Below are 144,179 nucleotides of genomic sequence, written 5' to 3'. Positions count from 1 at the left end.
ACCTTAGCCACTAGGAAACACTTATATTGAAGTGATAAAATAAAAAATGATGGCATAAAAGGGGTTTACGCCCACACAATGGAGTTTACGGCCATTATGTTTACGGCCCAAGGGAGTTTTCGGCGATAGAGTGTACGATCATGGAGTTTATGGTCGTACACTCATTGAAGAGTTTGCAAACGAGGTGTTTTATGGCCCTAACAAGCATTCCCTAAGTGTTCACGATCCTAAGTTTGGACTTAAATGGGTTTTGAGGCCAAAACATCCACCAACACAAGAGTTTACGGCCATACCGGTTTATGGCCGTAAACTCTTAGTGTTCATGCGTAGTATGATGTTACAAGGTTAGGAATCATGTGCTTCTCAAGCTTAACTGAAAGATAGAAGAGATAATCACGTTTTTTAAGCTTGGAAGGGGGTTCACGGTCCAAGAACTAGTATGTGTTCTTGGTGAAAGTGTTGAATACTTGAAGATCTAGCCAAAAAGAATGATTCCATGGATGAAATCAAAGGGTGATACAAGATTAAGAAGGATAACAACTAAAAAATTGGAAGTAACGCTTACATTTTTGAAGATCAATATGGAAGTTCTTGACGATACTTGAGAGGAAATCGAGTTCTTGAGATGGGAGTGTGAGAAAAAGGTAAAAAAATGAAGGCATGTCATATTTGAGGGGATGAGTTCATGGCCAAGGAGGTGTTTACGGCCGTAAACTCTAGTTTATGGTCGTAAACTCCTTATGATGGAGTTTCCGGCTTGTATGTTGCACACTGAACTCTATATGATACTTCCTAACACTCATTCCTTGAAGCTACTAGGTTTAGAACACTCAAACAGACCCTTAACAAGGATAAAAGATAGCAAAAACAAGTCTGACATTGATTGAACTGAATGGTTGTACAAGATAGAAATTTCAGGTTGTCACAAAACTTGTTGACTGATTCTTATACTCCTGAGTAGAGGGCGGTTGTTACTCCAGAACAGTTCTCGGAGATGTTTCATATAAGGTATGTTCCCTTGGTGTACAGTGAGATATTGGCTCAGGAGTTCCTGGATTTCAGACATATGATGGTGAAGGTGATCGAGAACACCAAGATGTTTATGAAGAGGGCTATATCTTTTCATAAGTTTGTTGCTTCAGAGCAGGCCCAGATGACACGATACTTAATCTTTGCTTAAGGTTGATATTCAGTGTTTTTTGTCTACCCAGAATTATAGTTCCATCATCAAGCTTTAGAATGTCACAAGGAGCAGATAGATTAAGGTAAAGACCAAGAAGAGGGAGCTGAGGCAGGATCCCATTCGATCACAGCCTGCAACCAAACAGTTCAAGCCTGCTGATGCACGATCTGGAGGACATAGAGGTCTCACTTGTGGCAAGTGCGGGAAGGCACATGAGGGTTTTTGTCGATCAGCTACTGAAAGTCAAAAATGTTGTAAGGAGGGACACTATGAGATGGATTGTCACCAGCAGACCCAGGTACAGAGCACTAGGATTTGTTACTATTGTGATTAGGTGGGAAATGTGAAGTCCCAGTATTCCTTGCTTGCTGCCAGGCTGGTGCAAGATCCAGATCTGGCTACTTTGAGGATCAAGGATGGCCACCATAGTATGGCATAGCCCCTGAGGGCTCGTGGTCATTCTTTCCAGCTCACAACATAGGAGGTCATGGCAGCACCAAACGTCATTACTAATATGTTTTCATTTATTATTTTTTCAAAATATTTTATGGTATGTTTATATTTATGATTATGGTAGGTACCTTCTTAGTGAATTCCTTGCTTATTCTTATGCTTTTTGACTCGGGTGTGAGTCGAAACTTCGTGTCTCAGTCCTTCAGTGGGAGTTTTAATATGTCTCTTGGAGAGTTAGAGTGCATGTTATGGGTTTCCGTCGCCAACGAGCATAGGGTTTCTACATCGAGTGTTTTTGGGGTTAAATTTTGGAGATTTTTGGGATTTCTTACCCGATTGGGGATATATGTGTGACAGTAGGGATCGACTGGTTGAGCAGGTTTGGTACAATAATTGATTGTAAGGGAAAGCGGGTGGTAATTCGAACCCTAAGTGGGGGAGAACAAATTATTATGGAGAAAGTACCATGGTTGGATCAGCCATTTCTTCTGCTATCAGAGCTTAACAATATTTACATCCTTCGTGTATGGGTTACCTCGCATATGTGGTTAACACTCAGGTAAGAAAGGAGGATTCGGTTTCGAATGTGCGCATAGTCAGGGAGTTCGCAGATGTGTTTCCGGAGGAATAACCTGGTGTGCCTCCTGAGAGACAGGTTGAGCTCAGGATTGATTTGGTTCCCGATACGGCTTCGATTACTAAGGCGCCATACATATTAGCACCATCAGAGATGTAGGAGTTATCCTTTTAGCTTCAGGAGTTGTTGGGCAAGCAATTTATCAAACTAAGTAGTTCACCTTGGGGAGCACCGATTTTGTTTGTGAAGAAGAAGAATGGGTCTCACTGCATGTATATTAATTATCGGGAGTTGAACAAGTTAACAGTGAAGAACTGTTACCCACTTCCTCGAATTGATGACCTCTTCGATTAGTTTCAGGGTGCATCTTGGTTCTCCAAGACTGATTTGTGGTTAGGGTATCATCAGATGAGGGACGGAGAGGAGGACATGGAGAAGACAACATTCCAGACTCATTATGGTCATTATGAGTTCATGGTGATGCCGTTTAATCTCACCAATGCGCCTACGGTCTTTATGGATTTGATGAATTGATTGTCCAAGCCTACGCTCAATCGATCAGTTATTGTCTTCATTGATGAGATCCTAGTCTATTCCAAGACCAATGAGCATCATACGGAGCACCTTTGAGAGCTTCTGGGAGTTTTGAGGCGGGAACGGTTGTATGTCAAGTTCTCGAAGTGTGATTTTTGGTTACAGGAGATCCAGTTCTTGGGCCACCTCATTAACCAGAATGGGATTTTGCACATCACAACCAAGATTAAGGTTGCTATGCAGTGGGAGGTCCAAAAGTCTCCCTCAGAGATCAGGATTTTTTTTAGGTTTAGCAGGGTATTATCGAAGACTTATTCGGGATTTATCCAAGGTTGATGTACCCCTCACTCGTTTGACATGGAAGGGAGTGGGATTTCGTTAGGGGCCTAAGCAGCAGGTTGTGTTAGAGATGTTGATACGGAAGTAATGTGAGGCCCCAGTGTTGACCCTTTTAGAAAGGTGAAGGATTTTGTTGTTTATTGTGATGCTTTAATCACCGATTTGGGGGCAATATTCATGTAGTGAGGGAGAGTTAGCATATGTTTCTAGGCACTTGAAGTCACATGAGGTTTAGTATTGAACGTATGATTAGAAGTTGGGGGTGGTGGTGTTTGCCCTCAAGATTTGGCAACATTATCTATATGGGGTTCAGTGTACCATCTACATGGATCACAAGAGTTTGAGATATCTCATGTATTAGCTTAATCTGAACAAGAGGCAGTGCCGGTGGTTTGACATGGTCAAGGAATGTGACTGCAAGATTCTGTATACCTAGGGAAAGCGAATGTGGTCGCTGATGCCTTGAGTTGCAAGTCGGATAAGTCTTATGTTGGGAGCTTATCTATAAGAATTTTGATTGATTCATCATTTCTGGATTTGATTTGGGAGGGTCATGCTGAGGGAGTCAAGAAGGAGAATTGGGAGCAGGAGCAAATCAGGGGTGATATTGATAAGTTTTCTACCGATAGACTTGGATTATTGACCCGATGTAGTCAGATTTATGTACCATATTTTGGTAGGATCAGACAGATTGTGCTGGATAAGGCACATAAGTCCAAATTTTCGATACACTTGAGGGACACCATGACGTATCAGGATTAGAGACTTAGTTATTGGTGGTCGTGCATGAAGAGGGAGATACCCTGATATGTTGAAAGTTGCTTGACCTGTCAGATGGTCAAGGTCGAGCACCATAGGCTACATGGAAAGCTTCAGTATTAGGAGGTTCCTATGGCGAAATAAGAATAGATCACCATGGATTACATCGCCAAGTTACTTCGGACGGCTAAGGGATTTGATACGATATGGGTTATAGTGGACTGTCTAACCAAGAGTGCCCAATTTCTATCTATTCAGGAGAGCTTCTTGGCCGAAAAATTGGTATATGTTTATGTGTGCGAGGTTGTTACTCGACATGGTTTTATAGTTTCCATTGTATCTGATATATATGTTCAGTTCACTTCTCAATTTTGGTAGAGGTTCCACGAGGAACAGGGTATGAGGTTTCACTTTAGCATTGCTTATCATCCGTAGACCGACGGCCAGAGCGAGAGGACCATCCAGATGCTCGAGGATATGTTTTGAGCTTGTGTGGTAGATTTTGGTGGGAGTTTGGATTCCTACGTTCCTCTAGCTGAGTTTTCTTACAACAACAACTATCATTCATGTATCGGTGCGCCGCCTTTTGAGCTTCTTTATGGTACGAAGTGTCGTACCCCAGGATATCAGGGAGAGGTCGTCCACAAGATCATGGGAAATAATGAGGTAGTTATTCAGACAACAAAGGTTATCTAACAGATCAGAGAGAGGTTGCAAACAACTTAGAGTCGGCAAAAGAGTTATGTTCTCAGATGTTGATATGAGTTAGAGTTCTAGGTCAGTAATATGGTTTTGCTAAAGGTATCACCCTGGAAGGGTGTAATACGATTCAAGAAGAGGGGAAAGTTGGGGCCTTGATATATTAGGTCATTTCGAGTGATTGCCAGGGTAGCCTATCGACTTGGCCTGTCTGAGGAGATCAATCAGATTCACAACATCTTTCACGTTTCTCAGCTATGAAAGTGTATAATTGATGAATCAAGAATGGTTCTTTTAGATTATATTTAGGTTGATGATTTCCTGAACTATGTTGAAAGGCCGGTGGTAATTTTGGATAGGTAGAAGACCTTGTGCAACAAGGTGGTTCCATTGGTCAAAGTTCAACGGCAGCATAGAAAGGCTTCTAAATGGACTTGGGAACCCGAGGCAGAGATACAAAAACACTACCCTGAGTTATTCGCAACATCAGACTTTAAGGACAAAGTCTGATTCAAATTTGGAAGAATTGCAAGACCTTGATCCAGGTATTTCCTGTTTATACCCTCGGAATGAAATTAAATTGCAAATTTGGTCTCATTACTAATTAAGTGAGATTGCGTGTTTTTGTCAAGTATAGTGGGCGTACTCAGCGTACGTAGGGCATACATGGATGGGGTTTAAACCCTAATTTTTAGGGTTTGATCGCTATTTAAACATCATTATCTCTTCAAGACCTCTTCCCTCATTAGCCACCATCTCCCAAATCATCATTTGCTAATGCTAATGCATTGTGTGAGCATTTTGAGCTTTAAAGTGTGCTTTTTGTGATCCTAAAGGAAGAAGAAAAAAATGGAATCAACTTGGAAGCTTAAGGCATCATGGATCCAGAAGTATCTTGCCCTCAAGCATCATTTAGAGGTATAAAGCTTGGAGCTTGATGTGTTATTTGCTTAGATCTTGTTAGTTTAGAATGTGTACCCAGTTTTAGTCCCATAGTTTGGTCCAATGGGGTATAAGCTACTCCATGTCCTTGATATGTAGTTTCCTATAGCTTTAAGCTCATAGATTCATAAACATGAGAGCTTGGACACTCTCATTGAGCCATGCAAGATTTTTGGGACTTTGGATGACTTCTGGACCACGGGTTTGGGTTTTTACCCTCTTTTACGCATGAAAATGGATAAAGTTAAAAACTTTATCCACTAAGACATCCATTTTTACATGGATATGAAGTTTGATGCTTTGGCTTATTGAAATAAGAGCTTAATAGTGAAATAGAGATTCAGCTCTGGTCTGTTGGGCATACCTAGAGGTATGTTGCGCGTACCAGGGATCGAACCTGTTTATGGAAGGGCACCATTTACGCTTGGCGTAGAGGGGAGTATGTAGGGCGTACTCAGCCCAGATGGAATACTTAACTTTTTAACATTGAATTTGACCAGGATTTTGACCAAGTTTGACTTAGGTGTATTTTGGGTATTTTGAGCAGTAGTTTGAGACTAGATCATTGTTTGTTGTATAGGTGACTTGTAGACTCAACATTTGGAACTGTGATATGTTTAGCTATCTTTTCATATTGTAAGGTGAGTATTCCTCGTTGTACTTATGGGTCGAAGGCAGAAATGTCGAACCACTAGATTATGTATTCTTGTATATTGGATTGATGTCATGTTGGTTGTATGATAGATTGGTAGATCTGTATGATTACCTATGTTCAATGAGTATGCATTAGATTGGTAGACCTATATGATTATCGTAGAGTTTCTGGTTATTGATTTTTATTGTATATGTCGACATGTTATGGTTTGTTAGGTTGAGACGGTCCTGCTTTGTGCTGAAGGGCAAGATACCCACGACGGTTCGAATAAACTGAAGGCCCGAGACGCAGTCCAGTCAGTCTGAAGGCCTACAGAGCATTTTAGATTGGTTGTAGGCCCCATGAGGCAGTCCAGTCAAGTTGAAGGCTCATATGTGTATGCTGTTATCTATATTGGTTGTGTTATGTACTTTGGGGGAACTCACTAAGCTTTAGCCTACAATTTAAGTTTTATGTTTTAGGTACTTCACATGATTGCGGGAAAGGAAAAGCGTGATCGTACACATCCTTTAGTGACATGTTTTAGAGATGACACATCCTTTTGTCATGCATTGATACTAGAACATTTGTACTTGATATTGGGTTCTTATGACTTGGATTTGATTGAAAAAATTAAAAATGAAAAATTTTATTGTAATTTTGGGATGTTACAAAGTGCAAGGACTAAACCTATAATTATCCAATAGTTGAAAAAGATAGGAATTCTAGAAATATCCTAAGGTTGCACGAAATTTAGAGGATACTTAGGGTTTCTAAATTATTCCATATAGATAATACGAGTAATTAGGAAAGTAGGTACTTCCGTATTTGAAATAATAGTATTTTATTTCAAATTAGGGTTTCTACGGTTTTTCCATCAACTATAAATACGGTCCTTTGGTATCATATTTTCGGACACTAATAATCCTAGAAGGATAGTCGAATTTATCATCCTCCTTCCTCCCTCCTCCCAAGTCTTTTATTGCTAGGTTTAAGTACAAACCATTTGAGGCACGAGATTTCTAGTGATTGCTTTCTAAAGCTTGTTGAAGAAGGAATTGTTTGGTTATTTACTACAATAATCAAAAGGCATGTAAACCCGAAAAACCTTTGTAATTTTTTTACTATATTAAGGCCTTACTAGGGTTCTTGATGTTAATTTTTTGTTGCTATCAATAGATAAAACTTAGATCCAATAGGTTGCATGTGAACTTAAGGGTTAAGTTTTTCCGCCACATATTTTTTTGTAACATATAAAATTTTTCACACTCACCATGGACAATCTACAAATATTCCATGACATTCTTAAATCAATACATACACCCAAAAGTATGACTGACTTTGGCAATTCGAATAAATTAATATTCAGGAAGTAACACACAAGATGAAACACAATAATAAACTAATTGTCTATGGTATCATACTCTTAAATATAAATAACTCACTATTACTTTCGATGATTCAGGGTAATCGACTTAACAACTAAACTTGTCAATATTCCTTATGCCAATGTTCTTAGCATGGATATCATATTTTCCTTTGGTCATAAATATTGTGAACGAATCATCGAAAGGATATTCACTTCATAAGTAGATCTCCATCCGTAGACTGATGTAACGCCCGAATTTGTCAACACAACTGATGTAACGCCCGAATTTGTCAAGTAAAAACTATTGCATTATACCTATTTACCCGTAGACTAGGCCCAAGTATGCTAGGTGTACACAACGTATCCACGACGTGCTCCCATGCATGCACAAAGTATGGAGGTCCCCTACGTATGCTGGGCATAATCATGTGTATACAGGGCATACTTGAGCCAGGTGAAAACCCTAATTTTTAGGGTTTACACCATATTTGAAGGGCATAATCGAGATTAAACATGTCATTGAAAAGTTCAATGAATCTCAAAAGATCTAGGAATTTCATTTAAAACCTAATTCGTTTAAAATTTATTTTTCGTGGTGGAATTGGTAAATCATCATTTACCTACGTTCAAATAATTTGCAATTGGATTACAACATCCCTCTTCCAAACTGTGAATTATTATGTTGGGTCCTAGCCTTGATATTTCATTTAGGTGTTATATTGAGGATTAAATCAACTAACTTGAATTTCTCCCATTTATAGATGTCTAGTTTTGACAACTATGGTCTTCCTCATCCTTTCTGAAAAGGATTTTCGTCTGAAGATGATCTTCGGCGTGTTGATCAAGGTGAAAAATCATTCCCTTCTTCGTGAATTGGTGGAACCAAAAATTATTCTTCACTTCCTCCACCTCTTCCAGTGATTCTCCTTGACCCATGTTTTCGTCAACTTGAAAAGATCATGGTCACTTAATCCCTATTAGCATGCAAGCATCGAGATGGAAGCCATGTGTGTGCACACGTTCTGAAGATGAAGATGCACCTTGACAGACTGGGAATGTTAGGTGTTGTTTTCTTGAGGAAGCTCGTTGTTCACTTGGTTCTTCAACCACTTGTTGAGTCGTATAGTCAATTCGTTAAGGACTACTATATGACAGACCACAGCGTGACCTTTATTGATCTGACATATTTGATAATTGTCACTAAATTAGCAATGATTTGGCGCATTGGTAAATAAAAATTGATTGGAAGATCTACTAGATGCGTTTTGATCATTCTAACACTCTTATGGTGTACATGCAACCCTAGATACTTTGGATCTATGTTTTCTTTAATATACATGCAAACTTTAATTTTCCAAAGCATCATCCTAACTAGCATACAATAGAGTATCTTTACTATAAAGTTCTAGTTAGATGACACACCTTTTTGTTGTAGTTGGAGAACTCGTTGTGTTTGGCCTTTAAGAACTTAGCACCAATAGTATGAATGCCTCAAATAGAATCACAACACACCTAGAACAAAAAGGATAACTTGTGAGAGAGTTTCGTACACTCCAAAATTGGATCACGGATTCTAATGATCACTAGTGTATGTAGTAGTCAATTTTGGATGCTAAGGACTTCTTATATAGTGTGGCACATTAGGGTTACACCATGTAAACATTAATAGCCATGACCTTCCATATTCCTTAGGATCCATGGGTTTAAACCTCCATGGATCATCCATGGTTTGTCACATGGGTTTAGCCCAACCTAAGGAATCATGGATCGTTGGCCCACACCATAAGATGAATGATTTACCAATCAACCCCTTATATTTAATTAGTCTCTTTTTTTTATCACAAATTAATTCCAAATTAATTCTTGATCAATACTAATTAAATAATATGATTTCATATTAATATATTAGAACTTATAATATATTAACAAATCATAAATAACCTCTTCTCAAAAGTCCATCCTATCAAATTGTCTTGGTGATATGCAACCTAACTGGACCATGCTGCTCTCGGGCCAAGTACATACCAACAATAGTTATGTGCTTAGACACTGAATCCGACAGTCTTCCACTTGGATAAGTCTAATAACTATTATTGTAAGCATGAATCCAACCCGACTAGTGTGACATCCCCAATTTCTCGGTCAGAAAAGACCGATTTGTTTATGCTTTGTTTTATAAATCAGAGTAATCGTTTAAAGAAAACGGTTGCTGAATTTGTTCCCAAAACAAGATATGATAAGAACTTATCAAAACATTTCTCAAAGAAAATGTATTTTCATTAAATAATAAAACCTCAGGATGACATGTTCCGATACAAACACATAAGCATAAACAGAACATACATTCATTTACTCTAGTGATTTACATCTCCTTTAATCTCTCAGTGCAAAGCAGCTTCGTATCGAAACATGTGATACAATCAAACTGAGTGGGTCAGGCTTGGGAGCCTGGTGAGCATATAGGGTTTTCAACCCACAATAATATAATTCTTATATTTAATCATCATACAATCAACCCAATTACCCATCCCCGTTATCTTCTTTATTTCTTAAGGTTTTACCCTAAGAATCACCTATCCTTTATTCATTCATTCCTAAAATTTTACTTTAAGGAATAGACACAAATTCCACTGTTATTTAAGGCGCATCTACCAACTTTATCATTTAAGCGCCTCTGCCAGGATTACAACATTCACTATTAGGCGCATCTGCCGACCTTATCCTATAAGCGCATCTGTCAGGATTATTCTATAAGCGCATCTGCTAGTATTACGACATTCTTTATTTGGCGCATCTGCCGACATTATGCTTAAGTGCATTTGCTAGCATTATGACAATCTCTATTTGGCGCATCTGCCGACATTATCCTATAAGCGCACCTTCTAAGATTACGACATTCACTACTTGGCACATCTACCGATATTATTCTTAAGCGCATCTGCTAATATCATTCTTAATCATCTTTCATACCTCATCATTTTATCACATACCAACTATCTCATCTACCCATGTTCTACCCAACATATTTGTAGATATAAAATACATATACAGTTTAACTCATTTAAAAACTATATAAAACATCCATTCCACACTCATCTCAAGTAAGCAAACAATGTATAAACACATAGCACGTATTTCATAGCAAATACTTAATATTTATGTGTTAGAAGAGAGTGACTACACACTCACCCATAACATATACTTAATACATTCAAACAATACTTGTATTAATATCGTGTTTATGAAAGAGACTATACACTCACACATATAAACAACTTTATATTATACACATAGCACGTATTTCGTAGCAAATACTTAATATGTATGTGTTAGAAGAAGGTAACTACACACTCACTTGACTAGAAGATGATCGGACAACACTACGGCTCTTCAATTAGATATTCTTCGGTGAAACCTGGATCACTTCACACACCGGGTTTCTCGCGGGCAGAGCTTCGGCTCAAAAAATCTTTTCTTCTCAGGATCTTCGGGCTTCGGGACTTGCTTTGGGTCTCGGTGTTGATACCAGGGCTTTGGGGGGTTAAAATTGCACGTAAAACGATGTAATATGGGAGAGAGAAGAGAGATTTGGCAACCACAAACGGCTGCCCCTTCAAATATATTTATAGGGCTGTTTTCTCATTTTCCACGTCGTGGGCTTGAACGTCATTGCATGCGTCATCACAAGTTGCATTTGGGGGACTCCCAGAGGTTTCAGAAGACTTTCCACGTCGTGGCAATGCTTGCCACATCGTGGCACTGCTTGCCACGTCGTGGTCTCTAACACAACTTTGGGGTTTGCGCCCCGAACTTCAGAAATTCATAACTTTCGCATACAAACTCCGTTTTCGATGTTCTTTATATCGACGCAAAGGTGAGATTATGATCTACAACTCTCGTTTAGACTCCATTGGCTAATTTTGAATTTATTTTTAATATATTATAAGTATATTACTTATATATTATCTTTAGTAGGCCGGGACAGGAAAACTCCGTTCGAAATTCATAACTCCTTCATCTGAACTCCGTTTTCGTCTGTCTTTTTATCGTTGGACTACTATCGATGACATCTTCGACTCTCGTTTAGATCACTAAGGATAGATATCTATCTACCTTAAGTTCACTATTTACATCGCGCTGGGTCATGCCAGTTCCGTCGCAAAACTTCGACGGGTCATAACTTCTTCGTTATAACTCGGATTTTGGCGTTCTTTATATGCACGGAAACCTTGTGACATATACTACAACTTGGTTAAGATTAAACCTTCTAAATAATCTTCCATCAAAAAGTCATTTTTGATGCTTATCGTCTCTAATTTGAATAGCCCGGATCTACGGGCGTTACAACTAGCAATTGTAGCTCTTAAAAGTCGTTGTTGAACTCTGACCTGGTCAATGACGTGTCCATTAGATAAGGGATCATATATTCCTCCACTTTAGATATCATATGGACATGAGACATGGATTATAATCATTCTCTCTATTCATCTATTGTTTCTCTATTTCTGATTTATGACGGCTGACTAATTGAACAAATCAAATCAGTCCAGGCTTGGTCAAACACTTAGGGGTGTCATCACTAAATCATTGAGGGGACCACAGATATCGCTTTAATCCTTACAAGGGTAAAAGGAGTGGATAAAATTCAACTCATATGCTTGCTCTATCTACTCATCAAGTCATACACAACGATATGTTTTATAATACCGAGTTACTAGTGCGTTTACATATCATCAATGTGCAACCGACTTGTAAACTGCAACTCATATTTCTCCGTTTGAAGAATATAAGATATTATCGTCACATGATCACTCGTGATAAAATCCAGGAAGTGATTCAAATGAGCGTGGGATGAATCCAATACTCGAATCTTATTGCAGGAGTACTCACAAACACTGCAGCCATGGCTAAAACACCTAAACAAACCACATACCCATTCATGAAAGTCTTTCCTTAATACCTACTTCCAAAGTATGATCGATTGTGGATGGTTTGAATAATCTAGTTATTCGGGAAGTCAAAAACATGCAAAGTGAAACACAAGAATAATACTAATCTTATATGGCCCAAAATATTTGAGTTCCATATTAATTAACTTATTATTCATTATATAATATTTTGAATAATCAACTTAATACTTGAATTAAAAAATAGTTATGACATGCTCTAATCATGCACATTATGTTTGTTTAAACAATAGTTATGTCATGCTCCAAGCATGCACATTATGTTTGTATATGGTCCTTACTTTGTGAAATAGATCAATTGAAAAAAAAGAACATTTCAATGATGCTCATTTCACAATTCCAAATCCTTATTGCAAGCGTAAGAATTCCAAATTCTTGTCACTGCTAGAAAGTGTTAGATTCTAAACTATCATGCATTGATTCTTTTGTAATGTATAGGTACAAAATATTCCTTTGGAGATCAATTCCATGGAAACGTAGTCTCAAATTCAAATTACATTCCTTTGAACATCCTTCTTGCATAAAAGTTTCTAACTTTATTATCTATTCTTCAACTCCCAGTATGGAAACATTCCATATTTTCCATATGACAAATCATTATTAATAGACTCCTGTCTATTCATAATAATTTCAATATGGTCCATATATTACTATACTTCCAACTGTCCTTAAGCGATCAATCCTTGGCGAATCTTAGATTGTCTTTAATAGTTGTTTAACCATTTTAGTCATATCCGATTCTATTCCTTTTTCCCTCTAACTATGCATTTGGAAAATTAGAATACGAGAATATTATAGCATATGCAATCGATCCTATACCCAAAGCATATGGGACACGATTAATAATGTCTAACATAAAGACATGATACTTGACAACCAAATTTTCACTTTTACATTCATAAAAACAAATGTCGTAAGATTAATTCTCAAAATCAATTAATAAGTTTTCAAAACAATTTATCAATCGAGGACCACCACTCTATCTCTATGCAGGTGTACAATCATGTTGTAGCCTTCCCGCGATCCTCGGAAGTACCTAAAACACATAACACATAACACGGTAAGCAGAAATGCTTAGTGAGTTCCCCAAAATACCACATACACATACTATCCACCTTAGGCTACAAGACCTTCCGGTCACTGTGTCTCAGTGGGATCTTCCGATCCCATGATCAGGGTAGATCTTGCGGTCCTACCATGCTAACCTTCTGATCCTAACCCTGTCGACCTTTCGGTCGAATCCTGTTTGACCTTCTGATCCAACCCATACAACATATTACATATTATATCAATCATATAACTCATACAAGCACATAAGACCTTCCAGTCACACATAGTTACCATTCCAGGTAAAGTATAGTGAGAAGACTCACGTCGTAACTAGAAGAAAACAGACAACCTCTCGGGATCTTGAACTAGCCTCATCCTAACATAATATACAAACATCTTAGGGTGTGTTCGACACAAAGCTTTTTGGAGCGTTTGAGATCTTCTAGCTTCTAGTGTTTGACAAAACGCTCCATTTAAAACAGAAAGCTTTGTTTGGCACTACAAGCTTTGAGCGTTTAGTTTAATCAAAACACTCCAAATCCAAATTTTACTTCATGTAGAATTTAACAAAACGCTACAAGCTACAAGCTACCCGCTACCTGCTACAAGCTATCCGCTACCAACTAGTTTTTGCCGAACACACCCTTAACCATTATCCATCCTTTTATCATTTTTACTCCTAAAGCCCTTTCGTTCTCTTTCTGTCTCTCGGAATTGGGTAAAAGACCATTTTATCCCTCCATGGTCTCATATATCCCTTTTTTTGACCCATCCCATAAACTAACCGAAGTCTGCTTAATTCAATCTGTCCAGGCCGACCTGACTCGCCGAGTGCACTCCTGTGACTCGCTGAGTCTAGTCGTATTTTTTTCGAGTTTCAACCTAGGGTCCACTCAGCCTGTCGAGTTGCCCCTCAACTTGACGAGTTCATATAGGGTCAAAGATATCGGGACAAACCCGCTACGACTCATCGAGTCACCCAACAGACTCGGCGAGTTCATCCCCATCGAATCCTCATTTAGCCATCCAAGGTCAGATCCGTAGCTCTAACTTATAGATCCAATCTCCTAACATCTAATAATCATGTAAAGTTTCAATCTTTATGTCCATGCATCGCACTTCTAGCTCTATTTTGTCAAAATAACCCTCATAATGGTGTTTTAGGCTCAATACTCTTATGTGACTGCATAAAGCATGAATTTTGGGACTCTCTGGGCCTTTCAAGGTCCAGATCTGTAGTCTAAGCCTCAAGGGGACCTCTTATACTCAATATCTTTAACTAAAAGAAGGTAAAGAAACCCTAATTTCATGAGATCTACTAATCATACGAAAATAGGTACCGAATTAGACCTTAAACAGCAGCCTAGAATGGGATAGAAGTAGATATGAGCTCCTCTAGTTGATTAAAACACATCGAGTCCAGTCATTAAAACACGTCACCAGGCGCGATCCTACTCGACGAGTTGAGGCACCAACTCATCGAGTCCCCCTCTAAAATTCCATTAATTTAAATAAATAAAATACCTGGAAAAATCCGGATGTTACAATATTACTATTTGCCATGTTTTCAAAATTCGAATTATGAAGAGGTGTGTCGTAATCATAATCAAACTTTGGGAACGCAATTATCATTTCCATATATAGAATTTCCTTATGTTGAACCATTCCAACATAACATTCATATATATTTGACAAAATTTGTGACAACCTGAAATTTATTCCGTCACTATAACCCGTTTCCGTTAATAAAACCCGTCTTTATCAAACTTTTCCATTAGCATTTCGATTATGTCATTTAAATTGAGAATTTTATTATGACTTCATGAGTGTCCAAACACATTAGAAACACGTGAAAACACCCTCGATATTCATTTGGAAAAAATTTAGTTTACGACTAAGTCGGGTTACGACAACTTAATCGGGTACGACCATAAACTCCGCTTAACGACGATATCAGGTAGATTTTCCTTCGGGCCACAAACTCAAGCCTTATATAAAGGATGAGTAACCATAATTTAAGCTTTTTCCCACCTCCTCATAACTTTCTCTCTCTAAAACTCGAGTTTTGATCCAAAAACGCCCCTTTAAGCCCCAAAATCGTAAGTGATATATCCTAGCTTGTTGTTTAACTTGTTAAGCATGCAAATCTGTGTTTAAAACCATCAAAAACTTGTGTTTACGGTTAGGGAACATCTCCCAAAACCGTAAACTCCAATAAAGGGGTTTTGAAGCCCCAAAACCCTTCCAAATCCCTTCTAGTGCTTAGATATGACTTAAGGACTTGAATGTACGAGCTTAGAATACCAAAACCTTGTCTTTTGGGTAGTAAACATGATTTTACAGCCCAAGAACATTCTTGGACCGTAAACACTCCTTCGTAGTCCATAAACACCATTTAAGGTGTTAAATTGCCCCTTAAACACCTCTAAAAGCTTGCATAAGTGCCTAGAACCTTGTATTCCTACATGTGATACACCAAAACATGCACAAATGAGCCACACTTGATTTTACGGTTTCAGAAGGTCTTCTAAAACCGTAAACACCTCCAAAGGGTGTTTAAGTGCCCTTAACACCTTGCATGGCTTACATTTGGGTCTAGAACATTGCATGCTTAACCTACAACCACCAAAACACATGAAGAATGGACCAAGCACCAGTTTACGGCAGTAAACTCCCCAAGTGTCCTTCAAGAACCGTAAACCCCTTTTCCAAGGTCATTTCAAGTCCCGATCACTTCCTAAGACATGGAATCAACCCTTGAACCTTCTCTTGTGCATTATAAGACCTTTAAACATCCAAGAACACACCACCCATGAGTTTACGGCCGTAAACTCATGGGGATATGGTCTATGGGCCGTAGTTTCCCCTAGGAGTTTATTCTTGAAGAGCAAACTCCATATCTAGGCCTTACACCTCCTTAGATGCAACCTGGATCACTCCTAACACTTGAGATAAAGTGTTTTCGTGCCTCGGAATGTATTATCTTACTTAATTATTAGTTCAAGGTCTAATTAGATACAATTATGTATCTCTTCATATTACATAGGAACCTTGCGCGTGTTCAAGCCCTAAACTCACACTTAGCATCCTACCCGACACATTTCTCGACTGGTGAGTTCATACCCCTACACCCTTTTTCCCGTGATTTTCAATGTTTTCAGGGGGGGGGGATACAAGAAAAAGTACAAGGAAATCTTGTACTCAAACTTATTATTCCATTTGAAATGTTTCATATTCCGTATGCTTTTAACACTGGAAACCGTATTAACCAACCGTTTAACTTGCAGAGTTAATTTTCAAACTATTTGTGAAACTCATTATAAAATGCTATATTTTATATTTCACAATTGATTTTCCATATTATTACTGTTAAAAGCATGAACCTTAGAACTTTAAAAATGTCCTTGATAACACTCCCCCTAGATACGAGAGTGACGGACCAATAGCATTAATCGTAGAACTTTAAATACGTCCTTGATAACACTCCTCCTAGATACGAGAGTGAAGGACCAATAACATTAATCATAGAACTTTAGACATGTCCTTGATAACAATCCCCCTAGATACGAGAGTGAAGGACCAATAAAACAAAATTTTCCGTATTATTAATCTTAAATTCATAAATCTTAAGATTGGAGACACGTCCTTTGTAACACTCCCCTTAGGTACGAGAGTGTAGACTACCCCTGTAACCAAAATCTCTTGGAGGGAGAACGTCACTTGAGTGTATAGATCTATACGAGATTGACTACCCCGCACCTGGCTGCTAGCTACAGTCGGATCGACTGTTCCACAGGTGACAAAAGTCATAAAATGATATTGGCCCCATTACGAGCCTTATCCAGTTTATTGTGTGGTTACGGAACTCGCAACTTAGATTATGAAAACTTTTACTACCAACTTATTAGTTTTATATACGTGTTAAAACTAATTTACTTTTCAAGGATAACCAGGCTTTCAGGATACTTCTCTTAACACTACACGTATGGTAGATACTTGTACACTGCATTCCGAATCAATAACCAACTACAAACTTTTAAGGAACATAAGGGTTTTTCGTGGATAACTTAACTGTTCTTAATCAGACCGTGTAACAAATGGATAACTAAACTTTTTCTTATAAGAAAATATAGGATTTTCTTGGATAACAACTTTTTTCAGAAAACCAAAGGAAACTTGTTCTTTTACAGAAACAAACCACTTATGAACTCACCAGCTTTATGCTGATATTTCTAAAACTGCTTGTATTCTCAGGTCAACGTTAGACAGGTATCCCGCATTATTTTGGAGAAGACGGAGTATTTTAGCAGTCTCGTCTTTACTTCTGTTCATTTTGGATGCATATATATAATCATGTATAACTCTGCTTACAAACAAATGTAAATACATCTATGTAATATAATGGTTGTGTTTACTATGCTTACTATGTACATTGGTTGTGATACTTTATATAACATCCTCCGCCCCAGAACGTTTCTGCCATCGGTTTCGGGGTGTGACAAAATTTGATTAAAAACTCAATCTAAGCTTTTAGATTTTTGAATGAAGTATGATTTCCTCTCCCTTAATTATAGCAAAACAACTTTTCAAAACCTGCATATTTGCAAATTTAAACTATTATTTTCTATAATTAACATTGCTAACTTGAAACACTTACCATAATACTTATGCTCCCACTAGCATAATAATTATTATCTTACTAGCATAATACTTATGCTCCCACTAGGTTTGACATGTACTCAGAAATCAGTTGTACTTCTAGAAATCAAAACGATTGACTTTCATTACCAAGGTTCGGATTTCTGATATGAGATGCTTCAATAAGACTTTATCTAGGCTTCTCAAACTCATAAACCTTTCCTTAGATAGCTCACACGTGTGTCTAATAATTTTGGAACTTATAGTAATAAGTCTCAGATGTTTGGACTTTTTTTCATTTCTCACAATTCAAATTATGAAAAGGGATGTCGTAATCATAATTGAATTGGAGAATGCAAATATCACAATTCTATCTCCTTGAAATCTATTTAGTGAAAGCGTTTCCTCACAATCATTTTCATGAATTGGAGACAAACCTTATGACACTTAGATTTTATGGTATATGTGTTCCTATCCATATGAATTTATCATAACCATAATCACAAGACAAGGTTAGTGACAAATCCAAGCTCATATGGACTGAACTTATTCAATCTTAATTTCTTCACACTTGGCAGCATAAGGGCCTACCATGTCTTCCAAGTTGTTACTGTTGGATTAGTGTCTAAGTCCATAACTATTTTGGTATGTACTTGACTCGATGGTGCATGGTCCTTTTGGGTTGCCTTCACCAAAGCAACTTGATTGGAGAAATGAATAAAGAGAGAAAGGATAATATGATTGATTAATATGTTATAGGAATAATATATTAAAGGAGAAATCATATTTGTTTAATTAATATTGGTCAATAATTAATTAAGAATTAGTTTTGTGATCAAATGTAATTAATTAAACTAGAGGGGCTGATTTGTAATTATGTGATAGTTACAAAATAAGGTAAGGATTATCTTATTTATATGGTGGACGAATTAAAGGTTGGAAAGCCTTAGAATTCGAGTATGATAAGGATTCAAGGATTATCTTATTGGTTGCTTAATGGATAATCAACTAGATAAGGATAATGACTGAAACCCTATCTCTACACCTATATAAACACCCCTTGGGTCATGAATTCGTGTATCCCTTCCCAAGAGGTCCTAGATATGAATTCTAACCTCTCACCTCTCTCTTTATACCTTCTCCATTTGCTTATGGTGTTTGTAAGCCATTAGAGGAGTGACACTTGTGACTCTAAGCATTCCAAAGTCAATCCAAGGTGGAGTTGTGATTGTTATTGCTATATAACAATCAAGGTATGTTCTTAAACCTAATTATATGTTAATGTCGATTTCCATATGTTAGAATTAGGGTTTATAGTCTTGGATTCAAAGCATGTACAATAGAGAAACCTAGATCCAAGCATTAGGGTTTGTATGAGCACATAGGATGTCTTATGACCAAAACCCATCAGTTACGCAAACAACTGAGAACTCACATACATAGTCAACTTAACTGGAATGAGCATAGATATAAGAATATGTCAACACGATAGGTTACAAACCTCAAGTTGCATGCTAATGATAAACAATAGGTTTATTCTTGATTAGTTCTTGAAATTAGCCAAGATCTTTAAGACTCCTACTGACCTTTTGACATATAATTTCTCCTGTCAAGAATCATTCCTTGACAAAACAAATATTCAAGAGTTAGTGTAGATTCTTATCAAGACAAACACTTCACTCAATTGGCCTTAGTTGGTCTTTGTTTTAACTAAAACATCACAACTTACCAATTTCAAATGTACAAGAGTAGAAAACTTTTTCTCTACATTTGATAAGTTTTATAAACCTTTCTTAAGATTATGTCACTTAAGGCAAAATCTTGGAGTATAACTCTAAGACTTGTTTTGGAACGAAGTATGACTCATCTTCTTGATTTAACCATTTCAATAATTCCTAAATCCTCTTCTTAGACATACAAAATTCACTAAGATGTTCTTAAATGATTAATTTGTGATATGGTTTTCCATGATCATTAAGATGATCATAAAACACGATACTAAATCAGACTGGAGAAACTTTTATTATTCTGCCTAATTTGATTATTCTCATTCGTTCTGCCATACATTGAAACTTTCTCAATGTTTTAGAATTATACTTAAACTTGTAAGCATAACCATATTTACTAAACTTTAGTAAGTCATGATGAATTGTCTTATTGATATTTATGGTGGGCCTTGACTAGTGCACAAGAATGTGTACTCGATCCCTTAGTCCTTCACCTAACTCACATATACATGTGATCAAGGAATTAGTCTTAATTTGCCAAAGATGAAAGTTTTCATTCATCATGCAATACAAATTGCATGATTCCAACTTTCTGTCCAATTGAAACTTGGGTGATGAGAATCTTTCCTTATTTGGAAAATTCTCGACACTACCACAAACGAAAGAATCAAATTCATATTGCTAACATACAAACATCAACTTTCACAAATGTCATTGCAAGGAGATATAATAAAAATAAAAACAAAATTTTATTTATTTATAAAATGCGGAAAACGTTTCCGTACAATGTGATTACAAATGAAAACTATGTTATTGCATATTTCCTAGAAATATATCAGAACTCTTAAGCAACAGCTCAAAATCGGATCTTCAAACCATGCGATTGAAATCTATCTTCACGACCAGATTCAACATACTCTTCCTTTAAGCTTCCTTCCTTTTGCATGATCCTACATCAAAATGTAACCTTGTCACATCATGTATTGAGAATCAACAATTAGGAACTTAATAGAGTTAGACATTAGACTTACCTGAAATAAAGTCAAGCATTTTGACTTTACCCTCCTTGAGGTCCTTCAGGCAGACACGACAGCTTCGCAACCAATGCCCATTCTCTTAGCAATAGAAACATATGGACTCTTTGGGAATAGACTTAGCCTTTCTCTTTACCTTTTCGTCAAATGACTTGACCATGTCCGATCCCTTTCCATTGGGAAGAGAAAGCTTTTATGGACTTCCAATGTTACCATTGTCAATGTCCATGGAGTTTTGAGAAGTAGATCTTCTAATCAAATTCGCTTTTCCAGTGTGCCAAATCATTGCTGATTCAGCAACAACAAGTAAATAGGTAAGATCAATAAGGGTCATCTTGTGGTCTGTCACATATTAGTCTTTAACAAACTCACTATATGACTTGGGAAGTGACTGAAGAACCCAGTCAATAACCAACTTCCTTGGGAACACGACACCCAACATTCTCAGCATGTCAATGTGTGACTTCATCTCCAAGATGTGAGTACACACAAACCTTCCATCTTGATGTTTCATTGTAAGTAGGGCTTGAGTGACCTTGAATTTTTCATGTTCTGGAACTTGTGGGTTAGGGAGAATTATTGGAGGAGGTGGAGGAAGTGAAGTATGACTTCCACGATCCAACCGCAGGACATCATATTCAAGAGGAAAGCTAGTTCCAAAATATTTGGGAAGACCATAGTTGTCTGAACTAGACATCAACACTGGGAGAAATTCAAGTTAGTTGATTTAAGTCCTTAATATAACACCCAAATGAGATATTAAGGCTAGGACCCAACACAATATTTTACAATTTGGAAGAGGGATGTTGTAATCCAATTTGCAAAAGATTTGAAAGTAGGTAAATGACGATTTACCAATTTCCACCATGAAAAACGAAATTGATAATTAAGTTTTAATTGGATTGAAATTCCTAGATCCTTTAAGATTCATTGAACTATTCAATGGCATGTTTAAATCTCGATTATGCCCTTCAAGTTTTTTATTGGGATGTTGGGGATCACAAACATGGTGTAAATAACCATGCAAATTAGCTTGGTACACCCAATGTTACAACCACCTAATCAATGTGTCGGTTAACCACACACGCTCCACTGATCTATGATTAACATCAAGCTACCCTTTTCCACGCATTGTCAGTCCAGATTAGTTTGACGGTTAACCACACACGCTCCACTAACGACTTAACAAGGTACAAAGTGTTATTTCATGGGTTAGCACCATATTCACATTTTTCCTAAAGTAACTAAGATTGAAAATTTTAATAAAGTTTAGTTAATTTATACTTATCATTATACTTATAATGATAATTAATGTCCTATCCTACCCTTTCGGCTAACGACCCTCCACCAGTCAAGGAAGCGGTGGATGAGAGTGGATACCCATTAAACTGTCATTTTATAGGCAATAACCTTATGCCCCCCTTATAGACCGACTTCGTGAATGAGGACTACTAACGGTAAGACTTACTTTGTTCTTATATATATATATATATATATATATATATATATATATATATATATATATGACCTATAATATTATAATAGTATAAAGGTAGAATTTTAAACTTTAATATTCTAGGGTTTGGAATTAAATGTTTCAAAAGTTAGACTTTTACATTTACAAATTCCAAAACTTGAGGGCATGTTCTGAAATATTCAAAAACTTTTGGAATCCATAACTTATGAATTTAATATAGGTTTTAATGAAAAGACTCTTGAAAATCCATAACTTGAGGACAAGTTATGAAGTTCATAAAAACATTTATGTAAAAGACTCTTCACTTTCCCAAAACATACGAGTTTAAATGACTTTTAAACGAAAGACTTTTCATTTTTTTTCATAACTTGAGGACAAGTTATGGATTTTATTTAAAAAAAACATTTAGATTAACTATTGTAACTTACAAAATCAAACAACTTTGCGATGATGTAAATTAAACTCATAAGAACAAGACAATTCATATCAAACAAATTTCATGTAATTAGCCTAACAATATAAACTAATAAAAAAATTGAAACTTTGATGATTATCTTTAAAATTTGATAAACATGATCATTACCACATCAAAAACAGGTTTATAAGTTCAAAAACAGTTTAGGGTAATGATCCTAGTCCAATTCCAGCTTTAGAACTCAAAAATCTACTCTCTGGAGCACCAACTCATCGAGTGCATGAACTAACTCAGCGAGTTGGTGGCATTTGTGAGGTGAATCGTAGAGTCCCCCAGTGGACTCGGCGAGTCCACTGTCCAGACAGCAAAAAATCGACTTTTAAAGCATGTAGCATTAAGTATATAGGAAAACAACCCTAGGCTCTGATATCACTGATAGGTTTTGATCATTCTAACACTCCTATGGTGTACATGCAACCCTAGATACTTTGGGTCTATGTTTTCTCAAATATACATGCAAACTTTAATTTTCCAAAGCATCATCCTAACTAGCATACAATAGAGTATCTTTACTATAAAATTCTAGTTAGATGACATACCTTTTTGTTGTAGTTGGAGACCTTATTGTGTTGGGTCTTTAAGAACTTAGCACCAATAGTATGAATGCCTCAAATAGAATCATAACACACCTAGAACAAAAAAAGATAACTTTTGAGAGAGTTTCTTACACTCAAAATTGGCTCACGGATTCCAATGATAACTAGTGTATGTAGTAGTTAATTTTGGATGCTAAGGGCTTCTTATATAGTGTGGCACATTAGGGTTACACCAGGTAAACATTAGTAGCCATGACCTTCCATATTCCTTAGGATCCATGGGTTTAAACCTCCATGGATCATCCATGGGTTGTCACATGGGTTTAGCCTAACCTTAGGACTCATGGATCATTGGCCCACACCATAAGAATGAATGATTTACCAATCAACCCCTTATATTTAATTAGTCTCTTTTTTTTTATCACAAATTAATTCCAAATTAATTCTTGATCAATACTAATTAAATAATATGATTTCATATTAATATATTAGAACTTATAATATATTAACAAATCATAAATAACTTCTTCTCAAAAGTCCATCCTATCAAATTTTCTTGGTGATATGCAACCCAAATGGACCATGCTACTCTTGGGTCAAGTACATACCAATAATAGTTATGGGCTTAGACACCTAATCAAACACTACTCCCAAATTTCCGTGGACATAGGAAATGACAACATTGATAGTCCATAAATGATTTATTCTCCTAAGAAATTAGCCAAGGTCAAAAAGTTTGACCATAAGAGAAAGGCTAACTCTGAGATAGTTCCACGTGTCACTCCTAAAGGGTCCATCTGTTTCTATTGCCAATTGAAAGGGCACTGGAAGCGAAGCTTTCCTGAATACCTGAGAGATCTAAGAGATGGTAAAATCAAATTGTATGACTATACTTCAGGTACATTCACTATCTAACTCTATTAAGTTCATATTTATAGATTCTTAATACATGGTGTGATAAGATTGCATTTTGATGTTTTGCAGAATCTAAGAGAAAAAAGGAAGCTTAAAGGAAAAGTAAGCTAAGTCTGACCATAAAGAGGTGGATTTCGGTCGATTTGAAACAAAATAAAAAGAAAATTCCAAAAAAATTCACTGATGCCACGTCGACAAAGTTCTTGACCGACGCCACATCAATCGCCACTGGGTCGTCCGTTTGGGAAATCCTATGCGTTTGATTGAAGCAGTATCTGTTTCAAAGTTAAAGTTTGTGTAAGGTAATTTCAACATGCTAGCAATAAACCGAAGATTAAACGGTCTGAACAGAAAACCTTAACCTTTGCTTTCTGGAAGGGAAACTGAACCAATTATTAAACATAATTATACAAAATCGGCAATCAAACCCAAAAAGACGGTTGAAAAAAAAATCCAAATGTCACTTACTTCCGAATCGTTCTTCACTAACAGGAGGTGCTTCAGTGGCGGAGGAAGACGGCGAGCAGCTGCAGTCGATCCCGACCTTCGATGTTGTAGTCGATCCTTTTCTGGCGACGATGGAGGTCGGTGCTAAAGGTCGTGTGTGAAGCAGAAAAGAGAAAATGAAAGGTGAGAGAAGTCTAGAAAAAGGATGATAAGCGGTGGAAAGGTTGAGGCGGTGGATAACTGAGCCGAAGCAAAGAGGTGGTAGAAGAGGATACACTCACAGAGGGTTGAGGAAGAATAAGATAAGACGGTGGGTTCCTCGGACAGTGGAATGAGGAAGGATCCAGATGAAGCGGTGAATATACCGGATGAGGCGGGGGCGTTGACCATCGTTAAGGAATTAAACCCACCCTCGTTAGTTACTGTTCCTTACTTTGGTCCCTTTTTAATATATATATATATATATATATATATATATATATATATATATATATATATATATATATATATATATATATATATATATATATATATATATATATATATATATATGAATTTCTTTCTTGTTTTTTCAATAAAATTTGTTAACAGTGTCGTCTTCACCCAAAAGTTGATGAAAACTGTGCATAATTTGTTTAATGACAAAAAAATAAATAAATAAGATCAATCTATAATTATCCTGACAGGTTGGCATCTGAAATAACCTTCCGGTATACATGATACATCATTATTCAGTTATCTTGATTAAATTTATTATTATGATATTAGATACCTGTAATAGATAATCTTAAATGTGTAATGTAGTAGTCTGTTAAATTTGCTAATGTTTTAGCCACCAATTTTGAGTGGTGCAAAGAAAAGGTTTGTGGGGGACGAGGTAGAGGTAGAGGCAGAGGGGGTCTGCTGGCTTCCAGCATTCCAAATTAATAAATTATAAATGATTTTGACTTCTCATTCTCTCTCACAACACCTAACTAATAGTTGTCAACTTGACATCTTTTATTGCATATCATAACTATTAATTAATAACATTTAAGAATATATTATTTAGGTGATATAGTATAACTTAAATAATAAGGTATTTCTGTAAATCCTATCCTATATGTGACTAAACAACTAATCACGTGAGACTCCTTAATTATATAAAATACTCATTTAAGACTTGAAAAACCATTTCGAGAAAAGAAAAAAAAAAGTTTACTCATTAATATTCCTGACAATAAAGACAATTGTTACGCATATTAGTCAAGTCTATAAAATCTACATGGATTATGGGTATAATGTTGTTTGCAAAACCAGTAAAATATTTTCAATTGTACAAAATACGTAGAGTATTTTTCTTATGCATCGTTTAATAACAACCTGTAATAAGTGATGGATTTTCTTTTTGTATTTTTATGATAAAAAGTTAGTTTTCCACAAAAGTTACAGCACTACACAATACAAATGCCACAATATCAAAATGACGTCACGTTATTATATTCAATAGTAAAATGAGAACTCAGTCAACCATTTTTGTGACTTTTATTTCCTGAAAGTGACACGTGCAACACTATTTGACGCGTCACCCGGTCAACATTACATGCATCTCCCCATACTATGGAGATCTCACCGTCCAACATTACATGGTTTACCGAGGACGAGCAAGTTCTTGATGCAGACGACGAACATAAATGACCAATTCATTTTCTTAATGTTCAACAGCCAAAACTTTACTTTTTTTTTTTTTTTTTTTTTTATTTTTTTTTTTATTTTTTAACATCTATATATAAATACAACAAAAATTATACACTCAAACCATTCTCTATTCTCTATCTATAAAAACAAATATACATGGATTTCTTTAAAAAATTTGATCCGGATGATAATGAAGAATTCATCTCGACGTTTATCAATGTTGTGCGACAAATTAACGATGAATTTTTTTTGAATATTTTGCATTCAAGAGTAATCGTTAATTGAGATCGTTAGCCGTACATGACTTATTTGTACGTGATTACTTTGTCAATATTTATATTTACAATGAAGATGCGTTCGAACATCTTTTCCGTCTTAATAAAATTATATTTTTATGTGTTAGGTTTGCTTTAGAAGTCTAATATGATTTTTAAACAAAAATCCAATGCCAGAGGAAGATTGAGTTTTAGTAGTATATAAAATGTACGACTGCACTTAGGTATTTGAGATACGGTATAACCTTTGATGCAGCCGATGAGTACTTGAAAGTATCCGCAAGGGCCGCAGTTGAATGTGCAGATTGGTTTTACACATATGTGTATGAGGTTTTTCATAAAGAATATTTGTGTAAACCTACTCTACGTGATATTGAAAGATTAAATTTGACTCATGAAGAGAGGCATGAATTTTCGGGTATGCTTGGTAGTTCAGATCGTATGCTTGTGGCTTGGGAAAAATGTCCAAATGCGTGGTGTGATTAATGTACTCGATGTGATATAGGTGAGTCAACTATAATACCAGAAATTGTTGCATCTCAGGATTTGTGGATATACCATTCGTTTTTTGGACTTGTAGAGTCTAATAGTGACATTAATATTTGTAACAGCCCGAAATTTAGGTAAGCTTTATAGCCCTTCTATTTTGAGAGACTTGGCAAGATGAATCCTTTAAGGTTGTGTGTTGGTTGTGAGTACGCTGGGTGTAATGAGGCGTACGCTGCGCGTACTCACGCGCTTATTTTGAACGCGGACTCGCCCGGGTACGCTGGGCGTAATGTGTCCAGATGCAAACCCTAAATTTTGGCTTATGCACTATAAAAGGAACGTCCAGTCCCTTGCCCCAGCCACCATACCCCCTTGAGTGAGCCCTTAGAGTGCATAAATCCGTGTATAAGCTTGTGTGTGTGATTCTTGAGCTTGAAGGTACCTTTTTGAGGTGAAAAAGGAGAAAAGGAAGCCATTGTTGGAGCTAGAGGTGGAAGAGCAAGAGTAGATCCAAGTTCTAAAGTGGTTGGAGATCCCTTTTGAGGTAAAAAGCTTAAAGCTTTGCATCTTTTCTGTTCATGCTTTGTAGAGAGAAGTTTTAGGGTGGTATATTACCGAGTGACGCGGGGTGAGTCTTCTCACTATACATTACCTAGAGTGGTATTATGAGTTGACCGAAAGGTCTTATGTGTTATGTATGAGATTGTATGCCATGTATGAGTTATGTGCTAAGTGATGTATGATATATAATTGTATAGACCGGACCGAAGGGTTCAACGAGACAGATCGGGGCAGAGGGCCCAACGAGCTATGATCGGACCAGTGGGTCCAACGAGCTACAGGATCGGAGGGTCCCGCTGAGACACATCGGCCGGGGGGTCGTATAGTAGCCTCGAGTGGCGTATATGTTGTATTTGGTATTTTGGGGAACTCACTAAGCATTTATGCTTACAGTTGTTGTGTTATGTGTTTCAGGTACTAGCGAGGATCGTGGAAAGGCGCCGGTGTGAACTGTACACACAGAGAGGAGATTTGATTTGTGATTTTGGGATATGTTTGATTTGATAACTATTCTGAAATACTTTTTGAGAATGTTTTATATTTAAATTTTGGTTGTTAAAAAATGAAAAAAAATTGTTTTGAAAATCTCATCGTTACAATATTCTTGGTTAGTCTTCTATTTTCAATGATATTTGAACCGACAAAGTATCTGATATGTCGTTCGCGCTAAACGGGCATTCGTACAAATACGGTTACTACCTTTGTGATGTGATATACCCTGATTAGTCTATATTTATCATGGTTGCAGAAATCGGGATTAATCGGCGATTAATCGTGGATTAATCGCTTGGCGTTCTCCAACCGTCGAGGATTAGGGCATTAATCTGAAATTTATGATTAATCGGCCTTGGCGGGATTAATCGGTCAACAAAAGTCAACAAAAGTCAAAAAAGTCAAAAAAAGTTTTTAAAAAAAAAAAAGGTCAAAAAACTTTTAAAAAAATTCAAAAAACCAACTTTCTTTTTTTACTCCAAAATTTTCAAATTTTCAAAATTTCAAATATTATACCAAAATGTTCATATTTTCGTATTTCCAAATTACAATTTTTCTTATTTTCTAATTTTGAAGTACTTTTTTTTCTTAAGATATATTAATATTTACTTAATTTTAATATTTTATTAATAATTTATGGTCCCCGATTAATCCTCGATTAATCACTGCTAAGACCGATTAATCCCTTAACACCAGTCGACCGTTGAGTTACCGTCAACCGATTTTTACAACCTTGATATTTATGAATGCATACTCGGTTCCTTGAAATGAAAGGGCAAAGTTGCTCACAAAAAGACAGGAATCAACGAGAAAGGATATCGAGAGGGCATTTGGAGTTGTCAAACAAACATGATATGTTGTAAAATACGCTACACGGCTTTGGAATAAAGACAAAATTAAACGAATGGTCGAAGTACGTATTATAATGCATAATATGATTATTGAAGATCAAGGTCAGACGATTTGCACATAGAATCCAGACGATGTTGTCATCCCGATTGAAATGTTCGTACCGAAACGACTGGATTTTTGGCATAAGTTGTTGAAATTCATAACAGTGAAATGAATTTCAATATTCAAGAAGATGTTGTGAAACATTTGTAACAAGTTAACCATGAGTGGATATTAGGTTTTTTTTTTGTTTGTTTGTTTGTTTTTTTTAATTTCTAGATTATTTAAATAATGTATTTTTTTTTTCCATATTAATGTAATGTTTTTTATTAATGAATGAAAAATTAATTTTAAAAAATTCTATGTTTTTTTTTTTTTTTAATTTTAAACTTGTATTTTTGAATTAATAATAAAAAATAAAAAATGATATGGAGTGGGGTGGGGTGGTAGGGTGTATATTCCATGGATTCAGTGGTAGTTAGTGATAATGATGTGACACTCAGTAACCCACTATTATAATAATTATATAGATGACTTAATAAACATGCTATGAACTATAATAAGAACAATTTTAGATTAAAATAATAACTTCGGTAAACTTTTATAATTATAACAAGGTTTGATGAGTAATATCCACAAATTAGTGTAATAATTTTTTTTTTGAACGGTTAAACCAGTAGCAAGCAGCTAGTGTAATACTTAATTTCGATCTTAGTCATTTTCTTTTCATTTCATGAATCAATGAATTATGACTATTCAGTCATTATTTTAATCCGATTATGTATATAAAAAAAATAGGTGTATGTTCTCTTTCCGAAAAAAAAAAAAAAGGTGTATGTTATGCTTTAGATACATGAATAAATAACAAATAAATTTTATAATCGTCAGAAAAAAAAAAATTGGATTTTTTTTTGTCTCTTTCTAAAAACGAGTGTTTTTCAGTTATAAATATGACATTTAGAGAATAACAGCTAGAACACCACTGTTAACCACATCCATGGTGTAGACCCCACTCTCACCTTCCTTCTATTCATTACTCTCGCTATTTAAACACCTCACTTGTAAACATGTAACCTACGTTTCCCATTTCTTCCTCAAATCTCTAACATGGCTCACTTCAAACTTGTCTTATTTTGCTTCTTCTTCTCTGGAATCTTGATTCTCCGACCAACCACCGCCAGACCCATCGTTAAACAGTCAAGAGAAATAGATCAAACATTACCAGCTCTTGCTCCAGATTCACCTTCTTTAGTGCCTGCGGAGTCGCCGGATGGATCAGACCTTGATCATGATCTCCAGACGAAAAAGCATCATCACTCGTCGGTTGCCGGCGGCGGAGTGATAGTCGGCGGACTTGTCACTATCGCATTTGCAGCGGTTTACTGCTACATTCGGGTCACTCGTAAAAGAGAAGGGGAACACCATTGAAGATATCATCATCTACAAATAATTTCGTTTTTTTTTTTGGTTATGTTTTTAGTGATCACGTATGTTAATATTAGACTAATTAGCTACTTTGAACTAAAAATTTATATTAATTTTTTTATAAATATATGACTATGAGTAGTGAATTTGTCTCGTATCAGTCGTATGCCGACTACAATTTTTTTTTTGTAACTGACATTCCACGGACGCGCACCACCGCAATCACCGCATCGACCATCATGCTGAAAATCTTGACCCATCGAATCAAGCCAAGAATATGTTCATCTTTGTAATTGATTATTTAAATATATTTTTTTGTGATTTTTTAAAACAGAGTAAAGTTTATATAAGTAATTTAATTGCAAAAAGAAATAAAACAAAATTACATAAATGGTTCATGTGGTTTGGTGTAGTAGACATATAGTCTAATTAAAAAAATGGATAAACTCTTTGTATTTTGTTGATATTGCAAAGATGGTCCTTAATCTTTTAAATCTGATTATGGAGCCCTTTAAATGACTATAAAAATACTTTTTTTTTTTATTTTTCATATTTTTTGTTTTTATAAATATTTCTCTATATAGTAGCGATCATTTATGTAATTTGCCCTAACTATCATCTACTCGAAATCAAAAGTCACCCACTAAACCAGGTTCCATAGTCTTCGACCAACATTATAAACTATAAATTCAGAATCACATCAAAAAGTAAAAACTAATAATTATATCCAAAATATGAACTTTACAATAAGTAATGAGATATGTTGAAAATAAAGAAGAGGAGGAAAACACAATCGTTACATATGTTGGTTCCTTCTCATCATTTTCAGAGGCGATATTATCCTAACATTATGACATAGCATAAATTAAAGATGGCAGCACATCAACCTCATCCATCCTCTTTGTCGGCGACAGATGAAGCTATAAAAAACCCAAAATCGAAGTCTTCAAAGCCTTAGTAAAACGATTAATGATACGATCATAGGTTGATACTTAGAATACTTTACATAAATGGTCCTTGTTGTTTTAGGAAATATTTACAAAAAACAAAAAAACACATACGAACAAAGGGTAAAAATGTTATTTTACAGATATTTAATCGCATTTTTTGACACCGTGTGTGTCGGAAGGTCCATCTTCTTAATATTGACCAAACAGGACTGAGTTTGTCAAAATTTGAAGTTGGACTATATGTGCTTATTTCACCAAATCACTTGGACCATTTATGTAATTTTGTCAAGAATAATAGCAAAATAATTGGAAAAAGAAAAGAAAAAGAAAATCAAACATGGTCGGTTTTATATGTAAAAGTTAATTGATAATTTGATTTTGATGTAAATGTACGTCTTCGTGTGGGTACCAAAGATCCGCGTGATCCCACCAAACTTCTAACCCCGACTTTGAGTATTTGCTTTGATGCCTCCACTGCTATTATATATGATTGTGGTACCTCGTTTTGGTCTAAAAGTTAAGGTACTAGTATTATTTTGTCACTAAATTTAAAGATTTGATTTTATTATATATATTTGGATGTTTACAGCCTACAGAGTAACAGTACAGACATACATGTGGTATTATACGTGGATAATTTTTTTTGAAACTTAAATTCGTCCTTATATTATTTTCAGTTTTAAAGTTATTAGATCCATAAAATTAATAAAACTTAAGATTTTAGTTATATATTCATTAAAAAAAATGGAATAAAAATTATACATCGAAATGAAATCAATAGTCATCAAACATATCGGCTCAAACAAGAAGCTTTTAAGGTTCAAGACCAGGAAATGGAAGCAAACTTTTAAGAACCACATTATTTGAACCTACTGAATTGTACAAGAAATTCAACTAACCAATAAATATTGAAAGAGATTTAAAAAATACGCAAATAAATGTTAAAGTTGTAATATTTAATTCTTTTTGAGGGCTAGCACCCGTTTGATGGTGATCGAGTTGTCCGTGTATGGATACTAGTAGAGGGAAGCTACGGTCGTCTCCTAAATTTGAGGATTTCTATCCAACATCAACCGGAGATGTAACACTCGATGATAAGAACTAGACGTTTCTCATAATTATATTAATTAATATTTTTATATCCTTACCATCACCGATCAACATGACATTCCATTTAGGTTTTTCGACCCTAGCATTCTCAAAGTAAATTCATAAGAAAGATTTATATAGACGTTGCGACTAAACGAGAAACAAGCTGTGCTTCAAACCTTTTTTGAATGACAAAACTAATTCTTTTAAAAACAACATCTATATATCTTGGAGTCATAACATTACTATGCATGACCTGTTAGACTCTATTGAGTAGCTTCACGGCTTTTGGAACAACAAAACCGAAAGTATCAAATGCAAATGGTATAAACGTATGTTGATTTTTCATGCACGCTTTCTCATGTTTTGCCACTTTGCTTGATACAACTTTTAAAGCAGCTTGCCCCACAGTGAAAACTCCACTCCTTAAGCTCACAAGAGGGAAAACCTCGGTTAGATCCACGCATGCATGTTTTCCTCCAGCCCATCCAAATACTAAAACATCAGCTGGTCTAAGTGTTGATCGCCTTTCCAATGGGTCAGTCAGAAAGTTCACAGGGGCCTCTTTATTGGCAGAAATCCCAGCGCGCCTAAATATGTCAAAAAGAACATCCCTAACCAGATCATGTTGGTACTTGAAACCCGGGAGCTCTTTATAATGAATTGTATGTTCCCCAAATGAGTCCAAGCATGCCTTGCGACAAACAGAGCAAGTCTCGTCAGCTGGAAATAAAGGGATCATAAGGAAATACTTGAGGATGACACGATACTCCACCATCAACATATGTTGGTCAAGACCGTCAATAGGAATAGTCATAAGAAAATCTTGAGCATGTGAGGCCCATAGACACTCAAAAATTGCTTTCTGACTAATCGTTATATCGAAGTGAACTTCCATGTCTTGGACAATTTTAATAAAAAGGGCACTCGCCAATGAATGTTGGGCTTTTAGATGGGCGGTGTCCTTATTAGTGAAACGGCTGAAGTCAAAACCCAGAATCGTATCCCGAAGATAGGCCAAAGCACAAACATAATCTGAATCCATACTACATATGTTGTTATTTTGTAAGATGTGATCTTGTAACACCCACGTTTGAGCTCGTGAGGCAACAAAAGCATATGAGGAAGCCTTTACTACTGAGTACAACCCCAAACCACCAAACCTAATTGGTAACGAAGCTAGTCGCCATTGATGGTCCCCACATAACGGACCCCCGAAGACTATTTATCATAAGTTTGGGGCCTTTGGGAAATAGACCTAGACATCTTTGAGTGTGGGTAATGTAGGGTAGATGATCTGGGAGTTCGGTTTGTGTTTTGGAATCCAATGGTATATCGGTAAAGTGCAAGTTCGGGCCTTTTATGAATTTTGGATTTTAGTTCGGAAAGCTTTATGGCAAGGGTGAGTTGATAGAAGTGGAGAGCTCCTCTTTACCTTTCCATGGATATAAGGATCGTCAAAATCAGATTTATAACGAAGAAGTTATGGCTTTTGGAAGTTTGGTAGTTTTAAGACTAAGCCTAGTATGCGGGGCGTACTCTACGAGTACGCTTAGCGTACTAGCCCATTAGTTGATCGTGGGTTTCACCCACGTACGTTGGGTGTATGTGGAGTACGCATGACATACGTAGGGTAGGGGCAAACCCTAATTTTTAAGGTTTGCACCCTATTTAAACAACTTATAGCACCTCTTGGACATTTATTGATCAATCTCCATCACCTTATGCCCTAATATTGAAACCCTAAGTGTAGTTGGTCATATTTGAGCTTGAAAGTGAGTTTGTTGGTGTTTTATGGTAAAGAAAAAGAAGAGGGGCACTTGGAGGGTGCTTGGGAATAGCTTGAGCTTGTAGAATTAGAGTTATCTTCATCTTAGCAAGCCTTTTAAGGTAAAAAGCTCTCACCTTGATGGTCCTTTGTGCTAGATCCATTTTATGATGTTATTTATGCATTTTTTAGTCTTTTGAGTTAATCTTGAGCTTTTGGTCTACTCCAGAAGCCATGGATGTTAGATCTTAGCTCCATTAAGGTCCCTTATTTATAAAAATGCAAATATTATGGAGGATTTTAGTCCATGCAAGTATTAAAATATTTATTAAGCTCTGTTTTGAGCTTTGAGTCCCATTAAGCCATGCATGGGTGTAAAGTTTCCAACTTTACGTGATAAGTTACCTTTTAAAATCAGATTTGAGAGTTGGCATGCCGTCTTAACCGATTAAGTACTTAATGGAGTAGATTGGTAGTCTGTGGAGTACGATGGGCGTACCTAACTGGTACGATGTGCAACTAGCCCTAGAAGGAGTACGCTAAGTGTACGAGTTAAGTACGCCCCTCCTACTCAACAGATGGACTCTTGGGCTTGACGTTTAAGGAATTGGGCCATGCTTTGAACTTTTAAGGTTGGGACTTATTGGGCTATTAGACTTCTGATTTTGGGATTTTGCTAGTATATTGGACTCTCTTAGATTTAGGTCCATGATAGTTTTTGGGACCAATTAGGAAGTTGGGCCACATTGGGCCTTAGGATGCCATGTAAGGAATTTAGGCCTTTTGAGTAGATGGGTTAGGCCTTGGTTTTTAGGCTAAGTAAGGAAAAAGGGGAAAATGGTCTTTTACCCTGGATATTGGTCAAGTAGCTTATATTCTTAATTATGGATCGAGATCCAATTATTAATTGAATATTTATTTGATTATGTCGCATGGGGATTTTCCAGACCAGCAATATGAGATTTATCTAAGAGATCTTGCAGCCTGAGGTGAGTTTCCTCACTGTGTTTAGCGGGTCAAAGGCACCAATGCCAACCCATGGTTTGTTATGTCTAAGATGCTAGTTGTCTGTGTGACTCTTGCATGTGATATGTGTTTATATGTTTACCGGGCGGGGCCCGATGACTATCCTGTATGTTATTTATCTTTGTGATGATTTCATGTGTTTGTATGATTATGTGTTTATATGTTCATATGTATACCGGGCGGGGCCCACTGCCAAGCAGGGCCTGATGACTAACAAATCTATTACCAAGCAGGACTCGATGTCGGACGGGGCCCGATGACCCATTATATGTTTTATATGTATGATATGTGGTATTTTGGGGAACTCACTAAGCTTTGTGCTTACGTTTTTCAGTTTATGTTTTAAGTACCTCGATATCAAAAGGGAAAAGCTTGGGATGACTGCATTGTACACACCACATTATTCCGCATTTTAACTAATTCTGATGTATTTCAATGTTTATTGACGTACTTTGAGTTCACTATGATTTTTATGATATTGTTTTTTATAATGGTTTTATTAAAATAGAAATCGAAAATTTTGGGAGTTTTCAAAATAATTCCAGAATTTCGAGAAAAAAATTTGTTTGTCACTTAAATATAACAAAAAGTTAAACAAACATAATAAATGTAAACTATTTACGATATTAGGATAAAAAACCTGACATATTATTGAAAACTATGATCTTAAACACTTTGAAGGTGACATTTCAGATATAAATAGAGATTTTTTTTTTTTTTGGAAAAAAGTTGAAAAAAACCAAAAGATATCTCTAAAATTTGAAGATCTAATCCGGAATGAAGCATTTGGAAGTAAGTGGTTATTTTTTAAGAACTGAAAAAATGATTATTTAAGAAAAAAAAACTCATTTATAATGGTTAGTAGAGCCGGTCAATTAACTTTCAATGCTCGGAAAGAGATACCAATAAATGCCCTTATATAAAAATGTTATAGCTAAATTGAAATAAATTTTATGATCAAGCTAAATCATGGTTATACAAACAAAAACATTACAAAAAAATAATCTAAAATGATATCATATTACTTATCAAATTAATTCTAAATAAAATATCAATGCTATATTACTAAACTTAAAATAAATAAAAAATAAAAAATTCACCACTAGCACTCACTTTAACCAATTTTATTAAAACTTTTTCAATTAAAAAAAGTTAAGTTGTTATTGCTTTAACAATTTGAATGTGATTTTTCCAACCTATTGTATATAATGATATAAGTTTCAATTCATCACCATAATAAAACACTTCATCTTTTTTATAGAATTAAAAAAATATTATATATCATTTGAAAAGTATAAAAGTATTTTCCCGCTTTAAAAAAGAATATGAAAAAGAGTTAATGTTCAATAAGGTGCTGTTTGTTTTTTCGAAGCGAAAATTCATGAAGTCTGCAGACCACCTCTGCAATCCTCTGTAGCAGAAGAGGTGGAACAAACGGCTGCAACCTATAATAAGAAGCATGTTTGTTTTTTAACATCTGCAGTAAACTAAAATTTAAATAAACTAATTTTATAAACTGAAAATAATTCTCAATACTGAAATTTAATAATTCTAGTCTTAAAACATTGAAATAATAATAACAAGAACATGTAAAAAACAAAAATATAAAACTTTTTTTTTTAAAAAAACATAAAAAAATATAAAAGAAGCTAATAGTTTTATTCTAGAAAAAAAACTAATTTTAAAAAACATTAAAAAAGAAAATAATAAAAAAATTAAGAAAGTATTGCAAACGTTGTATATAAAGTTCGTAAAAAATTAGACACGTTAAAAAAAAATGTAACTGAAATTGAAAATATTATTAATAAAACGGTAAAAAAGTTAAAAAAAAAAATTTAAAAATCGTGGAAATTATAAAAATAAATTGTACCATATCCGTAAATAAAAATTTAAGAAAATCAAAGTTAAAAAAAAAAAAAAAAGTTATACAAAAATTCTTAAAAAAACATTTAGAAAAAATGAAAGCTGAAGAGGTTAGAAGATGCAAGTCAAGTGCTGCGCCACGTAGCATACGCGCAGAGGTTTTGCAGTCTGAAATCTTCCAAAAAACAAATTGCTGCGAGAGGAAAAGTGTTGCGCGTATGCTGCACCGCGCAACGATAAGTGGTTTGAAGAGGTTTTTATAGAAAAACAAACAACACCTAAGAAATTGAAAACCAAAAAAAACACAAAACCTATTTTGCTTAGAGCTTCAAAATACTTTTCCTGCATTCAAAAGAAAAATCACTTAATTCAAAAAAACTATAACACGTTCACTAAATTCCAAAAATTATTAGTCTATTACCTAAACATAAATCCAATTTAGAAAATTATTAGTCTATTCCTTAAGTATAAATTCAGAAAAGAATAAAGCTATTACCAAAAAGGAGCCGACAATCACTTAATAGAATTACAATTCTCTTTAACTTGATCGATCAATAAATCTGAAAGAGAGAAGATATAATAAATCGATTTCAATAAAAAAAATCTTCAAAATCATCCTTCATAAAAAACTAAAAGGAGGAGAAATGGAGAACCAACCTGATGTGTGACTATGTACACTGATGGCTACTACCGTTTTTGATTTCTCAACTCTCAAGATTCGAGACTCAACCAGAGGGCAGGATAGTCTGACAACGTGAACTCGAGAACAAGTCAGAAGGAGGATGAGGAGAACGATCAATGGATTAACTCATTAATGCTTGCTTCAAATTTGCTACTGTGAGATTAAAGATATTTCATCGAGAAGAGGTTAGAAGTGGATAACCGGATTAACAATTTCATTGAGTGAATGACCGATTGCTTCAATTTTGGTGAATGTGATTTTGAGATTTCTGCTACTGTCCGCTTTAATTCATGCGTATGCAATCTTTTGGCGTTAATTTATCGGGTGTGATCACTACATGTTCACTAGAAAAGTGATGCTCTATGCCCCACATCACCTCCACTACATGTTTACTTGCCATTGGAAATGGTTATCACTCCACATTATTTATTATTATTATTATTATTATTATTTATTTATTTATTTCTTAATATTTAGATTAAATAAAAAACATAATTAATAACATAAATAAATATTTCACATTACGTAAAAACACATTACATCACTTAAATTACTAAAAAACATAAAAACATAAAAATTCAAACATAAATTACTAAAAAAACATAAAACCATAGAAATTTAAATCTAAATGACTTAAAAACCATAGAAAATTAAAAAAAAAATAAATTAAAACGTTAAAAACCTAGTTTCCATACTTGTCACGAACTTGTTATTGGATTTTCAGAAACACGACTAGATTTTCCGGGTCGATATCCGGTTGCGGCTTTGTATTTAAAATTTGAAGATTAGTAAGTGCTAGTTTACGGCGACGAGCTTACTCCGTTGCTTCATATTTTTTTTTGTAAAAAACTTTTAGTTGGACTTCTGGGGGATCCTCTCTTCGATGTCGTCGAAGTCTTCATTGAGGTCGACAACAAAACCCACATCCGACTCAGAAGTTCTTGACATTTTGTTGGAGTCGGTGGTCGATTCCGAATGCGAAGTCTCCGGTTTAAGGACCCATTTTTGACCCTTACGATAAATTTCCCACGCTTTTTGGTGGCCGAACGCTTTACCGCTGTTGCTAACCATGTTTTTTGACAAGCGGTTGATAAAATATTAAAATCGTTGCTACCACTTTTATGCATATTTTTTAGATTTTCAAATATATCATTAAATTTGGTGCAAGCCGCTCGTAGTTCACGTCATTTTCCATTGACCGTGTTGTGCGTTCGACCCGTTTGCCTTCCCAAAAGCGAGTGAAACCGATCTAAAACACGAAGCCAAAAACTATTTCTCGTTTGCGCGTTACCCGTCCTCGAGTCACATGATATAAAAATCCAAGCTTTAACTAAAGCTTCATCCTCATCTTCGTTCCAAGCCGTTCATTTCTCTCTCTCTCTCTCTCTCTCTCTCTCTCTCTCTCTCCCTCTCTGTTTTGGTAGCTATTCCTTTTGGTTGCCTTCTTCTAGATGGTTGTGTTTTTTCGAGCCTTTCATCGCCGTCATTGTCCAGGTTTATAGGCGGGGATTGAGATAATGAGACTTTAGATTATTGTGTTTGGAATTATTGAGATGATTGCGTTTGGAGTTGTTAAAAAATTTGGAAGTGGGGTTGACTGAATTTTTATGGTCTTTGTTGTTGGAAGTAGTTTGGTTGATATGAAATGTTGGTAAATAGATGTTATTGTTGGATTGTGAATGTTAACATTTGCATGTAACATTGATATTGATCATGTTTGAGGTTGTTGGGATGTTTTGATTTTGCTCCATACTTTGAGAAAAAAAAATGAAAGAATAGAAAGATATTTGAATGGTTTTGTGGCGTGAAATGGTATAAAAATGTTGGTATTTATATGATTTACTTTAAAGTTAAAGATATGATTTTCTTTTACATTGTTAATGGGTCAATTTTGATGGTTTGTATATATCGATTTCTATTGGTCGTAAGCAAACGTAACAGACATCAATCCGCACCACATTTACGGGTGAGGGAGGACATGTGTGCCACCTCACCCTTTACGCGTACCATACCCCAAGGCATTAGTGGCTTCGTTCCCAATTCCTACTAGGCTAAGCCGCTCACAAGTCACAAACATGGAATAATATTAACATTAGGCCCAAATTAAACTATAATGCATACGCATAATAATTTTTAAGATTTTGCTGCCTAGGCCCACTGATGGCTTGGGCCATTGCCTTGCTGATGCCCTTAGGCCGGGCCGTTTACTCAAATTTTCTTGTTTTTAATATATTATATCAATCTTACCTAATAAAAAGCATTTCCTAGGGGTTTTGATCAAATTATATATGAAAGTTGTATGTTAGGATGTTTTTGCTCTAAATGAGGTGTGCAAGTCAATTAGAATTATATAATACTAGTTAATGAATAAATTAGAGCAATTAAGTTCTATGTAACCTAACTTAGTAATTTGAGTTGAATTAATAACGTGAGTGTAAGCTGATCATTACATACCACATCTATTCAAGAATTATTTAAATAGATGAGAATCTCCGGTTCCCACTCTTATATCATATCTGTAACGTCAGGTTCCACATTGTGCCGAACCATTTCTTGTCGATCGCGAATCTAGAGAAGCTTCCGGTGGGGACTGCTCCGCCGACATTGGAACGAGGCAAAAAGGAAAGAGGTAGCAAAGATCTTTTTCCTAAAATTCCCGTTTGGTGCATTTATATCATAATCATACTTTCACCTCAATGAATATTGAGTTTAGATTGGTCATTGAATCCGAATATGAACTATTCGGAAATTAAGGATCGTATAAAAATTCTACAAGGGTTCTGGTCATGAAGACCACATCTTTGCGCATTTTGCGTACAAATCAATTGAGCGTTGATCATAGCTTGAAACAAAAGAAAATGGCTACGCACGAGTGCCTATTTCAGAAGATAAAGAAGTAGTCAACAATCTATTCTCATATATGAATGCATTTAACATTGACACTCGTTTGCATTTTATAGGTTTGCATAATAAATTATGTTGATATAGCCATATAGATGTCATCATCGTTCATTTCTATTTATAAGACTGGAGGGTATGGGAGCAAAGTTTTTCTCACTTTTTGTGGGCCATACCACCATTTTCTCCACTTTTCTTTCTCTCACCTAAAACCCAAGAAATGGATGAGAAGGGCTTCCCTCACTTTTTTTTTTTTTTAAAATAATTTTTTTTTACCATTTATAGTTTTTAAAATTAATACTAAACATAAAATTTAATTAAAAATAAAAAGCATTTTATTACTTAAAATAAAAATTACATTAAACCTAATATTTAAATAAGTAGAAAATTTTAAAAAAAAAAACGCAGACAAAAAATCAAACAACCCACAACATAGAAAACATAATTAATATCCTAATTTTAAATAAACTAAAATACGTCACTCAGAATCATCGTCCTTGTCATCGCCCTCACCCTCCTCGTCATCGCCTTCATCGTCTTCATCATTCTCTCCAGCGTTACTCTCGTCGTCGGAATTTTCGCTCTCGACGAACATATCAGAATCCTCGTCTAAGTCGTCAAACAAATCATCGTGAGAAAACTTTATCGGGGGCTGAATATGAGCCCTATAAATGTGCTCCACCAAATCAGCATGAAGGGCGTGATGCATGCCGCGATTGTGTACTTCTCTTCTATTCACCCTATACTCTTGTGTACCAATGGCTACTCCTTCGACATTTGGCAAAACTTTATTTTCTTTATACTGACATATCGTTCTTCCTTCGTCTTCAAGAATCATATTATACAATATGATACATGCATACATTACGTGCGGTGACCTTTTCACTTCATATGACCTTGCCCCGACCGTTAGTACTTGTCAATGTCTCTTAAGTACACAAAATGTTCGCTCCACATCCTTCCTAGCTGACTCTTGCGCCTCTTTAAACTTTTTCCTTTTCGGGTTGTTAGGACATGTAAACGATTTCACAAAAACAGACAAGGGAGGATATATATACCGTCAGTAAGATAGTATCCACGCTTATATGCTACCCAATTTGCTTGAAAAGGTATATCGTGCGACTTTCCAAGGTAGATATCGTTGAATACTAGCGACTGGTCTAGCACATTGATATCATTGTTTGCACTAGCTGGACCAAAGAATGCCTGCCATATCCAAAGATCATGTGATGCGATAGCCTCTAGAATGATCGTCGGCTCTTTGTGGTCGCCTTTCATGTACTAACCACGCCATGCGTTGGGGCATAATGACCAACTCTAATGCATGCAATCGATATTACCTAGCATTCTAGGGAATCCATGCTTGCCTTCATGCACTGTGTACAATTGGTGGATATTGTTGATAGTTGGTTTGCGTAAATATCGTTGCCCAAAAACCAAACAGATCGCTTTGCATAACTTGTACACACACTCCCACACGGTACACTCTGACATCCTAAAAATACTCGTCCCATTTGTTTACGTCCATGCCGTATGCTAACTGGCAAATTGTAGTCGTGCATTTTTGAACGGGAGAGAAACCTTTTATCTGCCTTGCATCATTTTCCATTGAAAATATGGAAAGCGGCCTTCCAAATCGCCAACAATACGTAATAATAGTTTCTTACTGTGCGGGAACACCGTCTCCCCGCATTACATACCATCTGGCCTAAGTATATAATAAATTACATTGATATAGCCATATCGTTGAATCATCAGTTCATTCCTGTTTATGAGTTTATCAGTCACAATAAATTTAAGAAAAATAAAATTAAAAATAAAATGTACTTATTTTAGTAGATTCAGAAATGATATAACAATTTTTGTGGTCATCGCCGTTCTAAAAAAGTAAAAGTTAAAAAAAATTACTATTCTTTATTAGACAAATATATTAGATGGATATAGCTTGGGTGAAAATGTGACGTAATAAAAAGTTTCAGGGGGCTCATTTGAAAATATTAGCAATAATTTATTTAAGTTTCCACGCAATCTATCATCCATTTCATTAAGCAAATCCGTCGTCTTCTTTCTTCTTCTTCTTCTTCTTCTTCTTCCTCCGTACACTGTAATTTCTCTCCGATATGGGTAAAGTCCTATTCTTCATCTTCGCCACCATGCTTCTCGCCGGCATAACCGCCATCATCATCCACTCACAGCACCACCACGTACGCCACCACAAAGATCCACCACGTGATCTTGTATCAAATGTTACCCAATTGCTCCGATCCAACGGATTCAACTTCATTTCCACCCTCCTCCACATCTCACCGGACCTTTTCCTCTCATCACGGGAGTCCACCATCTTCGCCATTCCTGACTCCGCCATGTCCAACCTCTCAATACCTCCATTCATGACGATACAACTCATCACTTACCACATTTCCCCTTCCAAACTCACCATTAAAGATCTGCTCGATAAACCCCTCAATACCTGCATCACCACCACGTTTCAGCAACAAAAGATATCCATCACTAAAAAAGACGAAAAGAATCGAGTTCTTGAAATCAACAACGTGTTGATTACTCATCCTGATATGTTTCTCCAGGGACCAGTCGCGATTCATGGCGTCAGTGGTCCTTTTGCTTCTTTCAAATTTCATCAACAAATCACACAGTTGCCCATTTGCAACGCGAATCAGAGTGATTTTTCACATGGAATTGTCGCTGCTAAAGTCAATCTCACCAAGAACAAGGTTGAATGGGGAATATTGGTCAAATTCCTGAACTCATCCGGGTTCGCCCCTTTCGCAATCGGGTTGCACACTGTTCTTGATGGGGTTTTCAAAGAGCATCCAAATTTGAAGTCACTGACGATCTTTGCACCTCCGATCATCGAAGCGATAGATATGCCTGAACCTTTACTGCAGAAATTCGTGAAATCTCATATAGTTCCGAAGAAGCATTCTTTCAAACACTTGGCATCCATGCGGCAAGGAGCATCACTCAAGACATTATGTCCAGGAACAGAAATTCAAATCACTGAAACTGTCAAGAATCCTTCTGAGGAGTTGCTTTCTATCAATAGAGTGGAGATAACTTCACCGGATTTGTTCTCGTCCAAGAGTTTCGTTGTGCATGGAATCGCACGAGCATTCCCCATGTATGAGGTTTCTACTGTGTCCCAGTAAATCAATCCCCAAATACCCTCTGTTCATCTATTGTATGTGTTTCTGCTACTTCTTCATGATCGAAATTAGGGTTTGTATAGTTTCTTGAATTTTTCATGTGTTCTTGGAATCTTGATTTCACTTTTTGGAAATAACGAAAAGATTTAGCGATTTTTTTTGTAAAGACATGAGGTTATTGACATTTCTACATCAAATTGTTTGTACTTTTCTTTATCATTCTAATTTTTCCATTTGTATTGTTGAATTAAAGCTTAAACTAAGATCGACAAACTTAATATATCTATAACAATATAATTATATGATCAATAATTTATTTGCAAATTGCATAACCCAAAAACCGTAAAAGTTTCGTTATATCTCATACGTTTTGCCCTCTAATAAAAAGACAAATAGATTGTTTTAATTAAAAATGTTGTAAATCATTTATAGCACATCGATCTCAAGTACAATTAAGCTTCATGCTTAGAATTTAGTTAGATTGGGTTGTTCATAAATTGAAGAAGTATGCTGAAATTGATATTTGGAGATGAATGGGTAGTTCACATATGAGTATTACTATTAATTTTCATTTCAAGATGATTTAATTACTGAAGATCAAATTGTTGGCTTTTAGTGTTGGATGTAAAACTTTGATGAGGTAAATTAGTGATGAAGTTGCTGAATTTGGTAATGAAATGGTGTTAGAAACACTTACGATTTATGAATTGAAAGATGTTTGTGAACTGGTAATGAAATGGTGTCAGACAGCACTCACTTATAAATGGAAAGATGTTTGTGAAAATCACTATATGTGAAAGTAGATAGCCTAAACACGAAATATTGAAAATAAGCGTTGTCAGAACCAAAATAAGAATGAAAAGAATGATAGTTAATACATCATATATTGTTCTTTGGTTGAAACAATGATGGGTTGCTCCGAAAATGGGTGCTAAGTGTTATATGCCAAATGGTGAATAAATGACATGGTTGTGAAATAGTGTTTTGGAATCTAAAAGCGGTGTACATGGGTCGTACATTTTATTGTGTAGATATACAATGTTATTGAGGGCTAAACATTTTAGTCTAATGGTTTTTCTTTCCTTGTATAAGTAAAAACGTGTGCGATGTCGTAAATTCGTTGGAAAGCGGATCACATATTCAAGTTAGTGATGTACATTGGGTCGTACATTTTATTGTGTAGATATACAATGTTATTGAGGGCTAAACATTTTAGTCTAATGGGTTTTTCTTTCCTTGTATAAGTAATAACGTGTGAGCTGTAGTAAATTCGTTGGAAAGCGGATCACATATTCAAGTTAGTGATGTACATTAGCAGGTTGGGGGAGTTTATGACAAGGTAGCTAGCTTGAGAAAATATTATAAAATACATTATAATATGTATTCTGAGTATTTTCGACTATTTTTAGTTATTCTTATGATTATACATGTAAAATATTATAAAATATAGTATTTTGACGTTATAATTTTTTTTTTCTTAAATTGCCATTTCTCAATATGAAGAATAGTTATCAAGGCGATGAACATTTTGCAAAGGCAATACGATGTCATTTGATTATTTCTATGGCTACGCTACGAATTAGTAGAGGAATTACGAAATGGCAAGAGGAAGTAGTTTTCTTAATTTTTAGCTATTTAAAAGAAGGTTTAATGATGATAAAACAACTATATTTTGTTGTTTTTTCCGGTTTAACTATCCAATTTTCATTTTTAATAATAATAATAATAATAATGACAATAATAATAAAAGTTTTGTTTGCAGAAAAATCATAATATTTTTGTTTATAGACAAGTCATAATATTTTGAGTTGGTTTACGAAATAATCATAATTAATTTGGTACCGGTTTCAACCGGTCAAAAAGGATCAAACTGTAAATTTTTACCGATTTTCAAGACTTTTTTGTTCAAAAAGAAAATCTTTAGACTAAAGTGTAACTTTTCTGCAAATATTGAGATTTTTTAAAAGATTTCTCAATTTTCATTTGTGCTAAACGAATCCATACATTTTTAGATAAAAGTTTTATCACGATCACTATTACCTTTATTTGTGTTAAAAACCACCCATGAATTGATGGTTAAATCGAACTAATTTGGTTAAAATATAATTTTTTTTCATAATTAAAAATGCATCTAATAGCTAATAACAACGGTGCTGCAACGTTTTACTGAAAAATGGTGGTTTTTTTTTTTAAAACTTATTAAAAATTGATGGTTAGACTATATTTTAAAAAAAAGTGTTTTTCCTTTGTTTTTTGTTTTTTTTGTTTTATTATTTTTTTTAAAATTTGTTTATTTTTTTCCTTAAACCCTTGTTTTGTGTTTTACTCTACATATAAACCAAGTATGAGATATTTCTAACCGGTTATTTTGCCCACTTCAAAATATTTTAGTTACTTTCGCGGTTTCTGTAAAATAAAATAAAATCGTCACAATTCTTTCTAACATGGTTCGAAGTCTCACTATTCCAAAAACATTGACGACCTTTCCCCGAATCTATCTATCCACAAAGATTCAAACGTCAAACCTCCAGCCATTTACAGATCCCGAACTCACCAACCGTAGGAATATCTATGATAGCGATTTCAATTCCGAATCTTTCTACACCTCTCTTCTTGATCGATCAACTTGCAGGAGACATCTCCATCAAATCCATTCCCGGATAATTGTTACTGGGTTTCATTGCAATGGGTTCATCGTCACAAAATTCATCCATATCAGCTCTAATCTAGGGGAGATATCATATGCACGCAAGCTGTTTGATGAATTTCCTGAACCATATGTGTTTCTATGGAACGCCATTATACGGGGCTACTCCAAACAAAACATGTTTAAAGAAGCTATTACGTTGTACACCCAAATGCAAAAGGCAGGTGTTGGGCCAGATTGCTTCACACTGCCTCATGTACTCAAGGCCTGTGGAGGAGCTGCTGCCTTGAAAGTTGGTAAGGCTGTACATGGACAGATCTTCAGGCGTGGGTTTGAAGCAGATGTGTTTGTGCAGAATGGGGTTGTGTCTGTATACGCTAAGTGTGGTAGAGTTGATAATGCTAGAATTGTGTTTGAAGGGTTGGGTGATAGGACAATTGTATCATGGACTAGCATCATTTCAGCTTATGCTCAAAATGGACAACCAGTTGAAGCTCTAAGAATCTTTAAAACAATGAGGAGTTATGGTATGCAACCTGATTGGATTACTTTAGTTAGTGTTATCAGTGCGTATACTGACATAGAAGATTTGGCACAAGGGAAATCTTTTCACTCTTGTGTGATCAAAATAGGACTTGAATTTGAACCTGACTTACGGATAGCTCTCACTACTTTATATGCAAAATGTGGGCATGTTATGATTGCAAAATCATTATTTGATGAAATGGAGACATCTAATGTGATTATGTGGAACACCATGATTTCTGGCTTTGCAAAAAACGGTTACTCCAACGAAGCTATAACACTTTTCCAAAAAATGTTGTCAAAAAAGTTAACACCCGATTCTGTAACAGTCTGCTCTACAATCTTGGCTTGTGCCCATTTGGGATCACTTGAAGAAGCAAGAAAGATGGGTGAATACATTGACAAAAGTAACTATAAATTCGATGTATTTGTCAACACAGCACTTATTGACATGTATGCAAAATGTGGAAGCATACACTTAGCCCGAAAAGTTTTTGATGAAACAAAAACCAAAGACATTGTTGTTTGGAGTGCCATGATTGTTGGATATGGCTTACATGGTAAAGCACAAGAAGCCATTAATCTTTTCCACTTGATGAAACAAGCTAATGTGAGTCCAAATGATGTCACCTTCATTGGGCTTCTTACATCATGCAATCATGCAGGACTTGTAGAAGAAGGATGGGGAATATTCAACAGTATGAAAGAGTATGGTATTGTGCCACGTCATCAACACTACGCGTGTGTTGTAGATCTTTTAGGTCGTGCAGGGTGTTTAGACAAAGCTTATGAGTTTATAACAAACATGCCAATAAAACCTGGTGTGTCAATATGGGGAGCACTTTTGAGTGCAAGTAGGATCTATCGCCATGTGGCATTAGGAGAATATTCTGCTGAGCAGCTTTTCTCATTAGACCCTTACAATACAGGACATTATGTACAGCTGTCAAATCTCTATGCTTCAGTGTATATGTGGAGTGGTGTAGCTAGGGTTCGTGTGTTGATGAAGGAGAGAGGATTGAGTAAAGACATGGGGTGTAGTATGATAGAGATTGAAGGGAAGCTTCATGTTTTTCGTATGGGGGATAGATCGCATCCAAGATCGGATGAAATATTTGAGGAGCATAAGAGGTTGGATAGGAGATTGAAAGAGGCTGGATTTGTTGCAGATATGGAGTCTGTTTTACATGATTTGAGTTATGAAGACATGGAGGAGAGTTTGTGGAATCATAGTGAAAGATTGGCAATTGCTTATGGGATTATAAGTACTCCTTTTGGAACTACACTTAGGATAACTAAAAATTTACGTGCATGTGTGAATTGTCATGCTGCGATTAAACTGATATCAAGACTCGAAAAGAGGGAGATAGTTGTTAGGGATGCTAATCGGTTTCATCATTTTAAGGATGGAGAGTGTTCTTGTGGAGATTATTGGTGAGATGACTTTTGTTGACTGGGTCGTTGCTTGTTTAACTGGATACAGAATCAGTGTCTTTTATTTGATTGTTTGATAAGGTGTATATGGAAATGGAAGTAAAGAAATGTGAAATGTATTGCTTGATTGTTGTGTTTGATGCTCCATTGTTAGTGACTTAATTAGTGTTACGGGTAATTGCCAACAGGTAATTTACAGGAATTTTTTATTATACACAAAGATGAAATTATTTTCTTTGTAATTGATAGAATATATAAAATACTTCTATATATATTGGATAAAACTCTTATCGGTATTTGAATTTGTATAATATTGACAAGAATATCGATTAAAGAAACATACTTTGAAAAAGTTACAATGATGCATTTTAAAATGCTACATTGGTTAAAATTGTGAAAATTATAAATCTTGACAAATAATAGGGAAAAATGATTTTGGAATATATTAGAAGACAGCCTTATTTATGTATACTCTTATTAACAAAATGGAAAAACGGTAAATAACTTGTCATTTAAAGACTTTAAAATTAGAAATTAGTGAAACAAGATAAAACAACATTCATCAAATTCTTATATATGTTGGCATTATGTATACTCTTATTAACAGATAATAAATCTTATATCCATAAGACATTAGTGAAACAAGATAAAACAAAATTCATCAAATTCTCTTTGCTTCGAATTATAGATGTTACATTTTTTTCTTTGTATCTTCAGAAAATTTTCCAGCTTCAACATACTTGTTTTTCGTAGGTGATTCTTATGTTGACATTAATTACCAGGCTCAGAGAAACTAGCAAATGGCATCAGGAAAAGACATCCAAGCTCACAAATTTTCATGAGATGCATACACAATTTGATAGTTCCAGCTTTTTGAAGACTTAATTAGTTTTCAGATACATGTACATAGTTTATAAGTTTCCTTGTATTAAATAACACGGCGCCAAATAGATTATAGATATAATATACAATAGTATTAATTACTGTTGGTGATGATGATCCAGAAATTAATCATGCAGTGGGGTAGGAAGCCTGCATGGCAATGCCACAAATTCCTTCTTTCGCATCAACATCTCTTTGCATCATTATATACCCCTCTTCACCCCAAGTTGTTCCCCATGAATTCTTCACGAGCCAATACTTAGTTCCATCAGCAGTCGTTCCATAACCAACCGCAGTAACACCATGGTCAAGTTCCGTGCCACATTCTCCGGTAAACACCCCGCTAGAGTAGAACTGGAAGTCGGACCCACTTGCATCAATAGCCACAGAGATAGGCTGACTGGCTACAGCCTTCAACAGTGCACTTTCACTATTAGCAGGAACATCTTCATGACCCGTAATTGTTGCAGCATGGTTTGATGCCTCGTTGCTGTTGCAGCTTCCATCCACTGCTTTGTATGGGTAGTTGCTCTCTGTTGTAAGCCCTTTATTCTTTACGATGAATTCAAAGGCATCATCCATAAGACCACCTTCACATCCCTGATCTACACCACTAGTATCGCAGTCCACAAGCTCTTGTTCAGATAGAGAGATTAGTTTACCTGTTGTCAGTTGGGTTATTCCTTCCATTGCTCCCACAGCTGAAAACGCCCAGCAAGACCCTACAACATATATATCATGATGAACCTTTTAAGTCAGCAACATAGAATACGTTTCAGTTGTGAAATTCTTAAAACAATTAATTCTTGCTAGCTAGCTTAATTACCACATTGGCCTTGATCTTTAATAGGTGTTACTGCACCTTTCTTTCTCCAGTCCATCGATGAGGGGACTGCTGTCACGTTTTCATACCTGAAAGCAGAGGTGGATGTGGAACATTCATGTGCCTTGAATCGGTTCCTTGTGCTCGTGAACTCTTGGTTTGTAAGGTCTGCAAACTCATTCACTGCTAGTTTGTAACCTTTGTTCATGCCATTGTTGGATGAGTGTATGTACTGAACGTTCTCTTGGAAAATCTTTGAACGCCGTTCTTTCTCATCAGCGTCCTTGTAAACACGTCCGTAATGAGCCATCCATTGCTCGTGGCTCTCATAGCTTGAAATGTCAGGGAGCAACCGGGATGCAGTGTGTGAAAGCAAAGTAGCCGAGAAGAAGAGTAAAACCAAACATACCATAGATGTGTGGTTTGTGGATGACATAGACATAGTGGTTGTAGATATGTGAAATAAGGGATATGAATATAAGTTGGAGTAAACTCTTTGCTGAGAGGTTGGCTTTATATAGAAAGAAATGATTTTGTCCTTGTTTGAAAAACGAAATATATGTTTTCAAGTACGTAGAAGATCAGATGGTTTGATTAATATTATATTTATTAAAATGAAGTTAAAATGAAGGGTACAAGTTGTTTAGATAGAGGATTGATAACCCTACTCATGTTGGATTTCCATTTTGGACTCTAGTACTGCTGAAGGCTAAAACTATTGCATACTCATTTGTTCTTTTAACATAGGTAAAGTTAAGTTAAAAGTTTACAGAACATAACTTGACCAGTATTTTGGAATTTAGTTGTGTCTAGTATATGTGATGGGAGAAATTGTCAAAGAGTCTCATGATATATATATATATATATATATATATATATATATATATATATATATATATATATATATATATATATATAATCATTTTTCTTGGTAGGTTTTTAAGTTCCAATTTAGATATGCAAGCACAATTGCATATATCTGATAATTAGATTTGTATTTAAATTGATGTATTTTAATAGAGAATATAAGTTAGAGCATCTTGTCAAGATGTTCTTCATTTCATATAATTACTAAGTGTAAAACTCATATATTATACTGTTTGATTAAATAAAAAATTAAATATTAAATATAAACATTAAGTATTTTTTTTAAATAGAATTTTGAAATAAGGAATAAAGAAATTTATTAATTACAATTACTATCATATTTCTTACATTTAATACTTTACATATATAAATATATAATTATTGTGTGACTTTTTAATTTAAAAACTGAAAACAAAACCCAAAGTCACCACCGCAAACCACCAGACTTCCGCATTTCCGTTCGATTGCCACCATTCTCCGTTTCTTTCCGACGTTGTATCCGTTGCTACCGCCTTTTCAGAGCTTTCTCAGCCGCCTCCTTACTAGTTTAAGTCGGAGTAGACCACCGCTGATGGAGCCGATAACCACCAACATTCACCGGTGCCATTGATGTCGGCGGAGATGTTCCTTGCCATTGTTTCATTCACACCGAACCGTCGAAGCCACCACCGCAAACCTGTGATGTCTGTTTCCGTTCAAGACAAGTTGTTGGCAGTTAGTGTGTATTCTATTAGCGTTTGTTGACGTGTTGCTGGGCAAAGGGTTAAGAGAAACCGCCGCCACTACCGTAAGGTGGTGGTTGTCATCAGCAACCACCACTGTTGCCGCCACCGTACGTCGTTAGGTGGGTGGATGGGTCCTTTTTCAAGTAACAAAACGTGTGTGTAGGTGTATTTCGTCTATGAGGGTGTTTGTGTGTTTGTTTTGGCTGAAAAACCAAGAAAGCCACCACCACCACCACCGTGAGGTGGTGGCTGCCACCATCTACCACCGCCGTCTACCACAAGGGTCGTTGTGTGTGAGTGTGTGTGTGTGTTTACCTTAGTGTGTGTGTGTGTTATTTGAGATTTTTCATTGTAAATTATAATCGGTGTCAAAATAATATAAAAAGAAAACTCATAACCACCACCATGAGGTGGTGGCTGCCGCCACCAACCGTCGTGTTGGGTGGCAGTATGCTCTTGCTTGTGTTTAGATTTCATTTCGGATGCTCTGACAAAGATGGACTAGGATCATAACCACCACCGTGAGGTGGTGGCCAATCACCGCAAGCTGCCGTGAGCCACCGTTGACCACCACTACCCTAGTTGGTAGTGGGTGGTGCCCAACTTATGAAACTCTGATGGGCCCAATGAAACCCTAATTGATCTAAAGACTTAACTTTTGGGCCTATTAGGTTGTGCTTGGGTTGGAGACCCAAATTTTGGATATATGTATTATGGGTTGTCGGGACCTGCATTTTTAGATGATCGGATTGGGATTATGGATTAAGCCGACAACACTACACGATTGAAAAGACAGATTGATGGACTTAATGGAGTAAGTTCTTAATGGGTTAAGTGGGAAACACTTAACCCTAATCGTCATTTCATGTGAAAACCATAATTGTGTTGGGCTTAGATTTGGGCCTTTCTATTGGCCAAGATATCTGGACTCTTGATGAGCCAACTATTAACAAGTAAATGTACTACAATATTTGGATTGTGCTTTAGGATAAGGCCCATTGGACAGGCTTGGGCCTAATTGGGAAAATTGGGTCATACATAGGCCATAACTGGGCCTTGATGATTATGAGATATTGGATCATTAGAATACCAATTGTTAGACCAAGAATTAATGGTTGGGCCATAGGGTAAGACCATGTAAAGGTTTTGGCCCAACTTGGAAAATTGGGCCTTGGTTCATTACTAGACTTTTGGGATTATGGATTGGGCCTTGGGCTTGAATCAAGCTAAGATAGGGGTAAAATAGTCTTTTACCCCAAGCATGGCCTTATGGATACATGTTGGAACCCAATTATTAATTGGGTGTTATTTTCATGTTGACAGACTCGGGAATCTGTCATCCAGCAGCTAGGGTTTTGTCTGCGGGACTTCAGCAGTGTGAGGTGAGTTTTCCTCTAGTACAAACGGGTCGAAGGAACCAATGTCAGCCTGTTTAGGTAGGTTAGCGTATGCCGGACTTAGGTCCGATGCCGGCGTTAGCCCGATGTAGATTATATGTTTTCGAACTTCGGTCTGATGCCGAGGCAAGCCCGAGGAATGTTTGTATGCTTGATGTCTTCGTGATTCTTGCATGTATTAGCTTATTTCTTATGTGTTTTGTGTTCCGGGATTCGGTCCGATGTCGGGGCAAGCCCGAGGAATGTTTAGCTTATATGTTATATGTTATATGTTCCGGACATCGGTCCGATGTTGGGGCAAGGCCGAGGAATGTTTAGCTTATATGTTATGTGTTATGTGTTCTGGACTTCCGTCCGATGCCGAGGCACGCTCGAGGAAGGTTTATATGTTTTATGTTATGTGTTTATGTTATATGCTTGTTGTTATGTTATATGTATACCAGACTTTGGTCCGATGTCGGGAAGGGGCCGATGTCATACTTCGGTTCGATGTCGGGCGGGGCCTAATGCCGGATTCGTCCGATGTCAGGCGGGCCCCAATGTAGTGAGCAAGGTAAAATATATGCTCTTATGTGTTATTTGTATGGTATGTGATAGTTTGGGGGGACTCACTATGCTTCGTGCTCACACTTAACCCCTTAAAGGCTTAATCCATTAATTCCAATATTGAATGAAGTTAATTGTAGATAATTATTAGGTATTATTTTAAGTTTAACTAACAGTTTTAATGTGAATCTCGACCAACCCCAAACTAGGGTTTTCTTGAAAATAGGGTTTTATAAACCTTAATTAGGGTTTCCAACTCCTTAAGTTAGATGATTATCAAATTAAATAAAAAAAAAATATATATTTTCATAAATCGGGCACCAACCACTGCCACGTCAGGTGGTGGTGTTCTGCGGCGGTCCATTGCGGCAAGAGGCGGCAACCACTATTTTTTTTAACCCAAAACGTTATCTAAGCAATCCGGTACACATAAAATATTCATCCAACACACACATACACACATAGCCACCCAAGGTGGCGACTGGTGGTAGAAGTATGGTGGCAAGTGGTGGTGGTGGGTTTTTCTTCGGATCTTTGGCAAAGAAATGCTCCTACAGCCCTATACCATTAAAACACATGCACACAAACACCATATGATACACACAATCATCTCTCATAGTGGCTGGTGGTGGCAGCCACCATGGTTGGCTGCCATGGTGGTTATTCACATTTCCGGCCACTTAAACACACCCACACCCGCGACATATATTGAATCAAGTACCCACACGTCGGAAAATACACACCAAACGGAATAGCAACCTCACCGTCGTAGGAGGATGGCAGCTGGAGAACCTACGAATGAGAAACAACAAGAAGTAGCAGTGGTGGTCTAGTGACGACGCAACAACAAGAGAATGAAGAAGAAGAGAAGGTTGTGACCCCGTCTTGCGAACATTAACAACGAAAATGATGAATCTATTTCTTCTTATCGTCCACTGCAACGACGTCCAACGGTAGCCATCCTCCTTAACGACACTGAGTGCATCGACAATTATTCGGTGGTGCAAGGCAATAGCGAGGAGGTTGCCAATTGTGGTTGTAGGTTGGGGAAACAAAGGTGGTGGCTGGTGGATAAGCTTAGGGTTAGGGTTTCTGGTAACATGACCCTTAAAAGTAGGAGGGGAAATATATGGGTTCAAATCCTGTGTTCAAATGAAACTTTGATATATTTTTTTTTAAGTTTGGTCGCTGAATCCACAAATCAGTTCAGATATGGTCCAATATTTACATTACAACCCCAACTCTACAAAATTATTTACATTTCAATTACGCATGTTACAATTTTGATCCTCTAAACCAAAAAATATAATTTATTAACACCCGAAGGTGTACACCCAGTTAATTTAATACAACTTTAGGCTAAAAATAAAATATATAAAAATACATCTCAGAGTTTTAGGGATTATTTTTTATTTACATATGTTATTTACCTATTTAAAACGGAATGTTACAATTCTCACCCACTTGAAATAGATTTCGTCCTTGAAATCAGATCTCGCTTCTACTTTATGATGTACTCCCTCACCACAACTAAGATGAATGAAAATCCGCAGAATCCATCAGTCTCTGAGCTTCTCGGCCAAACGTCGACACTCTAATCCCGCACCAATAGGGTATCACTACAATTGAAATTAACTGATCTTATATCGAACTAAACGACACCCTTACTCTGCTATGACACTGGGGCTTACCCCAGATCATACGATAACTAGTGAATGTTACGGGCTACCCCGCAACCTTACAACACTTCCACTTTACTATAATTGCAGCCTAATGCCTTACCACTAATCTATCAATTCGAACACTCTGAGAGTCGAGCATACACTCGACTAAACACCCAAGCTGAATTTGATCCATGCCTGGAATCCAATCTTCTTTCCCCAAAGGCTACTATCAAACACCAAGAGAACGAGACCTTAATGTTGGTAAGTTTCCCGAACTTCCAACTCACACAATCCTCAATGCAAACAGCGATTTGGGTCACCTTCCTCCCCAACGGGGACGCGAAACTCATCCTAGATTCAAAACCGCTTCTACTCCTAAATCCCTAGACGATTCTCCCCCACTTTGATTTGACTATATTCTCACAACACACTAGAATTGAAGAATTCCTAATCTTTCTCACTTTCAAACGATCAATCTGCTGACCACCAGTGCTTATTCTTGCTAATGATCCCTTACTAGCCAACTCAAAGACTACATAACCCCCGAATACCAACTAAACACTTCCTGAATCCCTGCAACGTTGATGATCCTAGATGCTTAACCTGATATCTCACTCAAATCTTGAATCCAAACGACGGATACCCCAACCAAAATCTCAACAACAAACTACTTCCCTCAGCACCTCCAAAAACCAATCCAAGCATAATTGTTAAAACCACTAGATCTTGGCGATAGTGGACAACCATCCCACTAAATCCTGACCATAAACCTTTCAGACAATGCCACTAAACTGTTCTCAAGTACAACCCAGGATAACACCAAACACACCAAACCCGCTATACAAAAATAACCCTTCCTAAACCACAAAAGATTCATGGCATGCAGATGGCATATAAAATTTCTTGAAGATATAACTCAAACATAAGCATAGAAATAAACCAGATATACACTTACCCAAACTGATGCAAAGATTTCAATGAAAAAAATGAAGGTAAAACTGAAGGAAAACAAAAGGTACATACCCGCAACATTGCATGCTGAAGTCCTAACCTCCCCTGACCGACACTCTAAAGCCTGACTCCTTTCCACTGGGGCACTTACTCTACCCTATCGTCTATCAGTGATCCTCAAGGTAGTCGGAGTGTGTACACTCACTGCTCCTCCTAACGACATCGGACAATCAGCCTTCTTCTGGCCCACCTGATCGTAGTGAAAACATAATGAGCTTGCCCCTTGATGACAATCTCTGCTGACCTGACCATCCTGCTACAATTGTAGCAACTCATGTAGTTTCCCACATGTGCTGCACTAACTTTGGCCCTGCTGGCCTTTCAAACGCTGGCCATAAGTCTTGGGTCTCTTCACGTGACACTCCAATGTCTGCACCTGATCCGACCCCCTCTTCACATAATGCTCCAAATCAATCTCCCGCTCTCGGGCACTAGAGATCATATCATTCAGGGTCTTTCATGCCAAAATATAACAGAAAACAACATAGGCTTTGATACCACTGATGAGTTTTGAGCATATCTACATTCCTATGTGCACATGAAACCCTATTTCCTTTGGATCTAGGTTTTTCTCAAGTTATACAAGCAAATTAATTTTCCAAAGAAAGAACCCTAGATCTACTATATAAAATTGAAATCTATACATATTAGGAATTAGAAGAATACCTTTCTTGTTAGCTAATAGTAACAAGTAATCTTCGCTTCAATTCCTTGACCTTTGAAAGCCTAGTGACCTAAATGTTGCACCTCTAACAGAGTTACAAGCACCACAAGCAAAGAATGAGGTAGAAGGAGATATAAATCGGTGAGGGTTTCTCTTAGAAGGTAGGCATACCGATTTCTTGAGGCTAGGGTTTCCTTTTATAGTTACGGCTGCTAGGGTTTTCAACTGGAAACCCTAATTCCCTTGCTTAGGCCCTAAGCAATCCATGGACCCCCAAATGAAAGGCCTTGTACGAAAACTCTATGGGGGCTTGCCGTTGATTTTCGTCCACTCCCCATCAATTGAATCCAATAGCCCAAAAATACAACAATCACTGATTTACATAATCACTCCCCGTTCTTTTAATCACTTCCTTTGATCACTAAATTAATTCCAAATTAATTTATGATCAATACTAATTAAATAATATGATTACCAATTAATATATTATTCTTATATTATATTAATAAACCGTTAGTTAACCTTTTACTCCAAAACTCATCCAGTCTATTTGCTATCGTGAAGGCAACCGAAAAGGACCATGCTAATCTCAAATCAAGTACATACCAATTATAGTTGTGAGACTACACACCTAATCCAACACACATATCAAATAAGCCATACGTATCATACATATCGAATCAATCAATAAAAGTGATATGTGCTAACCATAGTCTTGCCATTATGCCACGATCCGCCTCGTGGTCTTTCTTTTTAGGCCGGGGACCAAAACCCTGGGTCTTACAGACAGGTGCCAGGAGCCACCTCATGATCTTCCATGCAAACATCACAAAGACAACTAACACACAATCTACAACTTCTTAACCAATTATCTGCTAGATTTAAGACACTGGTCTTGCATACAATTTGCCAGGAGCCGCCTCACTGTCTTTCATACAAAATGCCAGGGGTTACTCCCGTGTTTTCCTAAAATACATAAACCAGATTGATCGAAATTAGTGTCTGTAACCCATAGAACAGTGAGGAGACTCACCTCGTATGCAGAAGCTCACTGAAAGAAATCCCTAGCTGCTACCCTGACAACTCCTCCGGGATATCAATACCAAAATAATACCTAATTAGCAATTGGGTTCCAAAAGATGATCCATAATCCATACATGGGGTAAAATGACCATTTTACCTATCATCCAACATTTACCAAAACTGAGGCCCAAGCCCAAAATCAAAAAAGGCCCAAAACTACAAGATCCATAATGGCCCACTAATGGCCCAATTTTACAAATAGGGCCCAACCCCATTTGGGCCTTATCCTAAAGGCCAATAATTCCTTAGAGAATAATAAATCTCAGTTTGTACAGAAGGCCCAAAGAAAGAATGTGGTCCAAGGATGCGAAGCTCAAAACACAACAAACGCAAAACCCATCTGAACGAAGAATGCGGGGAGTATGCTCAGCTACGTTGGGCGTACTCGAAGAATTCCATATTTGCGACCAAAAGAGGGTACACTAGGTGTACCATCAGTTACATGGGGCGTAACCAGGACTTTTCCAAACCTCAAAACACGTCTTAATCCTTTAAGTCCTCACATTAAAACCTCATAAGACCTTCAAACTAAGCTCTTAATGCATAATGTTGACACCTTTATGCATTTGCATGACTTAATAGGACCCAACAACCAACTTAATCTACTAAGACACCACATAATCCAACTAGAACATGCATGGACCATTCTTAAACATCAAGCAAGCATTTTTTATGAACTAGAAACACCAAAAGAGGCAAGATATATCACTCCAAGCTCCTGGAGTGGCTAAAACTCACAAGGAGAACTTAATACACCATAAAAACCCTTAATATTTCCCTAAACTCAAACTAGGACAATTACAAGTCAAAATGATAACATTTTACCTCCTAAAGCTTCCCAAGAGTGTTAAGATTCTGGATCTATAACCCTAAGGCTACATCAAACTTGATTACCAAGATCCACCTCCTTGAAATAACACTAAGGACCTTCAAAATCACCACTAACTCAAGAATACACCACCAAAAAGGGATTAGGGTTTGAAATGGGGCTCAAAGACAAAGGAGGCTGAGAAATGCAAGAGCCTTGAGCACATAAAGATGTTTAAATAGTGCCCAAACCCTAAAAATTTGGGTTTGACACTCTGTCCATTATGTTGGGCGTACCCCTAGCTTGCACTAAGCGTACTCACCCAGTCATGTGCCTTTAGCCATACACGCATGGGACTAAAACGCAAGCATTTTCCATTAAGGTCCATTTCTACGAAAATCTTCAAAATACCATAACTTCCTCATCTTAGGTTGGTTTCCAACGAACCTTATATCTACAGAAAGGTGGCGAGAAGCCCTATGCTTCTAACAACACACCCAATCCTTAAAACCTCTGAGCCAAACCTACAATCCATAAAAGATCGAGTTATCAAATTAAGATTATACATTGGGCCTCCAAAGACACCATCAAGCACTTGGATCACTTAAATCATAATACCCACATCCGAAAGAGCGAAATTCCTTCGTCTCCAAGACCCTAAGCCTAATGACGAATGATGGTTGGACCGCAATCATGAATAAAGAAACAAATCCGAAACCGAGTGTTACACTACCAATTTTGCTAAGATTATTTATCCTAGATAATATTTTATTTTAAATGTTATTTATTGTAATTTATTTAATTTATAATAATGTTTTATACAAATATTATAAGCCCATAATATTTGTCCATAAAACATGTACACAATATATAAATATCATTTATATAACACGTATCGCGTACGAAAGATACTTAATTATTTATTTACGATTAACTTATTTGACGATTTAAATTTCCGATAAAATAAATATTGTTATTTATAATCCTAAAAACATCTAGTCTGAATTCGTGGACGTTACATTATTACAATCCTAATCTTTAGTTAATCGAAGAAGTAAAAGAATATTTATAGAAAATGATCACAATCAAGGAGTTAGGACAAATAAGTTATTTCATTGTGGTTGAATTACACAAGACCGAGCAAGGATTATATATGAATAAAAAAAAGAGTGTGCTTGACATTCTAGCAGACAGCTTGTACTCCTGCTATTAAAAACTTTCATGAAACAAAAACCAATTGTTTTGTCAACACAACACTTATTCACATGTATGCAAAATGTGCAAACATAGACTTGGCCCGGAAAGTTTTTAATGAAACAAAAACCAAAAACAATGTGGTTTGGAGTGTCATGATTGTTGGATATGTCTTACATAGTAGTTATGCTATCAATAGCGCGCTATAGCAGAGCTATAACGTTTTGCGATGTTACTGAAATGTTATTTTGATATAGCGTTTACGAATAATGGTGACACTATTAGCGGCGCTATTGATCGCGAATCTCGTCAGCGTTATAGCGACGTTACACCCGGTTTTACAATGTTGTACATATTGGGCTACTCGAACAAAGAAAAAAAAATGATTGTGTGTTATTTCAGTAATAAATTTTTATTTTTTTAACTAGCCCACTACACTTTTCTCATCTGTTTCAGTACATAGAAACCACGAACGACTTGAGCTGCAATGACATTTTGACACTTTTTAGTTTCTATATTACTATATTAGAATATTATATATAGATTATGTTATGTTTTTATATGATTTTTTATGATATTAATTCTATATAGTATTAATAATCTAATATATAAATTTTGTATAAATATATAATATAAATTATACATAATATTATAAAACCACTATACCACTGCTATACCACCGCGATAACCGTGATTTCAAATAGCGGCATGCGAACGCTATTGAAATCTCGACCGCGATAACTGCTTAGCATAGTAGAGCACATGAAACTGTAAATCTTTGCCAATTCATGAACCAAGCTGGTACGAGTCTAAATAAAGTCACGTTCATTAGGATTCTTACACCACGCACTCATGTTGGACTTATAGAAGAAGGTTGTGTAATATTTAATAGTGTGAAAGATTATGGTATTGTGCCACATCATCCACATTATGCGTGTGTTTTAGATCTTTTAGGTTGTGCATGGTGTTTAGACAAAGCTTATGAGTTTATAACAAACATGCCCATAAAACTTGGAGTATGAATATGGGGAGCAATTTTGAGCGTAAAGTCTCTAATGCAGATTACATGTACTAGGTTGTACTTCATGATTCGATCGAGTCAGAATGAGTGGAAAGCCCACAGAAGCACACTGTTGGACAAACATGGCGCGTTCCCTTGTGGAATGCTGGGTGGTCGCTGCCTAACCGATGATCGGGACTCGATTCTAGAACGCATGGCGTTCCAAAGATGAACACACTGCGTTCCCGACCAGGGACCAAAAATTGCATTTATGTCTTAATACTTTAAGTCCAAAGTTCAAATCTTCAAAATAGCTTCTTATCAGAGTCTTAATCCATAAAATCCTCAACTTGGCACCTTTGCATAGCCCAAAAAGAACCCAACATCCATTAAAGCTTCCAATCCATAAATCAAGACCCAAAACCTTTGCATGGTTGGTCCTCCACCATCAAGTTACCATTTTTATGACTCTAGCAACTCAAAAATGTGAGGATCTTCAATTCTAGGCTCCTGGAGTAGCTCAAACTCCCAAAGAGAATCCATATGTTCATAAGAAGCAAAAACAAGCCCTAATCTAGATCTTAAGCTATAAGGTAGTAAGATAGAAACTTTATACCTTCTGAGACTTGAAAATGTGATGGAGAACCTGGATCCAAAAGCTCTTCCTTGATTAATGAGACTCCAAGGTGATCACTCTTCATCAAGAACACTAAAATACACTTAAGGATGGTCTTTCAAGCTCACACACTCATAATTAGGGTTAGGGTTTCGAAATGAGACTTAAGGTACAATGGAGGCTGAAAGACTGAAGAGCGTTGGGTCTTAATTTGTTTAAATAGTGCACACTTACGATTTTTGAGTGCAGACGGTGAATGCGTTGCGTTCCTCCCTGCAACGTCCCGCGTTCATCTTGGCCTCTACATCCAACTCCATGCTCTGAATGCTAAGCGTTCACGATATGAACGCCCTATGTTCAGGCCTTGCCTCCAACACAAGCTAGTAATTAAGGGTTTTAGGCTAGAAAATCCTCCATACTTAATTGGTTCAAGCTTATGCATGCAATATGAATTTCATAATTCCTGAGATGCTACATCACTCTTTGGAGTCTCTGGTTAGTTAGTTCTCTGATCATTTGAATAGGCGTGCGAAGATTGTTTTATATTTTGATGATTTGCTACTATGGGGCTCACTCTAATAGAAAGAGACGGAAGTAGAATGCAATAAGAATCAAATGGGCTAAATGGTAGAAACAACAACGTACTTGCATATATTATTTTATTACAACATCCCGTTTCCTTTATATTGTACTTTGAAAATAAACCTAGTTATAACATTGTAGTTTCATGTTTTTCTCTTAGTAACATATCGTACTTTGCAAATTTTATCTAGTCATAACGATAACAATCAGATTTTTATTGTATTTGGATGACATTACTATAATTATGTTGATTTTTGTAAGTATAATGTTGTAATATGCTAGAATAAATGTAGGATGCTATGGTAAACAAATCAACATAAATACATTGCTATTTTTTTTTGTAACCCAATGCAATGTCATTCTTTTTTTTTTTTCATCTCCTTTATAGCATTGTAGCTACAAAACTCCACCATGGCACCACCCTCTAATTTTATAAGATCTTCGATCATCACCATCAAGTAAAGGCTTCGCAAATAGGTTCTGAACCTCTCATCATTCTCTTTTTCTTCAAATTGGTTGTCAGTTTGGTTAAAGATTATTAATGTTAAATAAAAAAAAAAAAAGAAATGGTGAAAAAAATACCATGCTCTTGTGTTGGTGACTTAGCTAGTGTTACGGGTAATTGCCAACATGTAATTTATAGGAACCTTTTATTATATGCAAAGATAAATGATATACTTTGTAATTGAAAGAATATTTCAGATACATAACTAGTGTTACGGGTAATTGCCAACATGTAATTTAGGTTGTCGGCCCCATCATATTTTATACCAAAAATAAGATAATAAAAATCAACTTCGCCGACATTTGTTTGGTTCGATTTGATCTCCTATAAACTACTTTTTTGTTTGGTTTCATCGCCTAAAATTATAGATGGTGAAATACAAGGAAACTTGGTCACAAGCAAACTCTTTTCTTCTTCGTAAAATTATGAAGTATTATACAATATAAACATGTGGCCGATGGGATTCGTTTAGTTGGATTGACAAACCAACCATCCACCGACCATGGTACCTAAAACCGCTATGGTTCTCTCGGGATGCATCTAACTAGGAACTAGTAGCGGACACAAAATGTTTTAGTAGGGGTGATACTAAAAAAAATTTCCAAATAAAACTAAATTAGTAGTAACACTCGTATTTTAAGCCTGTGTACCTGTGTACCTAACAGAAGAAACATAAAAAAAAAAAAAACATAATTTTTTTTTTACATTACGTGCCGGAATCGGAACAGTGGCCCGGGACCCCGGGGCTCCACTAAGGTCCACCACTGGTCGGAACGATCTGTCATGTCGATCCGAATGTCCGTTATTCATCAGAATAAGCGATTGCAATTTAAAATTCAGGTTCACACGATGAAGGTGAAAATGCCATGAAAGTATTATAGATATAGCAAACCCCATCAGAAAACTCTTCTACTAGAAAAAATAATGTTGACCTGAATCACAAAACATTAAAGTTTCTAAACGGAATGCTTATGTTCGGTATCTAGCCCATTTCATACATGCTTCTAGTTCTGTTCTTGAGCTCCAAGTAAAAACAAAAGAAAACAGCTAATCTATTTAGTTGCACAAAAAAAAAGTCAGTTAGTTCCAACGCCTGTACCTAGAGGAAAATAATTTGAGTTGAAGGCAAAACGAAGATATGCATAACATAAAAATTTTCAACGTATCATAACATAATAATGGCAGTTACCGGTGATGGTGTTGAAGGCTCAGGGAGAGGGAGAAAAACCGCGACCAAGGAAAACAAGGGTGTAAGTTCCTTTTTATTTTTATTATTATTTTTTTTATAGTTTCTAATAAAACTACAATTAATAGGTAAATATATTTAAAAATACCATTACTTGGTAATTCATTTTTCCGACTACAAGGTTTATGTAAAAAACTCTGAAACTAGTTGCACATGTTTAAAAATACCTAGTGTTTTTCCTCACTCGGGTATCATTAGTGAAACAAGATAAACATTCATCAAATTCTCTTTGGTTCGTATTGTAGATGTTTTATTTTTTTCCTTTGTACCTTGAGAAACTTTCTCATCCTCAACATATAGGTGATTCTTATGTTGACATTAATTACCAGGCTCAGAGAAACTAGCAAATGGCATCAGGAAAAGACATCCAAGCTCACAAATTTTCATGAGATGCATACACAATTTGATAGTTCCAGCTTTTTGAAGACTTAATTAGTTTTCAGATACATGTACATAGTTTATAAGTTTCCTTGTATTAAATAACACGGCGCCAAATAGATTATAGATATAATATACAATAGTATTAATTACTGTTGGTGATGATGATCCAGAAATTAATCATGCAGTGGGGTAGGAAGCCTGCATGGCAATGCCACAAATTCCTTCTTTCGCATCAACATCTCTTTGCATCATTATATACCCCTCTTCACCCCAAGTTGTTCCCCATGAATTCTTCACGAGCCAATACTTAGTTCCATCAGCAGTCGTTCCATAACCAACCGCAGTAACACCATGGTCAAGTTCCGTGCCACATTCTCCGGTAAACACCCCGCTAGAGTAGAACTGGAAGTCGGACCCACTTGCATCAATAGCCACAGAGATAGGCTGACTGGCTACAGCCTTCAACAGTGCACTTTCACTATTAGCAGGAACATCTTCATGACCCGTAATTGTTGCAGCATGGTTTGATGCCTCGTTGCTGTTGCAGCTTCCATCCACTGCTTTGTATGGGTAGTTGCTCTCTGTTGTAAGCCCTTTATTCTTTACGATGAATTCAAAGGCATCATCCATAAGACCACCTTCACATCCCTGATCTACACCACTAGTATCGCAGTCCACAAGCTCTTGTTCAGATAGAGAGATTAGTTTACCTGTTGTCAGTTGGGTTATTCCTTCCATTGCTCCCACAGCTGAAAACGCCCAGCAAGACCCTACAACATATATATCATGATGAACCTTTTAAGTCAGCAACATAGAATACGTTTCAGTTGTGAAATTCTTAAAACAATTAATTCTTGCTAGCTAGCTTAATTACCACATTGGCCTTGATCTTTAATAGGTGTTACTGCACCTTTCTTTCTCCAGTCCATCGATGAGGGGACTGCTGTCACGTTTTCATACCTGAAAGCAGAGGTGGATGTGGAACATTCATGTGCCTTGAATCGGTTCCTTGTGCTCGTGAACTCTTGGTTTGTAAGGTCTGCAAACTCATTCACTGCTAGTTTGTAACCTTTGTTCATGCCATTGTTGGATGAGTGTATGTACTGAACGTTCTCTTGGAAAATCTTTGAACGCCGTTCTTTCTCATCAGCGTCCTTGTAAACACGTCCGTAATGAGCCATCCATTGCTCGTGGCTCTCATAGCTTGAAATGTCAGGGAGCAACCGGGATGCAGTGTGTGAAAGCAAAGTAGCCGAGAAGAAGAGTAAAACCAAACATACCATAGATGTGTGGTTTGTGGATGACATAGACATAGTGGTTGTAGATATGTGAAATAAGGGATATGAATATAAGTTGGAGTAAACTCTTTACTGAGAGGCTTGCTTTATATAGAAAGAAATGATTTTGTCCTTGTTTGAAAAATGAAATATATGTTTTCAAGTACGTAGAAGATCAGATGGTCTGATTAATATTATATTAATTAAATGAAGTTAAATGCATGGCACAAGTTGTTTAGATAGAGGATTGATGACACTACCCATGTTAGATTTCCATTTTGGACTCTAGTATTGCTGAATGCTAAACCTATTGCGTCCTCATTCATTCTTGTAACTTAACATAGGTAAATGTAAGTTAAAAGCTTATAGAACATAACTTCACCAATATTTAGGTATCTATCTATCTATCTATCTATCTATCTATATATATATATATATATATATATATATATATATATATATATATATATATATATATATATATATATATATGTTATGGGAGAACTTGTCTAAGAGTCTCATGATATATATATTTTTTATATATAATCACTACTAGATACTTGAGTTTCAGCTACAGATTTATTCTCTAGCAAAAATTTAGACTTATAGCTAGGGAAATACAACAGATCTACCATATTTTTCATAATTATTTTATGTATTTAACATATAGAATATTAGTAAGGATTTACCTAGGGATCACCTACGGATCTCGCAAGGATTTAAGGATGCACCACTATTCCTCGCTAATCACTCGAAAAATGAAGGCGCTTAGCTAGGGTTCAACGAGGGATAAAAAATTGTGCCATCTGGTACCCGTTTAGCGAGAGAACGCCGACGGAAACAATATTTGGGATACGCGCGTTTTATTTTTTCTATCGCCAATCTCTGGCGCTGAAATTGTCACAACCCAGTTCCATCTTCACGAAGGTGATGTAACTTTCCTTCCCTCCAGCTTTGTCACTCTTGACTTGTCACTCTTGACTTTGGAGTAAGTTCCCTTCATCTCTGTTCCGGTTCTGCTTTATCTCACCATCTTTGTTCGAACAGAAGACGACACTACTCATCCGATTCCGGCAACCTCCACATCTTTAAATCTGAAAGTATTCTTAATTTACCTTCGTTAGGGTTTAATTTACCTTCCGGTTTAGGTAAATCTCGTCCCTCTTAGGTTAGTTCTAGTTCAATTTCACAATATACTTCGTTAGGGTTTAATTTACCTTGAAACTTTCTGGTTATTGTGTTAGGGCTACCGTCGATTGCATCTATATAAGAATAGACACTTAGAATTAGAACTTGAGTTAGGGCATGATTCATCTAGTTTCTCAATTTTCATGCAATTCCGAAGAGCTACAGCAGCATCATTCTCCCAAGATTTAATTATCACAACACCAAGACAATCCAACAATTTGATATTCTTGTCTAATTGAACTTCTTGAATTGTTCTTGTTAGACCTGGTGTAGCCCCAACATTGGCAACATGACATCTTTTCAAGCTATTAATTAGACCACTCTTGCCTACATTAGGCAAGCCAACTACACCCACAGTAATCGAATTTTTACTCTGCATCAAATTTGGAGTACGCCATCAGTAGAAAACTTATAAGTTAACACCACATGAAAAACAAGATAAAAAGGTTGAAATGTCTACATCATGGCTTCTTGAGTAATTCTTAACTTTTTAATCGACTTTATAAGAGTTTCTGCTCCTAGACAATCACTTGTTTGTAAAAGATTAGTCGTCTTTTTTGCAGCCTTTGAGGATTTCCATCTCAGATTAGATTTCTGCTGTTGAGTGCTACACTTAGAAGCAACAGCTGACAACTCCTCTTTTAGTGACTTTCTTTTGATTTTCCGTTTAATTTTTTGGTGAAGCAAACAAAATCTATACCTGATTAGTTATTTTTCAACCATCACACATAAAGAGTTCTTTATGTATGATTTTGGTTTTTACTTCCTTTTTCATGCTTAGCTGATTGATGCTATTCAGCAAAGTACTACTTACTTGTAATTTATTATAATTTTCTTTATGGGTTTCTCTAGACAAAACTAATTATCGGTTTTAGCTTTATCATACGCTTTTATATTGTGATTCTTTTCTATAGACATTACACTAATAATCAGTTCTTTTCTTGAAGTGATCTCAAAAGGCTATCTATGGAAGGAATACTCGCACCTGAGACGTCTGTAAGTGTCATGTTCTTTCACATAACCATTTTCCAATGTGTCATTAGATTTGGCTTGTGTTTAAGGTTTTTTCTTTTTTTTTTTTTTTTTTTTTTTTTTTTTTTTTTTTTGTTTTTTTGCAGGTTTTACTCATTGTAGTTGGTTTTTGTGGACTTCTCTTGACTTTTCTTAACTTTGGGGGTCAGCTTCTTTTTTACTTTTGTTATAGGCAACTGGATTCCGTTGTTAACAAGATTCACTTCTATCTAGCCATCTTCAACAGGTGTATCTTTCAAAGCAAATGTATCATCTTTTTTAACAACTTTTATAGATTTATCATATGTTATTCCACTAACTTCTAATGGATTCCTATGAGTCAATCTCTTGACTTTTCTTGACTTTGGGGGTCGGCTTCTTTTTCCAATGTCTACTGAATGAAAGGAACATTTCTAATTCTCATTTCCTGTTTCCTCATTGTTTTTCATTTTGGTTTTCTGGCATATTTAACTTAGTTTTAAATTGAATTACAAAATGGAACCTGTGCTTTCTACGATTTACTATGTTTGGTGTTTAGTCCATAGTGATTTGTTAAATTAGTATTGCCTCCATATATACAACACAGAGCAGATGTCATATATGAATTTGTCAATCCTCGCCATATATGAATTTGTCAATTGTCATGTCACAATATAATTATACACATTCATTTATCATCACTGGCTTCTTTAGTTATTTAATAAAAATTATCGTATGATATGACATTAAGCATGATAGTTATATGAGAATACTGAGTCATGTATGTTTTTGAGCTTAGAAATAAGAAAAATAATCTTCAAAACTGGGATAAGTAAAGCTCTTACCTTTCCAGCTGGAGTTGAACAACATCTTCCCCCCTTTAAATTAATGAATGGACACAGTAGAAGATTTCTTACTTTTCTAGTATTTATAATTTTTGAAGATAATTTAGTAAGTATATGGGAAAATAAATTACAAGTTGATAATGCAAATTATTAATAATTGAGTAGATTATTATTATCTATAAAAGAATTGTTAAATAATTAGATAGGTACCTAAATTTGAACTTTAAGGTGTCCTTGAGCCCTTGATGTGTGAAATTTGTATTTGATTTTGGGTATGGGTTTTTGACATGTAAATCACTTAATAATAATGATAATTTTATATTAGAAATTTCATCACTTATGTCTTCCAATTAATATGTGTAGTACCTATAGTTTCGAGCCATTGCAATTCCACTATCAAATCTGAATTTCCCAAGTTAAATGGGTAGAAATTCTTCTAACAATTTAAGACCTTGCATACTTAATCTAACACACCGAGTTCCTTTCCTTTAAACAGTGAATGCTCAAGTTTCTTGCCTTTAATCAACAAAGAATCGATTGGGCTCACGATTGTAAGTGTTTTTGCTTCTAGACTTTGATAAAAGATTTTTGTAAAATAAAAATTGTAGGAAAACTAATGTGGCAAAAGTAAAAAAAAAAGCTCTTTTTTTGTCTCCTTTGTATCTAATTTGTAGTTAATTACAATCTTTATAATTGCAGGGAGTCACTGAATGCTCCTGGATGTGATGCAATCCATATAACTGAAATTGAAACAGACATTGATTGCGACACTTTCATACCATCTATCAACACTTCAAAATTCCAACCATGCTATTCGTCATTCCCACAACTTGAGAATGGAATCCGTCATTGCTTCACTACATATATTCGTGTGAAAAGCTCAGGAATTGAAGCCCCCAAGGTTAATGGTTCATTGTCTGAATGTCATTTCGACTCACCAAAATTTGATGCAAGAATGTTCTCTTTGACCAACAGGAACAACTTGGAAGGGCCTAAAAATGGCAAAGCTTCAACTCTCAAGAAACACAAGGAAAGGTAATCCATTTGTACCCTTGGGACATACAAAGGGCAATTTTGTCATTTTGTGTTTTATCTGTGTAGACTGTAGCCATGATTGATGAAGAAATAGTAAAGATAGTGTTGTTCCCTGTGGTGAATGAAGCATGTCGTGTTTTATAGGAAAAAATTATTGTTAAAGCATCCGATCTTGACATTGCATCTTTTCTTGGGGTGAGTTTTCCTTTCATATTGGTATGTTTATAATTGAAAATTAGCAATATAGTTTGCAAGAATAAACAATTTTAGATAAAAAAATGTATTTTGCATTTACTTAATGTATTTCACAATGTGTTGCAGTGGTGGCATTGTTTTTTGGGCAGATGTTGTTGGGAGTAAACACATATATAGAAATCTGAAAAATATGGCAACTTTTATAAACCATCAAGATTCTAGGAAGAAAGAGCCATGAATGGTGTCCCATTGGTGAGTTTACTTTTTTATCCTCAATCTCTTTTACTTAATGGACTTAATGGGACATATATAAGCTATATATTGGTGTTCTTTTGCACAGTGCACCTATAAATACGGGTTCTAGAGCACGTATGCAAGCAAGGGTATACAACTATATGTTCATGGGTTGAGTTATATGAAGCTAAGTATGATATGAAACATGATACTTTGGTAACTTTGATAGTTTTTGTATATTATAATGTTTGGTTGTATCATTATTTGATGTTTTTTAGTATAATAATTTGATGATTGTAGTATTTTTTGCTTTTAGAATCATAATAAAAAAAAGATATTACAAGTTCGCGATGGATTAGTGACAAAATAATAATAATAATAATAATAATAATAATAATAATAATAATAATAATGCATGTCTATATGTTCATGGGTTGAGTTATATGAAGCTAAGTATGATATGAAACATGATACTTTGGTAACTTTGATAGTTTTTGTATATTATAATGTTTGGTTGTATCACTATTTGATGTTTTTAGTATAATAATTTGATGATTGTAATATTTTTTTTCTTTTAGAATCATAATAAAAAAAAGACATTACAAGTTCACGACGGATTAGTGACATAATAATAATAATAATAATAATAATAATAATAATAATAATGCATGTCTAAAGTTTGTGACAGATCAGCAATGGATTTTTTTTTAGTATATGAACTTTGCAAGGGATTAGCTACGGAAAAAAAATCATGTCTAAAGTTTGCGATGGATCCACACATGGCATACAAAATCACGAGCCATACATAACATTCATATATCATAATCAATAAAAGTACTATGTGTCGCACAGTGGCGAGTCTAGAATGGAAACCCAAGTGGTTCACTAACTAGGGTCGGTTCAAGAAAAAAATCGAGTTCAACCAGAAAAATAACCAATTCAACATGTATAAAAACTAATGGTGAGATGACCGAGTCCAAACCTATAAACCTTAATTTTTTTTATTGGTAAAATCAACATAAATTTAAGATAAAGCAAGATCTGTTAAATGAAATGAAATATATTTAATAAAAAAGTGTGTGAGTAAATGTTTTTCATTTAAAGTAAAAATGAAATGAAAATCTATTTAAAAGGAAAGAAGAATAAAAAAGAAACTAACAAAATGGATATAGATTCACGATCAAACTGGAAATGATTTGTTTGCGGGTTCCCCCGAAGCAGAAAAGGTCAATAAATAAGACGTATGTTTATTTTTATTATAACTCAGAAAACAAAATAAAAAATAATAATATGATAATGTAATAAAAGAGAGTCCATTATCCTAAATGGAATTGGAAACTAAAGTGGCAAAAAACCTATTGTTTCTAAATAATTTGAATCTTCGTTCCATTGCTTCAGCTCTATTTCAATAATTGAGTTCTTTTTTTTTTACCGACCCAAAATCTTTTTCTCTATTTTCTTTCATTTTCTTTATAAGGTAGGTCATTCAAAAACCTTTAGGTGGTTCTTGCTATATAATTTCTACTATTATTTACAAAATTTAGTACGTCATTTGACCCACCTTAGGCATGCATAAACTCACCACTGGTGCGCTCATAGTCTTGCCATTATGCCACGAGCCGCCTCATGGTGTTCCTTGCCAAGCCGGGGGTCACAACCCTGGGCACATTTCAGGGGTAAGGAACCTCCTCCTTAAGCTATTCCATTATTGATTCATGAATGGTGGTTGACTTAGGATTCATTAGCTTGTTTGGGAGCTATCTCGAGTTTGAGGCTTAGAATTGAAGTTGCTACTTCAGATCTAGACTTGTGATGGCCCAAAAGGTCATAAAGTTCCTGTCTAAGAGTTATTAGTGAAGCCCTTTGTCTTTAACCCTAGCCCTAGAAGTGTTTTGGGCTTATATATCCTTGCTTTCACGTAAAGTTGGTAGAACAAATCGGCGAGTCTGTTGATTATGTGCATCGAATCGTCGAGTTGGAAGAACAAATCGGCGAGTCTATGCTTGGACTCGGTGAGTCTGGTCGCAAAGTCCTAACCTTTTCTAGTTGAGCTGTGAATCGGTGAGTCGAGGGATGACTCGGTGAGTTGAGCAGGAAGGGACTCAGAGCTTGTTGGACTCGATGAGTCTTGGGGCGACTCGACGAGTTGAGTCGAGGCATGGGTATTTCTGAGCATAGGAACTCGACGAGTCAACAGGTTGACTCGGCGAGTAGTGTCAACCAGGAAGGTTGACTTTAACTGAGGACTTTGACTTGGACCAATGGTCGACCAGTTTGACATCCAAGGATATTTTGGTAATTATTAGTGTTTATTGGTTTTGGTTATTTGGTAATGATAAGTGGTGGAGTTCGTGCTGGTGGTCAGAGCAGCTTGGTCTTATTTCTTTAAGTCAGCAGTTGTAGGTGAGTTATCCTCACTATATTGACAAGGTCTAAGGCACCAAGGCCGACCCTTTATCGGATGGGAATCCGTGTAGTTGTTTGTTTTGATATTGCTTTTTCTATGTCTATATCCTAGTAGTTAGGATGGTATATGTTAGAGACCTGGTTAAGGTCGGTATCCTGGTATATAGGATGATGCTATGTTAGTGACCGGTTAGGCCGGTATCCTGGTTAGGATGTTGCTATGTTATGTGATCTGCTAGATCGGTTGATTAGTTGTGAGTTTCTATATAATTATATGTTTATGTGCACATGGTTGTTGGACTAGGGTTGGGTTGAGGCAGGTCCTGCTTTGTTCTGTAGGCCAACATACCCAGGGTGGACCGGTTAGACCGAAGGCCCGTCGAGTGGTCCGGATAGGCTGAAGGCCCCAAGAGGGAGGACCAGACGTGACGAGGCTCGGAGAGTGGACCAGACAGACTGAAGGCCCGGTGCGGGCGGACCCGTCATACTATAGACTCAGAGAGTGGACCAGGTGGACTGAAGGCCTGGTGCAGGCGGACCAGTCACACTATATACTCGATATGCATGGCTTTTCTATTTATGATACGATATGATATGTTGATGGTATTGTGGTTGGTATTTTTGGGGTAACTCACTAAGCTTTCGGGCTTACAGTTTCAGTGTATTGTTTCAGGTACTTCAGGAGACTATGGCAAGGCGAAGGCGTGATTGTACCACTCCATAGTTTTATGTTGATGTTCTGGGTACTCTAATAATAAAAGAATTGAAAACCTTTTTGTAATAATTTAATGATTATGGGTTGTTTTTGAATAGTTTAAATTGGTTGTAAATTTTCACGTTGTTACACATACCGTCTCCTTTCCTTTTGAAGAAGAAGTACCTACAACCAAAACTAAAAATCGTAAGCACGAAGGTTTGTGAGTTCCCCCATCATACCACATAACATACAATAAATACATTGCCAAGCATATCTGGGTGTTGGCCTCCCCTTCGGTTTATTTCAACATGGGTGTTGGCCTCCCTTCGTTCTATTTCAACCGGATATTGGGTATATTTCATCCCTACCACTATTGTATAAAATCGTAACAAGTAAGTACCTAAAACATAACAGATAGTGGCAAGCCAGAAAATTATCACAAAGACAATCATCTCTACTACAACAAGTACTTGTGGGTCGACATTGGTGCCTTCGACCCACTCGTACAGGAAGATAACTCACCTCGCACTGCTGAAGCCCACTGCAGGAAATCCTTAACTGCTGCCCTGGCAAATACTCGAGCTATCAATACCAAAATATCACCCAATTAGCAATTGGGTCCCAAACCATGATCCATAATCCACACTTTGGGTAAAATGACATTTTTACTCCCGGCCCAACATGATACATACCTAATACCCAAGTCCAAAATTAATCAAGCCCAAAACTCCAAAATCCATAAAAGCCCACTAACGGGCCTATTTTTTCAAATTGGGCCTAACCCCATACGGCTTTACCCAAAAGCCCAACGATTCATGGTCTAATAATAATTTTCTAATGGCCCAAAGGACTAAGCCCATTGGTCCCACTAAATTCCAAAACTATTAGGCCCACCAAGGCCCAATACAAAATCTATGCCCTATTAGACATGTCCAAATAAAAGTCCAAACTCTAAGAACTTGTTGACCAAAAAGCCCAACACTTAAAAACTCCAATCCAAGTCCAAAGCCCAACATGAATAAGCCCAAAGAAGCCCATTGTTGGACCGGGTGCAGGACGTTCCTTTCTAGAACATTGGGCGTTTACTGCCTGACCGAGAATCTAGACTTGATGCAGGTACGCATGGCGTTCCCAAGATGAACGCGCTGTGTTCCTGATAAGTGACCAATAATTGCATTTTTATGTTAATACTTTAAGTCAAAAGTTTAAATCTTAAAATAGCTTCTTATGAGAGTCTTAATCCATAAAGTTGTCAACTTGGCACCTTTGCATGGCCCAAAAAGAACCCCAACATCCATTAAAGCTTCCAATCCATAAATCAAGACCCAAAACCTTTGCATGGTTGGTCCTCAGCCATCAAGTTACCATTTTGATGACTCTAGCAACTTAACAATGTGAGTATCTTCAATCCTAGGCTCTTGGAGTGGCTCAAACTCCTAAAGAGAATCTGTATGTTCATAAGAAGCACAAAACAAGCCCTAATCTAGATCTTAAGTTATACAATAGTATGATAGAAACTTTATACCTTCCCAAACTTATAAATGGGCTGAAGAACTTGGATCCAAAAGCTCTTCCTTGATCAATGAGACTCCAAGGTGATCCCTCTTCTTCAAGAACACCAAAATACACTCAAGGATGGTCTTCCAAGCTCACACACTCATAATTAGGGTTAGCATTTCGAAATGAGGCTTAAGGTACAGTGGAGGCTGAAAGAATGAAGAGACTTGGGACTTAACTTGTTTAAATAGTGCACACTTAGGGTTTTTGAGTGCAGACAGCGAACGCGTTGCGTTCCTCCCTGGAACACCTCGTGTTCGTCTTGGCCTCTTTGTGCAACTCCATGCTCTGAATGCTGAGCGTTCACGATATGAACGCCCCACGTTCGAGCCTTGCCTCTAACCAAAGTTAGTAATTAAGGGTTCTAGGCTAGAATATCCTCCATACTTAATTGGTTCAAGCTTATGCATGCAATATGAATCTCATAATTTTGGAGATGCTACAACACTCTTTGGAGTCTCTGGTTAGTCAATTCTCTAATCACTTGAATAGGTGTGTGAAGATTGCTTTGTATTTGGATGATTTGCTACTATCGGGCTGACTCTAATAGCAAGAGACGAAAGTAGAATGCAATAAGAATCAAATGTGCTAAATGGTAGAAACAACAACGTACTTGCATATATTATTTTATTACAACATCCCGTTTCCTTTATATTATACTTTGAAAATAAAACTAGTTATAACATTGTAGTTTCATGTTTTTCTCTTAGTAACACATTATACTTCGAAAATTTTGTCTAGTCATAACGATAACAATCAGATTTTTATTGTACTTGGATGACATTACTATAATTATGTTGATTTTTCTAAGTATAATGTTGTAATATGCTAGAATAAATGTAGGATGCTATGGTAAACAAATCAACATAAATACATTGCTATTTTTTTTTAACCCAATCCAATGTCATTCGTTTTTTTTTTCATCTCCTTTATAGCATTGTAGCTACAAAACTCCAGCATCCTCTAATTTTATAAGATCTTCGATCATCACCATCAAGTAAAGGCTTCACAAATAGGTTTTTGAACCTCTCATCATCCTCTTTTTCTTCAAATTGGTTGTCTGTTTGGTTAAAGAGTATTAATGTTAGCAAAAAAAAAAAAAAAAAAAAAAGAAACAGAAACGGTGGAAAAAATACCATGCTCTTGTGTTGGTGACTTAGCTAGTGTTACAGGTAATTGCCAACATGTAATTTATAGGAACCTTTTATTATATGCAAAGATAAATGATATAATTTGTAATTGAAAGAATATTTAAGATACTTAACTAGTGTTACGGGTAACAACCAACATGTAATTTAGGTTTTCGGCCCCATGATATTTTATACCAAAAATAAGATAATAAAAATCAACTCTGCCGACATTTGTTTGGTTCGATTTGATCTCCTATAAACTACTTTTTTGTTTGGTTTCATCTCCTAAAATTATAGATGGTGAAATGCAAGGAAAGTTGGGCACAAGCAAACTCTTTTCTTCTTCGTAAAATTATGAAGTATTATACAATATAAACATGTGGCCGATGGGATTCGTTTAGCTGGATTGACGAACCAACCATCCACCGACCATGGTACCTAAAACCGCTATGGTTCTCTCGGGATGCATCTAACTAGGAACTAGTAGCGGACACAAAATGCTTCACTAGGGTGACGCTAAAAATTTTTTCCAAAGAAAACTAAATTAGTAGTGACACTCGTATTTTAAGCCTGTGTACCTGTGTACCTAACAGAAGAAACATAAAAAAAAAAAAAAAAAAAAAAAACGTGCCGGAATCGGAGCAGTGGCCCGGGATCCCGGGGCTCCACTAAGGTCCACCACTGGTCGGAACAATCTGTCATGTCGATCCGAATGTCCGTTATTCATCAGAATAAGCAATTGCAATTTAAAATTCAGGTTCACACGATGAAGGTGAAAATGCCATGAAAGTACTATAGATATAGCAAACCCCATCAGAAAACTCTTCTACTAGAAAAAATAATGTTAAGACTTGAATCACAAAACATTAAAGTTTCTAAACGGAATGCTTATGTTCGGTATCTAGCCCATTTCATACATGCTTCTAGTTCTGTTCTTGAGCTCCAAGTAAAAACAAAAGAAAACAACTAATCTATTTAGTTGCACAAAAAAAAAGTCAGTTAGTTCCAACGCCTGTACCTAGAGGAAAATAATTTAAGTTGAAGGCAAAACGAAGATATGCATAACATAAAAATTTTCAACGTATCATAACATAATAATGGCAGTTACCGGTGATGGTGTTGAAGGCTCAGGGAGAGGGAGAAAAACCGCGACCAAGGAAAACAAGGGTGTAAGTTCCTTTTTATTTTTATTATTATTTTTTTTTTATAGTTTCTAATAAAACTACAATTAATAGGTAAATATATTTAAAAATACCATTACTTGGTAATTCATTTTTCCGACTACAAGGTTTATGTAAAAAACTCTGAAAATAGTTGCACATGTTTAATAATTATACGTTCATTAGGCGTTGAAGGATAGCAATATGCAGAAGTCAAAGACTGCAACGAAGGTCAAGAAAGCCTGCAAAAGGTTAATTAAGTCTTTGGTTAGGTCCACGACTTAAAGAAGTACCTAGTGTTTTTCCTCACTCGGGTATCATTAGTGAAACAAGATAAACATTCATCAAATTCTCTTTGGTTCGTATTGTAGATGTTTTATTTTTTTCCTTTGTACCTTGAGAAACTTTCTCATCCTCAACATATAGGTGATTCTTATGTTGACATTAATTACCAGGCTCAGAGAAACTAGCAAATGGCATCAGGAAAAGACATCCAAGCTCACAAATTTTCATGAGATGCATACACAATTTGATAGTTCCAGCTTTTTGAAGACTTAATTAGTTTTCAGATACATGTACATAGTTTATAAGTTTCCTTGTATTAAATAACACGGCGCCAAATAGATTATAGATATAATATACAATAGTATTAATTACTGTTGGTGATGATGATCCAGAAATTAATCATGCAGTGGGGTAGGAAGCCTGCATGGCAATGCCACAAATTCCTTCTTTCGCATCAACATCTCTTTGCATCATTATATACCCCTCTTCACCCCAAGTTGTTCCCCATGAATTCTTCACGAGCCAATACTTAGTTCCATCAGCAGTCGTTCCATAACCAACCGCAGTAACACCATGGTCAAGTTCCGTGCCACATTCTCCGGTAAACACCCCGCTAGAGTAGAACTGGAAGTCGGACCCACTTGCATCAATAGCCACAGAGATAGGCTGACTGGCTACAGCCTTCAACAGTGCACTTTCACTATTAGCAGGAACATCTTCATGACCCGTAATTGTTGCAGCATGGTTTGATGCCTCGTTGCTGTTGCAGCTTCCATCCACTGCTTTGTATGGGTAGTTGCTCTCTGTTGTAAGCCCTTTATTCTTTACGATGAATTCAAAGGCATCATCCATAAGACCACCTTCACATCCCTGATCTACACCACTAGTATCGCAGTCCACAAGCTCTTGTTCAGATAGAGAGATTAGTTTACCTGTTGTCAGTTGGGTTATTCCTTCCATTGCTCCCACAGCTGAAAACGCCCAGCAAGACCCTACAACATATATATCATGATGAACCTTTTAAGTCAGCAACATAGAATACGTTTCAGTTGTGAAATTCTTAAAACAATTAATTCTTGCTAGCTAGCTTAATTACCACATTGGCCTTGATCTTTAATAGGTGTTACTGCACCTTTCTTTCTCCAGTCCATCGATGAGGGGACTGCTGTCACGTTTTCATACCTGAAAGCAGAGGTGGATGTGGAACATTCATGTGCCTTGAATCGGTTCCTTGTGCTCGTGAACTCTTGGTTTGTAAGGTCTGCAAACTCATTCACTGCTAGTTTGTAACCTTTGTTCATGCCATTGTTGGATGAGTGTATGTACTGAACGTTCTCTTGGAAAATCTTTGAACGCCGTTCTTTCTCATCAGCGTCCTTGTAAACACGTCCGTAATGAGCCATCCATTGCTCGTGGCTCTCATAGCTTGAAATGTCAGGGAGCAACCGGGATGCAGTGTGTGAAAGCAAAGTAGCCGAGAAGAAGAGTAAAACCAAACATACCATAGATGTGTGGTTTGTGGATGACATAGACATAGTGGTTGTAGATATGTGAAATAAGGGATATGAATATAAGTTGGAGTAAACTCTTTGCTGAGAGGTTGGCTTTATATAGAAAGAAATGATTTTGTCCTTGTTTGAAAAACGAAATATATGTTTTCAAGTACGTAGAAGATCAGATGGTTTGATTAATATTATATTTATTAAAATGAAGTTAAAATGAAGGTACAAGTTGTTTAGATAGAGGATTGATAACCCTACTCATGTTGGATTTCCATTTTGGACTCTAGTACTGCTAAAGGCTAAAACTATTGCATACTCATTTGTTCTTTTAACATAGGTAAAGTTAAGTTAAAAGTTTACAGAACATAACTTGACCAGTATTTTGGAATTTAGTTGTGTCTAGTATATGTGATGGGAGAAATTGTCAAAGAGTCTCATGATATATATATATATATATATATATATATATATATATAATCATTTTTCTTGGTAGGTTTTTAAGTTCCAATTTAGATATGCAAGCACAATTGCATATATCTGATAATTAGATTTGTATTTAAATTGATGTATTTTAATAGAGAATATAAGTTAGAGCATCTTGTCAAGATGTTCTTCATTTCATATAATTACTAAGTGTAAAACTCATATATTATACTGTTTGATTAAATAAAAAATTAAATATTAAATATAAACATTAAGTATTTTTTTTAAATAGAATTTTGAAATAAGGAATAAAGAAATTTATTAATTACAATTACTATCATATTTCTTACATTTAATACTTTACATATATAAATATATAATTATTGTGTGACTTTTTAATTTAAAAACTGAAAACAAAACCCAAAGTCACCACCGCAAACCACCAGACTTCCGCATTTCCGTTCGATTGCCACCATTCTCCGTTTCTTTCCGACGTTGTATCCGTTGCTACCGCCTTTTCAGAGCTTTCTCAGCCGCCTCCTTACTAGTTTAAGTCGGAGTACACCACCGCTGATGGAGCCGATAACCACCAACATTCACCGGTGCCATTGATGTCGGCGGAGATGTTCCTTGCCATTGTTTCATTCACACCGAACCGTCGAAGCCACCACCGCAAACCTGTGATGTCTGTTTCCGTTCAAGACAAGTTGTTGGCAGTTAGTGTGTATTCTATTAGCGTTTGTTGACGTGTTGCTGGGCAAAGGGTTAAGAGAAACCGCCGCCACTACCGTAAGGTGGTGGTTGTCATCAGCAACCACCACTGTTGCCGCCACCGTACGTCGTTAGGTGGGTGGATGGGTCCTTTTTCAAGTAACAAAACGTGTGTGTAGGTGTATTTCGTCTATGAGGGTGTTTGTGTGTTTGTTTTGGCTGAAAAACCAAGAAAGCCACCACCACCACCACCGTGAGGTGGTGGCTGCCACCATCTACCACCGCCGTCTACCGCAAGGGTCGTTGTGTGTGAGTGTGTGTGTGTGTTTACCTTAGTGTGTGTGTGTGTTATTTGAGATTTTTCATTGTAAATTATAATCGGTGTCAAAATAATATAAAAAGAAAACTCATAACCACCACCATGAGGTGGTGGCTGCCGCCACCAACCGTCGTGTTGGGTGGCAGTATGCTCTTGCTTGTGTTTAGATTTCATTTCGGATGCTCTGACAAAGATGGACTAGGATCATAACCACCACCGTGAGGTGGTGGCCAATCACCGCAAGCTGCCGTGAGCCACCGTTGACCACCACTACCCTAGTTGGTAGTGGGTGGTGCCCAACTTATGAAACTCTGATGGGCCCAATGAAACCCTAATTGATCTAAAGACTTAACTTTTGGGCCTATTAGGTTGTGCTTGGGTTGGAGACCCAAATTTTGGATATATGTATTATGGGTTGTCGGGACCTGCATTTTTAGATGATCGGATTGGGATTATGGATTAAGCCGACAACACTACACGATTGAAAAGACAGATCGATGGACTTAATGGAGTAAGTTCTTAATGGGTTAAGTGGGAAACACTTAACCCTAATCGTCATTTCATGTGAAAACCATAATTGTGTTGGGCTTAGATTTGGGCCTTTCTATTGGCCAAGATATCTGGACTCTTGATGAGCCAACTATTAACAAGTAAATGTACTACAATATTTGGATTGTGCTTTAGGATAAGGCCCATTGGACAGGCTTGGGCCTAATTGGGAAAATTGGGTCATACATAGGCCATAACTGGGCCTTGATGATTATGAGATATTGGATCATTAGAATACCAATTGTTAGACCAAGAATTAATGGTTGGGCCATAGGGTAAGACCATGTAAAGGTTTTGGCCCAACTTGGAAAATTGGGCCTTGGTTCATTACTAGACTTTTGGGATTATGGATTGGGCCTTGGGCTTGAATCAAGCTAAGATAGGGGTAAAATAGTCTTTTACCCCAAGCATGGCCTTATGGATACATGTTGGAACCCAATTATTAATTGGGTGTTATTTTCATGTTGACAGACTCGGGAATCTGTCATCCAGCAGCTAGGGTTTTGTCTGCGGGACTTCAGCAGTGTGAGGTGAGTTTTCCTCTAGTACAAACGGGTCGAAGGAACCAATGTCAGCCTGTTTAGGTAGGTTAGCGTATGCCGGACTTAGGTCCGATGCCGGCGTTAGCCCGATGTAGATTATATGTTTTCGAACTTCGGTCTGATGCCGAGGCAAGCCCGAGGAATGTTTGTATGCTTGATGTCTTCGTGATTCTTGCATGTATTAGCTTATTTCTTATGTGTTTTGTGTTCCGGGATTCGGTCCGATGTCGGGGCAAGCCCGAGGAATGTTTAGCTTATATGTTATATGTTATATGTTCCGGACATCGGTCCGATGTTGGGGCAAGGCCGAGGAATGTTTAGCTTATATGTTATGTGTTATGTGTTCTGGACTTCCGTCCGATGCCGAGGCACGCTCGAGGAAGGTTTATATGTTTTATGTTATGTGTTTATGTTATATGCTTGTTGTTATGTTATATGTATACCAGACTTTGGTCCGATGTCGGGAAGGGGCCGATGTCATACTTCGGTTCGATGTCGGGCGGGGCCTAATGCCGGATTCGTCCAATGTCAGGCGGGCCCCAATGTAGTGAGCAAGGTAAAATATATGCTCTTATGTGTTATTTGTATGGTATGTGATAGTTTGGGGGGACTCACTATGCTTCGTGCTCACACTTAACCCCTTAAAGGCTTAATCCATTAATTCCAATATTGAATGAAGTTAATTGTAGATAATTATTAGGTATTATTTTAAGTTTAACTAACAGTTTTAATGTGAATCTCGACCAACCCCAAACTAGGGTTTTCTTGAAAATAGGGTTTTATAAACCTTAATTAGGGTTTCCAACTCCTTAAGTTAGATGATTATCAAATTAAATAAAAAAAATATATATATTTTCATAAATCGGGCACCAACCACTGCCACGTCAGGTGGTGGTGTTCTGCGGCGGTCCATTGCGGCAAGAGGCGGCAACCACTATTTTTTTTAACCCAAAACGTTATCTAAGCAATCCGGTACACATAAAATATTCATCCAACACACACATACACACATAGCCACCCAAGGTGGCGACTGGTGGTAGAAGTATGGTGGCAAGTGGTGGTGGTGGGTTTTTCTTCGGATCTTTGGCAAAGAAATGCTCCTACAGCCCTATACCATTAAAACACATGCACACAAACACCATATGATACACACAATCATCTCTCATAGTGGCTGGTGGTGGCAGCCACCATGGTTGGCTGCCATGGTGGTTATTCACATTTCCGGCCACTTAAACACACCCACACCCGCGACATATATTGAATCAAGTACCCACACGTCGGAAAATACACACCAAACGGAATAGCAACCTCACCGTCGTAGGAGGATGGCAGCTGGAGAACCTACGAATGAGAAACAACAAGAAGTAGCAGTGGTGGTCTAGTGACGACGCAACAACAAGAGAATGAAGAAGAAGAGAAGGTTGTGACCCCGTCTTGCGAACATTAACAACGAAAATGATGAATCTATTTCTTCTTATCGTCCACTGCAACGACGTCCAACGGTAGCCATCCTCCTTAACGACACTGAGTGCATCGACAATTATTCGGTGGTGCAAGGCAATAGCGAGGAGGTTGCCAATTGTGGTTGTAGGTTGGGGAAACAAAGGTGGTGGCTGGTGGATAAGCTTAGGGTTAGGGTTTCTGGTAACATGACCCTTAAAAGTAGGAGGGGAAATATATGGGTTCAAATCCTGTGTTCAAATGAAACTTTGATATATTTTTTTTTAAGTTTGGTCGCTGAATCCACAAATCAGTTCAGATATGGTCCAATATTTACATTACAACCCCAACTCTACAAAATTATTTACATTTCAATTACGCATGTTACAATTTTGATCCTCTAAACCAAAAAATATAATTTATTAACACCCGAAGGTGTACACCCAGTTAATTTAATACAACTTTAGGCTAAAAATAAAATATATAAAAATACATCTCAGAGTTTTAGGGATTATTTTTTATTTACATATGTTATTTACCTATTTAAAACGGAATGTTACAATTCTCACCCACTTGAAATAGATTTCGTCCTTGAAATCAGATCTCGCTTCTACTTTATGATGTACTCCCTCACCACAACTAAGATGAATGAAAATCCGCAGAATCCATCAGTCTCTGAGCTTCTCGGCCAAACGTCGACACTCTAATCCCGCACCAATAGGGTATCACTACAATTGAAATTAACTGATCTTATATCGAACTAAACGACACCCTTACTCTGCTATGACACTGGGGCTTACCCCAGATCATACGATAACTAGTGAATGTTACGGGCTACCCCGCAACCTTACAACACTTCCACTTTACTATAATTGCAGCCTAATGCCTTACCACTAATCTATCAATTCGAACACTCTGAGAGTCGAGCATACACTCGACTAAACACCCAAGCTGAATTTGATCCATGCCTGGAATCCAATCTTCTTTCCCCAAAGGCTACTATCAAACACCAAGAGAACGAGACCTTAATGTTGGTAAGTTTCCCGAACTTCCAACTCACACAATCCTCAATGCAAACAGCGATTTGGGTCACCTTCCTCCCCAACGGGGACGCGAAACTCATCCTAGATTCAAAACCGCTTCTACTCCTAAATCCCTAGACGATTCTCCCCCACTTTGATTTGACTATATTCTCACAACACACTAGAATTGAAGAATTCCTAATCTTTCTCACTTTCAAACGATCAATCTGCTGACCACCAGTGCTTATTCTTGCTAATGATCCCTTACTAGCCAACTCAAAGACTACATAACCCCCGAATACCAACTAAACACTTCCTGAATCCCTGCAACGTTGATGATCCTAGATGCTTAACCTGATATCTCACTCAAATCTTGAATCCAAACGACGGATACCCCAACCAAAATCTCAACAACAAACTACTTCCCTCAGCACCTCCAAAAACCAATCCAAGCATAATTGTTAAAACCACTAGATCTTGGCGATAGTGGACAACCATCCCACTAAATCCTGACCATAAACCTTTCAGACAATGCCACTAAACTGTTCTCAAGTACAACCCAGGATAACACCAAACACACCAAACCCGCTATACAAAAATAACCCTTCCTAAACCACAAAAGATTCATGGCATGCAGATGGCATATAAAATTTCTTGAAGATATAACTCAAACATAAGCATAGAAATAAACCAGATATACACTTACCCAAACTGATGCAAAGATTTCAATGAAAAAAATGAAGGTAAAACTGAAGGAAAACAAAAGGTACATACCCGCAACATTGCATGCTGAAGTCCTAACCTCCCCTGACCGACACTCTAAAGCCTGACTCCTTTCCACTGGGGCACTTACTCTACCCTATCGTCTATCAGTGATCCTCAAGGTAGTTGGAGTGTGTACACTCACTGCTCCTCCTAACGACATCGGACAATCAGCCTTCTTCTGGCCCACCTGATCGTAGTGAAAACATAATGAGCTTGCCCCTTGATGACAATCTCTGCTGACCTGACCATCCTGCTACAATTGTAGCAACTCATGTAGTTTCCCACATGTGCTGCACTAACTTTGGCCCTGCTGGCCTTTCAAACGCTGGCCATAAGTCTTGGGTCTCTTCACGTGACACTCCAATGTCTGCACCTGATCCGACCCCCTCTTCACATAATGCTCCAAATCAATCTCCCGCTCTCGGGCACTAGAGATCATATCATTCAGGGTCTTTCATGCCAAAATATAACAGAAAACAACATAGGCTTTGATACCACTGATGAGTTTTGAGCATATCTACATTCCTATGTGCACATGAAACCCTATTTCCTTTGGATCTAGGTTTTTCTCAAGTTATACAAGCAAATTAATTTTCCAAAGAAAGAACCCTAGATCTACTATATAAAATTGAAATCTATACATATTAGGAATTAGAAGAATACCTTTCTTGTTAGCTAATAGTAACAAGTAATCTTCGCTTCAATTCCTTGACCTTTGAAAGCCTAGTGACCTAAATGTTGCACCTCTAACAGAGTTACAAGCACCACAAGCAAAGAATGAGGTAGAAGGAGATATAAATCGGTGAGGGTTTCTCTTAGAAGGTAGGCATACCGATTTCTTGAGGCTAGGGTTTCCTTTTATAGTTACGGCTGCTAGGGTTTTCAACTGGAAACCCTAATTCCCTTGCTTAGGCCCTAAGCAATCCATGGACCCCCAAATGAAAGGCCTTGTACGAAAACTCTATGGGGGCTTGCCGTTGATTTTCGTCCACTCCCCATCAATTGAATCCAATAGCCCAAAAATACAACAATCACTGATTTACATAATCACTCCCCGTTCTTTTAATCACTTCCTTTGATCACTAAATTAATTCCAAATTAATTTATGATCAATACTAATTAAATAATATGATTACCAATTAATATATTATTCTTATATTATATTAATAAACCGTTAGTTAACCTTTTACTCCAAAACTCATCCAGTCTATTTGCTATCGTGAAGGCAACCGAAAAGGACCATGCTAATCTCAAATCAAGTACATACCAATTATAGTTGTGAGACTACACACCTAATCCAACACACATATCAAATAAGCCATACGTATCATACATATCGAATCAATCAATAAAAGTGATATGTGCTAACCATAGTCTTGCCATTATGCCACGATCCGCCTCGTGGTCTTTCTTTTTAGGCCGGGGACCAAAACCCTGGGTCTTACAGACAGGTGCCAGGAGCCACCTCATGATCTTCCATGCAAACATCACAAAGACAACTAACACACAATCTACAACTTCTTAACCAATTATCTGCTAGATTTAAGACACTGGTCTTGCATACAATTTGCCAGGAGCCGCCTCACTGTCTTTCATACAAAATGCCAGGGGTTACTCCCGTGTTTTCCTAAAATACATAAACCAGATTGATCGAAATTAGTGTCTGTAACCCATAGAACAGTGAGGAGACTCACCTCGTATGCAGAAGCTCACTGAAAGAAATCCCTAGCTGCTACCCTGACAACTCCTCCGGGATATCAATACCAAAATAATACCTAATTAGCAATTGGGTTCCAAAAGATGATCCATAATCCATACATGGGGTAAAATGACCATTTTACCTATCATCCAACATTTACCAAAACTGAGGCCCAAGCCCAAAATCAAAAAAGGCCCAAAACTACAAGATCCATAATGGCCCACTAATGGCCCAATTTTACAAATAGGGCCCAACCCCATTTGGGCCTTATCCTAAAGGCCAATAATTCCTTAGAGAATAATAAATCTCAGTTTGTACAGAAGGCCCAAAGAAAGAATGTGGTCCAAGGATGCGAAGCTCAAAACACAACAAACGCAAAACCCATCTGAACGAAGAATGCGGGGAGTATGCTCAGCTACGTTGGGCGTACTCGAAGAATTCCATATTTGCGACCAAAAGAGGGTACACTAGGTGTACCATCAGTTACATGGGGCGTAACCAGGACTTTTCCAAACCTCAAAACACGTCTTAATCCTTTAAGTCCTCACATTAAAACCTCATAAGACCTTCAAACTAAGCTCTTAATGCATAATGTTGACACCTTTATGCATTTGCATGACTCAATAGGACCCAACAACCAACTTAATCTACTAAGACACCACATAATCCAACTAGAACATGCATGGACCATTCTTAAACATCAAGCAAGCATTTTTTATGAACTAGAAACACCAAAAGAGGCAAGATATATCACTCCAAGCTCCTGGAGTGGCTAAAACTCACAAGGAGAACTTAATACACCATAAAAACCCTTAATATTTCCCTAAACTCAAACTAGGACAATTACAAGTCAAAATGATAACATTTTACCTCCTAAAGCTTCCCAAGAGTGTTAAGATTCTGGATCTATAACCCTAAGGCTACATCAAACTTGATTACCAAGATCCACCTCCTTGAAATAACACTAAGGACCTTCAAAATCACCTCTAACTCAAGAATACACCACCAAAAAGGGATTAGGGTTTGAAATGGGGCTCAAAGACAAAGGAGGCTGAGAAATGCAAGAGCCTTGAGCACATAAAGATGTTTAAATAGTGCCCTAACCCTAAAAATTTGGGTTTGACACTCTGTCCATTATGTTGGGCGTACCCCCAGCTTGCACTAAGCGTACTCACCCAGTCATGTGCCTTTAGCCATACACGCATGGGACTAAAACGCAAGCATTTTCCATTAAGGTCCATTTCTACGAAAATCTTCAAAATACCATAACTTCCTCATCTTAGGTTGGTTTCCAACGAACCTTATATCTACAGAAAGGTGGCGAGAAGCCCTATGCTTCTAACAACACACCCAATCCTTAAAACCTCCGAGCCAAACCTACAATCCATAAAAGATCGAGTTATCAAATTAAGATTATACATTGGGCCTCCAAAGACACCATCAAGCACTTGGATCACTTAAATCATAATACCCACATCCGAAAGAGCGAAATTCCTTCGTCTCCAAGACCCTAAGCCTAATGACGAATGATGGTTGGACCGCAATCATGAATAAAGAAACAAATCCGAAACCGAGTGTTACACTACCAATTTTGCTAAGATTATTTATCCTAGATAATATTTTATTTTAAATGTTATTTATTGTAATTTATTTAATTTATAATAATGTTTTATACAAATATTATAAGCCCATAATATTTGTCCATAAAACATGTACACAATATATAAATATCATTTATATAACACGTATCGCGTACGAAAGATACTTAATTATTTATTTACGATTAACTTATTTGACGATTTAAATTTCCGATAAAATAAATATTGTTATTTATAATCCTAAAAACATCTAGTCTGAATTCGTGGACGTTACATTATTACAATCCTAATCTTTAGTTAATCGAAGAAGTAAAAGAATATTTATAGAAAATGATCACAATCAAGGAGTTAGGACAAATAAGTTATTTCATTGTGGTTGAATTACACAAGACCGAGCAAGGATTATATATGAATAAAAAAAAGAGTGTGCTTGACATTCTAGCAGACAGCTTGTACTCCTGCTATTAAAAACTTTCATGAAACAAAAACCAATTGTTTTGTCAACACAACACTTATTCACATGTATGCAAAATGTGCAAACATAGACTTGGCCCGGAAAGTTTTTAATGAAACAAAAACCAAAAACAATGTGGTTTGGAGTGTCATGATTGTTGGATATGTCTTACATAGTAGTTATGCTATCAATAGCGCGCTATAGCAGAGCTATAACGTTTTGCGATGTTACTGAAATGTTATTTTGATATAGCGTTTACGAATAATGGTGACACTATTAGCGGCGCTATTGATCGCGAATCTCGTCAGCGTTATAGCGACGTTACACCCGGTTTTACAATGTTGTACATATTGGGCTACTCGAACAAAGAAAAAAAAATGATTGTGTGTTATTTCAGTAATAAATTTTTATTTTTTTAACTAGCCCACTACACTTTTCTCATCTGTTTCAGTACATAGAAACCACGAACGACTTGAGCTGCAATGACATTTTGACACTTTTTAGTTTCTATATTACTATATTAGAATATTATATATAGATTATGTTATGTTTTTATATGATTTTTTATGATATTAATTCTATATAGTATTAATAATCTAATATATAAATTTTGTATAAATATATAATATAAATTATACATAATATTATAAAACCACTATACCACTGCTATACCACCGCGATAACCGTGATTTCAAATAGCGGCATGCGACCGCTATTGAAATCTCGACCGCGATAACTGCTTAGCATAGTAGAGCACATGAAACTGTAAATCTTTGCCAATTCATGAACCAAGCTGGTACGAGTCTAAATAAAGTCACGTTCATTAGGATTCTTACACCACGCACTCATGTTGGACTTATAGAAGAAGGTTGTGTAATATTTAATAGTGTGAAAGATTATGGTATTGTGCCACATCATCCACATTATGCGTGTGTTTTAGATCTTTTAGGTCGTGCATGGTGTTTAGACAAAGCTTATGAGTTTATAACAAACATGCCCATAAAACTTGGAGTATGAATATGGGGAGCAATTTTGAGCGTAAAGTCTCTAATGCAGATTACATGTACTAGGTTGTACTTCATGATTCGATCGAGTCAGAATGAGTGGAAAGCCCACAGAAGCACACTGTTGGACCAAACATGGCGCGTTCCCTTGTGGAATGCTGGGTGGTCGCTGCCTAACCGATGATCGGGACTCGATTCTAGAACGCATGGCGTTCCAAAGATGAACACACTGCGTTCCCGACCAGGGACCAAAAATTGCATTTATGTCTTAATACTTTAAGTCCAAAGTTCAAATCTTCAAAATAGCTTCTTATCAGAGTCTTAATCCATAAAATCCTCAACTTGGCACCTTTGCATAGCCCAAAAAGAACCCAACATCCATTAAAGCTTCCAATCCATAAATCAAGACCCAAAACCTTTGCATGGTTGGTCCTCCACCATCAAGTTACCATTTTTATGACTCTAGCAACTCAAAAATGTGAGGATCTTCAATTCTAGGCTCCTGGAGTAGCTCAAACTCCCAAAGAGAATCCATATGTTCATAAGAAGCAAAAACAAGCCCTAATCTAGATCTTAAGCTATAAGGTAGTAAGATAGAAACTTTATACCTTCTGAGACTTGAAAATGTGATGGAGAACCTGGATCCAAAAGCTCTTCCTTGATTAATGAGACTCCAAGGTGATCACTCTTCATCAAGAACACTAAAATACACTTAAGGATGGTCTTTCAAGCTCACACACTCATAATTAGGGTTAGGGTTTCGAAATGAGACTTAAGGTACAATGGAGGCTGAAAGACTGAAGAGCGTTGGGTCTTAATTTGTTTAAATAGTGCACACTTACGATTTTTGAGTGCAGACGGTGAATGCGTTGCGTTCCTCCCTGCAACGTCCCGCGTTCATCTTGGCCTCTACATCCAACTCCATGCTCTGAATGCTAAGCGTTCACGATATGAACGCCCTATGTTCAGGCCTTGCCTCCAACACAAGCTAGTAATTAAGGGTTTTAGGCTAGAAAATCCTCCATACTTAATTGGTTCAAGCTTATGCATGCAATATGAATTTCATAATTCCTGAGATGCTACATCACTCTTTGGAGTCTCTGGTTAGTTAGTTCTCTGATCATTTGAATAGGCGTGCGAAGATTGTTTTATATTTTGATGATTTGCTACTATGGGGCTCACTCTAATAGAAAGAGACGGAAGTAGAATGCAATAAGAATCAAATGGGCTAAATGGTAGAAACAACAACGTACTTGCATATATTATTTTATTACAACATCCCGTTTCCTTTATATTGTACTTTGAAAATAAACCTAGTTATAACATTGTAGTTTCATGTTTTTCTCTTAGTAACATATCGTACTTTGCAAATTTTATCTAGTCATAACGATAACAATCAGATTTTTATTGTATTTGGATGACATTACTATAATTATGTTGATTTTTGTAAGTATAATGTTGTAATATGCTAGAATAAATGTAGGATGCTATGGTAAACAAATCAACATAAATACATTGCTATTTTTTTTTGTAACCCAATGCAATGTCATTCTTTTTTTTTTTTCATCTCCTTTATAGCATTGTAGCTACAAAACTCCACCATGGCACCACCCTCTAATTTTATAAGATCTTCGATCATCACCATCAAGTAAAGGCTTCACAAATAGGTTCTGAACCTCTCATCATTCTCTTTTTCTTCAAATTGGTTGTCAGTTTGGTTAAAGATTATTAATGTTAAATAAAAAAAAAAAAAGAAATGGTGAAAAAAATACCATGCTCTTGTGTTGGTGACTTAGCTAGTGTTACGGGTAATTGCCAACATGTAATTTATAGGAACCTTTTATTATATGCAAAGATAAATGATATACTTTGTAATTGAAAGAATATTTCAGATACATAACTAGTGTTACGGGTAATTGCCAACATGTAATTTAGGTTGTCGGCCCCATCATATTTTATACCAAAAATAAGATAATAAAAATCAACTTCGCCGACATTTGTTTGGTTCGATTTGATCTCCTATAAACTACTTTTTTGTTTGGTTTCATCGCCTAAAATTATAGATGGTGAAATACAAGGAAACTTGGTCACAAGCAAACTCTTTTCTTCTTCGTAAAATTATGAAGTATTATACAATATAAACATGTGGCCGATGGGATTCGTTTAGTTGGATTGACAAACCAACCATCCACCGACCATGGTACCTAAAACCGCTATGGTTCTCTCGGGATGCATCTAACTAGGAACTAGTAGCGGACACAAAATGTTTTAGTAGGGGTGATACTAAAAAAAATTTCCAAATAAAACTAAATTAGTAGTAACACTCGTATTTTAAGCCTGTGTACCTGTGTACCTAACAGAAGAAACATAAAAAAAAAAAAAACATAATTTTTTTTTTACATTACGTGCCGGAATCGGAACAGTGGCCCGGGACCCCGGGGCTCCACTAAGGTCCACCACTGGTCGGAACGATCTGTCATGTCGATCCGAATGTCCGTTATTCATCAGAATAAGCGATTGCAATTTAAAATTCAGGTTCACACGATGAAGGTGAAAATGCCATGAAAGTATTATAGATATAGCAAACCCCATCAGAAAACTCTTCTACTAGAAAAAATAATGTTGACCTGAATCACAAAACATTAAAGTTTCTAAACGGAATGCTTATGTTCGGTATCTAGCCCATTTCATACATGCTTCTAGTTCTGTTCTTGAGCTCCAAGTAAAAACAAAAGAAAACAGCTAATCTATTTAGTTGCACAAAAAAAAAGTCAGTTAGTTCCAACGCCTGTACCTAGAGGAAAATAATTTGAGTTGAAGGCAAAACGAAGATATGCATAACATAAAAATTTTCAACGTATCATAACATAATAATGGCAGTTACCGGTGATGGTGTTGAAGGCTCAGGGAGAGGGAGAAAAACCGCGACCAAGGAAAACAAGGGTGTAAGTTCCTTTTTATTTTTATTATTATTTTTTTTATAGTTTCTAATAAAACTACAATTAATAGGTAAATATATTTAAAAATACCATTACTTGGTAATTCATTTTTCCGACTACAAGGTTTATGTAAAAAACTCTGAAACTAGTTGCACATGTTTAAAAATACCTAGTGTTTTTCCTCACTCGGGTATCATTAGTGAAACAAGATAAACATTCATCAAATTCTCTTTGGTTCGTATTGTAGATGTTTTATTTTTTTCCTTTGTACCTTGAGAAACTTTCTCATCCTCAACATATAGGTGATTCTTATGTTGACATTAATTACCAGGCTCAGAGAAACTAGCAAATGGCATCAGGAAAAGACATCCAAGCTCACAAATTTTCATGAGATGCATACACAATTTGATAGTTCCAGCTTTTTGAAGACTTAATTAGTTTTCAGATACATGTACATAGTTTATAAGTTTCCTTGTATTAAATAACACGGCGCCAAATAGATTATAGATATAATATACAATAGTATTAATTACTGTTGGTGATGATGATCCAGAAATTAATCATGCAGTGGGGTAGGAAGCCTGCATGGCAATGCCACAAATTCCTTCTTTCGCATCAACATCTCTTTGCATCATTATATACCCCTCTTCACCCCAAGTTGTTCCCCATGAATTCTTCACGAGCCAATACTTAGTTCCATCAGCAGTCGTTCCATAACCAACCGCAGTAACACCATGGTCAAGTTCCGTGCCACATTCTCCGGTAAACACCCCGCTAGAGTAGAACTGGAAGTCGGACCCACTTGCATCAATAGCCACAGAGATAGGCTGACTGGCTACAGCCTTCAACAGTGCACTTTCACTATTAGCAGGAACATCTTCATGACCCGTAATTGTTGCAGCATGGTTTGATGCCTCGTTGCTGTTGCAGCTTCCATCCACTGCTTTGTATGGGTAGTTGCTCTCTGTTGTAAGCCCTTTATTCTTTACGATGAATTCAAAGGCATCATCCATAAGACCACCTTCACATCCCTGATCTACACCACTAGTATCGCAGTCCACAAGCTCTTGTTCAGATAGAGAGATTAGTTTACCTGTTGTCAGTTGGGTTATTCCTTCCATTGCTCCCACAGCTGAAAACGCCCAGCAAGACCCTACAACATATATATCATGATGAACCTTTTAAGTCAGCAACATAGAATACGTTTCAGTTGTGAAATTCTTAAAACAATTAATTCTTGCTAGCTAGCTTAATTACCACATTGGCCTTGATCTTTAATAGGTGTTACTGCACCTTTCTTTCTCCAGTCCATCGATGAGGGGACTGCTGTCACGTTTTCATACCTGAAAGCAGAGGTGGATGTGGAACATTCATGTGCCTTGAATCGGTTCCTTGTGCTCGTGAACTCTTGGTTTGTAAGGTCTGCAAACTCATTCACTGCTAGTTTGTAACCTTTGTTCATGCCATTGTTGGATGAGTGTATGTACTGAACGTTCTCTTGGAAAATCTTTGAACGCCGTTCTTTCTCATCAGCGTCCTTGTAAACACGTCCGTAATGAGCCATCCATTGCTCGTGGCTCTCATAGCTTGAAATGTCAGGGAGCAACCGGGATGCAGTGTGTGAAAGCAAAGTAGCCGAGAAGAAGAGTAAAACCAAACATACCATAGATGTGTGGTTTGTGGATGACATAGACATAGTGGTTGTAGATATGTGAAATAAGGGATATGAATATAAGTTGGAGTAAACTCTTTGCTGAGAGGTTGGCTTTATATAGAAAGAAATGATTTTGTCCTTGTTTGAAAAACGAAATATATGTTTTCAAGTACGTAGAAGATCAGATGGTTTGATTAATATTATATTTATTAAAATGAAGTTAAAATGAAGGGTACAAGTTGTTTAGATAGAGGATTGATAACCCTACTCATGTTGGATTTCCATTTTGGACTCTAGTACTGCTGAAGGCTAAAACTATTGCATACTCATTTGTTCTTTTAACATAGGTAAAGTTAAGTTAAAAGTTTACAGAACATAACTTGACCAGTATTTTGGAATTTAGTTGTGTCTAGTCTATGTGATGGGAGAAATTGTCAAAGAGTCTCATGATATATATATATATATATATATATATATATATATATATATATATATATATATATATATATATATATATATATATATATAATCATTTTTCTTGGTAGGTTTTTAAGTTCCAATTTAGATATGCAAGCACAATTGCATATATCTGATAATTAGATTTGTATTTAAATTGATGTATTTTAATAGAGAATATAAGTTAGAGCATCTTGTCAAGATGTTCTTCATTTCATATAATTACTAAGTGTAAAACTCATATATTATACTGTTTGATTAAATAAAAAATTAAATATTAAATATAAACATTAAGTATTTTTTTTAAATAGAATTTTGAAATAAGGAATAAAGAAATTTATTAATTACAATTACTATCATATTTCTTACATTTAATACTTTACATATATAAATATATAATTATTGTGTGACTTTTTAATTTAAAAACTGAAAACAAAACCCAAAGTCACCACCGCAAACCACCAGACTTCCGCATTTCCGTTCGATTGCCACCATTCTCCGTTTCTTTCCGACGTTGTATCCGTTGCTACCGCCTTTTCAGAGCTTTCTCAGCCGCCTCCTTACTAGTTTAAGTCGGAGTAGACCACCGCTGATGGAGCCGATAACCACCAACATTCACCGGTGCCATTGATGTCGGCGGAGATGTTCCTTGCCATTGTTTCATTCACACCGAACCGTCGAAGCCACCACCGCAAACCTGTGATGTCTGTTTCCGTTCAAGACAAGTTGTTGGCAGTTAGTGTGTATTCTATTAGCGTTTGTTGACGTGTTGCTGGGCAAAGGGTTAAGAGAAACCGCCGCCACTACCGTAAGGTGGTGGTTGTCATCAGCAACCACCACTGTTGCCGCCACCGTACGTCGTTAGGTGGGTGGATGGGTCCTTTTTCAAGTAACAAAACGTGTGTGTAGGTGTATTTCGTCTATGAGGGTGTTTGTGTGTTTGTTTTGGCTGAAAAACCAAGAAAGCCACCACCACCACCACCGTGAGGTGGTGGCTGCCACCATCTACCACCGCCGTCTACCACAAGGGTCGTTGTGTGTGAGTGTGTGTGTGTGTTTACCTTAGTGTGTGTGTGTGTTATTTGAGATTTTTCATTGTAAATTATAATCGGTGTCAAAATAATATAAAAAGAAAACTCATAACCACCACCATGAGGTGGTGGCTGCCGCCACCAACCGTCGTGTTGGGTGGCAGTATGCTCTTGCTTGTGTTTAGATTTCATTTCGGATGCTCTGACAAAGATGGACTAGGATCATAACCACCACCGTGAGGTGGTGGCCAATCACCGCAAGCTGCCGTGAGCCACCGTTGACCACCACTACCCTAGTTGGTAGTGGGTGGTGCCCAACTTATGAAACTCTGATGGGCCCAATGAAACCCTAATTGATCTAAAGACTTAACTTTTGGGCCTATTAGGTTGTGCTTGGGTTGGAGACCCAAATTTTGGATATATGTATTATGGGTTGTCGGGACCTGCATTTTTAGATGATCGGATTGGGATTATGGATTAAGCCGACAACACTACACGATTGAAAAGACAGATTGATGGACTTAATGGAGTAAGTTCTTAATGGGTTAAGTGGGAAACACTTAACCCTAATCGTCATTTCATGTGAAAACCATAATTGTGTTGGGCTTAGATTTGGGCCTTTCTATTGGCCAAGATATCTGGACTCTTGATGAGCCAACTATTAACAAGTAAATGTACTACAATATTTGGATTGTGCTTTAGGATAAGGCCCATTGGACAGGCTTGGGCCTAATTGGGAAAATTGGGTCATACATAGGCCATAACTGGGCCTTGATGATTATGAGATATTGGATCATTAGAATACCAATTGTTAGACCAAGAATTAATGGTTGGGCCATAGGGTAAGACCATGTAAAGGTTTTGGCCCAACTTGGAAAATTGGGCCTTGGTTCATTACTAGACTTTTGGGATTATGGATTGGGCCTTGGGCTTGAATCAAGCTAAGATAGGGGTAAAATAGTCTTTTACCCCAAGCATGGCCTTATGGATACATGTTGGAACCCAATTATTAATTGGGTGTTATTTTCATGTTGACAGACTCGGGAATCTGTCATCCAGCAGCTAGGGTTTTGTCTGCGGGACTTCAGCAGTGTGAGGTGAGTTTTCCTCTAGTACAAACGGGTCGAAGGAACCAATGTCAGCCTGTTTAGGTAGGTTAGCGTATGCCGGACTTAGGTCCGATGCCGGCGTTAGCCCGATGTAGATTATATGTTTTCGAACTTCGGTCTGATGCCGAGGCAAGCCCGAGGAATGTTTGTATGCTTGATGTCTTCGTGATTCTTGCATGTATTAGCTTATTTCTTATGTGTTTTGTGTTCCGGGATTCGGTCCGATGTCGGGGCAAGCCCGAGGAATGTTTAGCTTATATGTTATATGTTATATGTTCCGGACATCGGTCCGATGTTGGGGCAAGGCCGAGGAATGTTTAGCTTATATGTTATGTGTTATGTGTTCTGGACTTCCGTCCGATGCCGAGGCACGCTCGAGGAAGGTTTATATGTTTTATGTTATGTGTTTATGTTATATGCTTGTTGTTATGTTATATGTATACCAGACTTTGGTCCGATGTCGGGAAGGGGCCGATGTCATACTTCGGTTCGATGTCGGGCGGGGCCTAATGCCGGATTCGTCCAATGTCAGGCGGGCCCCAATGTAGTGAGCAAGGTAAAATATATGCTCTTATGTGTTATTTGTATGGTATGTGATAGTTTGGGGGGACTCACTATGCTTCGTGCTCACACTTAACCCCTTAAAGGCTTAATCCATTAATTCCAATATTGAATGAAGTTAATTGTAGATAATTATTAGGTATTATTTTAAGTTTAACTAACAGTTTTAATGTGAATCTCGACCAACCCCAAACTAGGGTTTTCTTGAAAATAGGGTTTTATAAACCTTAATTAGGGTTTCCAACTCCTTAAGTTAGATGATTATCAAATTAAATAAAAAAAATATATATATTTTCATAAATCGGGCACCAACCACTGCCACGTCAGGTGGTGGTGTTCTGCGGCGGTCCATTGCGGCAAGAGGCGGCAACCACTATTTTTTTTAACCCAAAACGTTATCTAAGCAATCCGGTACACATAAAATATTCATCCAACACACACATACACACATAGCCACCCAAGGTGGCGACTGGTGGTAGAAGTATGGTGGCAAGTGGTGGTGGTGGGTTTTTCTTCGGATCTTTGGCAAAGAAATGCTCCTACAGCCCTATACCATTAAAACACATGCACACAAACACCATATGATACACACAATCATCTCTCATAGTGGCTGGTGGTGGCAGCCACCATGGTTGGCTGCCATGGTGGTTATTCACATTTCCGGCCACTTAAACACACCCACACCCGCGACATATATTGAATCAAGTACCCACACGTCGGAAAATACACACCAAACGGAATAGCAACCTCACCGTCGTAGGAGGATGGCAGCTGGAGAACCTACGAATGAGAAACAACAAGAAGTAGCAGTGGTGGTCTAGTGACGACGCAACAACAAGAGAATGAAGAAGAAGAGAAGGTTGTGACCCCGTCTTGCGAACATTAACAACGAAAATGATGAATCTATTTCTTCTTATCGTCCACTGCAACGACGTCCAACGGTAGCCATCCTCCTTAACGACACTGAGTGCATCGACAATTATTCGGTGGTGCAAGGCAATAGCGAGGAGGTTGCCAATTGTGGTTGTAGGTTGGGGAAACAAAGGTGGTGGCTGGTGGATAAGCTTAGGGTTAGGGTTTCTGGTAACATGACCCTTAAAAGTAGGAGGGGAAATATATGGGTTCAAATCCTGTGTTCAAATGAAACTTTGATATATTTTTTTTTAAGTTTGGTCGCTGAATCCACAAATCAGTTCAGATATGGTCCAATATTTACATTACAACCCCAACTCTACAAAATTATTTACATTTCAATTACGCATGTTACAATTTTGATCCTCTAAACCAAAAAATATAATTTATTAACACCCGAAGGTGTACACCCAGTTAATTTAATACAACTTTAGGCTAAAAATAAAATATATAAAAATACATCTCAGAGTTTTAGGGATTATTTTTTATTTACATATGTTATTTACCTATTTAAAACGGAATGTTACAATTCTCACCCACTTGAAATAGATTTCGTCCTTGAAATCAGATCTCGCTTCTACTTTATGATGTACTCCCTCACCACAACTAAGATGAATGAAAATCCGCAGAATCCATCAGTCTCTGAGCTTCTCGGCCAAACGTCGACACTCTAATCCCGCACCAATAGGGTATCACTACAATTGAAATTAACTGATCTTATATCGAACTAAACGACACCCTTACTCTGCTATGACACTGGGGCTTACCCCAGATCATACGATAACTAGTGAATGTTACGGGCTACCCCGCAACCTTACAACACTTCCACTTTACTATAATTGCAGCCTAATGCCTTACCACTAATCTATCAATTCGAACACTCTGAGAGTCGAGCATACACTCGACTAAACACCCAAGCTGAATTTGATCCATGCCTGGAATCCAATCTTCTTTCCCCAAAGGCTACTATCAAACACCAAGAGAACGAGACCTTAATGTTGGTAAGTTTCCCGAACTTCCAACTCACACAATCCTCAATGCAAACAGCGATTTGGGTCACCTTCCTCCCCAACGGGGACGCGAAACTCATCCTAGATTCAAAACCGCTTCTACTCCTAAATCCCTAGACGATTCTCCCCCACTTTGATTTGACTATATTCTCACAACACACTAGAATTGAAGAATTCCTAATCTTTCTCACTTTCAAACGATCAATCTGCTGACCACCAGTGCTTATTCTTGCTAATGATCCCTTACTAGCCAACTCAAAGACTACATAACCCCCGAATACCAACTAAACACTTCCTGAATCCCTGCAACGTTGATGATCCTAGATGCTTAACCTGATATCTCACTCAAATCTTGAATCCAAACGACGGATACCCCAACCAAAATCTCAACAACAAACTACTTCCCTCAGCACCTCCAAAAACCAATCCAAGCATAATTGTTAAAACCACTAGATCTTGGCGATAGTGGACAACCATCCCACTAAATCCTGACCATAAACCTTTCAGACAATGCCACTAAACTGTTCTCAAGTACAACCCAGGATAACACCAAACACACCAAACCCGCTATACAAAAATAACCCTTCCTAAACCACAAAAGATTCATGGTATGCAGATGGCATATAAAATTTCTTGAAGATATAACTCAAACATAAGCATAGAAATAAACCAGATATACACTTACCCAAACTGATGCAAAGATTTCAATGAAAAAAATGAAGGTAAAACTGAAGGAAAACAAAAGGTACATACCCGCAACATTGCATGCTGAAGTCCTAACCTCCCCTGACCGACACTCTAAAGCCTGACTCCTTTCCACTGGGGCACTTACTCTACCCTATCGTCTATCAGTGATCCTCAAGGTAGTCGGAGTGTGTACACTCACTGCTCCTCCTAACGACATCGGACAATCAGCCTTCTTCTGGCCCACCTGATCGTAGTGAAAACATAATGAGCTTGCCCCTTGATGACAATCTCTGCTGACCTGACCATCCTGCTACAATTGTAGCAACTCATGTAGTTTCCCACATGTGCTGCACTAACTTTGGCCCTGCTGGCCTTTCAAACGCTGGCCATAAGTCTTGGGTCTCTTCACGTGACACTCCAATGTCTGCACCTGATCCGACCCCCTCTTCACATAATGCTCCAAATCAATCTCCCGCTCTCGGGCACTAGAGATCATATCATTCAGGGTCTTTCATGCCAAAATATAACAGAAAACAACATAGGCTTTGATACCACTGATGAGTTTTGAGCATATCTACATTCCTATGTGCACATGAAACCCTATTTCCTTTGGATCTAGGTTTTTCTCAAGTTATACAAGCAAATTAATTTTCCAAAGAAAGAACCCTAGATCTACTATATAAAATTGAAATCTATACATATTAGGAATTAGAAGAATACCTTTCTTGTTAGCTAATAGTAACAAGTAATCTTCGCTTCAATTCCTTGACCTTTGAAAGCCTAGTGACCTAAATGTTGCACCTCTAACAGAGTTACAAGCACCACAAGCAAAGAATGAGGTAGAAGGAGATATAAATCGGTGAGGGTTTCTCTTAGAAGGTAGGCATACCGATTTCTTGAGGCTAGGGTTTCCTTTTATAGTTACGGCTGCTAGGGTTTTCAACTGGAAACCCTAATTCCCTTGCTTAGGCCCTAAGCAATCCATGGACCCCCAAATGAAAGGCCTTGTACGAAAACTCTATGGGGGCTTGCCGTTGATTTTCGTCCACTCCCCATCAATTGAATCCAATAGCCCAAAAATACAACAATCACTGATTTACATAATCACTCCCCGTTCTTTTAATCACTTCCTTTGATCACTAAATTAATTCCAAATTAATTTATGATCAATACTAATTAAATAATATGATTACCAATTAATATATTATTCTTATATTATATTAATAAACCGTTAGTTAACCTTTTACTCCAAAACTCATCCAGTCTATTTGCTATCGTGAAGGCAACCGAAAAGGACCATGCTAATCTCAAATCAAGTACATACCAATTATAGTTGTGAGACTACACACCTAATCCAACACACATATCAAATAAGCCATACGTATCATACATATCGAATCAATCAATAAAAGTGATATGTGCTAACCATAGTCTTGCCATTATGCCACGATCCGCCTCGTGGTCTTTCTTTTTAGGCCGGGGACCAAAACCCTGGGTCTTACAGACAGGTGCCAGGAGCCACCTCATGATCTTCCATGCAAACATCACAAAGACAACTAACACACAATATACAACTTCTTAACCAATTATCTGCTAGATTTAAGACACTGGTCTTGCATACAATTTGCCAGGAGCCGCCTCACTGTCTTTCATACAAAATGCCAGGGGTTACTCCCGTGTTTTCCTAAAATACATAAACCAGATTGATCGAAATTAGTGTCTGTAACCCATAGAACAGTGAGGAGACTCACCTCGTATGCAGAAGCTCACTGAAAGAAATCCCTAGCTGCTACCCTGACAACTCCTCCGGGATATCAATACCAAAATAATACCTAATTAGCAATTGGGTTCCAAAAGATGATCCATAATCCATACATGGGGTAAAATGACCATTTTACCTATCATCCAACATTTACCAAAACTGAGGCCCAAGCCCAAAATCAAAAAAGGCCCAAAACTACAAGATCCATAATGGCCCACTAATGGCCCAATTTTACAAATAGGGCCCAACCCCATTTGGGCCTTATCCTAAAGGCCAATAATTCCTTAGAGAATAATAAATCTCAGTTTGTACAGAAGGCCCAAAGAAAGAATGTGGTCCAAGGATGCGAAGCTCAAAACACAACAAACGCAAAACCCATCTGAACGAAGAATGCGGGGAGTATGCTCAGCTACGTTGGGCGTACTCGAAGAATTCCATATTTGCGACCAAAAGAGGGTACACTAGGTGTACCATCAGTTACATGGGGCGTAACCAGGACTTTTCCAAACCTCAAAACACGTCTTAATCCTTTAAGTCCTCACATTAAAACCTCATAAGACCTTCAAACTAAGCTCTTAATGCATAATGTTGACACCTTTATGCATTTGCATGACTTAATAGGACCCAACAACCAACTTAATCTACTAAGACACCACATAATCCAACTAGAACATGCATGGACCATTCTTAAACATCAAGCAAGCATTTTTTATGAACTAGAAACACCAAAAGAGGCAAGATATATCACTCCAAGCTCCTGGAGTGGCTAAAACTCACAAGGAGAACTTAATACACCATAAAAACCCTTAATATTTCCCTAAACTCAAACTAGGACAATTACAAGTCAAAATGATAACATTTTACCTCCTAAAGCTTCCCAAGAGTGTTAAGATTCTGGATCTATAACCCTAAGGCTACATCAAACTTGATTACCAAGATCCACCTCCTTGAAATAACACTAAGGACCTTCAAAATCACCACTAACTCAAGAATACACCACCAAAAAGGGATTAGGGTTTGAAATGGGGCTCAAAGACAAAGGAGGCTGAGAAATGCAAGAGCCTTGAGCACATAAAGATGTTTAAATAGTGCCCAAACCCTAAAAATTTGGGTTTGACACTCTGTCCATTATGTTGGGCGTACCCCTAGCTTGCACTAAGCGTACTCACCCAGTCATGTGCCTTTAGCCATACACGCATGGGACTAAAACGCAAGCATTTTCCATTAAGGTCCATTTCTACGAAAATCTTCAAAATACCATAACTTCCTCATCTTAGGTTGGTTTCCAACGAACCTTATATCTACAGAAAGGTGGCGAGAAGCCCTATGCTTCTAACAACACACCCAATCCTTAAAACCTCCGAGCCAAACCTACAATCCATAAAAGATCGAGTTATCAAATTAAGATTATACATTGGGCCTCCAAAGACACCATCAAGCACTTGGATCACTTAAATCATAATACCCACATCCGAAAGAGCGAAATTCCTTCGTCTCCAAGACCCTAAGCCTAATGACGAATGATGGTTGGACCACAATCATGAATAAAGAAACAAATCCGAAACCGAGTGTTACACTACCAATTTTGCTAAGATTATTTATCCTAGATAATATTTTATTTTAAATGTTATTTATTGTAATTTATTTAATTTATAATAATGTTTTATACAAATATTATAAGCCCATAATATTTGTCCATAAAACATGTACACAATATATAAATATCATTTATATAACACGTATCGCGTACGAAAGATACTTAATTATTTATTTACGATTAACTTATTTGACGATTTAAATTTCCGATAAAATAAATATTGTTATTTATAATCCTAAAAACATCTAGTCTGAATTCGTGGACGTTACATTATTACAATCCTAATCTTTAGTTAATCGAAGAAGTAAAAGAATATTTATAGAAAATGATCACAATCAAGGAGTTAGGACAAATAAGTTATTTCATTGTGGTTGAATTACACAAGACCGAGCAAGGATTATATATGAATAAAAAAAAGAGTGTGCTTGACATTCTAGCAGACAGCTTGTACTCCTGCTATTAAAAACTTTCATGAAACAAAAACCAATTGTTTTGTCAACACAACACTTATTCACATGTATGCAAAATGTGCAAACATAGACTTGGCCCGGAAAGTTTTTAATGAAACAAAAACCAAAAACAATGTGGTTTGGAGTGTCATGATTGTTGGATATGTCTTACATAGTAGTTATGCTATCAATAGCGCGCTATAGCAGAGCTATAACGTTTTGCGATGTTACTGAAATGTTATTTTGATATAGCGTTTACGAATAATGGTGACACTATTAGCGGCGCTATTGATCGCGAATCTCGTCAGCGTTATAGCGACGTTACACCCGGTTTTACAATGTTGTACATATTGGGCTACTCGAACAAAGAAAAAAAAATGATTGTGTGTTATTTCAGTAATAAATTTTTATTTTTTTAACTAGCCCACTACACTTTTCTCATCTGTTTCAGTACATAGAAACCACGAACGACTTGAGCTGCAATGACATTTTGACACTTTTTAGTTTCTATATTACTATATTAGAATATTATATATAGATTATGTTATGTTTTTATATGATTTTTTATGATATTAATTCTATATAGTATTAATAATCTAATATATAAATTTTGTATAAATATATAATATAAATTATACATAATATTATAAAACCACTATACCACTGCTATACCACCGCGATAACCGTGATTTCAAATAGCGGCATGCGAACGCTATTGAAATCTCGACCGCGATAACTGCTTAGCATAGTAGAGCACATGAAACTGTAAATCTTTGCCAATTCATGAACCAAGCTGGTACGAGTCTAAATAAAGTCACGTTCATTAGGATTCTTACACCACGCACTCATGTTGGACTTATAGAAGAAGGTTGTGTAATATTTAATAGTGTGAAAGATTATGGTATTGTGCCACATCATCCACATTATGCGTGTGTTTTAGATCTTTTAGGTTGTGCATGGTGTTTAGACAAAGCTTATGAGTTTATAACAAACATGCCCATAAAACTTGGAGTATGAATATGGGGAGCAATTTTGAGCGTAAAGTCTCTAATGCAGATTACATGTACTAGGTTGTACTTCATGATTCGATCGAGTCAGAATGAGTGGAAAGCCCACAGAAGCACACTGTTGGACAAACATGGCGCGTTCCCTTGTGGAATGCTGGGTGGTCGCTGCCTAACCGATGATCGGGACTCGATTCTAGAACGCATGGCGTTCCAAAGATGAACACACTGCGTTCCCGACCAGGGACCAAAAATTGCATTTATGTCTTAATACTTTAAGTCCAAAGTTCAAATCTTCAAAATAGCTTCTTATCAGAGTCTTAATCCATAAAATCCTCAACTTGGCACCTTTGCATAGCCCAAAAAGAACCCAACATCCATTAAAGCTTCCAATCCATAAATCAAGACCCAAAACCTTTGCATGGTTGGTCCTCCACCATCAAGTTACCATTTTTATGACTCTAGCAACTCAAAAATGTGAGGATCTTCAATTCTAGGCTCCTGGAGTAGCTCAAACTCCCAAAGAGAATCCATATGTTCATAAGAAGCAAAAACAAGCCCTAATCTAGATCTTAAGCTATAAGGTAGTAAGATAGAAACTTTATACCTTCTGAGACTTGAAAATGTGATGGAGAACCTGGATCCAAAAGCTCTTCCTTGATTAATGAGACTCCAAGGTGATCACTCTTCATCAAGAACACTAAAATACACTTAAGGATGGTCTTTCAAGCTCACACACTCATAATTAGGGTTAGGGTTTCGAAATGAGACTTAAGGTACAATGGAGGCTGAAAGACTGAAGAGCGTTGGGTCTTAATTTGTTTAAATAGTGCACACTTACGATTTTTGAGTGCAGACGGTGAATGCGTTGCGTTCCTCCCTGCAACGTCCCGCGTTCATCTTGGCCTCTACATCCAACTCCATGCTCTGAATGCTAAGCGTTCACGATATGAACGCCCTATGTTCAGGCCTTGCCTCCAACACAAGCTAGTAATTAAGGGTTTTAGGCTAGAAAATCCTCCATACTTAATTGGTTCAAGCTTATGCATGCAATATGAATTTCATAATTCCTGAGATGCTACATCACTCTTTGGAGTCTCTGGTTAGTTAGTTCTCTGATCATTTGAATAGGCGTGCGAAGATTGTTTTATATTTTGATGATTTGCTACTATGGGGCTCACTCTAATAGAAAGAGACGGAAGTAGAATGCAATAAGAATCAAATGGGCTAAATGGTAGAAACAACAACGTACTTGCATATATTATTTTATTACAACATCCCGTTTCCTTTATATTGTACTTTGAAAATAAACCTAGTTATAACATTGTAGTTTCATGTTTTTCTCTTAGTAACATATCGTACTTTGCAAATTTTATCTAGTCATAACGATAACAATCAGATTTTTATTGTATTTGGATGACATTACTATAATTATGTTGATTTTTGTAAGTATAATGTTGTAATATGCTAGAATAAATGTAGGATGCTATGGTAAACAAATCAACATAAATACATTGCTATTTTTTTTTGTAACCCAATGCAATGTCATTCTTTTTTTTTTTTCATCTCCTTTATAGCATTGTAGCTACAAAACTCCACCATGGCACCACCCTCTAATTTTATAAGATCTTCGATCATCACCATCAAGTAAAGGCTTCGCAAATAGGTTCTGAACCTCTCATCATTCTCTTTTTCTTCAAATTGGTTGTCAGTTTGGTTAAAGATTATTAATGTTAAATAAAAAAAAAAAAAAGAAATGGTGAAAAAAATACCATGCTCTTGTGTTGGTGACTTAGCTAGTGTTACGGGTAATTGCCAACATGTAATTTATAGGAACCTTTTATTATATGCAAAGATAAATGATATACTTTGTAATTGAAAGAATATTTCAGATACATAACTAGTGTTACGGGTAATTGCCAACATGTAATTTAGGTTGTCGGCCCCATCATATTTTATACCAAAAATAAGATAATAAAAATCAACTTCGCCGACATTTGTTTGGTTCGATTTGATCTCCTATAAACTACTTTTTTGTTTGGTTTCATCGCCTAAAATTATAGATGGTGAAATACAAGGAAACTTGGTCACAAGCAAACTCTTTTCTTCTTCGTAAAATTATGAAGTATTATACAATATAAACATGTGGCCGATGGGATTCGTTTAGTTGGATTGACAAACCAACCATCCACCGACCATGGTACCTAAAACCGCTATGGTTCTCTCGGGATGCATCTAACTAGGAACTAGTAGCGGACACAAAATGTTTTAGTAGGGGTGATACTAAAAAAAATTTCCAAATAAAACTAAATTAGTAGTAACACTCGTATTTTAAGCCTGTGTACCTGTGTACCTAACAGAAGAAACATAAAAAAAAAAAAAACATAATTTTTTTTTTACATTACGTGCCGGAATCGGAACAGTGGCCCGGGACCCCGGGGCTCCACTAAGGTCCACCACTGGTCGGAACGATCTGTCATGTCGATCCGAATGTCCGTTATTCATCAGAATAAGCGATTGCAATTTAAAATTCAGGTTCACACGATGAAGGTGAAAATGCCATGAAAGTATTATAGATATAGCAAACCCCATCAGAAAACTCTTCTACTAGAAAAAATAATGTTGACCTGAATCACAAAACATTAAAGTTTCTAAACGGAATGCTTATGTTCGGTATCTAGCCCATTTCATACATGCTTCTAGTTCTGTTCTTGAGCTCCAAGTAAAAACAAAAGAAAACAGCTAATCTATTTAGTTGCACAAAAAAAAAGTCAGTTAGTTCCAACGCCTGTACCTAGAGGAAAATAATTTGAGTTGAAGGCAAAACGAAGATATGCATAACATAAAAATTTTCAACGTATCATAACATAATAATGGCAGTTACCGGTGATGGTGTTGAAGGCTCAGGGAGAGGGAGAAAAACCGCGACCAAGGAAAACAAGGGTGTAAGTTCCTTTTTATTTTTATTATTATTTTTTTTATAGTTTCTAATAAAACTACAATTAATAGGTAAATATATTTAAAAATACCATTACTTGGTAATTCATTTTTCCGACTACAAGGTTTATGTAAAAAACTCTGAAACTAGTTGCACATGTTTAAAAATACCTAGTGTTTTTCCTCACTCGGGTATCATTAGTGAAACAAGATAAACATTCATCAAATTCTCTTTGGTTCGTATTGTAGATGTTTTATTTTTTTCCTTTGTACCTTGAGAAACTTTCTCATCCTCAACATATAGGTGATTCTTATGTTGACATTAATTACCAGGCTCAGAGAAACTAGCAAATGGCATCAGGAAAAGACATCCAAGCTCACAAATTTTCATGAGATGCATACACAATTTGATAGTTCCAGCTTTTTGAAGACTTAATTAGTTTTCAGATACATGTACATAGTTTATAAGTTTCCTTGTATTAAATAACACGGCGCCAAATAGATTATAGATATAATATACAATAGTATTAATTACTGTTGGTGATGATGATCCAGAAATTAATCATGCAGTGGGGTAGGAAGCCTGCATGGCAATGCCACAAATTCCTTCTTTCGCATCAACATCTCTTTGCATCATTATATACCCCTCTTCACCCCAAGTTGTTCCCCATGAATTCTTCACGAGCCAATACTTAGTTCCATCAGCAGTCGTTCCATAACCAACCGCAGTAACACCATGGTCAAGTTCCGTGCCACATTCTCCGGTAAACACCCCGCTAGAGTAGAACTGGAAGTCGGACCCACTTGCATCAATAGCCACAGAGATAGGCTGACTGGCTACAGCCTTCAACAGTGCACTTTCACTATTAGCAGGAACATCTTCATGACCCGTAATTGTTGCAGCATGGTTTGATGCCTCGTTGCTGTTGCAGCTTCCATCCACTGCTTTGTATGGGTAGTTGCTCTCTGTTGTAAGCCCTTTATTCTTTACGATGAATTCAAAGGCATCATCCATAAGACCACCTTCACATCCCTGATCTACACCACTAGTATCGCAGTCCACAAGCTCTTGTTCAGATAGAGAGATTAGTTTACCTGTTGTCAGTTGGGTTATTCCTTCCATTGCTCCCACAGCTGAAAACGCCCAGCAAGACCCTACAACATATATATCATGATGAACCTTTTAAGTCAGCAACATAGAATACGTTTCAGTTGTGAAATTCTTAAAACAATTAATTCTTGCTAGCTAGCTTAATTACCACATTGGCCTTGATCTTTAATAGGTGTTACTGCACCTTTCTTTCTCCAGTCCATCGATGAGGGGACTGCTGTCACGTTTTCATACCTGAAAGCAGAGGTGGATGTGGAACATTCATGTGCCTTGAATCGGTTCCTTGTGCTCGTGAACTCTTGGTTTGTAAGGTCTGCAAACTCATTCACTGCTAGTTTGTAACCTTTGTTCATGCCATTGTTGGATGAGTGTATGTACTGAACGTTCTCTTGGAAAATCTTTGAACGCCGTTCTTTCTCATCAGCGTCCTTGTAAACACGTCCGTAATGAGCCATCCATTGCTCGTGGCTCTCATAGCTTGAAATGTCAGGGAGCAACCGGGATGCAGTGTGTGAAAGCAAAGTAGCCGAGAAGAAGAGTAAAACCAAACATACCATAGATGTGTGGTTTGTGGATGACATAGACATAGTGGTTGTAGATATGTGAAATAAGGGATATGAATATAAGTTGGAGTAAACTCTTTACTGAGAGGCTTGCTTTATATAGAAAGAAATGATTTTGTCCTTGTTTGAAAAATGAAATATATGTTTTCAAGTACGTAGAAGATCAGATGGTCTGATTAATATTATATTAATTAAATGAAGTTAAATGCATGGCACAAGTTGTTTAGATAGAGGATTGATGACACTACCCATGTTAGATTTCCATTTTGGACTCTAGTATTGCTGAATGCTAAACCTATTGCGTCCTCATTCATTCTTGTAACTTAACATAGGTAAATGTAAGTTAAAAGCTTATAGAACATAACTTCACCAATATTTAGGTATCTATCTATCTATCTATCTATCTATCTATCTATATATATATATATATATATATATATATATATATATATATATATATATATATATATATATATATATATATATATATGTTATGGGAGAACTTGTCTAAGAGTCTCATGATATATATATTTTTTATATATAATCACTACTAGATACTTGAGTTTCAGCTACAGATTTATTCTCTAGCAAAAATTTAGACTTATAGCTAGGGAAATACAACAGATCTACCATATTTTTCATAATTATTTTATGTATTTAACATATAGAATATTAGTAAGGATTTACCTAGGGATCACCTACGGATCTCGCAAGGATTTAAGGATGCACCACTATTCCTCGCTAATCACTCGAAAAATGAAGGCGCTTAGCTAGGGTTCAACGAGGGATAAAAAATTGTGCCATCTGGTACCCGTTTAGCGAGAGAACGCCGACGGAAACAATATTTGGGATACGCGCGTTTTATTTTTTCTATCGCCAATCTCTGGCGCTGAAATTGTCACAACCCAGTTCCATCTTCACGAAGGTGATGTAACTTTCCTTCCCTCCAGCTTTGTCACTCTTGACTTGTCACTCTTGACTTTGGAGTAAGTTCCCTTCATCTCTGTTCCGGTTCTGCTTTATCTCACCATCTTTGTTCGAACAGAAGACGACACTACTCATCCGATTCCGGCAACCTCCACATCTTTAAATCTGAAAGTATTCTTAATTTACCTTCGTTAGGGTTTAATTTACCTTCCGGTTTAGGTAAATCTCGTCCCTCTTAGGTTAGTTCTAGTTCAATTTCACAATATACTTCGTTAGGGTTTAATTTACCTTGAAACTTTCTGGTTATTGTGTTAGGGCTACCGTCGATTGCATCTATATAAGAATAGACACTTAGAATTAGAACTTGAGTTAGGGCATGATTCATCTAGTTTCTCAATTTTCATGCAATTCCGAAGAGCTACAGCAGCATCATTCTCCCAAGATTTAATTATCACAACACCAAGACAATCCAACAATTTGATATTCTTGTCTAATTGAACTTCTTGAATTGTTCTTGTTAGACCTGGTGTAGCCCCAACATTGGCAACATGACATCTTTTCAAGCTATTAATTAGACCACTCTTGCCTACATTAGGCAAGCCAACTACACCCACAGTAATCGAATTTTTACTCTGCATCAAATTTGGAGTACGCCATCAGTAGAAAACTTATAAGTTAACACCACATGAAAAACAAGATAAAAAGGTTGAAATGTCTACATCATGGCTTCTTGAGTAATTCTTAACTTTTTAATCGACTTTATAAGAGTTTCTGCTCCTAGACAATCACTTGTTTGTAAAAGATTAGTCGTCTTTTTTGCAGCCTTTGAGGATTTCCATCTCAGATTAGATTTCTGCTGTTGAGTGCTACACTTAGAAGCAACAGCTGACAACTCCTCTTTTAGTGACTTTCTTTTGATTTTCCGTTTAATTTTTTGGTGAAGCAAACAAAATCTATACCTGATTAGTTATTTTTCAACCATCACACATAAAGAGTTCTTTATGTATGATTTTGGTTTTTACTTCCTTTTTCATGCTTAGCTGATTGATGCTATTCAGCAAAGTACTACTTACTTGTAATTTATTATAATTTTCTTTATGGGTTTCTCTAGACAAAACTAATTATCGGTTTTAGCTTTATCATATGCTTTTATATTGTGATTCTTTTCTATAGACATTACACTAATAATCAGTTCTTTTCTTGAAGTGATCTCAAAAGGCTATCTATGGAAGGAATACTCGCACCTGAGACGTCTGTAAGTGTCATGTTCTTTCACATAACCATTTTCCAATGTGTCATTAGATTTGGCTTGTGTTTAAGGTTTTTTCTTTTTTTTTTTTTTTTTTTTTTTTTTTTTTTTTTTTGTTTTTTTGCAGGTTTTACTCATTGTAGTTGGTTTTTGTGGACTTCTCTTGACTTTTCTTAACTTTGGGGGTCAGCTTCTTTTTTACTTTTGTTATAGGCAACTGGATTCCGTTGTTAACAAGATTCACTTCTATCTAGCCATCTTCAACAGGTGTATCTTTCAAAGCAAATGTATCATCTTTTTTAACAACTTTTATAGATTTATCATATGTTATTCCACTAACTTCTAATGGATTCCTATGAGTCAATCTCTTGACTTTTCTTGACTTTGGGGGTCGGCTTCTTTTTCCAATGTCTACTGAATGAAAGGAACATTTCTAATTCTCATTTCCTGTTTCCTCATTGTTTTTCATTTTGGTTTTCTGGCATATTTAACTTAGTTTTAAATTGAATTACAAAATGGAACCTGTGCTTTCTACGATTTACTATGTTTGGTGTTTAGTCCATAGTGATTTGTTAAATTAGTATTGCCTCCATATATACAACACAGAGCAGATGTCATATATGAATTTGTCAATCCTCGCCATATATGAATTTGTCAATTGTCATGTCACAATATAATTATACACATTCATTTATCATCACTGGCTTCTTTAGTTATTTAATAAAAATTATCGTATGATATGACATTAAGCATGATAGTTATATGAGAATACTGAGTCATGTATGTTTTTGAGCTTAGAAATAAGAAAAATAATCTTCAAAACTGGGATAAGTAAAGCTCTTACCTTTCCAGCTGGAGTTGAACAACATCTTCCCCCCTTTAAATTAATGAATGGACACAGTAGAAGATTTCTTACTTTTCTAGTATTTATAATTTTTGAAGATAATTTAGTAAGTATATGGGAAAATAAATTACAAGTTGATAATGCAAATTATTAATAATTGAGTAGATTATTATTATCTATAAAAGAATTGTTAAATAATTAGATAGGTACCTAAATTTGAACTTTAAGGTGTCCTTGAGCCCTTGATGTGTGAAATTTGTATTTGATTTTGGGTATGGGTTTTTGACATGTAAATCACTTAATAATAATGATAATTTTATATTAGAAATTTCATCACTTATGTCTTCCAATTAATATGTGTAGTACCTATAGTTTCGAGCCATTGCAATTCCACTATCAAATCTGAATTTCCCAAGTTAAATGGGTAGAAATTCTTCTAACAATTTAAGACCTTGCATACTTAATCTAACACACCGAGTTCCTTTCCTTTAAACAGTGAATGCTCAAGTTTCTTGCCTTTAATCAACAAAGAATCGATTGGGCTCACGATTGTAAGTGTTTTTGCTTCTAGACTTTGATAAAAGATTTTTGTAAAATAAAAATTGTAGGAAAACTAATGTGGCAAAAGTAAAAAAAAAAGCTCTTTTTTTGTCTCCTTTGTATCTAATTTGTAGTTAATTACAATCTTTATAATTGCAGGGAGTCACTGAATGCTCCTGGATGTGATGCAATCCATATAACTGAAATTGAAACAGACATTGATTGCGACACTTTCATACCATCTATCAACACTTCAAAATTCCAACCATGCTATTCGTCATTCCCACAACTTGAGAATGGAATCCGTCATTGCTTCACTACATATATTCGTGTGAAAAGCTCAGGAATTGAAGCCCCCAAGGTTAATGGTTCATTGTCTGAATGTCATTTCGACTCACCAAAATTTGATGCAAGAATGTTCTCTTTGACCAACAGGAACAACTTGGAAGGGCCTAAAAATGGCAAAGCTTCAACTCTCAAGAAACACAAGGAAAGGTAATCCATTTGTACCCTTGGGACATACAAAGGGCAATTTTGTCATTTTGTGTTTTATCTGTGTAGACTGTAGCCATGATTGATGAAGAAATAGTAAAGATAGTGTTGTTCCCTGTGGTGAATTAAGCATGTCGTGTTTTATAGGAAAAAATTATTGTTAAAGCATCCGATCTTGACATTGCATCTTTTCTTGGGGTGAGTTTTCCTTTCATATTGGTATGTTTATAATTGAAAATTAGCAATATAGTTTGCAAGAATAAACAATTTTAGATAAAAAAATGTATTTTGCATTTACTTAATGTATTTCACAATGTGTTGCAGTGGTGGCATTGTTTTTTGGGCAGATGTTGTTGGGAGTAAACACATATATAGAAATCTGAAAAATATGGCAACTTTTATAAACCATCAAGATTCTAGGAAGAAAGAGCCATGAATGGTGTCCCATTGGTGAGTTTACTTTTTTATCCTCAATCTCTTTTACTTAATGGACTTAATGGGACATATATAAGCTATATATTGGTGTTCTTTTGCACAGTGCACCTATAAATACGGGTTCTAGAGCACGTATGCAAGCAAGGGTATACAACTATATGTTCATGGGTTGAGTTATATGAAGCTAAGTATGATATGAAACATGATACTTTGGTAACTTTGATAGTTTTTGTATATTATAATGTTTGGTTGTATCATTATTTGATGTTTTTTAGTATAATAATTTGATGATTGTAGTATTTTTTGCTTTTAGAATCATAATAAAAAAAAGATATTACAAGTTCGCGATGGATTAGTGACAAAATAATAATAATAATAATAATAATAATAATAATAATAATAATAATAATGCATGTCTATATGTTCATGGGTTGAGTTATATGAAGCTAAGTATGATATGAAACATGATACTTTGGTAACTTTGATAGTTTTTGTATATTATAATGTTTGGTTGTATCACTATTTGATGTTTTTAGTATAATAATTTGATGATTGTAATATTTTTTTTCTTTTAGAATCATAATAAAAAAAAGACATTACAAGTTCACGACGGATTAGTGACATAATAATAATAATAATAATAATAATAATAATAATGCATGTCTAAAGTTTGTGACAGATCAGCAATGGATTTTTTTTTAGTATATGAACTTTGCAAGGGATTAGCTACGGAAAAAAAATCATGTCTAAAGTTTGCGATGGATCCACACATGGCATACAAAATCACGAGCCATACATAACATTCATATATCATAATCAATAAAAGTACTATGTGTCGCACAGTGGCGAGTCTAGAATGGAAACCCAAGTGGTTCACTAACTAGGGTCGGTTCAAGAAAAAAATCGAGTTCAACCAGAAAAATAACCAATTCAACATGTATAAAAACTAATGGTGAGATGACCGAGTCCAAACCTATAAACCTTAATTTTTTTTATTGGTAAAATCAACATAAATTTAAGATAAAGCAAGATCTGTTAAATGAAATGAAATATATTTAATAAAAAAGTGTGTGAGTAAATGTTTTTCATTTAAAGTAAAAATGAAATGAAAATCTATTTAAAAGGAAAGAAGAATAAAAAAGAAACTAACAAAATGGATATAGATTCACGATCAAACTGGAAATGATTTGTTTGCGGGTTCCCCCGAAGCAGAAAAGGTCAATAAATAAGACGTATGTTTATTTTTATTATAACTCAGAAAACAAAATAAAAAATAATAATATGATAATGTAATAAAAGAGAGTCCATTATCCTAAATGGAATTGGAAACTAAAGTGGCAAAAAACCTATTGTTTCTAAATAATTTGAATCTTCGTTCCATTGCTTCAGCTCTATTTCAATAATTGAGTTCTTTTTTTTTTACCGACCCAAAATCTTTTTCTCTATTTTCTTTCATTTTCTTTATAAGGTAGGTCATTCAAAAACCTTTAGGTGGTTCTTGCTATATAATTTCTACTATTATTTACAAAATTTAGTACGTCATTTGACCCACCTTAGGCATGCATAAACTCACCACTGGTGCGCTCATAGTCTTGCCATTATGCCACGAGCCGCCTCATGGTGTTCCTTGCCAAGCCGGGGGTCACAACCCTGGGCACATTTCAGGGGTAAGGAACCTCCTCCTTAAGCTATTCCATTATTGATTCATGAATGGTGGTTGACTTAGGATTCATTAGCTTGTTTGGGAGCTATCTCGAGTTTGAGGCTTAGAATTGAAGTTGCTACTTCAGATCTAGACTTGTGATGGCCCAAAAGGTCATAAAGTTCCTGTCTAAGAGTTATTAGTGAAGCCCTTTGTCTTTAACCCTAGCCCTAGAAGTGTTTTGGGCTTATATATCCTTGCTTTCACGTAAAGTTGGTAGAACAAATCGGCGAGTCTGTTGATTATGTGCATCGAATCGTCGAGTTGGAAGAACAAATCGGCGAGTCTATGCTTGGACTCGGTGAGTCTGGTCGCAAAGTCCTAACCTTTTCTAGTTGAGCTGTGAATCGGTGAGTCGAGGGATGACTCGGTGAGTTGAGCAGGAAGGGACTCAGAGCTTGTTGGACTCGATGAGTCTTGGGGCGACTCGACGAGTTGAGTCGAGGCATGGGTATTTCTGAGCATAGGAACTCGACGAGTCAACAGGTTGACTCGGCGAGTAGTGTCAACCAGGAAGGTTGACTTTAACTGAGGACTTTGACTTGGACCAATGGTCGACCAGTTTGACATCCAAGGATATTTTGGTAATTATTAGTGTTTATTGGTTTTGGTTATTTGGTAATGATAAGTGGTGGAGTTCGTGCTGGTGGTCAGAGCAGCTTGGTCTTATTTCTTTAAGTCAGCAGTTGTAGGTGAGTTATCCTCACTATATTGACAAGGTCTAAGGCACCAAGGCCGACCCTTTATCGGATGGGAATCCGTGTAGTTGTTTGTTTTGATATTGCTTTTTCTATGTCTATATCCTAGTAGTTAGGATGGTATATGTTAGAGACCTGGTTAAGGTCGGTATCCTGGTATATAGGATGATGCTATGTTAGTGACCGGTTAGGCCGGTATCCTGGTTAGGATGTTGCTATGTTATGTGATCTGCTAGATCGGTTGATTAGTTGTGAGTTTCTATATAATTATATGTTTATGTGCACATGGTTGTTGGACTAGGGTTGGGTTGAGGCAGGTCCTGCTTTGTTCTGTAGGCCAACATACCCAGGGTGGACCGGTTAGACCGAAGGCCCGTCGAGTGGTCCGGATAGGCTGAAGGCCCCAAGAGGGAGGACCAGACGTGACGAGGCTCGGAGAGTGGACCAGACAGACTGAAGGCCCGGTGCGGGCGGACCCGTCATACTATAGACTCAGAGAGTGGACCAGGTGGACTGAAGGCCTGGTGCAGGCGGACCAGTCACACTATATACTCGATATGCATGGCTTTTCTATTTATGATACGATATGATATGTTGATGGTATTGTGGTTGGTATTTTTGGGGTAACTCACTAAGCTTTCGGGCTTACAGTTTCAGTGTATTGTTTCAGGTACTTCAGGAGACTATGGCAAGGCGAAGGCGTGATTGTACCACTCCATAGTTTTATGTTGATGTTCTGGGTACTCTAATAATAAAAGAATTGAAAACCTTTTTGTAATAATTTAATGATTATGGGTTGTTTTTGAATAGTTTAAATTGGTTGTAAATTTTCACGTTGTTACACATACCGTCTCCTTTCCTTTTGAAGAAGAAGTACCTACAACCAAAACTAAAAATCGTAAGCACGAAGGTTTGTGAGTTCCCCCATCATACCACATAACATACAATAAATACATTGCCAAGCATATCTGGGTGTTGGCCTCCCCTTCGGTTTATTTCAACATGGGTGTTGGCCTCCCTTCGTTCTATTTCAACCGGATATTGGGTATATTTCATCCCTACCACTATTGTATAAAATCGTAACAAGTAAGTACCTAAAACATAACAGATAGTGGCAAGCCAGAAAATTATCACAAAGACAATCATCTCTACTACAACAAGTACTTGTGGGTCGACATTGGTGCCTTCGACCCACTCGTACAGGAAGATAACTCACCTCGCACTGCTGAAGCCCACTGCAGGAAATCCTTAACTGCTGCCCTGGCAAATACTCGAGCTATCAATACCAAAATATCACCCAATTAGCAATTGGGTCCCAAACCATGATCCATAATCCACACTTTGGGTAAAATGACATTTTTACTCCCGGCCCAACATGATACATACCTAATACCCAAGTCCAAAATTAATCAAGCCCAAAACTCCAAAATCCATAAAAGCCCACTAACGGGCCTATTTTTTCAAATTGGGCCTAACCCCATACGGCTTTACCCAAAAGCCCAACGATTCATGGTCTAATAATAATTTTCTAATGGCCCAAAGGACTAAGCCCATTGGTCCCACTAAATTCCAAAACTATTAGGCCCACCAAGGCCCAATACAAAATCTATGCCCTATTAGACATGTCCAAATAAAAGTCCAAACTCTAAGAACTTGTTGACCAAAAAGCCCAACACTTAAAAACTCCAATCCAAGTCCAAAGCCCAACATGAATAAGCCCAAAGAAGCCCATTGTTGGACCGGGTGCAGGACGTTCCTTTCTAGAACATTGGGCGTTTACTGCCTGACCGAGAATCTAGACTTGATGCAGGTACGCATGGCGTTCCCAAGATGAACGCGCTGTGTTCCTGATAAGTGACCAATAATTGCATTTTTATGTTAATACTTTAAGTCAAAAGTTTAAATCTTAAAATAGCTTCTTATGAGAGTCTTAATCCATAAAGTTGTCAACTTGGCACCTTTGCATGGCCCAAAAAGAACCCCAACATCCATTAAAGCTTCCAATCCATAAATCAAGACCCAAAACCTTTGCATGGTTGGTCCTCAGCCATCAAGTTACCATTTTGATGACTCTAGCAACTTAACAATGTGAGTATCTTCAATCCTAGGCTCTTGGAGTGGCTCAAACTCCTAAAGAGAATCTGTATGTTCATAAGAAGCACAAAACAAGCCCTAATCTAGATCTTAAGTTATACAATAGTATGATAGAAACTTTATACCTTCCCAAACTTATAAATGGGCTGAAGAACTTGGATCCAAAAGCTCTTCCTTGATCAATGAGACTCCAAGGTGATCCCTCTTCTTCAAGAACACCAAAATACACTCAAGGATGGTCTTCCAAGCTCACACACTCATAATTAGGGTTAGCATTTCGAAATGAGGCTTAAGGTACAGTGGAGGCTGAAAGAATGAAGAGACTTGGGACTTAACTTGTTTAAATAGTGCACACTTAGGGTTTTTGAGTGCAGACAGCGAACGCGTTGCGTTCCTCCCTGGAACACCTCGTGTTCGTCTTGGCCTCTTTGTGCAACTCCATGCTCTGAATGCTGAGCGTTCACGATATGAACGCCCCACGTTCGAGCCTTGCCTCTAACCAAAGTTAGTAATTAAGGGTTCTAGGCTAGAATATCCTCCATACTTAATTGGTTCAAGCTTATGCATGCAATATGAATCTCATAATTTTGGAGATGCTACAACACTCTTTGGAGTCTCTGGTTAGTCAATTCTCTAATCACTTGAATAGGTGTGTGAAGATTGCTTTGTATTTGGATGATTTGCTACTATCGGGCTGACTCTAATAGCAAGAGACGAAAGTAGAATGCAATAAGAATCAAATGTGCTAAATGGTAGAAACAACAACGTACTTGCATATATTATTTTATTACAACATCCCGTTTCCTTTATATTATACTTTGAAAATAAAACTAGTTATAACATTGTAGTTTCATGTTTTTCTCTTAGTAACACATTATACTTCGAAAATTTTGTCTAGTCATAACGATAACAATCAGATTTTTATTGTACTTGGATGACATTACTATAATTATGTTGATTTTTCTAAGTATAATGTTGTAATATGCTAGAATAAATGTAGGATGCTATGGTAAACAAATCAACATAAATACATTGCTATTTTTTTTTAACCCAATCCAATGTCATTCGTTTTTTTTTTCATCTCCTTTATAGCATTGTAGCTACAAAACTCCAGCATCCTCTAATTTTATAAGATCTTCGATCATCACCATCAAGTAAAGGCTTCACAAATAGGTTTTTGAACCTCTCATCATCCTCTTTTTCTTCAAATTGGTTGTCTGTTTGGTTAAAGAGTATTAATGTTAGCAAAAAAAAAAAAAAAAAAAAAAGAAACAGAAACGGTGGAAAAAATACCATGCTCTTGTGTTGGTGACTTAGCTAGTGTTACAGGTAATTGCCAACATGTAATTTATAGGAACCTTTTATTATATGCAAAGATAAATGATATAATTTGTAATTGAAAGAATATTTAAGATACTTAACTAGTGTTACGGGTAACAACCAACATGTAATTTAGGTTTTCGGCCCCATGATATTTTATACCAAAAATAAGATAATAAAAATCAACTCTGCCGACATTTGTTTGGTTCGATTTGATCTCCTATAAACTACTTTTTTGTTTGGTTTCATCTCCTAAAATTATAGATGGTGAAATGCAAGGAAAGTTGGGCACAAGCAAACTCTTTTCTTCTTCGTAAAATTATGAAGTATTATACAATATAAACATGTGGCCGATGGGATTCGTTTAGCTGGATTGACGAACCAACCATCCACCGACCATGGTACCTAAAACCGCTATGGTTCTCTCGGGATGCATCTAACTAGGAACTAGTAGCGGACACAAAATGCTTCACTAGGGTGACGCTAAAAATTTTTTCCAAAGAAAACTAAATTAGTAGTGACACTCGTATTTTAAGCCTGTGTACCTGTGTACCTAACAGAAGAAACATAAAAAAAAAAAAAAAAAAAAAAAACGTGCCGGAATCGGAGCAGTGGCCCGGGATCCCGGGGCTCCACTAAGGTCCACCACTGGTCGGAACAATCTGTCATGTCGATCCGAATGTCCGTTATTCATCAGAATAAGCAATTGCAATTTAAAATTCAGGTTCACACGATGAAGGTGAAAATGCCATGAAAGTACTATAGATATAGCAAACCCCATCAGAAAACTCTTCTACTAGAAAAAATAATGTTAAGACTTGAATCACAAAACATTAAAGTTTCTAAACGGAATGCTTATGTTCGGTATCTAGCCCATTTCATACATGCTTCTAGTTCTGTTCTTGAGCTCCAAGTAAAAACAAAAGAAAACAACTAATCTATTTAGTTGCACAAAAAAAAAGTCAGTTAGTTCCAACGCCTGTACCTAGAGGAAAATAATTTAAGTTGAAGGCAAAACGAAGATATGCATAACATAAAAATTTTCAACGTATCATAACATAATAATGGCAGTTACCGGTGATGGTGTTGAAGGCTCAGGGAGAGGGAGAAAAACCGCGACCAAGGAAAACAAGGGTGTAAGTTCCTTTTTATTTTTATTATTATTATTTTTTTATAGTTTCTAATAAAACTACAATTAATAGGTAAATATATTTAAAAATACCATTACTTGGTAATTCATTTTTCCGACTACAAGGTTTATGTAAAAAACTCTGAAAATAGTTGCACATGTTTAATAATTATACGTTCATTAGGCGTTGAAGGATAGCAATATGCAGAAGTCAAAGACTGCAACGAAGGTCAAGAAAGCCTGCAAAAGGTTAATTAAGTCTTTGGTTAGGTCCACGACTTAAAGAAGTACCTAGTGTTTTTCCTCACTCGGGTATCATTAGTGAAACAAGATAAACATTCATCAAATTCTCTTTGGTTCGTATTGTAGATGTTTTATTTTTTTCCTTTGTACCTTGAGAAACTTTCTCATCCTCAACATATAGGTGATTCTTATGTTGACATTAATTACCAGGCTCAGAGAAACTAGCAAATGGCATCAGGAAAAGACATCCAAGCTCACAAATTTTCATGAGATGCATACACAATTTGATAGTTCCAGCTTTTTGAAGACTTAATTAGTTTTCAGATACATGTACATAGTTTATAAGTTTCCTTGTATTAAATAACACGGCGCCAAATAGATTATAGATATAATATACAATAGTATTAATTACTGTTGGTGATGATGATCCAGAAATTAATCATGCAGTGGGGTAGGAAGCCTGCATGGCAATGCCACAAATTCCTTCTTTCGCATCAACATCTCTTTGCATCATTATATACCCCTCTTCACCCCAAGTTGTTCCCCATGAATTCTTCACGAGCCAATACTTAGTTCCATCAGCAGTCGTTCCATAACCAACCGCAGTAACACCATGGTCAAGTTCCGTGCCACATTCTCCGGTAAACACCCCGCTAGAGTAGAACTGGAAGTCGGACCCACTTGCATCAATAGCCACAGAGATAGGCTGACTGGCTACAGCCTTCAACAGTGCACTTTCACTATTAGCAGGAACATCTTCATGACCCGTAATTGTTGCAGCATGGTTTGATGCCTCGTTGCTGTTGCAGCTTCCATCCACTGCTTTGTATGGGTAGTTGCTCTCTGTTGTAAGCCCTTTATTCTTTACGATGAATTCAAAGGCATCATCCATAAGACCACCTTCACATCCCTGATCTACACCACTAGTATCGCAGTCCACAAGCTCTTGTTCAGATAGAGAGATTAGTTTACCTGTTGTCAGTTGGGTTATTCCTTCCATTGCTCCCACAGCTGAAAACGCCCAGCAAGACCCTACAACATATATATCATGATGAACCTTTTAAGTCAGCAACATAGAATACGTTTCAGTTGTGAAATTCTTAAAACAATTAATTCTTGCTAGCTAGCTTAATTACCACATTGGCCTTGATCTTTAATAGGTGTTACTGCACCTTTCTTTCTCCAGTCCATCGATGAGGGGACTGCTGTCACGTTTTCATACCTGAAAGCAGAGGTGGATGTGGAACATTCATGTGCCTTGAATCGGTTCCTTGTGCTCGTGAACTCTTGGTTTGTAAGGTCTGCAAACTCATTCACTGCTAGTTTGTAACCTTTGTTCATGCCATTGTTGGATGAGTGTATGTACTGAACGTTCTCTTGGAAAATCTTTGAACGCCGTTCTTTCTCATCAGCGTCCTTGTAAACACGTCCGTAATGAGCCATCCATTGCTCGTGGCTCTCATAGCTTGAAATGTCAGGGAGCAACCGGGATGCAGTGTGTGAAAGCAAAGTAGCCGAGAAGAAGAGTAAAACCAAACATACCATAGATGTGTGGTTTGTGGATGACATAGACATAGTGGTTGTAGATATGTGAAATAAGGGATATGAATATAAGTTGGAGTAAACTCTTTGCTGAGAGGTTGGCTTTATATAGAAAGAAATGATTTTGTCCTTGTTTGAAAAACGAAATATATGTTTTCAAGTACGTAGAAGATCAGATGGTTTGATTAATATTATATTTATTAAAATGAAGTTAAAATGAAGGTACAAGTTGTTTAGATAGAGGATTGATAACCCTACTCATGTTGGATTTCCATTTTGGACTCTAGTACTGCTAAAGGCTAAAACTATTGCATACTCATTTGTTCTTTTAACATAGGTAAAGTTAAGTTAAAAGTTTACAGAACATAACTTGACCAGTATTTTGGAATTTAGTTGTGTCTAGTATATGTGATGGGAGAAATTGTCAAAGAGTCTCATGATATATATATATATATATATATATATATATATATATATATATATATATATAATCATTTTTCTTGGTAGGTTTTTAAGTTCCAATTTAGATATGCAAGCACAATTGCATATATCTGATAATTAGATTTGTATTTAAATTGATGTATTTTAATAGAGAATATAAGTTAGAGCATCTTGTCAAGATGTTCTTCATTTCATATAATTACTAAGTGTAAAACTCATATATTATACTGTTTGATTAAATAAAAAATTAAATATTAAATATAAACATTAAGTATTTTTTTTAAATAGAATTTTGAAATAAGGAATAAAGAAATTTATTAATTACAATTACTATCATATTTCTTACATTTAATACTTTACATATATAAATATATAATTATTGTGTGACTTTTTAATTTAAAAACTGAAAACAAAACCCAAAGTCACCACCGCAAACCACCAGACTTCCGCATTTCCGTTCGATTGCCACCATTCTCCGTTTCTTTCCGACGTTGTATCCGTTGCTACCGCCTTTTCAGAGCTTTCTCAGCCGCCTCCTTACTAGTTTAAGTCGGAGTAGACCACCGCTGATGGAGCCGATAACCACCAACATTCACCGGTGCCATTGATGTCGGCGGAGATGTTCCTTGCCATTGTTTCATTCACACCGAACCGTCGAAGCCACCACCGCAAACCTGTGATGTCTGTTTCCGTTCAAGACAAGTTGTTGGCAGTTAGTGTGTATTCTATTAGCGTTTGTTGACGTGTTGCTGGGCAAAGGGTTAAGAGAAACCGCCGCCACTACCGTAAGGTGGTGGTTGTCATCAGCAACCACCACTGTTGCCGCCACCGTACGTCGTTAGGTGGGTGGATGGGTCCTTTTTCAAGTAACAAAACGTGTGTGTAGGTGTATTTCGTCTATGAGGGTGTTTGTGTGTTTGTTTTGGCTGAAAAACCAAGAAAGCCACCACCACCACCACCGTGAGGTGGTGGCTGCCACCATCTACCACCGCCGTCTACCGCAAGGGTCGTTGTGTATGAGTGTGTGTGTGTGTTTACCTTAGTGTGTGTGTGTGTTATTTGAGATTTTTCATTGTAAATTATAATCGGTGTCAAAATAATATAAAAAGAAAACTCATAACCACCACCATGAGGTGGTGGCTGCCGCCACCAACCGTCGTGTTGGGTGGCAGTATGCTCTTGCTTGTGTTTAGATTTCATTTCGGATGCTCTGACAAAGATGGACTAGGATCATAACCACCACCGTGAGGTGGTGGCCAATCACCGCAAGCTGCCGTGAGCCACCGTTGACCACCACTACCCTAGTTGGTAGTGGGTGGTGCCCAACTTATGAAACTCTGATGGGCCCAATGAAACCCTAATTGATCTAAAGACTTAACTTTTGGGCCTATTAGGTTGTGCTTGGGTTGGAGACCCAAATTTTGGATATATGTATTATGGGTTGTCGGGACCTGCATTTTTAGATGATCGGATTGGGATTATGGATTAAGCCGACAACACTACACGATTGAAAAGACAGATCGATGGACTTAATGGAGTAAGTTCTTAATGGGTTAAGTGGGAAACACTTAACCCTAATCGTCATTTCATGTGAAAACCATAATTGTGTTGGGCTTAGATTTGGGCCTTTCTATTGGCCAAGATATCTGGACTCTTGATGAGCCAACTATTAACAAGTAAATGTACTACAATATTTGGATTGTGCTTTAGGATAAGGCCCATTGGACAGGCTTGGGCCTAATTGGGAAAATTGGGTCATACATAGGCCATAACTGGGCCTTGATGATTATGAGATATTGGATCATTAGAATACCAATTGTTAGACCAAGAATTAATGGTTGGGCCATAGGGTAAGACCATGTAAAGGTTTTGGCCCAACTTGGAAAATTGGGCCTTGGTTCATTACTAGACTTTTGGGATTATGGATTGGGCCTTGGGCTTGAATCAAGCTAAGATAGGGGTAAAATAGTCTTTTACCCCAAGCATGGCCTTATGGATACATGTTGGAACCCAATTATTAATTGGGTGTTATTTTCATGTTGACAGACTCGGGAATCTGTCATCCAGCAGCTAGGGTTTTGTCTGCGGGACTTCAGCAGTGTGAGGTGAGTTTTCCTCTAGTACAAACGGGTCGAAGGAACCAATGTCAGCCTGTTTAGGTAGGTTAGCGTATGCCGGACTTAGGTCCGATGCCGGCGTTAGCCCGATGTAGATTATATGTTTTCGAACTTCGGTCTGATGCCGAGGCAAGCCCGAGGAATGTTTGTATGCTTGATGTCTTCGTGATTCTTGCATGTATTAGCTTATTTCTTATGTGTTTTGTGTTCCGGGATTCGGTCCGATGTCGGGGCAAGCCCGAGGAATGTTTAGCTTATATGTTATATGTTATATGTTCCGGACATCGGTCCGATGTTGGGGCAAGGCCGAGGAATGTTTAGCTTATATGTTATGTGTTATGTGTTCTGGACTTCCGTCCGATGCCGAGGCACGCTCGAGGAAGGTTTATATGTTTTATGTTATGTGTTTATGTTATATGCTTGTTGTTATGTTATATGTATACCAGACTTTGGTCCGATGTCGGGAAGGGGCCGATGTCATACTTCGGTTCGATGTCGGGCGGGGCCTAATGCCGGATTCGTCCGATGTCAGGCGGGCCCCAATGTAGTGAGCAAGGTAAAATATATGCTCTTATGTGTTATTTGTATGGTATGTGATAGTTTGGGGGGACTCACTATGCTTCGTGCTCACACTTAACCCCTTAAAGGCTTAATCCATTAATTCCAATATTGAATGAAGTTAATTGTAGATAATTATTAGGTATTATTTTAAGTTTAACTAACAGTTTTAATGTGAATCTCGACCAACCCCAAACTAGGGTTTTCTTGAAAATAGGGTTTTATAAACCTTAATTAGGGTTTCCAACTCCTTAAGTTAGATGATTATCAAATTAAATAAAAAAAATATATATATTTTCATAAATCGGGCACCAACCACTGCCACGTCAGGTGGTGGTGTTCTGCGGCGGTCCATTGCGGCAAGAGGCGGCAACCACTATTTTTTTTAACCCAAAACGTTATCTAAGCAATCCGGTACACATAAAATATTCATCCAACACACACATACACACATAGCCACCCAAGGTGGCGACTGGTGGTAGAAGTATGGTGGCAAGTGGTGGTGGTGGGTTTTTCTTCGGATCTTTGGCAAAGAAATGCTCCTACAGCCCTATACCATTAAAACACATGCACACAAACACCATATGATACACACAATCATCTCTCATAGTGGCTGGTGGTGGCAGCCACCATGGTTGGCTGCCATGGTGGTTATTCACATTTCCGGCCACTTAAACACACCCACACCCGCGACATATATTGAATCAAGTACCCACACGTCGGAAAATACACACCAAACGGAATAGCAACCTCACCGTCGTAGGAGGATGGCAGCTGGAGAACCTACGAATGAGAAACAACAAGAAGTAGCAGTGGTGGTCTAGTGACGACGCAACAACAAGAGAATGAAGAAGAAGAGAAGGTTGTGACCCCGTCTTGCGAACATTAACAACGAAAATGATGAATCTATTTCTTCTTATCGTCCACTGCAACGACGTCCAACGGTAGCCATCCTCCTTAACGACACTGAGTGCATCGACAATTATTCGGTGGTGCAAGGCAATAGCGAGGAGGTTGCCAATTGTGGTTGTAGGTTGGGGAAACAAAGGTGGTGGCTGGTGGATAAGCTTAGGGTTAGGGTTTCTGGTAACATGACCCTTAAAAGTAGGAGGGGAAATATATGGGTTCAAATCCTGTGTTCAAATGAAACTTTGATATATTTTTTTTTAAGTTTGGTCGCTGAATCCACAAATCAGTTCAGATATGGTCCAATATTTACATTACAACCCCAACTCTACAAAATTATTTACATTTCAATTACGCATGTTACAATTTTGATCCTCTAAACCAAAAAATATAATTTATTAACACCCGAAGGTGTACACCCAGTTAATTTAATACAACTTTAGGCTAAAAATAAAATATATAAAAATACATCTCAGAGTTTTAGGGATTATTTTTTATTTACATATGTTATTTACCTATTTAAAACGGAATGTTACAATTCTCACCCACTTGAAATAGATTTCGTCCTTGAAATCAGATCTCGCTTCTACTTTATGATGTACTCCCTCACCACAACTAAGATGAATGAAAATCCGCAGAATCCATCAGTCTCTGAGCTTCTCGGCCAAACGTCGACACTCTAATCCCGCACCAATAGGGTATCACTACAATTGAAATTAACTGATCTTATATCGAACTAAACGACACCCTTACTCTGCTATGACACTGGGGCTTACCCCAGATCATACGATAACTAGTGAATGTTACGGGCTACCCCGCAACCTTACAACACTTCCACTTTACTATAATTGCAGCCTAATGCCTTACCACTAATCTATCAATTCGAACACTCTGAGAGTCGAGCATACACTCGACTAAACACCCAAGCTGAATTTGATCCATGCCTGGAATCCAATCTTCTTTCCCCAAAGGCTACTATCAAACACCAAGAGAACGAGACCTTAATGTTGGTAAGTTTCCCGAACTTCCAACTCACACAATCCTCAATGCAAACAGCGATTTGGGTCACCTTCCTCCCCAACGGGGACGCGAAACTCATCCTAGATTCAAAACCGCTTCTACTCCTAAATCCCTAGACGATTCTCCCCCACTTTGATTTGACTATATTCTCACAACACACTAGAATTGAAGAATTCCTAATCTTTCTCACTTTCAAACGATCAATCTGCTGACCACCAGTGCTTATTCTTGCTAATGATCCCTTACTAGCCAACTCAAAGACTACATAACCCCCGAATACCAACTAAACACTTCCTGAATCCCTGCAACGTTGATGATCCTAGATGCTTAACCTGATATCTCACTCAAATCTTGAATCCAAACGACGGATACCCCAACCAAAATCTCAACAACAAACTACTTCCCTCAGCACCTCCAAAAACCAATCCAAGCATAATTGTTAAAACCACTAGATCTTGGCGATAGTGGACAACCATCCCACTAAATCCTGACCATAAACCTTTCAGACAATGCCACTAAACTGTTCTCAAGTACAACCCAGGATAACACCAAACACACCAAACCCGCTATACAAAAATAACCCTTCCTAAACCACAAAAGATTCATGGCATGCAGATGGCATATAAAATTTCTTGAAGATATAACTCAAACATAAGCATAGAAATAAACCAGATATACACTTACCCAAACTGATGCAAAGATTTCAATGAAAAAAATGAAGGTAAAACTGAAGGAAAACAAAAGGTACATACCCGCAACATTGCATGCTGAAGTCCTAACCTCCCCTGACCGACACTCTAAAGCCTGACTCCTTTCCACTGGGGCACTTACTCTACCCTATCGTCTATCAGTGATCCTCAAGGTAGTTGGAGTGTGTACACTCACTGCTCCTCCTAACGACATCGGACAATCAGCCTTCTTCTGGCCCACCTGATCGTAGTGAAAACATAATGAGCTTGCCCCTTGATGACAATCTCTGCTGACCTGACCATCCTGCTACAATTGTAGCAACTCATGTAGTTTCCCACATGTGCTGCACTAACTTTGGCCCTGCTGGCCTTTCAAACGTTGGCCATAAGTCTTGGGTCTCTTCACGTGACACTCCAATGTCTGCACCTGATCCGACCCCCTCTTCACATAATGCTCCAAATCAATCTCCCGCTCTCGGGCACTAGAGATCATATCATTCAGGGTCTTTCATGCCAAAATATAACAGAAAACAACATAGGCTTTGATACCACTGATGAGTTTTGAGCATATCTACATTCCTATGTGCACATGAAACCCTATTTCCTTTGGATCTAGGTTTTTCTCAAGTTATACAAGCAAATTAATTTTCCAAAGAAAGAACCCTAGATCTACTATATAAAATTGAAATCTATACATATTAGGAATTAGAAGAATACCTTTCTTGTTAGCTAATAGTAACAAGTAATCTTCGCTTCAATTCCTTGACCTTTGAAAGCCTAGTGACCTAAATGTTGCACCTCTAACAGAGTTACAAGCACCACAAGCAAAGAATGAGGTAGAAGGAGATATAAATCGGTGAGGGTTTCTCTTAGAAGGTAGGCATACCGATTTCTTGAGGCTAGGGTTTCCTTTTATAGTTACGGCTGCTAGGGTTTTCAACTGGAAACCCTAATTCCCTTGCTTAGGCCCTAAGCAATCCATGGACCCCCAAATGAAAGGCCTTGTACGAAAACTCTATGGGGGCTTGCCGTTGATTTTCGTCCACTCCCCATCAATTGAATCCAATAGCCCAAAAATACAACAATCACTGATTTACATAATCACTCCCCGTTCTTTTAATCACTTCCTTTGATCACTAAATTAATTCCAAATTAATTTATGATCAATACTAATTAAATAATATGATTACCAATTAATATATTATTCTTATATTATATTAATAAACCGTTAGTTAACCTTTTACTCCAAAACTCATCCAGTCTATTTGCTATCGTGAAGGCAACCGAAAAGGACCATGCTAATCTCAAATCAAGTACATACCAATTATAGTTGTGAGACTACACACCTAATCCAACACACATATCAAATAAGCCATACGTATCATACATATCGAATCAATCAATAAAAGTGATATGTGCTAACCATAGTCTTGCCATTATGCCACGATCCGCCTCGTGGTCTTTCTTTTTAGGCCGGGGACCAAAACCCTGGGTCTTACAGACAGGTGCCAGGAGCCACCTCATGATCTTCCATGCAAACATCACAAAGACAACTAACACACAATCTACAACTTCTTAACCAATTATCTGCTAGATTTAAGACACTGGTCTTGCATACAATTTGCCAGGAGCCGCCTCACTGTCTTTCATACAAAATGCCAGGGGTTACTCCCGTGTTTTCCTAAAATACATAAACCAGATTGATCGAAATTAGTGTCTGTAACCCATAGAACAGTGAGGAGACTCACCTCGTATGCAGAAGCTCACTGAAAGAAATCCCTAGCTGCTACCCTGACAACTCCTCCGGGATATCAATACCAAAATAATACCTAATTAGCAATTGGGTTCCAAAAGATGATCCATAATCCATACATGGGGTAAAATGACCATTTTACCTATCATCCAACATTTACCAAAACTGAGGCCCAAGCCCAAAATCAAAAAAGGCCCAAAACTACAAGATCCATAATGGCCCACTAATGGCCCAATTTTACAAATAGGGCCCAACCCCATTTGGGCCTTATCCTAAAGGCCAATAATTCCTTAGAGAATAATAAATCTCAGTTTGTACAGAAGGCCCAAAGAAAGAATGTGGTCCAAGGATGCGAAGCTCAAAACACAACAAACGCAAAACCCATCTGAACGAAGAATGCGGGGAGTATGCTCAGCTACGTTGGGCGTACTCGAAGAATTCCATATTTGCGACCAAAAGAGGGTACACTAGGTGTACCATCAGTTACATGGGGCGTAACCAGGACTTTTCCAAACCTCAAAACACGTCTTAATCCTTTAAGTCCTCACATTAAAACCTCATAAGACCTTCAAACTAAGCTCTTAATGCATAATGTTGACACCTTTATGCATTTGCATGACTCAATAGGACCCAACAACCAACTTAATCTACTAAGACACCACATAATCCAACTAGAACATGCATGGACCATTCTTAAACATCAAGCAAGCATTTTTTATGAACTAGAAACACCAAAAGAGGCAAGATATATCACTCCAAGCTCCTGGAGTGGCTAAAACTCACAAGGAGAACTTAATACACCATAAAAACCCTTAATATTTCCCTAAACTCAAACTAGGACAATTACAAGTCAAAATGATAACATTTTACCTCCTAAAGCTTCCCAAGAGTGTTAAGATTCTGGATCTATAACCCTAAGGCTACATCAAACTTGATTACCAAGATCCACCTCCTTGAAATAACACTAAGGACCTTCAAAATCACCTCTAACTCAAGAATACACCACCAAAAAGGGATTAGGGTTTGAAATGGGGCTCAAAGACAAAGGAGGCTGAGAAATGCAAGAGCCTTGAGCACATAAAGATGTTTAAATAGTGCCCTAACCCTAAAAATTTGGGTTTGACACTCTGTCCATTATGTTGGGCGTACCCCCAGCTTGCACTAAGCGTACTCACCCAGTCATGTGCCTTTAGCCATACACGCATGGGACTAAAACGCAAGCATTTTCCATTAAGGTCCATTTCTACGAAAATCTTCAAAATACCATAACTTCCTCATCTTAGGTTGGTTTCCAACGAACCTTATATCTACAGAAAGGTGGCGAGAAGCCCTATGCTTCTAACAACACACCCAATCCTTAAAACCTCCGAGCCAAACCTACAATCCATAAAAGATCGAGTTATCAAATTAAGATTATACATTGGGCCTCCAAAGACACCATCAAGCACTTGGATCACTTAAATCATAATACCCACATCCGAAAGAGCGAAATTCCTTCGTCTCCAAGACCCTAAGCCTAATGACGAATGATGGTTGGACCGCAATCATGAATAAAGAAACAAATCCGAAACCGAGTGTTACACTACCAATTTTGCTAAGATTATTTATCCTAGATAATATTTTATTTTAAATGTTATTTATTGTAATTTATTTAATTTATAATAATGTTTTATACAAATATTATAAGCCCATAATATTTGTCCATAAAACATGTACACAATATATAAATATCATTTATATAACACGTATCGCGTACCAAAGATACTTAATTATTTATTTACGATTAACTTATTTGACGATTTAAATTTCCGATAAAATAAATATTGTTATTTATAATCCTAAAAACATCTAGTCTGAATTCGTGGACGTTACATTATTACAATCCTAATCTTTAGTTAATCGAAGAAGTAAAAGAATATTTATAGAAAATGATCACAATCAAGGAGTTAGGACAAATAAGTTATTTCATTGTGGTTGAATTACACAAGACCGAGCAAGGATTATATATGAATAAAAAAAAGAGTGTGCTTGACATTCTAGCAGACAGCTTGTACTCCTGCTATTAAAAACTTTCATGAAACAAAAACCAATTGTTTTGTCAACACAACACTTATTCACATGTATGCAAAATGTGCAAACATAGACTTGGCCCGGAAAGTTTTTAATGAAACAAAAACCAAAAACAATGTGGTTTGGAGTGTCATGATTGTTGGATATGTCTTACATAGTAGTTATGCTATCAATAGCGCGCTATAGCAGAGCTATAACGTTTTGCGATGTTACTGAAATGTTATTTTGATATAGCGTTTACGAATAATGGTGACACTATTAGCGGCGCTATTGATCGCGAATCTCGTCAGCGTTATAGCGACGTTACACCCGGTTTTACAATGTTGTACATATTGGGCTACTCGAACAAAGAAAAAAAAATGATTGTGTGTTATTTCAGTAATAAATTTTTATTTTTTTAACTAGCCCACTACACTTTTCTCATCTGTTTCAGTACATAGAAACCACGAACGACTTGAGCTGCAATGACATTTTGACACTTTTTAGTTTCTATATTACTATATTAGAATATTATATATAGATTATGTTATGTTTTTATATGATTTTTTATGATATTAATTCTATATAGTATTAATAATCTAATATATAAATTTTGTATAAATATATAATATAAATTATACATAATATTATAAAACCACTATACCACTGCTATACCACCGCGATAACCGTGATTTCAAATAGCGGCATGCGACCGCTATTGAAATCTCGACCGCGATAACTGCTTAGCATAGTAGAGCACATGAAACTGTAAATCTTTGCCAATTCATGAACCAAGCTGGTACGAGTCTAAATAAAGTCACGTTCATTAGGATTCTTACACCACGCACTCATGTTGGACTTATAGAAGAAGGTTGTGTAATATTTAATAGTGTGAAAGATTATGGTATTGTGCCACATCATCCACATTATGCGTGTGTTTTAGATCTTTTAGGTCGTGCATGGTGTTTAGACAAAGCTTATGAGTTTATAACAAACATGCCCATAAAACTTGGAGTATGAATATGGGGAGCAATTTTGAGCGTAAAGTCTCTAATGCAGATTACATGTACTAGGTTGTACTTCATGATTCGATCGAGTCAGAATGAGTGGAAAGCCCACAGAAGCACACTGTTGGACCAAACATGGCGCGTTCCCTTGTGGAATGCTGGGTGGTCGCTGCCTAACCGATGATCGGGACTCGATTCTAGAACGCATGGCGTTCCAAAGATGAACACACTGCGTTCCCGACCAGGGACCAAAAATTGCATTTATGTCTTAATACTTTAAGTCCAAAGTTCAAATCTTCAAAATAGCTTCTTATCAGAGTCTTAATCCATAAAATCCTCAACTTGGCACCTTTGCATAGCCCAAAAAGAACCCAACATCCATTAAAGCTTCCAATCCATAAATCAAGACCCAAAACCTTTGCATGGTTGGTCCTCCACCATCAAGTTACCATTTTTATGACTCTAGCAACTCAAAAATGTGAGGATCTTCAATTCTAGGCTCCTGGAGTAGCTCAAACTCCCAAAGAGAATCCATATGTTCATAAGAAGCAAAAACAAGCCCTAATCTAGATCTTAAGCTATAAGGTAGTAAGATAGAAACTTTATACCTTCTGAGACTTGAAAATGTGATGGAGAACCTGGATCCAAAAGCTCTTCCTTGATTAATGAGACTCCAAGGTGATCACTCTTCATCAAGAACACTAAAATACACTTAAGGATGGTCTTTCAAGCTCACACACTCATAATTAGGGTTAGGGTTTCGAAATGAGACTTAAGGTACAATGGAGGCTGAAAGACTGAAGAGCGTTGGGTCTTAATTTGTTTAAATAGTGCACACTTACGATTTTTGAGTGCAGACGGTGAATGCGTTGCGTTCCTCCCTGCAACGTCCCGCGTTCATCTTGGCCTCTACATCCAACTCCATGCTCTGAATGCTAAGCGTTCACGATATGAACGCCCTATGTTCAGGCCTTGCCTCCAACACAAGCTAGTAATTAAGGGTTTTAGGCTAGAAAATCCTCCATACTTAATTGGTTCAAGCTTATGCATGCAATATGAATTTCATAATTCCTGAGATGCTACATCACTCTTTGGAGTCTCTGGTTAGTTAGTTCTCTGATCATTTGAATAGGCGTGCGAAGATTGTTTTATATTTTGATGATTTGCTACTATGGGGCTCACTCTAATAGAAAGAGACGGAAGTAGAATGCAATAAGAATCAAATGGGCTAAATGGTAGAAACAACAACGTACTTGCATATATTATTTTATTACAACATCCCGTTTCCTTTATATTGTACTTTGAAAATAAACCTAGTTATAACATTGTAGTTTCATGTTTTTCTCTTAGTAACATATCGTACTTTGCAAATTTTATCTAGTCATAACGATAACAATCAGATTTTTATTGTATTTGGATGACATTACTATAATTATGTTGATTTTTGTAAGTATAATGTTGTAATATGCTAGAATAAATGTAGGATGCTATGGTAAACAAATCAACATAAATACATTGCTATTTTTTTTTGTAACCCAATGCAATGTCATTCTTTTTTTTTTTTCATCTCCTTTATAGCATTGTAGCTACAAAACTCCACCATGGCACCACCCTCTAATTTTATAAGATCTTCGATCATCACCATCAAGTAAAGGCTTCACAAATAGGTTCTGAACCTCTCATCATTCTCTTTTTCTTCAAATTGGTTGTCAGTTTGGTTAAAGATTATTAATGTTAAATAAAAAAAAAAAAAAGAAATGGTGAAAAAAATACCATGCTCTTGTGTTGGTGACTTAGCTAGTGTTACGGGTAATTGCCAACATGTAATTTATAGGAACCTTTTATTATATGCAAAGATAAATGATATACTTTGTAATTGAAAGAATATTTCAGATACATAACTAGTGTTACGGGTAATTGCCAACATGTAATTTAGGTTGTCGGCCCCATCATATTTTATACCAAAAATAAGATAATAAAAATCAACTTCGCCGACATTTGTTTGGTTCGATTTGATCTCCTATAAACTACTTTTTTGTTTGGTTTCATCGCCTAAAATTATAGATGGTGAAATACAAGGAAACTTGGTCACAAGCAAACTCTTTTCTTCTTCGTAAAATTATGAAGTATTATACAATATAAACATGTGGCCGATGGGATTCGTTTAGTTGGATTGACAAACCAACCATCCACCGACCATGGTACCTAAAACCGCTATGGTTCTCTCGGGATGCATCTAACTAGGAACTAGTAGCGGACACAAAATGTTTTAGTAGGGGTGATACTAAAAAAAATTTCCAAATAAAACTAAATTAGTAGTAACACTCGTATTTTAAGCCTGTGTACCTGTGTACCTAACAGAAGAAACATAAAAAAAAAAAAACATAATTTTTTTTTTACATTACGTGCCGGAATCGGAACAGTGGCCCGGGACCCCGGGGCTCCACTAAGGTCCACCACTGGTCGGAACGATCTGTCATGTCGATCCGAATGTCCGTTATTCATCAGAATAAGCGATTGCAATTTAAAATTCAGGTTCACACGATGAAGGTGAAAATGCCATGAAAGTATTATAGATATAGCAAACCCCATCAGAAAACTCTTCTACTAGAAAAAATAATGTTGACCTGAATCACAAAACATTAAAGTTTCTAAACGGAATGCTTATGTTCGGTATCTAGCCCATTTCATACATGCTTCTAGTTCTGTTCTTGAGCTCCAAGTAAAAACAAAAGAAAACAGCTAATCTATTTAGTTGCACAAAAAAAAAGTCAGTTAGTTCCAACGCCTGTACCTAGAGGAAAATAATTTGAGTTGAAGGCAAAACGAAGATATGCATAACATAAAAATTTTCAACGTATCATAACATAATAATGGCAGTTACCGGTGATGGTGTTGAAGGCTCAGGGAGAGGGAGAAAAACCGCGACCAAGGAAAACAAGGGTGTAAGTTCCTTTTTATTTTTATTATTATTTTTTTTATAGTTTCTAATAAAACTACAATTAATAGGTAAATATATTTAAAAATACCATTACTTGGTAATTCATTTTTCCGACTACAAGGTTTATGTAAAAAACTCTGAAACTAGTTGCACATGTTTAAAAATACCTAGTGTTTTTCCTCACTCGGGTATCATTAGTGAAACAAGATAAACATTCATCAAATTCTCTTTGGTTCGTATTGTAGATGTTTTATTTTTTTCCTTTGTACCTTGAGAAACTTTCTCATCCTCAACATATAGGTGATTCTTATGTTGACATTAATTACCAGGCTCAGAGAAACTAGCAAATGGCATCAGGAAAAGACATCCAAGCTCACAAATTTTCATGAGATGCATACACAATTTGATAGTTCCAGCTTTTTGAAGACTTAATTAGTTTTCAGATACATGTACATAGTTTATAAGTTTCCTTGTATTAAATAACACGGCGCCAAATAGATTATAGATATAATATACAATAGTATTAATTACTGTTGGTGATGATGATCCAGAAATTAATCATGCAGTGGGGTAGGAAGCCTGCATGGCAATGCCACAAATTCCTTCTTTCGCATCAACATCTCTTTGCATCATTATATACCCCTCTTCACCCCAAGTTGTTCCCCATGAATTCTTCACGAGCCAATACTTAGTTCCATCAGCAGTCGTTCCATAACCAACCGCAGTAACACCATGGTCAAGTTCCGTGCCACATTCTCCGGTAAACACCCCGCTAGAGTAGAACTGGAAGTCGGACCCACTTGCATCAATAGCCACAGAGATAGGCTGACTGGCTACAGCCTTCAACAGTGCACTTTCACTATTAGCAGGAACATCTTCATGACCCGTAATTGTTGCAGCATGGTTTGATGCCTCGTTGCTGTTGCAGCTTCCATCCACTGCTTTGTATGGGTAGTTGCTCTCTGTTGTAAGCCCTTTATTCTTTACGATGAATTCAAAGGCATCATCCATAAGACCACCTTCACATCCCTGATCTACACCACTAGTATCGCAGTCCACAAGCTCTTGTTCAGATAGAGAGATTAGTTTACCTGTTGTCAGTTGGGTTATTCCTTCCATTGCTCCCACAGCTGAAAACGCCCAGCAAGACCCTACAACATATATATCATGATGAACCTTTTAAGTCAGCAACATAGAATACGTTTCAGTTGTGAAATTCTTAAAACAATTAATTCTTGCTAGCTAGCTTAATTACCACATTGGCCTTGATCTTTAATAGGTGTTACTGCACCTTTCTTTCTCCAGTCCATCGATGAGGGGACTGCTGTCACGTTTTCATACCTGAAAGCAGAGGTGGATGTGGAACATTCATGTGCCTTGAATCGGTTCCTTGTGCTCGTGAACTCTTGGTTTGTAAGGTCTGCAAACTCATTCACTGCTAGTTTGTAACCTTTGTTCATGCCATTGTTGGATGAGTGTATGTACTGAACGTTCTCTTGGAAAATCTTTGAACGCCGTTCTTTCTCATCAGCGTCCTTGTAAACACGTCCGTAACGAGCCATCCATTGCTCGTGGCTCTCATAGCTTGAACTGTCAGGGAGCAACCGGGATGCAGTGTGTGAAAGCAAAGTAGCTGAGAAGAAGAGTAAAACCAAACATGCCAGAGATGTGTGGTTTGTGGATGACATAGACATAGTGGTTGTAGATATATGAAATAAGGGATATGAATATAAGTTGGAGTAAACTCTTTGCTGAGAGGTTGGCTTTATATAGAAAGAAATGATTTTGTCCTTGTTTGAAAAACGAAATATATGTTTTCAAGTACGTAGAAGATCAGATGGTTTGATTAATATTATATTAATTAAAATGATGTTAAGCCAAGGGTATAAGTTGTTTAGATAGAGGATTGATGACACTACCCATGTTGGATTTCCATTTTTGGACTCTAGTATTCTGAAGGTTAAAACTATTGCATACTCATTTGTTCTTTTAACATAAGCAAAGTTAAGTTAAAAGCTTACAGAACATAACTTGACCAGTATTTTGGAATTTAATTGTGTCTAGTATATGTGGTGGGAGAAATTGTCTAAGAGTCTCATGATATATATATATATATATATATATATATATATATTATAATCATTTTTCTTGGTTTGTTTTTAAGGTTCCAATTTAGAATTGCATATATCTGATAATTAGATTTGTATTTAAATTGATGTATTTTAATAGAGAATATAAGTTAGAGCATCTTGTCAAGATGTTCTTCATTTCATATAATTACTAAGTGTAAAACTCGTATATTATACGGTTTGATTAAATAAAAAATTAAATATTAAATATAAACATTAAGTATTTTTTTTAAATAGAATTTTGAAATAAGGAATAAAGAAATTTATTAATTACAATTACTATCACATTTATTACATTTAATACTTTACATATATAAATATATAATTATTGTGTGACTTTTTAATTTAAAAACTGAAAACAAAACCCAAAGCCACCACCGCAAACCACCAGACTTCCACATTTCCGTTCGATTGCCACCATTCTCCGTTTCTTTCCGACGTTGTGTCCGTTGCTACCGCCTTTTCAGAGCTTTCTCAGCCGCCTCCTTAGCAGTTTAAGTCGGAGTAGACCACCGCTGATGGAGCCGATAACCACCAGCATTCACCGGTGCCATTGATGTCGGCGGAGATGTTCCTTGCCATTGTTTCATTCACACCGAACCGTCGAAGCCACCACTGCAAACCTGTGATGTCTGTTTCCGTTCAAGACAAGTCGTTGGCAGTTAGTGTGTATTCTATTTGCGTTTTTTGACGTGTTGCTGGGCAAAAGGTTAAGAGAAACCGCCGCCACTACCGTAAGGTGGTGGTTGTCATCACCAACCACCACTGCTGCCGCCACCGTACGTCGTTAGGTGGGTGGATGGGTCCTTTTTCAAGTAACAAAACATGTGTGTAGGTGTATTTCGGCTATGAGGGTGTTTGTGTGTTTGTTTTGGCCGAAAAACCAAGAAAGCCACCACCACCACCACCATCTACGACCACCGTCTACCGCATGGGTCGTTGTGTGTGTGTGTGTGTTTACCTTAGTGTGTGTGTGTGTTATTTGAGATTTTTCATTGTAAATTGTAATCGGTGTCAAAATAATATAAAAAGAAAACTCATAACCACCACCATGAGGTGGTGGCTGCCGCCACCAACCGTCGTGTTGGGTGGCAGTATGCTCTTGCTTGTGTTTAGATTTCGTTTCGGATGCTTTGACAAAAATAGACTAGGATCATAACCACCACAAGCTGCCGTGAGCCATCGTTGACCACCACTACCCTAGGTGGTAGTGGGTGGTGCCCGACTTATCAAACTCTGATGAGCCCAATGAAACCCTAATTGATCTAAAGACTTAACTTTTGGGCCTATTAGGTTGTGATTGGGTTGGAAACCCTAATTTTGGATATATGTATTATGGGTTGTCGGGACCCGCATTTTTAGATGACCGGATTAGGATTATGGATTAAGCCGACAACACTACATGATTGAACAGACAAATTGATGGACTTAATGGAGTAAGTTCTTAATGGGTTAAGTAGGAAACACTTAACCCTAATCGTCATTTCATGTGAAAACCATAATTGTGTTGGGCTTAGATTTGGGCCTTTCTATTGGGCCAAGATATCTGGACTCTTGATGAGCCAACTATTAACAAGTAAATGTACTAGAATATTTGTATTGTGCTTTAAGATAAGGCCCATTGGACAGGCTTGGGCCTAATTGGGAAAATTGGGTCATACGTAGGCCAACTGGGCCTTGATGATTATGAGATATTGGACCATTAGAATACCAAGTGTTAGACCCATAATTAATGGTTGGGCCATAGGGTAAGACCATGTAAAGGTTTGGGCCCAATTTGGAAAATTGGGCCATAATTGGGCCTTGGTTCATTATTAGACTTTTGGGATTATGGATTGGGCCTTAGGCTTGAATCAAGCTAAGATAGGGGTAAAATAGTCTTTTACCCCAAGCATGGCCTTATGGATACATGTTGGAACCCAATTATTAATTGGGTGTTATTTTCATGTTGACAGACTCGGGAATCTGTCATCCAGCAACTAGGGTTTTGTCTGCGGGACTTCAGCAGTGTGAGGTGAGTTTTCCTCTAGTAGAAATAGGTCGAAGGAACCAATGTCGGCCCGTTTATGTAGGTTAGCGTATGCCGGACTTAGGTCCGATGCCGGCATTAGCTCGATGTAGATTATATGTTTTCGAACTTCGGTCTGATGCCGAGGCAAGCCCAAGGAATGTTTGTATGCTTGATGTCTTCGTGATTCTTGCATGTATTTGTTTATGTGTTCCGAACTTCGGTCCGATGTTGGGGCAAGCTCGAGGAATTTTTAGCTTATTTCTTATGTGTTTTGTGTTCTGGGATTCGGTCCGATGTCGGGGAAAGCCCGATGAATGTTTAGCTTATATGTTATATGTTATATGTTCCGGACATCGGTCCGATGTTGGGGCAAGGCCGAGGAATGTTTAGCTTATATGTTATGTGTTATGTGTTCTGGACTTCCGTCTGATGCCGAGGCAAGCCCGAGGAAGGTTTATATGTTTTATGTTATGTGTTTATGTTATATGCTTGTTGTTATGTTATATGTATACCAGACTTTGGTCCGATGCCGGGCAGGGGCCGATGTCATACTTCGGTTCGATGTCGGGCGGGGCGTGATGCCGAATTCGTCCGATGTCAGGCGGGCCCCGATGTAGTGAGCAAGGCAAAATATATGCTCTTATGTGTTATTTGTATGGTATGTGATAGTTTGGGGGGACTCACTAAGCTTCGTGCTCACACTTAACCCCTTAAAGGCTTAATCCATTAATTCCAATATTGAATCAAGTTAATTGTAGATAATTATTAGGTATTATTTTAAGTTTAACTAACAGTTTTAATGTGGGTCTCGACCAACCCCAAACTAGGGTTTTCTTGACAATAGGGTTTTATAAACCTTAATTAGGGTTTCCAACTCCTTAAGTTAGAATATTATTAAATTAAATAAAAATATATATATATTTTCATAAATTGGGCACCAACCACTGCCACCTCGGGTAGTGGTGTTCTGCGGCGGTCCATTGCGGAAGGAGGCGGCAACCACCATTTTTTTAAACCCAAAACGTTATCTAAGCAATCCGATACACATAAAATATTCATCCAACACACACATACACACATAGCCACCCAAGGTGGCGGCTGGTGGTAGAAGTATGGTGGCAAGTGGTGGTGGTGGGTTTTTCTTTGGATCATCGGCAAAGAAATGCTCCTACAACCCTATACCATTAAAACACATGCACACAAACACCATATGATACACACAATCATCTCTCACAGTGGCTGGTGGTGGCAGCCACCATGGTTGGCTGCCATGGTGGTTATTCACATTTCCGGCCACTTAAACACACCCATACCCGCGACATATATTGAATCAAGTACCCACACGTCGGAAAATACACACCAAACGGAATAGCAACCTCACCGTCGTAGGAGGATGGCAGCTGGAGAACCTACGAAAGAGAAACAACAAGAAGTAGCGGTGGTGGTCTAGTGACGACGCAACAACAAGAGAATGAAGAAGAAGAGATGGTTGTGACCCCGTCTTGCGAACATTAGCAACGAAAATGATGACTCTATTTCTTCTTATCGTCCACTGCAACGACGTCCAACGGTAACCATCCTCCTTAACGGCACTGGGTGCATCGACAATTATTCAGTGGTGCAAGGCAATAGCGAGGAGGTTGGCAATTGTGGTTGTAGGTTGGGGAAACAAAGGTGGTGGCTGGTGGATAAGCTTAGGGTTAGGGTTTCTGGTAACATGACCCTTAAAAATAGGAGGGGAAATATATGGGTTCAAATCCTGTGTTCAAATGAAACTTTGATATATTTTTTTTAAGTTTGGTCGCTGAATCCACAAATCAGTTCAGATATGGTCCAATATTTACATTACAACCCCAACTCTACAAAATTCTTTACATTTCAATTACGCATGTTACAATTTTGATCCTCTAAACCAAAAAATACAATTTATTAATACCCGAAGGTGTACACCCAGTTAATTTAATACGACTTTAGGCTAAAAATAAAATATATAAAAAGTACATCTCAGAGTTTTAGGGATTATTTTTTATTTACATATGTTATTTATCTATTTAAAACGGAATGTTACAATTCTCCCCCACTTGAAATAGATTTCGTCCTTGAAATCAGATCTCGCTTCTACTTTATGATGTACTCCCTCACCGCAACTAAGATGAATGACAATCCGCAGAATCCATCAGTCTCTGAGCTTCTCGGCCAAACGTCGACACTCTAATCCCGCACCAATAGGGTATCACTACAATTGAAATTAACTGATCTTATATCGAACTAAACGACACCCTTACTCTGCTATGACACTGGGGCTTACCCCAGATCATATGATAACTAGTGAATGTTACGGGCTACCCCGCAACTTTACAACACTTCCACTTTACTATAATCGCATCCTAATGCCTTACCACTAATCTATCAATTCGAACACTCTGAGAGTCGAGACCTTAATGTTGGTAAGTTTCCCGAACTTCCAACTCACACAATCCTCAATCCAAACAGCGACTTGGGTCGCCTTCCTCCCCAACGGGGACGCGAAACTCATCCTAGATTCAAAACCGCTTCTACTCCTAAATCCCTAGACGATTCTCCCCCACTTTGATTTGAGTATATTCTCACAACACACGAGAATTGAAGAATTCCCAATCTTTCGCACTTTCAAACGATCAATCTGCTGACAACCAGTGCGTATTCTTGCTAATGATCCCTTACTAGCCAACTCAAAGACTACATAACCCCCGAATACCAACTAAACACTTCCTGAATCCCTGCAACACTGATGATCCTAGATGCTTAACCTGATATCTCACTCAAATCTTGAATCCAAATGATGGATTCCCCAACCAAAATCTCAGCAACAAACTACTTCCCTCAGCACCTCCAAAAACCAATCCAAGCATAATTGTTAAAACCACTAGATCTTGGCGATAGTGGACAACAATCCCACTAAATCCTGACCATAAACCTTTCAGACAATGCCACTAATCTGTTCTCAAGTACAAACCAGGATAACACCAAACACACCAAACCTGCTATACAAAAATAACCCTTCCTAAACCACAAAAGATTCATGGAATGTATATGGCATATAAAATTTCTTGAAGATATAACTCAAACATAAGCATAGAAATAAACCAGATATACACTTACCCAAACTGAAGGAAAGCAAAAGGTACATACCCGCAACATTGCATGCTAAAGTCGTTACCTCCCCTAACCGACACTCTAAAGCCTGACTCCTTTCCATTGGGGCACTTGCTCTACCCTATCGTCTATCAGTGATCCTCAAGGTAGTCGGAGTGTGTACACTCACTGCTCCTCCTAACGACATCGGACAGTCGGCCTTCTTCTGGCCCACCTGATCATAGTGAAAACATAATGGGCTTGCTCCTTGATGAAAATCTCTGCTGACCTGACCAATCCTGCTACGATTATAGCAACTCATGTAGTTTCCCACATGTGCTGCACTAACTTTGGCCCTGCTGGCCTCTCAAACGCTGGCCATAAGTCTTGGGTCTCTTCACGTGACACTCCAATGTCTGCACATGATCCGACCCCCTCTTCACATAATGCTCCAAATCAATCTCCCGCTCTCGGGCACTAGAGATCATATCATTCAGGGTCTTTCACGCTAAAATATAACAGAAAACAACATAGGCTTTGATACCACTGATGAGTTTTGAGCATATCTACATTCCTATGTGCACATGAAACCCTATTTCCTTTGGATCTAGGTTTTTCTCAAGTTATACAAGCAAATTAATTTTCCAAAGCAAGAACCCTAGATCTACTATATAAAATTGAAATCTATACATATTAGGAACTAGAAGAATACCTTTCTTGTTAGCTAATAGTAACAAGTAATCTTCACTTCAATTCCTTGACCTTTGAAAGCCTAGTGACCTAAATGTTGCACCTCTAACGGAGTTACAAGCACC

At 37.0% G+C, this 144,179-nt stretch overlaps 9 protein-coding genes across 9 annotated transcripts; 2 read left to right on the top strand and 7 right to left on the bottom strand.

The window, feature by feature from the left end:
* The first annotated feature begins 42,898 nt into the window (after positions 1-42,898).
* LOC145033589 (fasciclin-like arabinogalactan protein 21) lies at positions 42,899-44,171 on the top strand. The gene has a single exon (XM_078982175.1). It carries the CDS (start codon positions 42,962-42,964, stop codon positions 44,006-44,008), a length of 1,047 nt encoding a protein of 348 aa, XP_078838301.1. The 5' UTR covers positions 42,899-42,961; the 3' UTR covers positions 44,009-44,171.
* A 2,220-nt stretch (positions 44,172-46,391) lies between these two features.
* MEF22 (mitochondrial editing factor 22) lies at positions 46,392-48,705 on the top strand. Its single transcript, XM_078982174.1, has one exon. It carries the CDS (start codon positions 46,450-46,452, stop codon positions 48,613-48,615), a length of 2,166 nt encoding a protein of 721 aa, XP_078838300.1. The 5' UTR covers positions 46,392-46,449; the 3' UTR covers positions 48,616-48,705.
* A 917-nt stretch (positions 48,706-49,622) lies between these two features.
* LOC145033587 (senescence-specific cysteine protease SAG39-like) lies at positions 49,623-50,752 on the bottom strand. Its single transcript, XM_078982173.1, has 2 exons — positions 50,320-50,752; positions 49,623-50,215 (listed from the first exon to the last, which is right to left on the bottom strand). The coding sequence occupies exons 1-2, from the start codon at positions 50,750-50,752 to the stop codon at positions 49,623-49,625; spliced, it is 1,026 nt and encodes a 341-aa protein (XP_078838299.1).
* A 14,030-nt stretch (positions 50,753-64,782) lies between these two features.
* On the bottom strand, positions 64,783-65,912 carry LOC145033585 (senescence-specific cysteine protease SAG39-like). Its single transcript, XM_078982172.1, has 2 exons — positions 65,480-65,912; positions 64,783-65,375 (listed from the first exon to the last, which is right to left on the bottom strand). Exons 1-2 carry the CDS (start codon positions 65,910-65,912, stop codon positions 64,783-64,785), a joined length of 1,026 nt encoding a protein of 341 aa, XP_078838298.1.
* A 12,091-nt stretch (positions 65,913-78,003) lies between these two features.
* Positions 78,004-79,133, bottom strand: LOC145033584 (senescence-specific cysteine protease SAG39-like). Its single transcript, XM_078982171.1, has 2 exons — positions 78,701-79,133; positions 78,004-78,596 (listed from the first exon to the last, which is right to left on the bottom strand). The coding sequence occupies exons 1-2, from the start codon at positions 79,131-79,133 to the stop codon at positions 78,004-78,006; spliced, it is 1,026 nt and encodes a 341-aa protein (XP_078838297.1).
* Positions 79,134-93,131: 13,998 nt separating this feature from the next.
* LOC145033583 (senescence-specific cysteine protease SAG39-like) lies at positions 93,132-94,261 on the bottom strand. The gene is made up of 2 exons (XM_078982170.1): positions 93,829-94,261; positions 93,132-93,724 (listed from the first exon to the last, which is right to left on the bottom strand). The coding sequence occupies exons 1-2, from the start codon at positions 94,259-94,261 to the stop codon at positions 93,132-93,134; spliced, it is 1,026 nt and encodes a 341-aa protein (XP_078838296.1).
* A 14,041-nt stretch (positions 94,262-108,302) lies between these two features.
* LOC145033582 (senescence-specific cysteine protease SAG39-like) lies at positions 108,303-109,432 on the bottom strand. The gene is made up of 2 exons (XM_078982169.1): positions 109,000-109,432; positions 108,303-108,895 (listed from the first exon to the last, which is right to left on the bottom strand). The coding sequence occupies exons 1-2, from the start codon at positions 109,430-109,432 to the stop codon at positions 108,303-108,305; spliced, it is 1,026 nt and encodes a 341-aa protein (XP_078838295.1).
* A 12,094-nt stretch (positions 109,433-121,526) lies between these two features.
* LOC145033581 (senescence-specific cysteine protease SAG39-like) lies at positions 121,527-122,656 on the bottom strand. Its single transcript, XM_078982168.1, has 2 exons — positions 122,224-122,656; positions 121,527-122,119 (listed from the first exon to the last, which is right to left on the bottom strand). The coding sequence occupies exons 1-2, from the start codon at positions 122,654-122,656 to the stop codon at positions 121,527-121,529; spliced, it is 1,026 nt and encodes a 341-aa protein (XP_078838294.1).
* Positions 122,657-136,668: 14,012 nt separating this feature from the next.
* LOC145033580 (senescence-specific cysteine protease SAG39-like) lies at positions 136,669-137,798 on the bottom strand. Its single transcript, XM_078982167.1, has 2 exons — positions 137,366-137,798; positions 136,669-137,261 (listed from the first exon to the last, which is right to left on the bottom strand). Exons 1-2 carry the CDS (start codon positions 137,796-137,798, stop codon positions 136,669-136,671), a joined length of 1,026 nt encoding a protein of 341 aa, XP_078838293.1.
* Between the last annotated feature and the right edge of the window lie 6,381 nt (positions 137,799-144,179).

The sequence above is a fragment of the Lactuca saligna genome, chromosome 3, assembly GCF_052625555.1.
Source record: "Lactuca saligna cultivar CGN05327 chromosome 3, ASM5262555v1, whole genome shotgun sequence".
In the NCBI taxonomy this organism is placed as follows: domain Eukaryota; kingdom Viridiplantae; phylum Streptophyta; class Magnoliopsida; order Asterales; family Asteraceae; genus Lactuca; species Lactuca saligna.
This window is presented reverse-complemented; position numbering and strand designations above follow the sequence as displayed.

What these genes read in the sequence shown, in the direction of transcription:
- LOC145033583 (XM_078982170.1), bottom strand. Translation starts at nt 94,261, where the DNA reads ATGTCATCCACAAACCACACATCTATGGTATGTTTGGTTTTACTCTTC. An exon ending in TAAAGATCAAGGCCAATGTG is followed by an intron (nt 93,725 to 93,828) that starts GTAATTAAGCTA and finishes TATATGTTGTAG; the next exon opens with GGTCTTGCTGGGCGTTTTCA.
- LOC145033584 (XM_078982171.1), bottom strand. Translation starts at nt 79,133, where the DNA reads ATGTCATCCACAAACCACACATCTATGGTATGTTTGGTTTTACTCTTC. An exon ending in TAAAGATCAAGGCCAATGTG is followed by an intron (nt 78,597 to 78,700) that starts GTAATTAAGCTA and finishes TATATGTTGTAG; the next exon opens with GGTCTTGCTGGGCGTTTTCA.
- LOC145033585 (XM_078982172.1), bottom strand. Translation starts at nt 65,912, where the DNA reads ATGTCATCCACAAACCACACATCTATGGTATGTTTGGTTTTACTCTTC. An exon ending in TAAAGATCAAGGCCAATGTG is followed by an intron (nt 65,376 to 65,479) that starts GTAATTAAGCTA and finishes TATATGTTGTAG; the next exon opens with GGTCTTGCTGGGCGTTTTCA.
- LOC145033587 (XM_078982173.1), bottom strand. Translation starts at nt 50,752, where the DNA reads ATGTCATCCACAAACCACACATCTATGGTATGTTTGGTTTTACTCTTC. An exon ending in TAAAGATCAAGGCCAATGTG is followed by an intron (nt 50,216 to 50,319) that starts GTAATTAAGCTA and finishes TATATGTTGTAG; the next exon opens with GGTCTTGCTGGGCGTTTTCA.
- LOC145033580 (XM_078982167.1), bottom strand. Translation starts at nt 137,798, where the DNA reads ATGTCATCCACAAACCACACATCTCTGGCATGTTTGGTTTTACTCTTC. An exon ending in TAAAGATCAAGGCCAATGTG is followed by an intron (nt 137,262 to 137,365) that starts GTAATTAAGCTA and finishes TATATGTTGTAG; the next exon opens with GGTCTTGCTGGGCGTTTTCA.
- LOC145033582 (XM_078982169.1), bottom strand. Translation starts at nt 109,432, where the DNA reads ATGTCATCCACAAACCACACATCTATGGTATGTTTGGTTTTACTCTTC. An exon ending in TAAAGATCAAGGCCAATGTG is followed by an intron (nt 108,896 to 108,999) that starts GTAATTAAGCTA and finishes TATATGTTGTAG; the next exon opens with GGTCTTGCTGGGCGTTTTCA.
- MEF22 (XM_078982174.1), top strand. Translation starts at nt 46,450, where the DNA reads ATGGTTCGAAGTCTCACTATTCCAAAAACATTGACGACCTTTCCCCGA.
- LOC145033581 (XM_078982168.1), bottom strand. Translation starts at nt 122,656, where the DNA reads ATGTCATCCACAAACCACACATCTATGGTATGTTTGGTTTTACTCTTC. An exon ending in TAAAGATCAAGGCCAATGTG is followed by an intron (nt 122,120 to 122,223) that starts GTAATTAAGCTA and finishes TATATGTTGTAG; the next exon opens with GGTCTTGCTGGGCGTTTTCA.
- LOC145033589 (XM_078982175.1), top strand. Translation starts at nt 42,962, where the DNA reads ATGGGTAAAGTCCTATTCTTCATCTTCGCCACCATGCTTCTCGCCGGC.